The sequence below is a fragment of the Schistocerca cancellata genome, chromosome 3 (assembly GCF_023864275.1).
Source record: "Schistocerca cancellata isolate TAMUIC-IGC-003103 chromosome 3, iqSchCanc2.1, whole genome shotgun sequence".
NCBI classification, from domain to species: domain Eukaryota; kingdom Metazoa; phylum Arthropoda; class Insecta; order Orthoptera; family Acrididae; genus Schistocerca; species Schistocerca cancellata.
In genome coordinates this window covers 102,702,257-102,835,757 of record NC_064628.1, presented here as the reverse complement: position 1 = coordinate 102,835,757, position 133,501 = coordinate 102,702,257, and the positions used below count along the sequence as shown (strand labels likewise).

The 133,501-nt window shown below is 40.5% G+C and overlaps 1 protein-coding gene across 1 annotated transcript; it reads right to left on the bottom strand.

Moving 5' to 3' along the window:
* Window positions 1–31,278: 31,278 nt before the first annotated feature.
* LOC126177111 (vesicular integral-membrane protein VIP36) lies at window positions 31,279–108,311 on the bottom strand. The gene is made up of 7 exons (XM_049924379.1): window positions 107,850–108,311; window positions 107,659–107,774; window positions 73,958–74,155; window positions 72,378–72,540; window positions 32,196–32,362; window positions 32,052–32,115; window positions 31,279–31,968 (listed from the first exon to the last, which is right to left on the bottom strand). The coding sequence occupies exons 1-7, from the start codon at window positions 107,980–107,982 to the stop codon at window positions 31,817–31,819; spliced, it is 993 nt and encodes a 330-aa protein (XP_049780336.1). The 5' UTR covers window positions 107,983–108,311; the 3' UTR covers window positions 31,279–31,816.
* Window positions 108,312–133,501: the final 25,190 nt, after the last annotated feature.

Genomic DNA, 133,501 nt, shown 5'->3' with positions numbered 1-133,501 from the left:
AAAATAACTTGACAGGTTTAGAAGGAAAGACATTGTGGGGGACTGCACCAGATGACATTTGAAAAACTGATAGTTTAAAGGTGTAAGGTAGGGTAATAAGCATGATAGGGATTACTGATGAAATATCATGCAAGAGTGAAAAGTTAAGTGTATTATATGTGGTAGATGTTAGGTGCAGGAAAAATTGACAGGTCATAAAACAAAAGATATGGAAAACTACACAGGAGTGAAGAAAGGAGTGGTTATGGAGAAGTGCTGAGACTGAAGAAATTAAAATAAATTAAGGCCAGGTGGGCGGCGGGAACCAAGGACAGTTTCCACCTGTGGAATTCTGACAAACTGGGGAAAGATCACGAATGTGAAACAGGCACCAAGGTAGTGACTGTCCTGTTGTGGAGCATGCTGTGCAACATATTATGTGTTACCAGTATAAACACACTGTCTGTGCCCATTCATCCTAGTTGGTAACTTGGCAGTAGTCATACCAATTGTTGTGACTTGGCAAGACAGCCAAGCCACTATGACCGGTAGCCGAAAAGCACGCGTTTAAGCTCATGCGGGTTGGCGTGAGGTCTGGAACAGGACAATGTAATTAATATAGCCAATAAGGTACGTTGCTGCTGGAATACTTAACTTTAATCCATAATTGGTGAACATCTCTCTTGACGGTACATGCATCACAAGATAAATAGCAATTGATAAAGGCGCCTTGCTAGGTTGTAGCAAATGATGTAGCTGAAGGCTATGCTAACTATTGTCTCGGCAAATGAGAGCGTAATTTGTCAGTGAACTCTCTCTAGCAAAGTCGGCTGTACAACTGGGCCGAGTGCTAGGATGTGTCTCTAGACCTGCCGTGTCACGGCGCTCGGTCTGCAATCACTGACAGTGGCGACACGCGGGTCCATCGTATACTAGCGGACCGTGGCCAATTTAAAGGCTACCACCTAGCAAGTGTGGTGTCTGGCGGTGACACCACACCAATGTAGAAGGCCAAACAGTGCTTATGTAACAGCCAGTATACAACATTCCATTTCATGGGTGGGTTTCCCTTTGACAGTAGACTGACAGAAGAAGGAAAAAGAAAAGAAACTGAAACACCGAGGAGGAGTTGTGCAACATAAATGAAAGTTGGTAGGTGTGTTTCTACAGCTGAAAGTTAATGTCTCTTCAAATTTCTCACTAGTCGGACAAGAGTGGCGCTAGTTGCACTACAATGAGAAAGCAGATCATATTTACTTTAAATACATGTTGTAATGGTAGTGAGCATTAATTGTCTTTGAGGTTGGATGTGGTGAGTTGTTGATCAAGAATGTCTTGTTAAAATGACAAAGGTGCCCTTATCTCACCGAGTTTGAACGAGGTCACAGAATAGGGCTATGAGAAGCTGGGTGTTCCTTCTGCAGTATCACAGAAAGACTTGGCAACAAGGTAATCACTTACTTGTTTGTGGCAGTGGTGGTCTCGTAAATGTACATTCACAAGACGACCGGGCCGTAGACAGTCACGTAGTGCTGCCGAGTGGAAAGACAATTGTGTTTGGCTTATAGCTCTGGCACATTGTACTGCATCTGTAGAAGAAATTTGAGCAGCGGTTGGTACCACAGTGACACAACAAACTGTTACAAATAGAGTACTTCAAGGACAGCTCTGAGCCAGATGCCTCGTAGCATGCATTCCACCGACTTCATATCACTACCATCTGCAACTTCTGTGGTGTCAGGTGAGAGCTCTTTGGAGGGCTGGGTCAAGGTCTGTTGTGCTTTCTGATGAAAGCTCATTCTGCATTGGTGCCAGTGATTGCCATGTGTTAGGCCAGTTGAGGGCTTGCAACCAACCTGCCTGCATGCTTGACACACTGAACCTACTCCTGGAGCTACGGTCTAGGGTGCAATTTTGTACGAGCACTCTCACGGTTATCCCACGCACCGTGATCGCAAATCTGTACATCGGTCCAGCGGTTCGACCTATTGTGCTGCCTTTCGTGAACAGAATTCCAGGGGGTGTTTTACAACAGGATAATGCCACACACATACCACTGTTGTAACCCAACATGCTCTACAGTGTGTCAACATGTTGCCTCGGCCTGATTGATCACCAGATCTGTCTCCACTCGAGTACATGTCACACATCGTCAGATAACAACTCCTGCGTCCTCCACAAACAGCATTAACTGTCCCTGTATTGACTGACCAAGTGCTACAGGCATGGAACTCCATTCCTCAAGCTATGTCCGCCACCTGTACAACACAACACATGCATGTTGCATGCTTGCATTCAACAGTGTGGCAGTTACATTGGTTGTTAATATACCAGCATTTCACATTTGCAATGGCTTATCTCGCACTCTTGCAATGTTAATCCCTAAAATATTCTACCTAGAACAATGTACTCTTGAAGTTTCATTACTCTACATTAATTATTTTTTGGTGTTGTGATCTTCTTACCGTCAATGTGTATGTTTTGCCAGTTACTTTTTGGTAACCTTCGGCACTTTTGGATTACCTCTTGAAATTCAGGATGTTTTATTATCTTTAACCCTCATACTTAGGTCACAAGCATGTAAAATTTTCCTTACTTTTCTACTTGAGTGTGTAAAACAGAACTTAACTATATGCTTAGTGTCTTTAAATATTTCAGTGTACCCATATCCTTTGTGTACATACCATATAAGACCACTAATGACTGTAGTTGCTGTGCATATTTACTACTGCTTTGTAATCCATCAACTCTCCAGAATAAAAGCATCATTATACAGGGGGTCTATAAATGAATATTGGGGTTTTAACACTTTATAATATTTGTTACATTAAACTTACAGTTATAAATGATATGTCAAATGAAAGAGCAACTCAAACAGTTGGCCCAGTACGCAATATTTCCACCACAATCCGCTAGACAGCTGTAGTAGCCATTCTTTTTTGGTGAACCTACAGTACTTGGCACTTCTTACCTTGATACACTAGAGCAATGGCTCTTCCCTCAGTTGGAAGAAGATGAGCCAGAGAACTTCATTTTCCAGCAATATTGTGTGCCACCCCTCACTGGCATAGCGAAGTACGCGATAGGTTGAACTTCACTGTACACGAGCACTGGATAGGCCACAAGGGGCCCAATGACAGGGCTTGCTTTACATGGCCTCCACGTTCATCCGACCTAATGCCATGTGATTTTTTCCTTTGGGGCTTCATCATGGATCGTGTGTACCTGCCTCCGCTACCAGCAGACCTCCCTGAATTAAGAAACTGGTCTGAAGCAGCTGTTGCTACAATCACTGAAGACACACTTATCAACATTTGGGAAGAACTCGGCTATAGATTTGATGTGTGACAAATGGTGCTCACATTGAACATTTATAAGGTCCTTGTAAAACTGTTTGAGTTGCTCTTTCATTTGACATATCATTTATAACTGTAAGTTTAATATAATAAATATTATAAAGCGTTAAAACCCTGATATTCGTTTATAAACACCCTGTACAACAACCAATTGATGATCCTTGTTTACAATTGGAAGTACACAGCAGATCATACGCTTTCTCTTATTTTTGGTATTAACAATCTGAAGCCGTTTGCTCTTAAATATGGTTCCAGGTCCTGCAGTTCTACTTTTATTATTCCAACCTAGAAAGTGCAGCAGGCACTAAATGAAGAGAACCTTTGATGTAAATAATATCTAACTTAAATTCTTGTAAAAACAGTACCCATCTCATTAGTATATCATGTAACAGTCTACTTTCAATTAAAAAAGACAAAGCCTGGTATAATCACTATTTTTGAGCACCATATTAAGAGTCTGGAATTTTTTTCCAAACAATATATACAATTCTTTCTCAGTATATGAGTAATTCAGCTCATATTTATTAAGACTTCAACTAAACAATGCTATAGTTCAGTGGTCACCCTCTTCCAGATTCTATTTTTCTCGGACATCTCAGAACCCAAGCCCTAATCCCATGCATCTGTGGCTAATTTGAACATGTGATTCATTTTAGAATGAAGTTACAAAACATAGCTTTGAAAAGAGCTTGCTTGTATTATTAAATACTTCACCTGTACCATTTTCCCAGATCCAAATAGCTTTTTGCTTCAGTTTGTTGTCGTCTTCAGTCCTGAGACTGGTTTGGTGCAGCTCTCCATGCTACTCTATCCTGTGCGAGCTGCTTCATCTCCCAGTACCTACTGCAGCCTACATCCTTCTGAATCTGCTTAGTGTATTCATCTCTTGGTCTCCCTCTACGATTTTTACCCTCCATGCTGCCCTCCAATACTAAATTGGAGATCCCTTGATGCCTCAGAACATGTCCTATCAACCGATCCCTTCTTCTAATCAAGTTGTGCCCCAAACTCGTCTTCTCCCCAATTCTATTCAATACCTCCTCATTAGTTATGTGATCTACCCATCTAATCTTCAGCATTCTTCTGTAGCACCACATTTTGAAACTTCTATTCTTTTCTTGTCTGAACTATTTATCGTCCACGTTTCACTTCCACACATGGCTACACTCCATACAAATACTCTCAGAAACGACTTCCTAACACACAAATCTATACCCGATGTTAACAAATTTCTCTTCTTCAGAAAGGCTTTCCTTGCCATTGCCAGTCTACATTTTATATCCTCTCTACTTCGATTATCATCAGTTACTTTGCTTCCCAAATAGCAAAACTCCTTTACTACTTAAAATGTCTCATTCCCTAATCTAATTTCCTCAGCATCACCCAAGTTAACTCGACTATATTCCATTATCCTCATTTTGCTTTTGTTGATGTTCATCTTATATCCTCCTTTCAAGATAATGTCCATTCCGTTCAACTGCTCTTCCAAGTCCTTTGCTGTCTCTGACAAAATAACAATGTCATCAGTGAACCTTAAAGTTTTTATTTCTTCTCTGTGGATTTTAATACCTACTCCAAATTTTTCTTTTGTTTCCTTCATTGCTTGCTCAATATACAGATTGAATAACATCGTGGATAGGCTCCAACCCTGTCTCACTCCCTTCCCAACCACTGCTTCCCTTTTGTGTCCCTCGACTCTTATAACTGCCATCTGGTTTCTGTACAAATTGTAAATAGCCTTTCACTCCCTGTATTTTACCCCTGCCACCTTCAGAATTTGAAAGAGAGTATTCCAGTCAATGTTGTCAAAAGCTTTCTCTAAGTCTACTAATGCTAGAAACGTAGGTTTGCTTTTCCTTAATCTTTCTTCTAAGATAAGTCGTCAGGTCAGTATTGCCTCACATGTTCCAATATTTCTACGGAATGCAAACTGACCTCCCACAAGGTTGGCCTTTTACCAGTTTTTCCATTCATATGTAAAGAATTCGCGTTAGTATTTTGCAGCTGTGACTTATTAAACTGATAGTTCGGTAATTTTCACATCTGTCAACACCTACTTTCTTTGGGATTGGAATTATTATATTCTTCTTGAAGTCTGAGGGTATTTCGCCTGTCTCATACATCTTGCTCACCAGATGGTAGAGTTTTGTCAGGGCTGGCTCTCCCAAGGCTATCAGTAGTTCTAATGGAATGTTGTCTACTTCCGGGGCCTTGTTTCGACTCAGGTCTTTCAGTGCTCTGTCAGACTCTTCACGCAGTATCATATCTCCCATTTCATCTTCATCTATATCCTCTTCCATTTCCATAATATTGTCCCCAAGTACATCGCCTTTGTATAGACCCTCTATATACTCCTTCCACCTTTGTGCTTTCCCTTCTTTGCTTAGAACTGGGTTTCCATCTGAGCTCTTGATATTCATACAAGTGGCTCTCTTTTCTCCAAAGGTCTCTTTAATTTTCCTGTAGGCAGTATCTATCTTACCCCTAGTGAGATAAGCCTCTACATCCTTACATTTGTCTCTAGCCATCCCTGCTTAGCCATTTTGCACTTCCTGTCAATCTCATTTTTGAGACATTTGTATTCCTTTTTGCCTGCTTCATTTATTGCATTTTTATATTTTCTCCTTTCATCAGTTAAATTCAATATGTCTTCTGTTACCCAAGGATTCCTACTAGCCCTCGTCTTTTTACCTACTTGATCCTCTGCTGCCTTCACTACTTCAACCCTCAAAGCTACCTATTCTTCTTCTGCTGTATTTCTTTCCCCCATTCCTGTCAATTGTTCTGTAATGCTCTCCCTGAAACTCTGTACAACCTCTGATTTAGTCAGTTTATCCAGGTCCCATCTCCTTAAATCCCCACCTTTTTGCAATTTAGTTCAGTTTTAATCTACAGTTCATAACCAATAGATTATGGTCAGCGTCCACATCTGCCCCTGGAAATGTCTTACAATTTAAAACCTGGTTCCTAAATCTCTGTCTTACCATTATATAATCTATCTGATACCTTATAGTATCTCCGTCTGTCCTCGTGGTCTCGCGGTAGCGTTCTCGCTTCCCGAGCACGGGGTCCCGGGTTCGATTCCCGGCGGGGTCAGGGATTTTTCCTGCCTCGAGATGACTGGGTGTTGTGTTGTCTTCATCATCGTCATTCATCCCCATTACGGTCGGAGGAAGGCAACGGCAAACCACCTCCATTAGGACCTTGCCTAGTAAGGCGGTGCGGGTCTCCCGCATCGTTCCCCTACGCTCTGTAAAGAAGCATGGGACTTCATTTCCATTCCATAGTATCTCCAGGCTTCTTCCATGTATACAACCCTCTTTTATGATTCTTGATTAAGTTATGCTCTGTGCAAAATTCTACCGGGCGGCTTACTCTTTCATTTCTTACCCCCAATCCATATTCACCTACTACGTTTCCTTCTCTTCCTTTTCCTACTATCGAATTCCAGTCACCCATGACTATTAAATTTTTGTCTCCGTTCACTATCTGAATAATTTCTTGTATCTCATTATACGTTTCATCAATTTCTTCGTCATCTGCAGAGCTAGTTGGCATATAAACTTGTACTACTTTAGTAGGCGTGGGCTTCGTGTCTACCTCGGCCACAATAATGCGTTCACTATGCTGTTTGTAGTAGCTTACCCGCACTCCTATGTTTTTATTCATTATTAAACCTACTCCTGCCTATTGAACTAAAAACTGTATCTAATCACTTATCTAACTATAAACAAATTAAATGTGGTGTACCCCAAGGATCAGTATTGGGACCTCTTCTGTACATAAATAATCTAAGCTTAAATGTTGATGCACACAAAACAATCATATTCGCAGATGACACTACGATTTTACTAAAAGGAGACGATGATGAACAGTTACAGCAGACAGTAAACACGGTCACGAAACAACTTAGCAGCTGGGCACAGAGTAATCAGCTTGTAATAAACAGTAAGAAAACCATTGCTCTAAAATTCCACAATGTTCCTAACAAGGACATGTTTACCCCATCAGTCTCTATCAATGACGAACCATTTGGTAACAATACTGAAACCAAATTCCTAGGACTTTGGCTGCAGAGTAACATCAGATGGAATAAGCATATTGAATATCTCAATGCAGAACTGAGCAAAACATGTTACCTTCTTTGTTCATTAAAATCATGCTGTAGTGAGAAAACAGTATTGAATGCATATCATGCATACTTTCATTCTCGTCTTAGATATGGGGTCACCTTCTGAGGAAACTCTAAAACAGCTAATAGCACTTTTAAACTACAAAAAAGGGCCTTTAGAATCTTGTTTGGGTACAAGCCTAGAGACTCTTGTAAACCCCTGTTTAAGAAATCTGGTATTCCTCCATTACCATGTGTATACGTTATGGAAACCCTTTTGTTCTTTAAATTAAATGTAATAGGCAAGGACCGGAGACTGCAAAAAAACTGTGATATACATGAGCACTTTACCAGACAAAACAGAAACTTACATATGACTCAAATCAGCACAGCACTGTGCCAAAAAGGTACTTTTCACATGGGAGTTAAGCTTTATAACAAACTTCCTGAAAACATAAAAGCTATCACTGAGGAAAATCTCTAAAGTCATACTTACAGCATCACTGCTTTTACTCCATTGAAGAATATTTAAATTTATGAAATGTGTTATATAAATACTTACGTGTAAAGTGTATTATTGTAATCTTAAATATGTATGCCTTGAAATGACTTTCAGCCTGTATATTTATAACTTGACTTGTCCAATGTCTTATGCATAAGCTGCTATGTAGACAACAGGACCAATAAAAAATACAATACAATACAATACCCCTATTTGATTTTGTATTTATAACCCTGTATTCACCTAACCAAAAGTCTTGTTCCTCCTGACACCAAACTTCGCTAATTCCCCCTATATCTAACTTCAACCTGTCCATTTCCCTTTTTAAATTTTCTAACCTACCTGCATGATTAAGGGAGCTGACATTCCATGCTCCGATCCGTAGAATGCCAGTTTTCTTTCTCCTGATAACAACGTCCTCTTGAGTAGTCCCCGCCTGGAGATCCGAATGGGGGACTTTTTTACCTTCGGAATATTTTACCCAAGAGGACACCATCATCATTTACCATACAGTAGAGCTGCATGCCCTCAGGAAAAATTACGGCTATAGTTTCCCCTTGCTTTCAGCCGTTCGCAGTACCAGCACAGCAAGGCCGTTTTGGTTAGTGTTACAAGGCCAGATAGGTGAATCATCCTGACTGTTGCCCCTGCAACTACTGAAAAGGCTGCTGCCCCTCTTCAGGAACCACACGTTTGTCTGGCCTCTCAACAGATACCCCTCCGTTGTGGTTGCACCTACGGTACGGCTATCTGTATCGCTGAGTCATGCAAGCCTCCCCACCAACGGCAAGGTCTGTGGTTCATGGGAGGGGGGGGGGGGGGGTTGCTTCAGCAAATTTCATAAACTATCATCATATAGTGCCTGGCCTTTTGTATGTCTTCTATAGAGACTGGCTAACCATAAAAACAGTCACAACTGTTTTACGTTCTTTGGTTCAAGACAGTCTTTTATAGCTTGTATCCTTTCCAGATCAGGTTGTATGCCCTTTATTTTGACAATGTGACACAGAAACTTCAATTCTTATCACTTGGAAAGTTTTGTTGCTCTTGCTTTTTCTTCTAATCACCTTAGGCTACATGTCAGTCATTTCCAAAGACCTTCCCAAGTCTTAGAAATCTGAGGTAATTATATACATACATTATTGGTTCTTGCACTAAATCACTGCCTAGTGCTTTATCTAAAGCGTAAATGAAAACTATGCTGAAATGCTCAAATCAAATGATAATGCGTTACATTGATACGATTTATCCTCGAATAAGGAAGCCGTGGACAGTCTTGATTCTTCGTGTAATGGATCTTGCCAATATCTGTCCATTAAATCCATTGAACTTCAGAATTCCTCTTCCTTGAACCTAGATAATAGCTCTTCTATACTCACAGATCTACGCCATCTCATCTCTGTGTGTTAATTATGGTTTTGTGCATCTAAAACTAAATGAACACATTCTGCAGGTTTCTTTACTACTTAACAACAGCAATACAACAGCAACGGGCAGAAGACTTGCTTCATTGATGCTGCACATTTTAGCAATTCTGATTTAGATAAACATAATGGTGCAGTGTTCTTCTTCAGCTTGCCAGGGTAGAAGTGTGCACAGAATAAGTGAAAAAATCTGCGCAATATGCATGTTTATTTACATATAAAAGTCAATTTAGGAGTTTCCAACTGTGTGAGACCGCTTGTTTCGATTTGAAGTTCTAGATTCGCATATTTTACTGCTCCCGTCACTTCATCTGCATAATATTTTATTGACTGTATCCATGCCTGTTTGCATCATGGAATAATGTAAAATGTCAAACATTCACAAGTTCGCGATAAACTAGTACTGTTATTGTTAACTTTAGGCTTAAACTAAATTGTGCTCTTTTAAAATTTTTGATGACAGTAGGCCTATCCTCATTCAAAACAACCTTTCCTTAATTTCATTGTACAATTACATGAGAAATAGGTTAGCTTCAGAATTTTAAGACACTTACAAAACTATATTTTTGTAGGTTAATGGTGCGAGTGTTTTGGATGTATAATTTAATTCATAGCAAATCAGCATTTGTGATTCACAGTTCAGCCAAAGTATTACATCACTCATGAATTTAATTGTGTATCAACACAAATAAATGTGTGTTTTTGAGAATTTTCTGAAGCTACCATTGTCCTTTGCATAATCTACGAGCAATTTGTAACAAACTGGCATTTGTAATTTAGTTATTGTAGCAGATTTTCAAACTAAGGCTTTTATGTTGCATTAATAGAAATCTTGTTTTGTGTATATGCTTCAATTCGTATGGGGAATTAGAAACTTTTAGTTCAACACATTAAAAGATACTGAACAGATGTAATTTAATGTTATTTGTTCAATGCCTCACACTACATTGCACCAGCCAAAATGCAGCACCACTGTGAGTGCTGTTCTCAAACATCAGATGAGTTGACTGACAGTCTTAAGCAGCTGGAAATTGCTCTGACTACTGTCAAACGATTGGCAACTGCTGTGAATCAGTGTGTTGGAAGAGCTCCTGAGAGCTGTGTACCTATGATACAGGTACCTTAGGTACAACCCTCTCCTGTGGATCCTGTCTCCTCTGCAGAAAGTACAGGAACTGTCATTACCTGTCCACTTGACTGTCAGTGGTATGTCAATGGTACATCTAGGCATCATGTACAGGGTGGATGCAGATCAGGGATACCTCAGGAAGTTGCATTGATTCCCTAGCCAACATGTTTGAGATGCTACCTTTCACTGAAACTGAAACAGTGCGACTCAGTTCCACCTGTTTTGAGGAAACCTGTTTTGTTCGGTGTCAGGAGGCGGCATACACAAAAGGATAGGGGTCTGTAACATCACCAGTTCAAATGTACAGAGAATGATGGTACCCCTTAGGGAAATGGCAGCAAGGGACAGGAAAATACACCATGTGCACTCAATTTGTATGCCTGGGGGCCTCATTCAACATGGTGAAGAGGCTATTCCGGCAGCCACTGAGGAAACAGGATGCAACCAACTGCAGGTTCTGGCACATGTTCGAACAAATGATACCTGCCGTCTGGGCTCCGAAGTCATTCTTGGGTCATTCCAGCAACTGGCAGGATTTAGAACATCAGCCTTGCACTTCAAGTTTCGACGAAGCTCACAATTTGGAACATTGTCCCCAGAACTAGTCATGTCCCTTTGGTTCTGAGTTGAATGGAAGAACTGAACCAGAGGCTTGAAAGTTCTGTGACAATCTAGGCTGTGACTTCCTGGACTTGCGCCATAGGGTTGAGAACTGTAGGATCCCCCAATATACTTCAGGTGTGCACTACAGACCAGAGGCTACCATTCAGGTAAATGACTGTGTGTGGGGTGCACACGAGGGGTTTTTAGATTAGGTGACTCTCCATCAGATCCAGATAACGACAGCAGTAGGAAACCCTGAAGTAAGAGTGTAAGATCAAAAGAAATGCCTCCCACAGGTGAGAGAGTATTAAAATCTTAATGGTAAATTGCCAAAGAATTCATTACAAAGTGCCAGAATTTGAAGCACTCATGAAAAGCAGTGAAGCTCACATAAGACTAGGTACAGAAAACTGGTTGAAACCTGAAATTGATAGTGAGATTATTGGGGAAAATTTAAGTGCATATTGAAATGATGGTGGTGTATTTCTTCCAGTAGTTTTTTAACTCAAATCGACCGAGATAGAAATTGAAGCTGCATGTGTGACTGTTTGGGGAAGACTCATTATCAAGGGTGGACGTAAAAGGATAATTATATCCTTCTGTCACCCACCAGACTCATCTCCTGATGTAACCATAAACTGTAGAAAAAACCACAGTTCACTTGTACGTACATTCCCTTATAATACTGTAATCATTGGTGGAACTTTAATCATCCAACAATTAATTGGGAAAATTACAATTCTGTTAGTGGTGGGTGTGATAAAACATCCTGTGGAACTTTACTAAATGCCTTCTTTGAAAACTACCTAGAACAGATAGCTAGGAACCCCACTCATTACGGAAATATATTGGATCTAATGGCAACAAATAGACCTGACTTCTTTGAGGACGTCCACATCGAAACTGGTATCAGTGACGATGACGCGACTGTGGCAACAATGATTACCAAAGTACCAAGGACAACTAAAACAAACAGAAAGCTATCTACATTCAATAAACTAGATAAAAATCAGTAATGTCTTATCTCAATGAGGAGCTTTCAGCATCAGTCAGGAGCATGCAGAGGAACTCTGACTCATGTTTAAAAGAATAGTTTACTGCACATCGGATAGAGATGTACACAGTAGAACAGTCCATAATGGGAGGGAACATCCAAGATATACAGTCAATGTAAAGAAACTTCTAAAGAAAGAGAGGTTACTGCATAATAGGTGTAAAACGAAGTGTAGAACTATAGATAGACAGATGCTGAATGAAACACATTTGACTGTCAAGAGAGCAATGTTTGATGTCTTCTATGGCTACCATAGCTACCAAAATATGGTCAAATGACATTTCACAAAATCAAAGGAAATTCTCGTCGTAAGGCTGTTAGTGACACAAAAGTTAGTGTCCAGTTCCTCGTGAATGAGACAAGAACTGAAATTGAGGGTAGCAATGCAAAAACTGAAATGCTTGACTCCATTTCCAAATGTTCCATTACAAAGGAAAACCCAGGAGAATTGCCCCAATTTAACCCTCACAACTACTGAAAAGATGAATGAAATAAGTATTAATGTCAGTGGTGTTGAGAAACAGCTGAAACCGTTAAAATGGAACAAGGTTCCCGGCCCTGATGGAATCCCTGTCAGATTCAACACTGAATTTGCGGTGCGGCTAGCCTCTCTTCTAACTACAATCTATCATAGATCCCTCAAACAAAAAACTGTGCTGAGTTGTTGGTAAAAGACAGAGGTCGTATCCATCTACAAGAAGGGTAGTCGAAGTGATCCACAAAACTACTGTCCAATATTCTTGACATAAGTTTGTTGTAGAATCTTAGAACATATTCTGAGCTCAAACATAATGAGATATCTTGAACAGAATGATCTCCTCAATGCCAACCAGCATGGATTTCGAAAACATTGATCATGTGAAACCCAAATTGCACTCTTCTCACGTGACATACTGATAGCTTTAGGTCAATCAGGTAGATGCAGTGTTTCTTGAGTTCCAAAAAGCATTTGACTCAGTACAGTACCTATGCTTGTTGTCAAAAGTACCATTATATGGGGTATCAAGTGAAATTTGTGACTGGACTGAGGACTTTATGGTAGGGAGGACACAGCATGTAGTCTTGGATGGAGTGTCATCGTCAGATGTAGAAGTAACTTTGGGTGTGCTCCAGGGAAGTGTATGGGGACCCTTGCTGTTTATGTTGTATGTTAATGACATTGCAGACAATTTTAATAATAAAATCAGGGTTTTTGCAGATCATTCAGTTATTTATAATGCAGCAGTATCTGAGAGAAGCTGCATAAATATTCAGTCAGATCTTGATAAGATTTCAACATGGTGCAGAGATTGTTAACTTGCTCTAAATGTTCAGAAAAGTAAAATTTTGCACTTCACAAAACGAAAAAGCATAGTATCCTCTGACTATAATATCAATGAGTCACTGTTGGAATCGGCCAACTCATACAAATACCTGGGTGTAACACTTTGTAGGGGTATGAAATGGAATGATCACATAGGTTCAGTCATGGGTAAAGTAGGTAGCAGACTTCAGTTTATTGGCAGAAATCTGGGGAAGTGCAATCAGTCTACAAAAGAGATTGCTCACAAATCACTCATGGACCCATTGAAGAATATTGCTCAAGTGTGTGGGACCTGAACCAGATAGGACCAACAGGAGTTACTGAATGTATATAGAAAAGGGCAGCACGAATGGTCACAGGTTTGTTTAATCTGTGGGAGAGTGTCAGAGAGATACTGAAGGAACTGAACTGGCAAACTTGAAGACAGATGTTAACTATCCCAAGAAAGTCTATTAACAAAGTTTCAAGAACCAGCTTTAAATGACCACCCTAGGGATATACTACACTCATGCTCATAAATTATGGATAATGCTGATACATGGTGAAACAGTGCTCTGGTGAGCAGTTTGCAGGTTTAAATCACCTCGGGGCATGACCATGCGTTGCATTTGACCTGCGGTTGTTGCACAGTGGCGCTGGCAGCAGTCCACATACGCAGAGGTGTGTTGGTGCATGTCAGAGTATGGTGCAGTGAGTAAGTGTGCAGACGTTTTCAGGTGTGCTAATGGTGACTGTGTGTTGAAAATGGCTCAAAGAACAGATATTGATGACGTTAAGAGCTGTAGAACACTAGGGCGACTGGAGGCTGGTCAAACACAGCAGGTCGCAGCACAGGCCCTCCGTGTGCCATAAAGTGTGATCTCAAGATTATAGCAATGATTCCAGCAGACAGGAAACGTGTCCAGGCGCTACAGTACGGGAAGTCCACAGTGTACAACACCACAAGAGGACTGATATCTCGCCATCAGTGCCTGCAGACGGCCACGGAGTACTGCAGGTAGCCTTGGTTGGGACCTAACCGCAGCCACTGGAACAGTTGTGTCTAGACACACAGTCTACAGACGACTGAACAGACATGGTTTATTGACCCAGAGACCTGCAAGGTGCATTCCACTAAACCCTGATGACAGGAGAGCCCGTATTGCCTGGTGTCAAGAATACAGTACATGGTCATTGGAACAGTGGTCCCAGGTTATGTTCAGGGACAAGTCCAGGTATAGTCCGAACAGTGATTCTGGCCGAGTTTTCATCTGGTGTGAACCAGGAACCAGATACCAACCTCCAACCTGTAACAGGTCAGGTGTATCGGGACATCATTTTGCACCAGTATGTCCGCCTTTTCAGGGATGCAGTGGGTCCCACCTTCCTCCTGATGGACGATAATGCACAGCCTCACCGAGCTGCCATCGTGGAGGAGTACCTCAAAACAGAAGATATCAGGTGAATGGAGTGGCCTACCTGTTCTCCAGACCTAAACCCCATTGGGCATATCTGGGATGCTCTCAGTCAATATATCGCTGCATGTCTTCAAACCCCTACAACACTTCATGAGCTCCAACAGGCACTGGTGCAACAATGGGAGGCTATACCCCAGCAGCTGCTCGACCACCTGAGCCAGAGTATGCCAACCCATTGTGCAGCCTGTGTACATGTGCCTCATGATCATATCCCATATTGATGTCAGGGTACATGCACAGGAAAGTGGCTTTTGTAGCACGTGTTTCTGGACGGTTTTCTCACCAAAACCATGGACTTACAGATCTGTGCCGTGTGTGTTCCCTATGCGCCTATGCTATTAGTGCCAGTTTTGAGTAGTGCCTCGTTGTGTGGCACCACATTCTGCAATTATCCTTAATTTATGAGCGTGAGTGTATAACCCCCTACATATCGCTAACATTAGGATCGTGAGGATAAGGTTACAATAATTACTGGATGCAGAGAGGCGTTCAAACAATCATTCTTCCTACACTCCATATGTGAATGGAACAGGAAGAAACTCTAATAAATGGTACAGTGGGAGTACCCTCTGCCTTGTCCCTCACGGTGGTTTGCAGAGGATGGATGTAGATGTAGAACAGATTATTGGTACACCTACAACCACCTTCAGTTAGGTCATTGTCAGTTATCTTTTGTATCTCTCCTCTCATAGCAGTCCATAGATCTACCAGTACTGGATAGCTCTTACAAAAGAATGGCTTGTACTCTTTTACTTTAAACCCACTTACATACTCCTCAATCATTCCCGGTTTATCTGAAAATGTGTCTATATATCTTCATAAAATGCCTTCCAGTTGATTTTTCTTCCTCTGATGTTGTTGTTGTTGTTGTTGTGGTCTTCAGTCCTGAGACTGGTTTGATGCAGCTCTCCATGCTCCTCTATCCTGTGCAAGCTGCTTCATCTCCCAGTACCTACTGCAGCCTACATCCTTCTGAATCTGCTTAGTGTATTCATCTCTTGGTCTCCCTCTACCATTTTTACCCTCCATGCCGCCCTCCAATACTAAATTGGAGATCCCTTGATGCCTCAGAACATGTCCTATCAACCGATCCCTTCTTCTAATCAAGTTGTGCCACAAACTCGTCTTCTCCCCAATTCTATTCAATACCTCCTCATTAGTTATGTGATGTACCCATCTAATCTTCAGCATTCTTCTGTAGCACCACATTTTGAAAGCTTCTATTCTCTTCTTGTCCAAACTATTTATCATGCATGTTTCACTTCCATACATGGCTACACTCCATACAAATACTTTCAGAAACGACTTCCTGACACTTAAATCTATACTCGATGTTAACAAATTTCTCTTCTTCAGAAACGCTTTCCTTGCCATTGCCAGTCTACATTTTATATCCTCTCTACTTCAACCATCATCAGTTATTTTGCTCCCCAAATAACAAAACTCCTTTACTACTTTAAGTGTTTCATTTCCTAATCTAATTCCCTCAGCATCACCCAACTTAATTCAACTACATTCCATTATCCTCGTTTTGCTTTTGTTGGTGTTCAACTGCTCTTCCAAGTCCTTTGCTGTCTCTGACAGAATTATAATGTTATTGGCAAACCTCAAAGTTTTTATTTCTTCTCCATGGATTTTAATACCTACTCCGAATTTTTCTTTTGTTTCCTTTACTGCTTGCTCAATATACAGACTGAATAACATCGGGGAGAGGCTACCCTGATAATACATACAATTCTCTCACTTTCAATTTAAAGTTACTCAGTAACTCCTATTTTGCATGTTTCATTTCTCCTACTACAGTAATATTAGTAGAAGACCTATGTATTAATTGTAATAGGTAGTCGTGTTATTCTTTTGTTTCCCTGTTTGACCAGTAATACCAACCACAAACACTTTCATATCTGGTGATATGGGGCAATGATACTTTTCTTCTCTTTACTGCTAGCAATTCCTGTGAGATTAATGATGTTTCACTCCCAGCATCTTCAAAAATATAACCCACTACTAGTGGTGTATCTCATTCAGTCCTATATTTTATTTCCTCTTCTTGAAGTAACCACTCACCAGTAATTATCGGGCATGTAAGCGTTGCTATCTTCTCTCTATGAGGGCCTGCTTTTCCTTTCTTACTTTGGGAAGCCTGGCCCTTGCCCCAGAACATCCACTGTTTTCCTACATTTGGTGCAAAAACAACCAGTCAGCGGCTTATTAGCACCTACATTGTTTATATTACTAGAATTAAATTTCTGAGATCTCCTTGATTATGTCTGTTATTGTTATTTTGCTTCCTTACTTTACAATATTTACTTTCATTTTTCCCCTTGGAATTTAGGTGTATAATTGTTTCCATCATTGTCTGATCGACAGTAGTCACTTTGTCTGGTCTCCTCGTACTTTGCACATCATTTCACGACCTTCAATAAACATTAACAAATCATTCTCTGTTGTCCACCCTCAATAGCATATTTCCTTCCTTAGATAGTAAGGTAACCTTTGAACCAACACTCAGCTTACTTCTTATAATTGCCCCAGCTATAATCATAGTATCTTGGGTCAAGTATCTCAAGCATTAACTTTTCATGAGACTGAACAATCTGTATTATTTCTTAAACTTCTTCTGAAAATCATTCCAAAATAATTCTTCTGAATGAGTGGTTCCCCATCCAGCAGCACATCCTTCAAAATACCTTAGTGCAAAATCACTTTCTTGGACTCATCCCAACATTTAGGCAAAGATTTAGAAGATAGTCTTAAGAAAAACATAGGATATAATCTTCCTCTGTTTTGAATTTAGGAAATTGTTTGGATAAATTTGTCCCATTTTCTAGGTGTGATTCTAATAATTCTACAGGAAACCCAAAATTATTGGTAAACCTCTATCTATTAATGTCATCTTTCACTTTCTCCAAATCACCCCCAATTTCTTAACACAGCCTCTGTTGTTTCTGATGAATGACGTGTACTGACAGACGATTCGATCCTATCATGTACATTTTGCTCAAGTAAACCACTGACGTGCTCCTCCAAAGTCAAAAAGACTACTCTTAGAACCTGACATTGTAGTTACATATGAATCTTTGTTAAGCTCTAAATCCTTTAATCAAACTGTCGTGTCTGAGATTTGTCTAGGGACCCACTTAGTTAAATCTTTATTCTGGTTTAGAACCTTATTTACGTACCTAAACTGCTCATCCCTCCATAGTCCAGCCCCTCAGTAATCTGAAGTACATCCAAAAATGTGCACAATAAATTATCATGCACAACAATGCTTAGTTAAACAATGCTTTATATAATGTATTTGAAATTGTAGCTTTCTTTACAACTTGGAATCATGTCTTCCAAAAGGAAACACGTTACGCTAGATCTCAAGCAGAAACTCGAAATTTTAGATATGTTAAATAAAGGTTCTTCACAGGAAGCCATTGCTGCTGAGTTCAGTGTTGGACGAGCAACTATTTATGACATCAAAAAGAAAAAGGATGTTATTCGACAGTACTCAACACAAATGGATAGTGAGTTGGGAAAATGGAAGGCTATGTGAAAGAGTGAGAATGGAGAACAGGATGTAGCTTTTTATAGATGGTTCATACAACAATGCAGTACAGGAATTCCAGTCAGTGGCCCAATTATAAAGGAAAAAGCAGTTGCATTTAACAAACAACTTAGCAGTAGTAACTTGTTTGCAGTGAGCGCAAAGGTTGGCTATCAAGGAAAAAATGACACGGCATTCGGCAGCTGACAGTCACTGGGATAAGTCACTCAGATAACGATAAGGATGCTCATGAATTTGTAAGCAATATACAGAAGATAATAGAGGAAGAAGATTAAACTGCTGACACCTTGTGTAATGCTGATGAAACAGGACTCTTTTACAAGATGCTTCCTTCAAAAATATTAACTGCCAAGAATGAGAAGGAAGCTCATGGTCACAAGCAACAGAAATGGCACGTAACATTAATGGTGTGTTGTAATGCAAATGGGAGTCATAAACTACCACTTATAGTGATTGTAAAATCTCAACATCCATGTTGTTTTCAACACACTGACATAAATACTCTACCAGTGCAGTATTGCACTCTGAAAAAAGTTTGGAAGGACAGACAAATATTCTCTCGGTGGTTCCATGAAACGTTTGTACCAGCAATGAGAAAAGAGCTAAAGAAGAAAAAGCTTCCACTGAAAGCTATCCTTATAAGTGACAATGCTCCCAGCCATTCGTCATATGTTTCTCTTAAGTCCAATGGTATACATGTACAAGCACTTTTTCTCCCACCCAGTGTGACAGCCCTAATTCAGCCCATGGACCAGGGAATTATGGAATCAATTAAATGTGATTATCGACATTCACTTCTCATCTCCTTGCTGAATGAAAATGAAAACAACTCTATCAAGACTATATTGAAGGCATGTGAAGCAATTAGCATACGTGATGATGTTTTCCAAGCAGCCGAAGCATGGGATAAAGTGGAGCGCGCTACCATAATGAAGGGCTGGAGGAAACTGTGGCCACCCGTTGATGCCGAGTTGGATCCAGTAGTGAGTGACAGCAATGAGCCAGTCAGTTCGGAATTATCAATTACATTGTACACTGACAAGTTCCATAACCTTCCAGGAGGAGAAGAAATTGATGATGAAGATGTTACCAAGTGGCTGAATGAGGGAAACTGTGATATGGACCAAACTTTAACAGATGAAGAAATAATCAAAAGCTTGTAAGAAAGTAACGATGAATGTGATGAAGGAGAGGACACAGGAGGAGGAAGCATGAAGATTTCTCACACTGATGGTGCTGAAGCTGCCAAGGTCTTCCTGGAGTACATCAAGCAACAACCAGATACATGCAGTACCGATGTAATGCTTATACAGCGGTTGCATGATAAAGCATGCCACTGTTGCGTATCATCATTGCGACAGTTAAAAATTAGGGACATGTTTCATAGTGAGTGATACGACTGTAATTATGTAGAGTATACACTCATGGACTAAGTTTTCTTTGAAAAATAATGTATTTTTGGATTTAATAAAGTATATCCTCGGTGTTTTAAAATTGTATCCTTTGGTTTAATAAAGTACAGTACACTATATCCCCTACGTTTTCAAAATAAATAAAAAACAAAATAAATGAATAAAATAAATTTCAGACACTCAGTAATCTGACATTTCCGCTAATCCAGCACCCATATGTGCCAGGAATGGCCGGATTAGCGAGAGTCTAATGTACATAGTCACCTCCAAACATAACTCCTCTGTTAAGGACAAATAGCGGACTGTAGTTTAGATATCATATTGCTCATTTCTATCTTTTTGTTGTGCAAGTCCCTTACGTATTCTTCAAGTTGTTGATTTGTGGTTTGTAATTTGATTTTTAATTCATTACCTTGAGTTCTGATACCTGCATTTAAGTCAACATTATTTGCATCTTGCTTGGTATCTAATTTTTCAATAATTTTTTTACTAAACTGCTCATTCCAACTGGTCAAGAATTCTTTCATATATTGCTACATGTTTATGTAGATGTATATCTCATCTGAAACTGACCTCCTCCTGCTGCAGATTGCCACCCCTACTGGGTTGATCTGACAACAGCCTTGCCGCAGTGGATACACCAGTTCCCATTAGATCACCGAAGTTAAGTGCTGTTGGGTGTGGTCGGCACTTGGATGGGTGACCATCCAGGCCGCCATGCGCTGTTGCCATTTTTCGGGGTGCACTCAGCCTCATGATGCCAATTGAGGAGCTACTTGACCGAATAGTAGCGGCTTCCGTCAAGAATACCATCATAACGACCAGGAGAGCGGTGTGCAGACACCACGCCCCTCCTATCCGCATCCTCCACTGAGGATGACACGGCAGTCGGATGGTCCCGGTAGGCCACTCGTGGCCTGAAGACGGAGTACTGGGTTGATATATTAAAACAAACTTTCAACCACAAATACACTCTAACTATTCATGAGACAAACCACCACCACCACTGCTTGAGTAGTTCACTGTATTTCAGTGACGACAGGGAACTGGAACACCATGCTGTAATGACTTGTGCATTGTGTGGTTATCGTGGCTTTTAACCACATTGTTCAGGACAACAGCACTATTTGTCAAAAATTCTTCCTTCTAAGATCTGTTTTTGATTGTATTTAACATATTCTTCTTACTCAAATTTCATCGGTTTTCCAGCATAGAAATATTCTGGGTCCTTCACTAAGTCTTCATGATGATATGTTTTGTAATTTACGAGAGATGGCAGTGTGTTTAGATTAAGATTGCCATTACTGTGAAATTCTGAACTACTACTTCTTCTTAATTCAACTTTCAGACCAACCATGTAGTTGTCATTTAACACAGACTTCCCCAGTGTAGTAATTTCTGTGCTGGAAGCTGTAATTTTTTCTCGAATTCTAACTTTCTTACTAAAGAGTAGAAAGCACTTTTTCAAAAATATGCTTATATTGCTCCATAAGTTACAATAAGATCTCAATACTTCATATCAGACAGTGAACATACACTGGTCAGACATTGATTCTGTAATGTGTTCACTTATTACAGCTCTGTACAAAACGGACAACTAAGCCTCATCTCTCCTCTGTGACATCGCTCCCATTGTCGCAGTACACACTGTTCTGTCACATGCCTCACTTCTCCAAGCAGGGACGTGACCCTATGGAGTAACTGACCCACCAGGAGCTACTGCAAATGCATAGAAAAACTGCCATTGTAATCCCACTTCGGAGACGTGCAGTGTCCATCAGGGAACGACTCCTTTCCTTCTCAGCCAGTCCGATAAGGAGGTGACTTCTCCAAACTCTCCCCATTTCCAAAACCTCACCAGTCCTTTTCCTTCACCCCTCTTCATTCCCCTTTAACTCCTGCCAGGAGGAGGAGCTACTGGCTTCAAAAGCTTTCAAATTTGAATACGTTTATACGTGTGTTCTGCTGCCACTTGGTGAATTTTTTTGTCTATAAAATTACGTTTTATTTTCGAGAACTGATTATTTTTGTTTAGTAATTGTACTTATATTTAACAATGTAAGAAAAGACAGATTTCTATTTACCATAAAAATGACACTCACATACAGATTTTGGCCACAGTCTTCATCACGAACACACACACACACACACACACACACACACACACACAAAAGCAAGCAAGCACACCTTACGCGCAAATGACTGCCTGTCCTATCCAAAGGTCTCACTTTTAGCTCTACATCCAAATTTAACCTTGCTGGACTTGTCGAACTTCTACTGTCCTCCTCCTAATACCTGCAATGGAAACATTTCTTTGCCGCCAATCCCTCCAACCAAAACCACTCAAATTCCAACAATGAACACTGCCTTTTCCAGTTCATACCACCAACCAGCTGTAATCGTCTTCCCCCCTCTCACCTTACCTTCAACTTAGCCTCGGCATCCTTCCCAGGTCCCTTCCTCAAAACACCAACCTTTTACTAGAAGGAAGAACAGCCATACACAACCTCAAAACAAATCCTGACCTAATCATCCTACCTGCAGACAAATGTTTCACCACTGTTATGAATTGCAGTGAGTACCTAGCAGGCCTCCATCTATAAACTCTGCCAAATTGATCCCATCCTGGAAGTCCAACACAAACTCCAATCGCTATTTAAAGTCTTAGGCCCTTCCCAGAACATCTCCCCTGAACCCATTATCCTCCTCACCACTATGACACCCCAATACCCATCTTCTACATGTTCCCCAAAATCCACACCCAACAATCCTGGGTGCCCCAATGTGGCTGGTTATTGTGCCCCCACTGAAAGAATTTCAGCCCTCATTGACCAGCACCAACCAAGTGCCCATGATCTAGCCTCACACATCAAAGACATCCACCAGTTCCTTCACAGACTCTCCACCTCTTTACCCCCCCCCCCCCCCCAAATCCTTACTCGTCACTGTTGACGTCACCTCCTTGTACACCAACATCCTCATGCTCATGGTCTTACTACTATTGAACACTACCTTTCTCAACATCCTTCAGACTCCAAACCCACCACCTCATTCCTCATACACTTTACTAACTTCATCTTAACCCACAACTACGTCTCATTTGAAAGGAAGGTGTATAAAGATATCTGCGGCACAGGCATGTACACCTGCATTGGCGTCCTCCAGTGCCAATCTTTTTATGGGCCATCTAGAGGAGACCTTCCTAGCCTCCCATAACACCAAGCTCCTAGTTTGTTTAAGTACATTGATCTTTATCATCTTCGAGATCTGGACTCAGGGCCAAGACACCCTATCTTCATTCCTTCACAACTTCAGTACCTTCTCCCCAATCCACTTCACGTGGTCCTCCTCAAACCAACATGCCACATTCCTAGATGCTGACCACCTCCTATCTGATGGCTCCATCTGCACCTCTGTCTACATTAAACCCATCCATCACCAACAGTACCTGCATTTTGACAGCTGTCACCCCTTTTACGTCAAAAAATATCTCCCATATAGCCTGGCTACCCAGGGACGGCCTATCTGCAGTAATAGAAACAGCCTCACTCAGTATGCTGAGGGTCTCACCAAGGCCATCATAGACAGGCACTAGCCCCCAAACAGCTCTTTCATGCCATTTCCCCTCACATCCTCAATCGTCCTACCACCCCCAAAAATCAGCAACAAAAGTGTCCCCCCTTCATCACCCAGTACCACCCAGGCTGGAACAACTGAACTACATCCTTTACCAGAGTTTGATTACTATTATCGTGCCCTGAAATGAGGCACATCCTACCTGAGATACTTCCCACCTCTCCGAAAGTGGTGTACCATTGCCCACCCTACCTCTGCCACATTTTAGTCCATTCCTATGCAACTCTCAATCCCAACCCCTTGCCACAACGATCATATCCCTGTGGAAGAAACAGGTGCAAAACCTGCCCAATTGGCCCACCCAGCAATTTCTATTCTAGTCCTGTCATAGGTTTATCTTATCCCATCAGGGGCCGTCCATCTGTGAAAGTAGCAATGTCTTTTACCAGCTCTGCTGCAACGACTGCACAGCTTTTTATATTGATATGACTACCAACTAACTATCCAGCAGGATCAATGGCTACCACCAAACTATGGCCAAGAGCAAAGTCGACCACCCTGTGGCACAGCACGCAGCTAAACATAACACACTTGATTTCAATGGCTGCTTCACTGCCCAATCCATCTGGATCCTTCCCTAAACCACCAACTTAACTGAACTGCACAGATGGGAGTAACCCTTACAACACATTCTCCACTCCCGTAATTAACCCAGGCTCAACCTAAGGTAACATACTGTCCCCACACCCTCTTTCCTATCATCTCCTACCCATTCTCATCTCCCACCATGTTTATTTGCAGCCCTCTGCCAACGCATCTACCCATCATTCCCTGCTCTCTCCTACTTTGCTCCTTTTTTCCCCACGTCCCTGTCCCACAACCTCCTGATGCTTCATATGTTGGCAGTCAAGTCCCTTCACACTACACCAGACATGCCGGTCATGTGAGCGTGAGGTGTGCTTGCCTCTGTGTGTGTGTGTTAATTATACCTGTCTGCAACTTGACATGTCTTTTTTTATGGTAAGTAGCAATCTGTCTGTTCCTACATTGTTGATACTCCTACCTGGGGTTTCCATAGTTTGATTTTACTTATATTTAAATTCATTATACAATATGAGACATGATCACAGATATTTGCTTAACATTTTAACATCATTTTACTTCTGCTCATTGCGTTGTTTTACAACAGTCTCAATTTAATTTCATATTCCTTCATGCAAATATGTACCACATTTGAAAATGACAGTCTCTATAATGCACATTCATGAATCCTTAGACCATAGCAACTGATGGATATGAATACACACACACCCACGAGTTGTCAGTACTGGAAGACAAAAAATAAAACTTCCCCCACTCACACCCTCTAACCCCCCGGTAGCCGTGCTACTTAACCCTCTGCCCCTGTGGTAAGCAGCCTATTTACAATGAAAAACAAATATGCTATGTAGCTTCCACAGATGCCCCATAAAGTGGTCCTCATGGATGAGGAATAAATAAGCAAAAGTCTCAAACGTATTTTCATTTAAAAGGTAATAAATAACTTGTCACAAAATATTTGTGTATGATTATTATTAAGCTATATGTAGCCATGCATCATCAAATAGAAATATCATTTTACAACACTTATTCACAATGATAACATTACTTCACCGAATTTGTACAGGAAGTCAGTTTGCACTAACACATTATTCGATGTTATTAGTAACTTTTATGCTTCAGTTGATTCCAGTAAAAATTTGTCCATGGAGTAGGAGTTGGCCACTAATAAACCCTTAACTTCATGTTAAACTTAACTTTATTAGTGGTTAAACTTATTTTTTTACTTTCAAGTCTTTGTGAAGAATATTCTTATTTCTAGTATTGATTCCATGATCTGAAATCTTGCTTTGAAAAAGGGATATATTTTTGAAGGTAAATTTCATTAAGGAATGTGGTTCGTGCATTGTGGTGTAATGGTTAACATTGCTGACTGTGGGCCTGATAGTCACCAGTACAAAACTGACCATCGCCAAATGTTTGTTATTTAGTATTCATTTCTGGAACATTCTTGAAATATTTTATGGTTGTGCATTATGGACTATCTGATGGTTCTCCATTTAGGAAAGCAGTTGTCTTATGACTGTGCATCACTGTCAGTAATAAACGAACTTACAGTGCTAAGTGTTGCACTTCGCTGAAGTCCCTGCCTTCAGATTTGGACTTTATTGTTTTTGTCGACATTCCTGAGCACTTTGTATTTTAACATTGTTTTTAAATAATTTTTTATGTAGCCTGCTGAAGGGAGATCCCTCAAGAGTTATTTAAATTTGTTTCGTAGCTTTATTCGTCCAGTAGGTGAATGAAAGCACATTTCCAGTCTTTGGGAAGTTTTTCTGTCTGCCAAATCTTCCATCACAATTTGCGTGAATTTTGTCCACGGTTTTTCAGCAGTTCTGCAGTAATACTGTCTTCTTTCAAAGCTGTGCTATTTTTTTAAGTTTGAGGATATGTTCTGAACCTATTCTCTTGAAGGTGGCGAGGATTCTTTATGGGTGTACTGGTTTGCGGCAATTTAGTACAGTAAAATATCATGCCATTTCCCTAAAGTTTTTCTGGTTGTTCAGTGGAAGTCTTCCATCTGATTATGTTGTTGTTGTGGTCTTCAGTCCTGAGACTGGTTTGATGCAGCTCTCCATGGTACCCTATCCTGTGCAAGCTGCTTCATCTCCCAGTACCTACTGCAGCCTACATCCTTCTGAATCTGCTTAGTGTATTCATCTCTTGGTCTCCCTCTACGATTTTTACCCTCCAATACTAAATTGGTGATCCCTTGACGTCTCAGAACATGTCCTACCAACCGATCCCTTCTTCTAGCCAAGTTGTGCCACAAGCTCCTCTTCTCCCCAATTCTATTCAATACCTCCTCATTAGTTATGTGATCTACCCATCTAATCTTCAGCATTCTTCTGTAGCACCACATTTCGAAAGCTTCTATTCTCTTCCTGTCTAAACTATTTATCGTCCATGTTTCACTTCCATATATGGCTACATTCCATACAAATACTTTCAGAAACGACTTCCTGACACTTAAATCTACACTTGATGTTAACAAATTTTTCTTCTTCAGAAAGCCCACACATACTTATCGTTACCTACATAAAGATGCAAACCACCACCCTAGACAAAAAAGAGGTGTAATGAAAACTCTGATAGACAGGGCGTACAATCTTTGTGAACCTGTTTATTTAAATGATGAGATTGAACATCTACGGTCAACTTTCGTGAAGAACGGCTATTCCAGCAAGGATATAGATCGAACACTTGAGGCAGAGAATCAGGAGCAACGACGAACAACAGTTGCCCAAGGGCAAAGTTTTTCTTCCGTTCATTCGTAAAGTCACAGATCGCATTGGGAAAGTTTTAGGCAAGTATGGGGTAGAAACTACTTTCAGACCCACTAGGAAAATAAAAGAATTTTTAAGGTCGGCAAAAGAGGCACGACACCCTTTGGCTACACCGGGGGTATATAAAATTCCTTGTAGTTGTGGACAGGTTTACATCGGTACCACAAAGAGAAGTGTGAACACCTGTCTTATTGAACATAAGAGGAATTGCCGCCTGGGTTACACGGATAAATCGGCCGTAGCGGAACATGTTTACCAGGAAGGTGATCATGAAATAAAATTCAGCGAGACAAGTGTCATATCAAAAACCTCACATTATTATGCACGCTTGTATAGAGAGGCTATCAAGATTGATAAACATCGTCATAATTTTAACAGGAAAGACGAAGGTGTTAAACTGGATAAAATTTGGATGTCAGCGTTGCACCGTAGGCGTGACGATTGATTACTTTCAATCGAGAATGTTGGCTTCACCAGAGACAATCTCATAGCCGACGCCACGTGATCGACTGTGACGCCCTCTGTACTGCTTACATAATCAGCGCTTCCTCGAGTTCTCTTCGCAGTTTGCCGTTTTACCTCCGAGGATGTCTCCCGCAGTTAGAGACGAAACATCAGGAGACAGCTTTATACTTCGACCACAGCCTATCAGCCCAGAAGTTTTAAGTGAAGACAATACCAGCCGTGAAAGCTTACATTGTATGATCAGACTCATGTTGATGTTCACTCCTGTGCAAACTTGAACATCATGGATGTTTTTCTGTAGGGGATAGGAAATGGCTATGCAATTGGTCTGATATTTACCAATTTCCTGTATGAAGGATCTCCAAATCTCTTATTTTCATGGAACTTTTCTCAAGGTGCTGTCACAATTTAAAATTTATTTTTTATATAGCACTGCTCGAAGTCATGCGCCATATTTGTTTGTGAACTTGTGAGCTAAATATTGGTCTAGTTTCTAGTAACCTCTTTCATTGCAATTTGCACACTGAAGTCGTCCAGCAGAATCTTTGCACCTTGTTTAGGGATTTTTGCCATGACTTTCTAGTTTGCTCCAGAACTTTTTGGTGTCTTGGGGGTCTCTCATGTTGTCTATATACGTGGGCACATGGATACTGATCACCATGTACTTCTTGTTGGTACATTGTATGTAGAATGTGATGAGGTGGCTCTTTATGGGTGAGACCCCTCTGATGAGCTGACTATAGTATTCTTGCGTATCACAAAGGCAATGCCCAGAAGAGGGGTGTTGGTGGTGACTTCTGCCAATCTAATGTTGTGTAATTTTCCATGTTCAATTAGTGTGCTTATGTTAAAGGGGTCACTGTACATGTGAATTCTATATGGAAATTTTTCAGAGAACTTCGACATTATCTGTAATCAGGATTGCCTAGGCCCAGCGGAATTCGAGTGCCCAGTTGCCATCAACCATTGGGTGGAACTGTTACTGCATGGGATGATGGCGTCTTTAGTTACCTAGAACCAGGGACTTCAGTTCCTTGTGCTGAGGCAGCCGTATCCACTGGGTGAACACACACTTCCCACAGCAGACACATCTTGTTTTTTTTTGTCCACCCTGGATATTTCATAACAACTTGCATCTTTTTAAGGAGTTGAATACAAGTGTCTACACACACACACACACACACACACACACACACCTAAGTTTGGAAACCATCAGTTAATTCTTGCTCATTCAATAGATTTAAGTGACTATGTGAAATTCGAAAGCATAAATGCCTACTGGCTACCAGATTAATGACTAAGCTCTAGAGTAAGGAAAGAGGTATGGAGCAGAACGACCCATTACACTCAGTTGTAAGTAAGGCAAGTAGCAATCTCAAGATTCATTAGTAGGATACTGGCAAACAGTTTTACTATCAAAAAGATTCCATACAAAAGACTTGGCAAAGCCCACACTTGAATAATTCTTATATTAGGTTGGACTAACAACAGACACAGAGCATTCCAGTGAGGTACCGGGAGGCAACTGCGTCTGGAGCTGCTACCTCAGTTTCAAGAAGACGCATAACAAAATCCTAAACCCGCGAAGAAAAGCAAGATGACTACTGTGGAAGGAGGGAAGATTACTCAAAAAAGGTGCAATGTGACTAGCCATAGGTTTGATTAACTGTCAAGAGAGTATAACGAAAGAGCTGAAAAATCTTAACTGTCAGACAGTCTAAAAAAGATGAGATACATCTTGTGAGAATCTGCTTAGAAAAATTTAAAAGTTACCCACAAATACTATGAATGTTCTTCAGCCATGATATATCTATCCCTTTCAGATAAAATTAGCAAAATAACAGCACACACAGACGCCTACAAGCAGTCAGTTTCCCCACTCTGTCCACGAATGGAACAGGAAGAAAACTTAATATACGATACAATAAAATGTACTACCTTCTACCACAGACTTCACAGTGGCTCGCAGAGTTTAGATTTAGTTGTAGATCCATGACCACGATCAGTGTTTCCTTTTTCTTTTTTTGATATATTGTAATAATCACAGAGAACCAAGCAATTCATTGTTTAGCTGAAACAGGAACCACACTTGTCAGGTACTGTTAACTGCACACTACAGATTGATGGGTGATTCGAGGGAAAACTGGCAAGGAATGGTGCTAATTACTAAGAAGCTGTGAGCAGCTTTGTCAAATTCTACCCTGGCTCCAGCAGCCTCTGTGAGCTTTGTCACATTTTCTTGCTAGTGGTTGGCTTGCTCAACAGACGTACAATGTCAATGGCAAACATTGAAGGTTTCATTTCTTCCATTGCACATGTACTAGAATTATCAACTTCAGTACACTGATGCAGAGCACAGCACAGCAGGACTCTGTAGTTGTTTGATGTCCATGTCTCCTCTGGTTTGTTAGGACCTGCGGTGAGAGTGAAGCCACCCAATGTGTTTTGTCATCTCATGAGTCCACGACAACAAGCATCTTCACGGCTAAAAGGGTTCTACGGGCTTCTAGGCAGGTGCGTGTAAATCAAGTGCTCATCCATGTATTAGAATCAATCAGAAAGTATTGTCCTACAGAATATTGTATGGTTTGGTTTAGCTAACTGCCACTCAATTTCTAATTTGTCACCACTTAATACCAAAGTGAATTTTCAGGGAAGAAATTAAATCTGGTGTATTTCAATACTGTCATCTTACAGACAGGAATTAGAAACTTGCTTGTTCTGTTTTCCCGAAGTTTATGTCCACCACTGCCTTGCTCAACTTCTGTCTCCCATTCCTTATGGATTTCAAGATTTCCTAGGGTAATCTTTCATTTTAGTCATACATTGTTTCCACAGCTCTCCGTATTCAGTAATGTCCTCATTAATAACATGTACATTAAACTCATTTCAGACATCACTCATCCCTGTTGCTTGTATTTTGCTGTTGTCTTACTTGTTATTCACCAAACTCTTGCTTCTATACAACAGTAATGGAATTTCCATAGTTTAATAAAATTTGATTTTTGCCTCTTTTTGTGCTTTGTAGTTAAGAATTCTGTTTATTGCTCCATATACCGCTTGAAATTTGTGCAGCTTTTCATCTATATCAATATCATAATCATAACTCATCACAACTTAAATATGTAAAACATGACACTCATTTAATTACTTTATTGTTAATTACTATTTTCAATCATACTGCATATTTACCTTGACAAGCTATAACTTTCATCTTAGGTAATAACATTTTTAGATCGTATTCTGCACATATTTCATTTAGTCAGTGTACTGCTAACTGGAGGTCATCTTCACTTTCTTGCATTATTATTTTATATCTGTAGAAAGTAAAGCACCTAGATTACTGTGTTCATCTAATTTCATTCCTGGATAATTAACTGCTTTCCAATTTTTAAGAACACAGTTAACATAAATGTCTGAGTACATAAGATAAGGGAAAGATTAAACACACACTGCTATAGTCATGCAAGACTCTGTGTGTGTGTGTGTGTGTGTGTGTGTGTGTGTGTGTGTGTGTGTAAAAGCTAGTGCTCAAAAGCTAGTGTGAACGCTGTTTTCTGTTATGTATTTCTGCATTCCCGCATTGATCCACTATAGGCGAGTGGTTGCCTTGCCCTGATTTTGTGTCCCCCTTGAGCAATTTCCATTATTATTATTATAAATATTTGAAAACTCCAAAAGCAATTATGCAACAAGGACAATCTTTTGTCGTTTGGAGCCGAAGTCACAGAACACTACTGATTTTTAATATCAGTTTGGGGCCATTATCACACTGGATTAATAGAAGAGAGATGCAAGATACAGCGAAGAGCAACACGTTTCATCATGGGATCATTTAGTCAGCATAGAGCATTATGAAGATGCTCAACACTTTTTAGTGGCAGATGCTACAAGAGAGGCAAGTCAGTATATAAAGTAGGATAAGGAAGCAAACTGGGAGGAGGCCAGAGACAAAAGTACACACATTAAACAAAAATCAGGAATTCATTTATACTTTTAACATTCACAAACTGCTCTTTTTACAGACAATAATGTACGCAAATGTCTCTACTAACTTAAAATATTTTCATACCTGAATATGGTGTTGCTGTTATTATTAAACCGAATCAGATGATTAGGAACTTCATTCCTAATTATCTTAGCAAAACACAACAAATAGGTCTCAACCATGATCATTATGGCTATTAACTGAGTGGCTTTAATTTGCTTTAGTCACAATGTCACAGACGTGTTCACAGTATACCTGTATTCTTACGGCTATATCACAGCAATGCAAAACATGAAACACAAATGAAGGATGATTAATGAAATACACTGTACATAACAATGACTGAAGAAACAATTTCTTATATAAAATAACGATAGTTACATGCAGGAAACTGATGGAACGAACGCAATTTTGTAACACTGTAAAATTAATGCAACAGAGTAAAAGAGATGAGATGTTTCAGTCTTCAAACAATTTCTCCTTGTAACATCAAAATGGCATAAGACATATTAAACTTAGTAAAATCTCTTCCGGCTGTTTTCTTGGTGCTTTTGATAGAACATTATTCCAATGACAACAAAAGCAATAACTGCCAGTGTTCCCAGCAGCATTAAAATGAAGATCTTTAAACCACTGAGTGATGATGGCTTTGGATCCTCTACATGATCTGGGAAAAAATACACAGTATTAAAACATAGTTTCTTGATAAAAAACTTAACAGAACATAGTTATAAATTAATGCTATCTTACCTCTTGGTGGCTCAAAAAATGCTGCTGAAGGAGAAATTTGTGACCGATCTTCCTCATCTTTTGGCTGTAAGAGAATAAATGTATGTCAGAACACTAAAATAACCTTTTATTGCCATCCTTTGCTCACAAAGTTGGTAAACTTACATCGCTTGGCATATCAAGTTCATAAAGACGAACTGACAGGATGTCGTGGTTATCACTGAGGTCGCCTGTAGCAGCAGTCATACCAAAGTAGTACCCAGTTGGTAGTCTGACTCCTTTCACAGATAAACACTCTTTCCAAGCAGCTTTGTTCTCAAAATCTGTTGACACTGAAACATTTCATTCTAAATAAACCACTGGAAAGTATGTAGGAAATTAAAGTAAACAAAGCATCTTATTTTATCTTCATAAGTGGAAAAAAAGTTATCCATGGTACACTGAAATATTCTCTCCTTCTGAACACAGACAAATTCAAGGTATTTTTATAGGCTAAAGTGCTGCAGAAACTACTTAGAAAAGCTTGTCAACATGCTACAATCTAGAATATAATAAGCAAAGAGAAACATATTGGAAAGTTCAAGAGCAGCAGACAACTAATGCACCTGAAGAGCTTAAATTTAATTGTGCTGTTAGTAATGTGGAGTTAAATACAAATATGTATGTAGTTGTTCTCAGTCATTTCCAACACTTCCAGCACAGTGCTAGATGAAAGAATAAAACCAACAATAGTCAGCATAATAGCCAGTAAGTTCTGCATAACACACATGGAAATCTAAGTACATTATGCAGCATTTGTTTAAAGCAAACATAACTGAGAACATAGTGCAAGAAGAGTAAGAAAAATAGGATATTATATTACCCCTTCAGAGTAAAAATAAATCGTTTATCATCGTGAAAATCATCTGAAATATCCTATACCCAAGCAAAGGAATACCCCATAGTTACTACTACAATTTATCAGAACAGTTAGGTCAGGGATGAAAACACCGCATTAATCATGTTCAGGTTAGACAGTTGGTATTAATCCGTGTAAAGTTATGTAAATGCTTTGTTTGTACTGTTAGATAAAAACAGCAGCTGACTAGAAGACGGGGTCAGTGGCTTCTCTCAAGGCAGACTCTCTCAGTCCAGGACACAGTGTTAATCTGCCAGGAAGTTTCATACCAGCACAAACTCTACTGCAAAGTGAAAATTTATTTCCGAATTGTTTTTAAAAAATTACACAAACTCTTTCAGTTGTCTCAAGGCAGATATCTTTTTAATAACGTACATCAGCATAGAAAACTGAGGCTCAAGCTTGGGACCTTTGCCTTTTGTGGGCATGTGCTCTACTGCCATGTCCTTCCTTCCATGAGTGCTAGTCTTACAAGTTTCGAATGAGAGCTCCTGCGAAGTTTGCAAGTTAGGAGATGAGGTACTGACGGAAGTAAAGCAGTAAGGTTGTAGCTCATGCTTGGGTAGCTCAGTCTGTAGAGCATTTGCCTGCGAAAGTCAAAGGTCCCGAATTCGAGTCTCAGTCCAGGACACAGTGTTAATCTGCCAGGAAGTTTCATACCAGCACAAACTCTACTGCAAAGTGAAAATTTATTTCCGAATTGTTTTTAAAAAATTACACAAACTCTTTCAGTTGTTCATACCACCATCCCTCAGATTTGAAAGAACAAGATGAGAAACAAAATTGCTTTACGTAAGACAGAAACAGATTTCAGCAATACACATATTTCAATGTACAGTAATGTATAAAAAGTAATCACAGACCAATCATGGTAAAGTCATTAGTAAGGTTAGACTGAATTTTGTGCATGTTTTGGTGTTTTATATGAAGGAAAAGGAGCTATCAGATGATCATGAATCATAATCAATCTTACTGCATTACAAAAACAGGGAAGTAAGAAACAAGAAAGACATACCAAACCCATATTAGAGACAACTTGATAAGGCACTGGCCGTACCAAGAAAACAAAAAAATAATAATTCTAAACCAATGGGGATAAATGAAAATAAATTATTTTTTACAAATAATGAAACAGCATAAAAGCTGTTAAGTTGTGATCAGCAGACCACATGAATAATATATACAAACATACTACACTCATGAAAGATGCTGAATATAAAATTTTTTACACTTGCATCGTTAAAAAATGTAACTTGCCAAAACCAAAAAGAAAAAAAAAATATAAAAGTACACAAAGCCTATCAAACTTGTTTGTGACCTATTTGAATCCATAATAAGATTAACTTGTGTGTGCTTGTGAACAATCAACAGCTGTTAGATAAGCAGTACGTGGCGCACAAACACTCACATTTACAAAGCATGTTACATAATAGAAATAAAATTATAGTAGTAAGTAATAAAAATAAAGATTAAGAACAAAAAGAAAACCACATCCGATGTCAAAATTGTAGTGATAAAGCCGTTATCAATTTAAAAGAGGACAGTTGCTAACAAAGGCAAAATATTGAACTAACGTTAAAAAACAAGAAGTACAATACAAATGTCAATATATGAGTACAGAATAAAAGACATTACAACCAAGCAATCAAAATAACAGAGGTTGAAAGGCTGCCAATGTGGGTGAAGCGCCACCCAAAATGTGAATGCAACAGAGACCAACATTGAGCGTGCATTAACAGATGGATGTAGGACGATGGAAATGCAGCTCGCAGTTGTAAAGGCAGCACATGGTACAAACCTATCTCCAGTACATGTTAGCCACATATAATTAAAGTAGTTTGTCGAAAATATTGAAGAAATAATTATTGTTAAATTCTTGTTGTTCATTTAATATAAGATCAGGGCTTTTTCCTTAGAACTGTAAACTTCTGATTCCTCCAATATATCGAGCATTCTTCCTTTGGGCATTGCATGGCAGCTCCCTATCATAGCTAGTGTCCTGCACTGTATGTCCCTTTGCAGTGACATACATACTAAAGGCTACTTTATTTTGGCTGAACACATATTTCTGAAAACTAGCATCAAAAGAACATCTCGTCTGGCCAATATAAAACTGGTCAATGTCATTACATTTAATTTTATATGCTCCTGATTTATTAATCTTATTTTTTATAGGACCAACTTGGTGGCAAAAGTATGTTTTTTATGTGTCAATTGTTTGGAAACCAAACCTAACATTAGTTTTACAAAAGCACTGTTCAATCTTGAGTGACACAGGACTGTTTAGGCCATAGCTACAAACATACTTTGTATAAAAAATTTTAGACTTGAGGTCAATTTTGTATGTGTGATATGTTTGTTCATATATTATTCATGTAGTCTGTTTGTGACAACTTATAGCTGTAACACTGTTCCAATATTTGTAATGAAATTGTTTCCTTTTATAGGTTTAGAATCACTCTCTTTTTACCTTGTTGGTATAGCCATAAGTTTACTGAAGTCTCTAATATGAGGATGGTATGCCTTTGATATTTATTCCATTACATTATTTTTGTAAAGTCGTAAAATTGATTGTGGTTCATCTTCATCTGACAGTTGCTTTCCTTTCTTCCGTAGTATCAAGGTACACAGGCGATGTGGTCTAGCTTTAATGTATATGTTGACTCAATGTCTTACCACAATTGGTATGTCATAATTTTTTGTATATTGCTTTACCCTAATATATGTATATTCTTGGAGTCACCTATAGCAATTTTCTGCTTCTGCTTGTTCCTTCAGAAATGAGGATGGTTGTATGAGCAATCGAAGCGAGTTATCAAACTTAATGTTGTATACTGTTTGCAATGTGGACAATTAAAAGATTTTGTATTAAATTTTTTAAAGGTATAACTTGCCTCATTCCACAGCCCTGAAAGGCTCCTCTTCACGATTGTGTTTGTGGAACGCAACGTGTGAAATAATGAACAAATTGGAAATCTTGTTCAGAATGCTGTATGGGATCTCAGCAGGACTTCTGCTGAACAGATGTCCTGCACCTCTTCACTGCCTCATTGAAAACCAATATTTCAATGCAACACAAAACATGTATTTCAAGCATCAGAACGTGCCAATGAATTTGGCAGTGAGCGTCCAACCACAAGATTTCAAAAATTTGCAAAGGTTTGACTGAATAAGATTATTTACACAATGACATCTCTCCGAATACAAAAACAATAATTCTGTTGTGTTGTGACCTGCCGATCATTCAAAGCGCCGCCGTGCAATTACGCGCGTCCTCTATGTGCGGCGCTGTCTGCCAGCCATGCAGCAGCTGCGCCACCTAAGCGGCCAGCCGAGCAGCGGCCGCTAGACTGGGACTCTGTGCTCATTCGAATGCTAACGTGTACACATGTCTTGCTTGTCAACTTACTCTGTGACTTATATGTGTTGTGTCATTCTGAAATATGTGTGTTAAACTTGACGTTACAATATGTTGCCTAATCAGATGATCATAATGAAAACATCCGAAATTTCTGATCAGCTTCAGATTTTGTTTTCATGTATGTGTGATTGCTGTATTTGCTCAGCCCATTCGTGGTTCATCACATACTCCAGTCCCTCATAAGGAAAATACACAACAAGAATCATTCGACATAGGAACTATGTTAAAAATAGTTCCAAAATCGCACTGATCATAATTATTACTACAGTACCTGTGAAAGTTTTGGTAAGTACTAATGGCCACAAATATAATAAATCACATGGGGGTTCTCATGAAAAATCTGCAGCAGCTTTCAAAGGCAAAGACCTAGACATAAATGGTAATTTCCAACAAACTTTACAGTGCAAACTACGGTCTTACACTAAAATCCTGAGTACAATGGCCTTCTAGCTACCTATTCTGACCTTGCATGAGCATCATTATGAATTATTCGTCTAAACTAACATTCTTATCACAATCTTACACCAGTAATCATACTGCACAAGCCAGAATACGATATAAAGAAAGAGGAACCTTGTAGCAATATTAGTTGCTCGTTTTGAGTCCATTCACACATGCTGTTAAGAGAATGTCTGCATGGATAGTTGTGATGTTTCCCTGCACAATTTCTCTAGCTTTACCACTGAAGTTGGTCCATAAAATGTATGCAGGGGAGTGGGGAGTAGCATTTCCTAATTGTTTTACTCATTTTAAGAGCAGCCCCATTCACAGTGTCTTAATTGAGGTTTTTCTTGTTTGTGGGGTTTTAGGGCGCAAAACATCTAAGGCCATAAGCACCCAGTATAGAACCAGAGAATGCTTGAACCGCAAGGGGAAAAACCAAAACGAGGTCCAATACAAAAAGGAAGAAAAAACAGATCTAAAAAATCAAGACGTTACGGAAGAGTATCTAAAAGACGTTGACAAGAAACCGGAGTCACCAGGTAGAAATCAAATCTCTTTTGCCATATTACTGCTTTTTAAAAAACTTAAAACGCGAGCCACAGCTTGCATATCATCTGCTAAAATGTCCAGCAAAGCGGGCGGCAGCCCGACCCTGAGACATAAGTGGCTAAAATAGGAGCAGAGGATCAGGAAATGGCTGGCTACAGAAAGGACAGCTGGGTGCAGGGTCGCCACTCAATAAGTGGTGGTGACTAAAGCAGCAGTGCCCTATTTGCAACCGAGCTAACATTATTCCTCACGGCGAGACGGCTGGGAGGAAGTCGACCACGCTATTGGGAGAGGTTTCACTCCTCTGAGTTTATTCCCATGAAAGGAGCACCAATCGTAATGCCAAAGTGACGTGGTACACTGATAGAGGAAAGCACAAATATCTTGCGAGGGAACAGAGTAAGAGGCGGGCCGCCCAAGACAGACGGCGGCCTTGGCTGCAGCATAAGCAGTGTCATTCCCAGGTAAACCAACATGGCCAGGAACGCAAATGAAAATCACTTGGGCTCCCCCATCCGGGAAGAAATCGAGACAGTCCTGAGTCCGTCAAACGATAGGGTGGGCTGGATCGGGATCATCTACACTCTGAAGGGCACTGAGGGAGTCAGAGCAGATCACACAGCGAGTGAGCTGGTGCTTACAGACATAGTGAACAGCCTGATAGAGGGCAAAAAACTCTGCTGTAAAAATTGTGCATGGTCAAAAAGCCGGTATCGAAACTTATCAGTCCCAACGACAAAAGCACAACCAACGCTGTGGGTGGACTTTGAACCATCAGTGTACAAAAATATGCTATCGGCAAGTTGTGAGAGAAATTCGAGAAATTTGCAGCGGTAGGTCAGCTCGGGAGTCAAATCCTTAGGGAATGAGCTGAGGTCAAAACAAACAAAAACCTGTGTCTGAAGCCAAGGTGGTGAAGGGCTCTCTCCCATTCGGAAAGTGGCATGAAGTGTGAACTGCAGCTGCTGAAGCAGGTGACGAAAGCAGACACCGGGAGGCTGCAGAGAAGAAACGTACATCTCATACTTGGGGTAAAAAAAAGGTCAAAGGTTGGGTGGCCTGGCAAGGAAGAAAGCCGACAAGCATACCTACTGAGTAGGATGTCACGCCAGTATGACAGCGGTAGTTCACTGGCTTCTGCATAGACTCTCAACAGGACTAGTATGGAAGGCACCAGTGGCGAGACGGATCCCCAAATGGTGTATTGTATTTAGACGGCGTAAGATAGAAGGCTGTGCAGGGTAGACAATGTATCCATAATACAACTTGGAGCAGTCAAGAGATCGATAGAGGCAGAGGAGGGCAGTCCGGTCAGCCCCCCCCCCCCCCCCCCCCCCCACAAGAGGTACCGCTCAATACACGAAGGACATTGAGGGACCAGGTGCAGCTAGGTAGACACGTGGGGAGACCAACTGAGTTTCCTATTGAACATAAGCCCCCAGAACTTCGTTGCATTCATGAACGGGAGAGCATTTTGGCCCAGTCACAAGGACGGTGGGAGAAACGCCTTGTACCGCCAGAAGTTGACGCAAACGGATTTGGTAGCAGAAAAGCGGAAACCATTTGTGACACTCCACGAACAGAGATGGCCCAGACAATGCTGAAGACAGCATTGCAGGAGACACGTCCGCTGGGAGCTGCAATAAATAGCAAAGTCGTAAACGAAAAAGAGAGCTGGAAATGCCAGCTGGAAGACAGTCTATAATGGGGTTGATGGCTATGGCGAAGAGGACGACACTCAGTACGGAGCCCTGAGGCACATTGTGGTGTGGGATAAGGAGGAACCCACATGTACCCAGAAAACTTGGTCCGTTAAAAATTCCTGGATGAAAGTGGGAAGACGACCGCAGAGGCCCCATGTGTGCATAGTATGTAGAATGTCTGTCCGCCAATAGGTATCATAGGCTTTCTTCACATCAAAGAAAACTGCCACTGTTTGTCGCTTCTGCTGAAAATTATTCATGATGAACGTTGACAGGGTGACAAGATGATCAACCGCGGAGCGGTGCTTTTGGAACCCACACTGAACATTAGTGAGAAGAGGGTGTGACTCCAGCAATCACACTAATCGACCATTGACCACGCATTCCATCACCTTACAAACGCTGCTGGTAAGGGAAATCGGACGATAGCTGGAAGGAAGACATTTATCTTTACAAAGCTTAGGTAGGGAAACAATAATAGCTTCACACCAAAGCATGGGAAATACACCGTCAGTCCAAATACGGTTGTAGGTATTGAGGAGAAAGTGTTTTCTCATAGGAGGAAGATTCTGCAGCATGAGGACGTGGATTGTATTGGGCCCAGGAGCAGAAGACCTGGATGAGGAGAGAGCATGCTCGAGCTCCCTCATAGTAAAAAGAGTATTGTAGCATTCTTGATTCAAAGAGAGAAAAGAGACTGCACGAGCCTCCTCCGCCTGTTTCCAAGGAAGGAAGGCAGGATGGTAGTGGGTGGTGCTTGAAACCTCCAGAAAGCACCAACCCCAAGTGTTGGAAACATTGACAGGGTCGACTATGACGTTTCCCGCCACAGTGGGACCAGAAATCGGGGACTGGGGGGTAGTCCCGAAAAGCCGGCGCAGGCCACCCCAAACGAGAGAGGACAGTGTAATTCTGTTCAACGAGCTGGTGAAGGAAACCCAGCATGCTTTCTTACTATCCTTAATAGTGCGACGGCACTGCACACGTAGTTGCTTGTAGCGGATGCAGTTCGTTAATGTAGGATGTCAGTGAAAGACACGAAGTGCACGTCGTTGGGCATGAATTGCATTGCTGCCCTCCACAGTCCACCAAGGGACCTGGACTCAACAGGGAGAAGTAGTGGTACGAGGGATGAGGATTTGGCAACCAAGATAATAATGTCCAGGAGGTGCTCAGCCTGATCATCACGGCTGGGAAACAGCCTGTCGTCAAAATCTGCCAAGGAGGAATATAGCCTCCAGTAAGCAAGAGAGAATTTGCTATGAGCGGGCCACTGTGTCGGGGTATGATTATACAGGCGAGTCACACAAGGGAAGTGGTCACTTGATTAAGTATCGGAAAGAGCACATCACTCGAGACAACGAGCGAGCTGGGCAGAGCAGATCGAGAGGTTTAAGTGGGAGTAAGTGTGCATGGAATCAGAGAGAAACATGGCTTTGCCAGTGTTAAGGCACACGAGATTAATATGATTAAGAAGATCCGCCAAAAGAGAACCTCTCGGGCAGGCAACAGGCGAGCCCCAAAGAGGATGATGGGCATTAGTGTAACCAAGGAGCGGAAAGGGTGGAGGAAGCTGAGCAACAAGCTGCATCAGGTCCGCCCTAGTGACAGCAGAAGACGAAGGGATATAAATGGTGAAGAGGGAAAAGGTGAACTCGGGAAGGAAAACACGTGCAGCAACTGCTTGCAGGTGCGTGTGCAAGGCGATAGGACTTCTTGTAGAAGTAGCATGACCCCACCATGAGCAGGAATCCCAAAGGCCGCGGATATTCCATTGTAAAAGGGCCATAAAATTTAGAAAACACTGGAGAATGAAGAAGAAACACTCACCTCAATGGCCGCTTAGGGCGAGCTGTCAAGGGAGGACAGACACTAGAATCCACAGGTGAAGGATCTTCGTCCATCAACTCAGCGGGATCAATGGAGCTTCCCCAGTGTCAGTCAGTTGAAATGGACCGACGAGTCGGAGAGGGGGAAGACTGTTTGTCTTTGGATGATTGTTTTGGCTTTTGGCGATTGGCAGAAGAGCCAGACGGCTGGCAACTCGAGGTATGCAAGAAATCTTTCCGGGTATATTCCTTTTTGAATTGATGGTTCGCTGGCTGCATTGCAACCGTCTTCGCCGGTGAGCGCGAAGAATGGGTAGCAGTATCTACAGCCTGGAAATCGGGAGGTGGAGTGTCTGCTTGAAGGCGAGGCAACTTTGCCACAATTGAACTGAACTGTAAGTCACAAGTTTGTGTAGCCATGTTTTTCGTGGGACGGGGAGAGGCTAACATGGTGCTGTAGCTTCCAGACAAAGGAACAATCAGTTTACAGCTCGCCAACAGTTTCCTTGCAACAGGAAAACGTACCTTCTCCTTCATCCTTATCTCTTGAACAGCCCGCTCGTCTTGACAGATGGGACAAGAACGAGAAGCAGCAGCATGGTCTCCATGACAATTAACGCAGCAAGGGGGAGGAGGTGCATCCCTGCTACAAGTGACACATTTGGCTGCGTTTTTACATGACATGCTGGTAGGATTGAACTGGTGACATTTATAACACTGCAACGGATTGGGACTATAAGGGCGCACAGAGATGACTTCATAGCCTGCCTTTATCTTGGTAGGAAGTGTTAACCTATCGAAACTCAGGAACAATGTGTGAGTGGGAAACAAATCGGTAGCTTCCTTTTTCATAACTATGAACAGCAGTAACGCCCTGATCCGATAGATAATTAGTTATTTCGTCCTCCATCAAACCATCCAACAGCCGGGTGTAGATAACAACGCGGGACAAGTTAAGTGTCCTGTGGGCCTCCACTTTTATAGGATATTCGTGGAGGATTTGGGCCTTCAGTAGTTTCTGGGCCTCTAGAGCACTATCAATTACCATTGCGGAGATGAGAGCATGACTTCACAGGGCCAGAGGTGCCATCTACACCTTTCTGTATAACAAAGGGGTTAACATTAGCAAATGTCTCGTTTTTGTCTAAACGTGAGACTACTAGAAATCGAGGCACAATAGGAAGAGAAACTGAGGCAGGTGCCTCATTCCATTGTCGTTTATGAGAAACACTCTGAGAAGGAGAAGGAAAGTCAAGTCATTGGGAAGAAGTCCCCCATGATTGCCAGCGTCTCCGATAGTGCACTCCTTCCAGCAGGGGCCCTCCAAAGGGGAGCCCCCGCCTTAGGTGATTGTCCTCACCTTAGGTCACACCTCCCGAATGACTGACAGAGGGACCACTCGGCGGAGGAGGAAGGTAACAGCTCAGGCAATCACCCCTCCCTGAACCTGGCCTGTATCAGGTGGTACGTGCGGGTCCTACTTGCCAACCCGGGACTGGGAATTACCCGTTACCCAGTCTTCTCCTACGCAGCAAATGCGTGGGTGGCCGTCAGGCATACACAGGGAAGAGAAGGAAAGGAGGAAAGAAAGAATGGCCATAGCAGAGCAAAAAGAGATCAGAGCAGGGGAAGGGCGGAGCAGGGGAAGGGCGGAGCAGGGAAAGGGCGGAGCAGGGAAAGGGCGGAGCAGGGAAAGGGCGGAGCAGGGAAAGGGCGGAGCAGGGAAAGGGCGGAGCAGGGAAAGGGCGGAGCAGGGAAAGGGCGGAGCAGGGAAAGGGCGGAGCAGGGAAAGGGCGGAGCAGGGAAAGGGCGGAGCAGGGAAAGGGCGGAGCAGGGAAAGGGCGGAGCAGGGAAAGGGCGGAGCAGGGAAAGGGCGGAGCAGGGAAAGGGCGGAGCAGGGAAAGGGCGGAGCAGGGAAAGGGCGGAGCAGGGAAAGGGCGGAGCAGGGAAAGGGCGGAGCAGGGAAAGGGCGGAGCAGGGAAAGGGCGGAGCAGGGAAAGGGCGGAGCAGGGAAAGGGCGGAGCAGGGAAAGGGCGGAGCAGGGAAAGGGCGGAGCAGGGAAAGGGCGGAGCAGGGAAAGGGCGGAGCAGGGAAAGGGCGGAGCAGGGAAAGGGCGGAGCAGGGAAAGGGCGGAGCAGGGAAAGGGCGGAGCAGGGAAAGGGCGGAGCAGGGAAAGGGCGGAGCAGGGAAAGGGCGGAGCAGGGAAAGGGCGGAGCAGGGAAAGGGCGGAGCAGGGAAAGGGCGGAGCAGGGAAAGGGCGGAGCAGGGAAAGGGCGGAGCAGGGAAAGGGCGGAGCAGGGAAAGGGCGGAGCAGGGAAAGGGCGGAGCAGGGAAAGGGCGGAGCAGGGAAAGGGCGGAGCAGGGAAAGGGCGGAGCAGGGAAAGGGCGGAGCAGGGAAAGGGCGGAGCAGGGAAAGGGCGGAGCAGGGAAAGGGCGGAGCAGGGAAAGGGCGGAGCAGGGAAAGGGCGGAGCAGGGAAAGGGCGGAGCAGGGAAAGGGCGGAGCAGGGAAAGGGCGGAGCAGGGAAAGGGCGGAGCAGGGAAAGGGCGGAGCAGGGAAAGGGCGGAGCAGGGAAAGGGCGGAGCAGGGAAAGGGCGGAGCAGGGAAAGGGCGGAGCAGGGAAAGGGCGGAGCAGGGAAAGGGCGGAGCAGGGAAAGGGCGGAGCAGGGAAAGGGCGGAGCAGGGAAAGGGCGGAGCAGGGAAAGGGCGGAGCAGGGAAAGGGCGGAGCAGGGAAAGGGCGGAGCAGGGAAAGGGCGGAGCAGGGAAAGGGCGGAGCAGGGAAAGGGCGGAGCAGGGAAAGGGCGGAGCAGGGAAAGGGCGGAGCAGGGAAAGGGCGGAGCAGGGAAAGGGCGGAGCAGGGAAAGGGCGGAGCAGGGAAAGGGCGGAGCAGGGAAAGGGCGGAGCAGGGAAAGGGCGGAGCAGGGAAAGGGCGGAGCAGGGAAAGGGCGGAGCAGGGAAAGGGCGGAGCAGGGAAAGGGCGGAGCAGGGAAAGGGCGGAGCAGGGAAAGGGCGGAGCAGGGAAAGGGCGGAGCAGGGAAAGGGCGGAGCAGGGAAAGGGCGGAGCAGGGAAAGGGCGGAGCAGGGAAAGGGCGGAGCAGGGAAAGGGCGGAGCAGGGAAAGGGCGGAGCAGGGAAAGGGCGGAGCAGGGAAAGGGCGGAGCAGGGAAAGGGCGGAGCAGGGAAAGGGCGGAGCAGGGAAAGGGCGGAGCAGGGAAAGGGCGGAGCAGGGAAAGGGCGGAGCAGGGAAAGGGCGGAGCAGGGAAAGGGCGGAGCAGGGAAAGGGCGACGCAGGGAAAGGGCGACGCAGGGAAAGGGCGACGCAGGGAAAGAGCGACGCAGGGAAAGAGCGACGCAGGGAAAGAGCGACGCAGGGAAAGAGCGACGCAGGGAAAGAGCGACGCAGGGAAAGAGCGACGCAGGGAAAGAGCGACGCAGGGAAAGAGCGACGCAGGGAAAGAGCGACGCAGGGAAAGAGCGACGCAGGGAAAGAGCGACGCAGGGAAAGAGCGACGCAGGGAAAGAGCGACGCAGGGAAAGAGCGACGCAGGGAAAGAGCAGTGCAGGGAAAGAGCAGTGCAGGGAAAGAGCAGTGCAGGGAAAGAGCAGTGCAGGGAAAGAGCAGTGCAGGGAAAGAGCAGTGCAGGGAAAGAGCAGTGCAGGGAAAGAGCAGTGCAGGGAAAGAGCAGTGCAGGGAAAGAGCAGTGCAGGGAAAGAGCAGTGCAGGGAAAGAGCAACATAGGGAAAGAAGAGTATAGGGAAAGAGCAGAGAGAGAAGAGTCCTACAAGTAAACCAACGCAAATGAACTTCAAGAGCCCATGGAGGCACAAGACATCTCCCCAAGAGAGGGGAGAAGGACAGAAGAAGAGGATACAAGCAGCACTGAAAGAGAAGCAATGCTGCAAGGGCTGGGCCCCATGGTCGCCAAGCATGTACTCACCAATAAGTGGTGAGCCCCCTGAGGGGGGGGTGTCTTAATTGAGGGTTCCCCATTGCAGTTTACTTTTCTTCTTAATAACACTACAACAAATACAAATTTCATGAATGTTGCAGCTCTGTTATTAATTCAGTTTTTGCAATCAATCTATTTTAACACATCACAGCAGTATCTGAGCCCGGCTCATATACGTGTATTGTAAGCTACTGTCATCAGAAGCTACATCTCATAAAATATGTTATTCGAATAGTCCTGATTGCTAATTTTTTCAATAATGTTGCAGATTATAAATTAGGGTTAGTCACTTTAAGTTGTTACACTTCTCATCTTGTCCATCAAGTCTGTAGCACCTTTTATATGATTTTCTACCATACACTGTGTACTAGTCACTTTTTTTCTTCATACCAAACTATTTAATGTATGACAATGAAAAATTATTTATGGATGATGCTATACTGCAACAGGTAAAATTTGCCTACTTATAACTACAATTTGCATGTTGGAATGTTTAGAGAAGTATGGCAGTCAGCACATCCAGCACTGGTCCTTAATGATCCTGAAGTGTCACCTAGATTGCTGACTACCTTCTCTTCAGCAGCACATATTTAATTACCACGTCTTTATACATATTTGTTGTATTTTAGTATACACACTATACCCTACGCGGTCCCTCATTCCCTTGTTTCGTGGTATAACCTCACCCTTTGTGATTGATCCTTCTCTTTAGCATACTGCATAATACACTGCTTTTTTTTCCCCCAGCACAGCTAAATATGACAAGAGGGAAGCCCAGTTGCACTTCCGTCCTCTACCATCTTCTTTGGTTCTGTCACATCATCACAATGCAGTTAAGTATAGGAATTAAATTGTATACTTTTTCAAAGTAAATGAGATTAAATGAAAATTGTCATTATAACTGCCATTTACTTTATACTACGATGAAAGAATACAATTAACTTCATATTGACCAGTTGTGGCACTAAATTAAAACTAAGTATTTTTCTCATCACCATCTCAGACAGAAAAGCTTCAGTCCCCAAATCAACACAGATTTAGAAGTATCACTCCTGCAAAACTCAGCTTGCCATTTTCTCACACAATATTCTATGAACCACCAGCAGATTTTGTATCCCTAGACTTCTGGGAAGTGCCCTGCTGGAAACTGTTGTTGAAGGCACTAATTAAGAAAATTTACAACCTGAGAAACATACAGGAAACTCTGTAAACCACTGCAGAGGTATACTTGTGTCAACCAAATAGCGCAACGAATTTTATTACTTTTACCATTTTCTGACATACAACTAAACAAAAGTATTACTTGATTCAATAGATGACACACTACTAAATTTAACCTTTGTAACATTATAAAACAAAATTTAGTTAGTGATTTAATTAATTATCCTAATGCATGTCTATATATACCACCACCTAATAGCAAATCTGAATTTCACACCTGGTAATCTCTCTATCAACACCATCTTGTCAACATTTGCATCTCAATGAAAAAGTTCGCAGTTAGAAGTTCACTAGTACATAAAATTCTGAGCATAGATATCGATTTTAGTTACTTGTATCACCACAGGTCTCAGTGAAAATACTTCATCAACCTATTTGTTCTGTGTAGACAGACAAAAAGACTCGGTGACCAATTCTGAGAAATATTTCTTAGTTGCACATCATCTTTCACCAGGTGTTTGACGAAGATTTTGTCAGTGTTTACAGGAGTATAATGGAGAACTGTAATACAGGAATGTGTTTTGAACAAATTGCCAATGTCTAGAACATATTATGTGCAGTTACTAACTTGGTTTACTGGTATTATCATCTTGAAGGAAATTTGATGAGACGAGGATTATTAATGATCTTGTGGACCAATTGTTGCAATATGAACAAACTCAGTATGAATTGGTCATCACCAAAGAGTGTTTTAACATAAACAGATGTGAAAGGATCTTACACTTCACTTCAATAAGTAGTGTTGTGTGCATTACTGAAATGTGAGATCACAAATGAAAACAATTTCAGAGCTCGAGACTTTGACTCATCATGCGCCACTGAGGAATTGTATAAACGCAACAACTTTAGTACCATTGTAGCTTCCATAAGTCATAGAACCCAGTATGTTGTCTTGGACGACAAGTGTTAATCAGAGATGAGGGTATCATCAGGACTGCCCCAGGACCGCTCCGTATCTCTACACTCATAAATGATCTGATGGATAGGGTGAGCAGCAGTGTGTGACTGTTTGCTGATGGTGCTGTAGTGTACAGGACAGTGTTGTCACTGAGCGATTGCAGAAGGATGAAAGGTGACTTGGGCAGAATATCTATCTGGTGATAAGAATTGCAGCTTGCTGTGAATGTATAAAAACTTTAGTTGATACGGATGAATAGGAAAAACAGTCCTGTATGTTTATTAGTGGTATTCTGCTTCGCGCAAGTGGTACAACATGGAAGCAGCGCAGGTGGTCAGTAGTAGGGAAGGCGAATAACTGACTGGTTTATTGGAAGAATTCTACAAAACATGGAGCTCATCTTCTGTGTATAGAACACTTGTGCAACCCTTTCTTGTGAACTGCTTGAGTGCTTGGGATTCTACCAAGATGGATTGAAGGAAGACACCAAAGCAATTTAGAAGAGTTCTGCAAAATTGTTACCAGTAGGTTCAATCAACATGCTTGGTGAAATCAAATGGGATTACCGGGAGGGGAGACAATGTTCTTTTCACGAAAAACTATTGAGACAATTTAGAAAACCGACATCTGCAGCTGACTGTAGAGTGATATTACTGCTGCCAATGTCTATTTCGCACAAGGACCATGAGACAAGATAAGAGAAATTGGGGCTCATACGGAGGAATATAGACAGTCATTTTTCTTTCACTCCATCTGCGAGCAAACCAGGAAAGAGAGAATTCAGGACTAAACATAGCAAGTCACCATCTCACAGACAAACTGTTATTAATTGGTCCAATCATTTCACCGAAACTGACTGTTTATCACAGAGGAAGCCGGGTCAGGGTCGGCCAGCAGTCTTTGATGCAGCAATTGAACACGTTCAGAAGGTAGCCACATTGACAATTTGTAAACAAAATCTGAAGATATCTGCAAACAGTGCAGTATCAAACATATCTCTACGATTTTACCTTTTCTGCAATTGAAGGTTACTTTTGTACAAACAATTTATGAACCCTGTATGTAATTATTATCTATGAAATGTCACATAAGGAATTCATTTACTTTTATAAACAAGTTCCCTTCTACCTAGCTGATGTAAGTCACTTATAGAAATAAACTTCATTACTAAAATAAAAGTAATCAAAGGTAAAAAAATTGTGAATAAAATTATGTGCCAAATGAAATAAGCAACAAGGCAATGCATTTTCCTATACTATTGCATTTAACAAAAAGCTGGTTTGAGCAATCAGAAATTCTACTTTCACTAGGTTATGTTATTGTTAAACTAAATTCAACTACTACTTTCATGTGGCAACAAAAATTTTCATTATTCTCTTAAACAATGAAGTAACCACCATGTGTAACTACAAAGCCACCTCTGACAAAAAAAAAAAAAGAAATACGTTATTGAAGGCAGAACTGCCAAATACAGGAGTCCGCACAAAAACTTACTATTCCCAAGAAATTTGTGATAGTGTCAAAGGCTTTGCCACAATTTATTACTTTTCTCAATACAGGCTGTATCAAAAAGAATTATCTGATTTGGCATGTATATTTCTGAAACTAATTACCATATACAGCGAATTTTGTTTTTTGGTGACTGGGAAACCCAAAAAGTTTTTTTTCATACCTTTTCACAGGTGTTTAATTTGCCCCCACCGCACCCCCCTCCCCCTTGAGGTGCACGGCATATGTCAACAAGGTATTGTTCCCACACTGCAGCAAGTTGAGTTACAGCTTCCACAGCTGCTGTTATGCAATGTCTCAGTTCATGACTGTAGTTGGTAATGGAGGCACATAAACAGTCCTTTATACACCCCCTCCCTGCCCACACACACACACACACACACACACACACACACACACACACACACACACACACACAAAAAGAAAGAATCACAGTCAGGTCCGATGACTTTGAGGGCCAGTAATGTAAGGCTGAATCATTTGGTCCAGACGACCGATCCGTCGTTCAGTAATACTTTGATTTAAAAATTCCCGAACTTCTAGATGCCAGTATGGTGGTGCCCCATCCTATTGGTAAATGAAGTCGTTCGAATCAGTCTCAAACTGTGGGAAAAGAAAGTTCTCAAGCATGTCGAGATACGTGCTTCCTGTAACAGTGTTCTCGGCAAAGGAAAACAGACCATACAACTCTTCCTGTGAAACTGCACAAAACATATTAAATTTTGAAGAGTCCCTCTTATGTTGTACAACTTTATGTGGTTGTTCCATAGCCCATATTTCACATTATGATGGCTCGTCACTGAAAACTAATTGTGGAACAAAACTGTCACCTCCATCTTACCCAAAATGATGAGTTTGCAGTAGCTGAATTTTGCATGGTTTCATGTGTGTCAACGCAACACGTAGACTGGATGTCAGGGGAATTTTGAGCTGTCAAGCTGCAAGGCAAATGGATTTCTGCAGACTCCTTGTAAAACTATAGCGGATGCGTTCGACAACAGTGTCAGACACTCGAGGACGACCCAGCAATTTGCCTTTACATAAACAACCTGTTTCTCGGAATTGTTCATGCCACTGTCTAATGCTCTGTGCTGTAGGAGGATCCACACCATATCTAGTACAAAAGTCATGTTTAATGGTTCTTACTGACCCACACTGCGCAAAATGTAGAACACAAAACACTTTCTGTTGACCTGACACCATTTTTACTAGAACTGAAGTGGGTGCACACTGCTACTACCCAGTAGGAACTGTGTAAAACTCGAGAGTTTGCTCTTTCCAACAGTATGTTGTTCTCACACACATATCTCAAATAACATAATAGTTACGGTTTTTTTTTTTTTATCAGATGATTCTTTTTGATATACCCTGTATATCATCCCTTGATTTTCAGAATCATTAACACTCCACATAATTCACTTATAAGTCAAATTACTTTAAACAAATGAATAACTGTATTAACCCTAACCCCAGTCTTCCCGTAAATCGTAAGTATGAATGGAAAAAACTTATTTGGTTTAAAACTTATTTGGTTTCTAACTGTCAAACTACAAACAGTAAAACAATCTGAAATCTTCTAATCTCTATTGTTGTGGTCCTTCCTTCAGTTACCAATATTCTTCTCTGTTATTATGCACTTTAATCTAACAGTATGTAATGGTACAATGGCAAAGACAAATGTTGATAATGTAATGTTTCACTTGATATGCGAATTAATAGATGTCTCAGTAATTCAAAATTATATAGGAGGAAAGACAAAATTTCTTAGCCCGACTATGAAAGACTTTTTTTGGTTAAAATGCATTCATTTTTCCATGTTGTGCTCTTTCATGTCAACACACTTTGCCCAACATTTTTACATTCTGTAGATTCTGCCCCTGAATTGTGATTCTGTAACCAACCTATAGCTCACTTCAATGGTCTCAAAATTTTTCCCAGTCACAAGTTTCCTTGGATGGAATACTGGATCCAGCATCCACGATAACAAATTTGTGCAGAAAACCTACTGCGTCTTTTTCAGAATAACCAAAAATTTCTGAAAAATTTGATTTCACATTTGCTTTTGGTGATTATTCAACAAATGCGGTATCCATCTTGTACAAAACTTGCTCTTAGTTAATTCTTCATTGTATAACGGCTATCGGGAAAGTAACCCATGGAAAGTAGCGTGAAGAACAGAACAGTCACCACGCTAACTCACGTGGTATGTGAATATGCTTCATGCTGTTAATAAAAAAAGCCACAATACTTTCTCCTTCACCTACAAAAGACAAAATGTTAAATCCATTCTGTTTTGTAGATTTTCTGCTAACATTCACTGCTAATTTTGCATTGCTAATGGAGTAAATGTGATGAGTGACAGCAGTATTTCAGTGGTGGAGTGTTTTTGTTTGAGAATGGAAGGACTTTCTTGGAGCATTTTGTAGGAGATTGCGACTACAGAATTAGGTTACCATGATGTCTGTGCTTGTAGAGTATCCAAATCCCTTTTTGACAACCACAAAACTCAATGGATGAGAGCTTTTCTGGACTTTCCTTTTCATTACAATGAAATAGGAAAAATCCTACTAAACAGAATTGTGATCAGTGACAAGGCATGGGTTTCCTATGCCGACATGAAGACCGAACAGCGGTCAGAGACGTACAGTCATACCACTTAGTTTGTCATAAGCCAGCTGCAATCTCAAGTGGCAGAATTTTACAAGAAAGGGATTTATCAGTTCATGAAGATTAGTGGTAAGTGCTTAAACCCAAATAATAAAGAAGTAATGTGAAAGTGCAGTTTTATGATTTCCCTAATTAATTTGCTTCAACTATTCTAGTATTTTATTTTTGTATAGCTGTCATAAAATGTAACATGCCCCTTCTTCTGCTATGCCACGCACGGACGAAAGCACGCCCCCCCCCCCCCCCCCCACACACACACACACAATTACTTTAAAAACTATTCTGTAATCGAATTTCACTGATACCAAGACAATGAGTGTGTCAGAAAGAGCACCTTTCACAGCTGCTTACTCTATTGCAGTTCAAACGATGGAAAATCCAGGCTGGAATAATGACAATGTTATGAGAAGGACAGACGGCTACACACCATATAGCGGAGATGTCGAGACACAGATAGGGGTAACAAAGTGGTGTGTGTGTGTGTGTGTGTGTGTGTGTGTGTGTGTGTGTGTGTTTTGTGTTCAAAAATCTGAGTACATTTTAAAAAAATCAGCAATTATATGGACAGCATTAAAAATAAAGGGATACTATTTAGACTGATAACAGCTGTATAAAAGTAATATTAACATGCATTGGTGATATCTTACATGCCAACTTTAGTCTGTTTAAAATTAATTGTGACTTTTGACATTTGGTTGACTGCTGGGGGACGAGACGCCATTGCCCAGGCAACACCATGTTCAAGCCGGCTTTCCCTACCACGCCACCAGTGGTTCGGCTGGTAAAGCAACCCTGTTGGCACACCATGAGTAAACAGTACCATGTGGCAACATGCATTAGATGCATCAACGTTTGTCATCTCTCGTTGTAAATTCAAATTTTCTCGCACTGAAATGTTCTGTAGTTGTCAGGTATTGTGAACAAGTATTTTGTGTTGACGTTGTATTAATAACAGTGCAGTACATCTGAATACGAGATATGTAACAAAAGTGTCGTCCAAGAACACGTTCACCATCTGAGAAGACAACGTTCTGCTGCAAAACATTCCCCAGAGTTCAGGAATACTGATGGACAAAATACCATACCGCACTGTTGTGATGCATAAAGCTCCTACAGTGTAGAGGAGGAAAGCTGATATTTTTCTCTGGGTACAAAGAAATCTTCCACGAGATAAAGTTTAACCTAGCATGTATAAAACGAACTTAATGGAACTTTTAGTGTTGTACAAGTCAAAACACCACGCTACCAGGTTGACGAACTGGCTAATGGTGAAAGGCACAGTTTAACCAGGCTTCCTCCGTATCGTGCTCATTTAAGTCCGACTAAGTGAAAAGTAATGTGGTAAAAAACAGCAAGAAGATTACACTCACTGAGGTTGAAATGCTGACAAAAGAAACTGCTGCAAACATTACATGACATGACATGACTGGTCTTGACAGCCAAACCACGAAGATAGTTTGTTTAGGAGATATCCATAAAGGACTGTGACGAGATCTGAGAATACATAACTTCTCTTGTTGCTATGTTAAAATCTGCTTCTTTTGTCAGAACACAGAAGAGTTTAGAAATATTCATCTCACTAATAATGTAATGCAGTTGAATCCTGAAATACTGTATTATTAAACTAACAACTGAATGCAAGTCAGGTCAATAGTTTATGAAACATCCCATTCTCAGCATAAAACTAAAAGTATAACTTGATTTATATTGTTACAAAATCCACAGCAGTTCTAGTTTCACCAGCTATCGATGGCCCTCAATAATTACATTATTTGATGGAAAAAATCAATAGTCTCTTGAATATAGGGGCAGATATGGAAGTTTCAGATATTAATCATATGGTAAAACACTGCCGTCTTTGCGCACTGTCATTTGCCACAATCTTGTTTCAATATCTCAAAATATTTGTAAGATATGAAGAATTTATGAATATTTCATTCTAGCTGTTTCACTGATGCTCAAGTTTATGACGGAGCACTTTACATGTAGTCCATTTTCTCGAGATTGGAAACAGACTGCTGTATCCCTCCAAGTTTAAAGAATAATTCAATATATTATCTGAATTTCGTCCACGTCATCCAACGTAACAAGCACCAAACACAAATTCATAGCGACACTCATTTTTCATTGCAAACTAGGAATTTCTTGCATTAGTTTACCTATTATCAAAACATCGCAATGACTATGACCATTAACGGAATGATCGCAGATCAGCCAGCTTGCTGTTCATGCAGTCAAGCGACCCTGCCAGATTCTTTGCCGAATAATTCTGTGATCACCTGCTGATGCCAGCAGCATACGCTGCCAACTACGCTTCCCTCCACTTGCTCCGTACTGAACTGTCAAAAGTCGCAACTTATTTTAAACGCACTATAACATTTGTTTGACTAAGTTACTGCACTGTAAGAGCTTTGTAAATGATTTGTGATTTTTCTTTACTTTTCTATACAATTAGACAGTATATGCTGTAGCGGCCAAGAACGTCAGTCAGTATCGGCTGCTGTGTTTATGTGAGCTTTGCACACCAGTCGCCAGAGGCACTACGTTTTATTTTGTTCTCTGTGTGCAATGCAACATTCCGTGAATGTTTTACAGGGTGATCATTTCTTGGCAATTACAGACACTTCTTTTCAAATGCTTCTCTACTGTTAACTAATCTCAAGTGCTATGAATTACTTTCTTCTGTGTTTACTGATTAATAAATGTTATCTATTCCTGGTAGACTGGAGTTCATATTTAGTATAACTGGTTGAGGATCTCGAACGTGCAATTACAGCAGTTTGCATGGCTAGCACCTAACTGATCTGACATCTCAGCATTGTGACTTGCTGTAATATTACCTACATTGCGGGCTTATAATCCTCCATTACGATTTGTGAAGGTAGAAGTAAGTTTTTATAATGTCAGAGCTACAGGTCTGACCAAATTTGCCTTTGTGGTCAGCCAGTTCCATTATCATTATGCAGCTGAAGTCAAAGACATAACAACTGCACCACAAATTTCTACAACAAACTCAAGGCCAAATTGAGTCTCAGGTTTTCTGCCTCCAAAGAAAAGCATGTGCGACACGTCGTAACACAAGAAAATATCAGAAACAGAAGACCATCGCAGTATCTCTGGCACTTAAACTGTAAAGACAATACAAGTGCTGAACCTGATAAAGCCATATTCCAGCCCAGATGAAGACTATAACAGCGTTTCCAATAGAAATGGTGTTAGACGCTGAACTAGAGCTGGCTGATAGATTACAGTATGAAATAACACCAAATTCAATCAGTGCAGTGGCAGCACCATGCAACAGCGATTTATCATCACAGATAAGATTGAAGCTCTGGCTAAACAAATTAGTGAACTGATTTCTCATCGCATCACAGGCTTTACAACTGCTGAATTCTGATGCAGAGCAGTGATACGCAGCACCAAGCATGTCCAGGTGCAAGTTGTAAATATATCAAACTACATGAGCAATTACCAGCTAAAACATGATTTCCAGGATAGGTAAATCACAATACTGTCCACTACATTAAAACTATTAATGTTCAACCAGTTTCGTGCAGACCTAGGCAATTAGTTCCCAACTGCCTGGCCAACACAAAGGCAGAATTCGACTCAATGCTCAAAGAAGATATTGTTCAACCTTTTTGCAGTCAATGGTTATCTTCTCTCCACCTAGTACACAAGAAGTGTGGCTCATGGCACCTGTGTTGTGATTATCATGCGTTTAGTGTTTGGACAGTTCCAGACAGAAATCCAGTGCCCTGTTAAAAGACTATGATTACAACTAATGCTGTGTGTGGTGTGACCGTGTTAAGTGTGCTAGACTGCACAAAGGCCTTCATGTAAATTCCTGTGGCAGAGGAGGACATCCTGAAAACAGCCACAATCACGCCATTCAACTTGTTCGCAAGTCCCTTCGTTGACATCTGGTGTATGCTATGCTCTACAGCCTTGGCAAAGGTTTTTTTGACTCTGTGCTGCAAGTATTGTTATTCTGTTTTACCTACCTAGATGACATCCTCGTCTATTCGGCCACTGTAGAACAGCATCAGCAACATTTGGGGGAAATCTGTAAGCTTCTGAAGCAACTCAGTGTAGTACTGAATCCTGCCAATTGTTTATTTAGCTAACTACAGATTACCTTCTTAGCTCATCAGATTTCGTCAGCAGGATCACTACCACTTCCTGAGAATGCAGAAACCATAATGAAAATTACACAGACTGAAACTGTAAGAGAACTACACTGTTTCTTGGGAGTGCTAAATTTTTACCAGAGTCATCTATCCCCCCCTTGGCCGAACTGCAAGAACTAAAAACCTAAAACCAAGGGAAATTCTCTGATCCAGTGGACAGCGATGAGCTATGTCTTTGGAGCATCAAAGCAAAGCATAGCAAATGGTACACTCCTGGAAATTATACACAGTTGGTTTCAAACTCACCTCTTGTGCTAACTAACCTGAAAATTATCAAGTACATTGTTCTGTGTTTATTTGTCATAATGTTATTTGTTCCTGATACACTGGAGTTCATATTTCATACAAATGGCTACGTATAACATGTAATCTTTGCAAGTTTTAGACTTATTTTCAATCTACTCTTCTTCTGACATTCAGAGATCACTTTACTAGAGGGTCAATTCATACCAAGTGAACCAGCACTGGTTGTTTGACCACCTCAGAAAATTTTTATATTTGCTGGGTGAATTCCCCAACGTTTAGTAGTCATACAAATATTTTTTTTAAATTGTCGTTTATTATTTTGAAATGGTGGCCATATTTGTTCCAGGCCACAAGCATTTTTTTGTATTTGCAACCATGTACATTTTTTTTACAATTATTCAGTAGAGGACTGTCCTAAGCCTTTCAGATAAAACGCATTTAGCTCAACACACCCTGGGCTACAAACTAACATCATATCACTTAGCTGAATGTATTCTGTAATATATTTTTAATAGTTCAAAGTTATCAGCCACAAAAAAAAAAACTCAATTTTTGAACAGTAGTTTTCCAAAGAAAGATTAATTTCTCAGCTTTAATATTTTTTCTACTATTACACTGTATGGTATAGTTACTTTTTACAGAGTATCCATGGTGAGCAGCTTACACTTTAAAAAAATCACTATTTTAAAAAATGGATTTTTAAAATTTTTCCATTTTGTGGCCTGCAATATCTTTATTGGGGGACAAGATAAAAATTTGAAATTTCACAGTTAATACACCTTTATGATATCAAACATTAGTTTAAATTTCAACTTTGAGATTCAATTGGAAGTTACAGAAAAAAGATTACAAACATGAGTCAAAACTACGTTTTTGTAACATCTGCGATATCTGGCAGGCTGATCAAATAAAGTATACCAACTGCATAATGTAACACACCACATTACACTAGCTAATGATTATTTGCCAAAACAATGCTGTGGTAATTGTTTCAGGAGGCTAACAATTGCCTGTTGTCTTCCCCCTTACACCAACAATTGTCTACTCACCCTTATTTAGCTAGAAGTTCTTGAAGTGTGCAGTTGGAAAATGGTGTCTCAGTGTTCTGCTGGTGGTGTTATTAATGAAGCATGTCACAGAAGTGTGTATGAAGTGTATCCTGAAGACATTTCTTTAATCGAAGATTGCAGTGAAGAAGGAAAAAGTGTTGTTTTACTTACAAGTTGGCCCAGAGGTCAAATCAACATTCAAGTACCATGAAATGAAATACTTAAAAAAAATTTCATCACCTTTTTTGGTCAGTCTTGCATGGAACCTTTTGAGAAACTTATGAAACCTATAACAAAAGGGATGCAAGAAATAACATTTGATCATTGTTCTAAAAATAAAAGCCCTTTTGTCAATCTCTACCAGGAAAATCATTGCGTCCAACATGTTATTCTAAGATATTTATAATTCACAAGAGAAAGGATAAGTGAAACCTCAGATACAGAATTTTGTGACTTATCAGCAATCATTAAAAAAGCAGATACAGCTTGTGAAATCCTGGGTACATCACCTGCTAGTAAAATTAGAAAACTAAATCCAGATAAAAGACCAATTGCCTCGAATACAATAATTGAGAAAGTGGCAGCTACAGTCAAAAAGAAATTGGAAGTTTCATTTCAAAATACAATTTGTACTAAAACAGATAAAATACAATTTGTACTAAAACAGATGGAAGTTCTAAAACTTCATCTTCCGAGTATAATGAGTTGATAGACAAACTAAATGCAGTATTTCAAACAAAGAGGATAAAATTAAGATTATTAGTTTACTGCCGAATTCTTGGAGTCGAGCAAAAGTTAGTGATGAATTTAATGTGTCAGAACGTCTTGTTAAGTTAACATGGCAATTAGTAAAAGAACAGGGAGTTTTACCTGCATTACAAAAGAAAAGTGCATCTAATTTGGTAGATGAAAACACAATCAATAAAGTTATTAAGTATTATGACGATGACAATAACGGCCGTTTGATGTCTGGCAAGAAAAAACTGTTTTTCTGTGAAAGAAAATTATTCTAAGATTCAAAGACAAAAAATGCTAAATCGTGTAATTTAAATCAACTATTCACTAAATTTAAAAAAGAAAATCCTGACATTAAAATTGGAAGATCAAAGTTCTGCAAGTTGAGACCAAGATGGTGTATTGTCGCAGGGGCATCTGGCACCCATAATGTTTGTGTTTGTTCGTATCATCAAAACGTAAAGTTGATGATGGATGGGGCCAGTTGACTATAAAGACCTTTTGGAAGTTATGGTATGCATTATTGACAGTTACAATTGTATGATCAAGGGAAAATGTGAAAGTTGTCCAGGCAAACAATCCTTACTTGACATGTTTGAAGAATCCCAAGAAGACGATTTAATGCCTGACAATATAAAATACAAACAATGGGTGACAAGACTGAACTGAAATGGTGACAGTCAAAATCACAAGAAGCGTTTTTTGAAGTGTTGGTGGCTAACCTTGAAAATCCTAAAATGCAACATTTTATTGCAAAAGAAAAAGTAAATTTTTCACAGACAGAAAGCAAACCTTGGCAGCTGACGAATGCTTAGCTCTTGGCGATTTTTCATAAAATTATTCCTTTGTTGTTCAAGACGAAGTACAAGGGCACCACTGGGTAAACAAGCAGGCCACAGTTCATCCATTTGTATTCTATTATAAAGATGAAGATAAACTAATGAGCCACGGCTTTTGTGTCATAAGTGACTACCCTGAACACAACACTAAAGCAGTGCACATCTTTCAAGTAAAATTAACGAACTACATTAAACAGCAAGCCATGGGAAGAATGCTTGTGACGGTGTCAGGGGTACAATAAAGCGAGCTGTCGCAAAAGCTAGTCTGCAGCAGACCGATGACAATCATAACACCTTAAGAAAATCTTTACATTGTTTTGTACCCCATTCACACAACTTACTGAAGTGTAAGATCACATCAACTGTCTGATAGTGAACTTCATCAGTGTGGAAAACTTGTACAACTGGTTCTTCAAAATAAAGACATAGTGGCTTGCATTTATGATGAACAGTGGTGGAATGGATAAGTTGATATTATTGACTGTCAAAACCAAGATGTGAATGTTATATTTTATCACCCTCCAGGACCAAGGACATCTTTTAAAAAAATTGAAAAGGATCAAATTTGGATGTCACTTAAAAATGTACTAAGGAAGAAGCTGTCTCCCATGGAATTTACAACTATGACTGGGCAAACTTATAATCTAACACCCAAACTGAGTGAACAAATTTCTCAAATGTTCAATGAGCGATGTACTAAAAACAAATAACAAGAGAACAATATAATGTAATTAGCAGGCTAATTTTCAATAAAAAAGTAATCGTAGATATGATTAAATTATATACTGTAACTGATATATTTTATTTCATAAGCCTAGATATCGCAGATGTTAAAAAATGTATTTTTGACTCGTGTTTGTAATTTTTTTCCCATAACTTCCAATTGAATCTCAAAGTTGAAATTTATACTGAAGTTTGATATCATGAAGGTCTCTTAACCGAAATTTTCAGGTTTTTATCTGGTCCCCCAACAAAGATATTGCAGGCCACAAAATGAAAAAATTTAAAAAATCCATTTTTTTTAAATAGTGATTTTTTTTTAAAGTGTAAGCTGCTCACCATTGATACTCTACAAAAGTAACTATACCATACAGTGTAATAGCAGAAAAAATATTAAAGCTGAGAAATTAATCTTTCTTTGGAAAACTACTGTTCAAAAAATGAGATTTTTTTTTTTTTAAATTTGTGGCTGATAACTTTGAACTATTAAAAATATATTAAAGAATACAGTCAGCTAAGTGATAATGATGTTAATTTGTAGCCCAGAGTGTGTTGAACTAAACGCATTTTATCTGAAAGGCTTAGGACAATCCACTACTGAATAATTGTAAAAAATGTAGATGGTTGCAAATATGAAAAGACGCTTGCGGCCTGGAACGAATATGGTCACCATTTCAAAATAATAAACAATAAAATTTTTTAAAATATATTATTGTGACTACTAAACATTGGGGAGTTCACCCAGCAAATATAAAATTTTTCTGAGATGGTCAAGCAACCAATTATTTTTTTCTTCGACCACTTCGTATGAATTGACCCCAGAGGCAGGGCAAAAAAAAAAAAAAAAAAAAAAAAAAAAAAAAAAAATAATAATAATAATAATAATAATAAAATACTAATAACGCAAGTATAAGGAAGTCAGAGAACATAAGACCCAACAAATGTAGACAAAAATAGTGGATAGTACATACAACAACTCCATTGTATGTGTAGTTATACAAAGAAGTCTCCTCTGTACAACTGTACCCCACTTGTCCACGTAAAAGACCCTTTATTCACAGAGATGTACATCACACATACTCATAGAATTTATGCTGTGAAGTTATCAGACAACTGTCTCACAAATCAGGACTGAGACTGTTACACACAAGTAGTCAAATTTATGATATATTTACCACAACAAGTTTCGGGATTATGTTATCCCATTACCAAGTGCTTGAAGTTTAACCCATTGGGCACTGTCAAAAGCAAAAAGCCAGCAGCAAACATGCATCGTCAAACATAAAACGCTTCCTTGACAATCAATATGGGTGCATAATACTCTCACAAGGCTCAGTTGTAGTGGCATGGAAACTTTAAGCACTTTATAATGGGATAACACAGTCCCAAAACACACTGTGCTAAACATATCACACAACTTGTGCGTTAACATTCTCAGTACTTGTATAATTCTCTTCAGGACTGCTTGAAAGCAGCAATTTACAAAGCTGTTCTATGGTGGCCTGGCACTAGTGGGATTTCACAGGCTAGGAATGTGTGTGGCTGCCCAGAAGTCAATTCAGCACACCGTAGTTGGCCAAAGGTCCATGTGCTGAAGTGTAAACTATGCAAGAAAAAAAGCATTGCAGCAATCTATATATTCTCAATCTTATTTTGTACTGTAATTTTAGTATGTTATTCATAAATAATAACTTCAACTACACATCTTTGTTATCTTGACCTGATACTTACTGAGTGAATTTTAAGATACTGTAATAACTGAAACATGTGGCTAAAAGATGTATAAGGAATTCAATCTTGACTTTCATTGCTATATATAATGTGTTAAGGTCTTTAGACAGCTTTTAACATTCTGTCATTCTTCTATACTCAAGACTAGGAAATTCAGAAAGCTGCCTATTAGCTAGCATAATTAAAATTGAAAAAATTAAAAATGTAGAAGGATTGTTCACTCATTTCATACATACCAATATCAGCATATTTTTTTTTATTTATGCTGCAGTTACCAAAATACTCGGTACATTAGAAACACTTAGAAAGGACAGCCCGTTCTGTTGATCAGACACAATGTTGTGCCTGTAGTGTAACAACTTCTAAAATAACTATTACTACCAAATAACATACAACATCATTGTGCCTGTCATCTACAATACTACTGATAAAATATATGGCAGCTAATTCCTTATCTGCGAGTTAAGTGCCCATTCAAAACTAAAATTATAGTGGTTCGCACAACAAACCATGCAATGAATTATATACACCTACAAGATGCAACAAAAAAAACAAGAGGGTGTTCCATTATATAATGAACAGATAACTACCAAACAGGTCTTGTTTCCGAGCTTCAACCAGCTTCTCGTTTCCAGGGAAAATACTCACTGGTGGAGAGCAAAAAGGGAGAAAGAAAGAAAGAACAACATTAAAGAAGAAGAAAAAGGAGAAGGACTTGACAAGTCTATCTCTATAGTTATGATTTTTTCTCAAAACTTATGCATGCACAATGGCTGTAAATAAGCACTGTACAGATGTTCACAACATGAAAATGACGAATATGGGATATCAATTGAAAATAGAAACAAATTTTACTATAGGGTTTAAACTTATAAAACAAAGCTAAAAAGTTTCACAACACGCAATGAACATCAAAGAATGTGAAAATGCAAGAAGCCACATATTCTGCAAATAGTATGTTAATGAACACACTATTGGAGTCATACCAGTAGTCACAATGAATCATCTACGGATATAAATATTTTATTACATATCCTTGTTATTACACATTCAATGCTTTAAACTTTTGTGTTTTCTTGCTTATTCACAGAACTGGCATACACACAGTTACAACACCAACTGCAGAAACAAGTGTAAGAAAAATAATGCTCAGAAGTGCTTTAAATGCTGAAACATAGACAAAACGATTGTAGCATTCCAAACAGATCAGTTACTACTACAAACATCAGTATCACAGTAGATAAAATAATGTGCCTGCACAAATACACAGAAAGAACAATAAATTACTTTTAAGCACTCAAAACATTTAAAATTGAAGATAATGTACAGACAACTTTTCATAAAATGAAATATGTACAAAGAAATTTTAAAAGACTGTTTGATTTACTACGAGGATTTTATAAGGGTTTCACAAAACCTACATTCAAATCTGTTCAAAAAATAAATGGAAAAGGTAACTAGTGCCAACTGGGAGATACACTGCTGTCTGGAGGAAATTCTTGAATAAGAACTGTGTGAAACAGGGCTAACTTTTATTGTTTTAATAATTAGTTGTTACAACAATTGGTTGATCTAGGCAAGAACGGGTACATCAGATGAAACGGAATGCATGCTAAATACACACTTGCAAAGCTGCAGCAACACAGCAGACAGGTTTACTATAACATAAATGCAAAAAATTACTTATTTTGTGACATCCATGCCAAACAAGTTTACAGTCAATTTGCTACATTATTATCTCAACACACAAATGCTCTGTAGTGTATTGATTCACACATACAGTGAAATACTTTCTAAACGTATATTCTGTTAAACTTTCATGTGCAATAGCAATAAGTGAACCATTTACTTATCCTTGAAGTTCAAATTGCACAAATCTGCTGCAAATACATTTTTATGCATTTTCACTTTAGCCCTCAACTGCACCTAAGTCACATTGTCAACACACAAAATCAATATAATACGAACTTTAATGCCTTAAACCACATACTTCAAAAACAGAACTAGCAAATGGCTAAATAATGCCAATTTCCAACAAAAAGTTCTAGGAAGAAATGGAGCTGCTATTTATTAGCATTCCTATATAGGCTTTTACAGAGTCACAAAAAAACTATTACACACACACACACACACACACACACACACACACACACACACACACACACCCTTGGCTCATTGATTACAACGGTAAATCAAGGGGACTGCTATGAAGCCAGCAGAAGATTTTATTTGTTTGAAGTATATTGCTATGATATAATTTTTGGAACACACCCAACAACCAGCTTAGAGACAGAAGTGATGACGAAACTTCCTGGCAGATTAAAACTGTGAGCCGGACTGAGACTCGAACTCGGGACCTTTGCCAGGGTGTATACGGGGACAAGGAAAAAAAATTCCCGGATTATTCCCGGATATCCTGTTTAAAAAAATATGCTTTTTCCCAGGCGAAAATACACCTTTTCCGTGCTAAATGACAGTACGTTTTCCGTAGATTTTCCCTTGGAATGGTTAACGTTTTATACAATCGCGTAGATCTTCCCGGAAAAAAAAAAAAAAAGAAAAGACGGGGCAGAGAAGTTTTGGAAAGACCTTTGTTTTGCAGCAACATATACGCTGCATATTTTCGTATTACGAAAGTATAAATTCGAATTGCACCAAACACAGCGCGTTAGTTTCCGGAGCGTTGAAACCGAGGTTGATATGTCCTTTTCCAAGCGAGTCATATCTCAAGCCACGAAATCTCGCCAGACGACGACAGCAGCTATTCAGAGCATAGGACACGTGTTTTAGTCAGCCAATAGCACCATCACTTGTTACATAGCGCGAACACACAAGAGGAAAAGTTAAGGGTTTACATTAATGTACACAGTACCGTATATCTACAAGAAAAGCTAAGCTTTCACATATAATATTGGCCTCTAAGATTAAGAAGCTACAACAGAAGCTAAGCTTTCACATGTAATATTGATCTTTTTTTTGCGTGTGTTATACTTTAAGATACATCACACAAATATGCCAGTAACTTTAAAATTATGACATAAATGTCTCGCGGCTCGAAATTTTTGTAAGTGGCTGTTCCTCAAACTGTTCAGTTTCAAACGCTCTGTGATTTAGATATCCATCCCTGTTTCTCACACGTAACATAATTCATCTTGGGTAAAAAGAAATTTACTTTGAAAGTAACGCTTTTCTAACCACCGTTCGCAATATTACCCGGAGACTGTTAGAAATAGGTTCGATTTACCAGTTGCCAGAGAGCGCCAGAAAACAGACATTATTGTGCGTGTGCAACTGCAGTGGTGTAGGAAGCCCGCATGTTCGTGTGTATAAAGCACTAAGAGAGCTTAGATTACACCGTCAAAGAAACAGGGCCTCAGACGATACTCCAAAGAGCATCGGAATTTTGTAAATCATACTAAAATGCATAATTCAGCTTGAAGTGCAAATTGGCTCTTTCCAGATTCACGATGAAGCAGGTCCCATCTGACATTAAGCTTTTCAGTGTGGTTTTTGGGATTCAAATTTTCTTGGAGTACCAGTACTATGCGATCTCATTTTTGGTTCTTTATTATGGCATAATGTCATACATGGCAAAAGATGATAACGTGCACTTGAAATTCAGCGAACAGTTGGAACTAGCCAATACTGTAGAATGAAACACTTAGTTTCAAATAAAATGATCGCCTCAGCAGAAAGATTAATCAAGCCAAATTTCTTTAGCAAACTTGCAAAAATATTGTTCTGCAAGGCGATTAATGCTTGACTGCTACTAACTTGGAAATAAAATAATAATATATTTTTGCCCTCCGTAATCATGTGAATGTATTTTAATTCACTTGATAGCTCACGGCCACAGAAATCCGTTTTGTTTTCACGTGACGTGGGAGCTGTAAACGAAGAGAAGCAGCGAAATCACTTAACGTAAACATGGGTCACGTGCAGGTTAACCCCCTCCCCACTACAACTCAAACAGCCAAACTACAAGTAGCGCCGTAGCGGGGAGCGGGAGAAGGTACTGCTTATACGCGAGTCAAATGCGCATGCGCAACACACCGCTGGCAATTGCTCAAACGAACCTAATAAGAACAGTTGTGACGTCATGCTCATAGCAAGCAGTTCATTGTTACGAAGAATTACAGTCTGCGCCCTACAGCCTTATTCATATTTTTGCTATTTGCAGACGCTTGTGCGTGCACGGGGTTTCGTTGTAAATTGCACATTTCCTTTGCCACTAAAGTTTTTTTCCCTCTCGTTTATATTTTATTGCTGCAGTATCATTCTCCAGTAGCAGGATACAATAACGATCTTTGCTAGAAAATCAATTCTGCAGTCAAAATTACAAAAATTTAACCGAAAGCTAAAACAATGAAAAATTCCCGGGTTTTTCCCGGTTTTCTCCCGGATGAAAAAATTCCCGGGTTTTTCCCGGTTGTCCCGGGTCGTATACACCCTGTTTGCCTTTCGCAGGCAAGTGCTCTACCAACTGAGCTACGCAAGCACGACTCTCGCCCTGTCCTCACAGCTTTAATTCTGCCAGTACATCGTCTCCTACCTTCCAGTTTTAATCTGCCAGGAAGTTTCATATCAGCGCACACTCCGCTGCAGAGTGAAAATCTCATTCTAGAAGTGATGACACTTTCTGCAGGACAATGCTGTTGCTGATTTGTTTGACTGACGGGGCTGCTAAGTGCTATACCACCTACTGCACTCCCCTGAACTTAAGACCTCGTGAGTACAACTCTATTTCTAAACTGAAGGAAACACTTCACGGCATTCACTTCAGAACTGCTACAAATTCGTCGGGCAATAGACCGCGCCACTCAAACTGTCAACATAACTGGCACTGCTAAGAGTATCCTATGACTTCCACATCGCTGGCAAACACAATGCTGGTGACTATTTTGAAAGTCAGTAAAACTTTGAAACATGTATCTATTTTGTAAGAGCTGTAAATAAATAGTTGTCACGATTAAAGTACCAACCCTCGTAAAATACATCAAGATAGGGTTCTGTTAAAATGTCTTCACCTTAGCATAGTGATGGACACCCAGATTGCAAAAAGGAAGGAAACGGTAACACTGAAGTATATACCATTATAAAAAGGAATGATGAAATAGTGCCTGTTTGTACTGTCACTTTACAAGGAGTATCTGTCATGTCAAAAGGATAGTTTATCGTACCTAGCAAGCAGATCCCATAAAGGAAGACGGTTGCCAAAGGAAAGGAGAGGAGGCAACACAACAGTAAGGGTTCATAAGGACGTAACTAATGCCATTAAGAATGATACAAAAAAAATATAAACGCACAGAAAGCCACCATGTGTCAGTAAGTGATACATACTCCAGAGATCTAGTGAAGTTGACATTCTGAGACAAAAGTAAACATGCCATCCAACAATACCAACATCTACATTTTTACCAAAAGAAAATATGGTACACAAAGAAAAGATGTCTGCCTTGCTAAACTGTTTTGAAACTCCAGGTGATACAAAGGAGTTTTACAAAGATGTCCTGGACGAATAATGTATGGAGGTAAGAGGGAAAACTTGACAATGACAGTGTGACTGTAACACGCAATACTTTTTGTGTTAGTCATTTCTTACTTTATGTGGTACTGATGACATGATGGAAGCTTAACAACTATGTTTTAATAGTTATAACTGTTGTTATTGAATAATGCCACAGTATTTCTATTATTACCATTTGTATTCTCAATAAAGTAAAAAACCATAAATTAAAAAAAAAAATTACAATAACACAGGCACTTAATAAACTCTACAGCAAATAAAAAATACATCGTTGAAAAAACACTTAATATACTGTCATAATTAATTTTTAATATATTTCATTACAGCACTTTATTCATGTCAGTAAGATTTAGTAGTCATATAAAAGGTCAAATGCTCCAACAAACCTATGTGTGTGAAAACAGAAAAACTCATTTTATGAAAAATTGTGTGTGTTGCACTTACAAAGTTTGAGAAAATGCTCCTCAATTATGAGGTATGGATTGGCTGAGTAATGCCTGCAAAGGCTAAGGTTAGGGTCCAAGTCTTAATTCAGCATGCTGGCTGGCTAATGGAACCCAACTACTAGCCCCACATAGTGACACAGTTTCTGAAGCTCTTAAAAACTGACACTTGGAATATTGTCAGCCTACTAGTTCATACAATGTTTGCTGATTTTCCATATGTCATCCATGATGGAACACAGACTGGCAAAATAGCTTTCATATTTGTGAACTAACAAGAAGATAAATGCTAAACGTTCACCAAACATCCCACAGTTCAGATAAGAGATAGATGGGGCATAGTACACTTCTTTGATCTACTGCACATACGACCACCACCCACTTTCCTACGCGCGTGCGCCCACACACACACACACACACACACACACACACACACACACACACACACACACAGTGTGCATTACCAATTATCCACTTTTTCCTTCCTACTTTTCCTCTTGCATCAGTTTTGATTTATAATGGATAATGTGAATAATTCTTCATAATCTGAGTTTTTTTTTTTTGGCACGAACATTCCTTCATTAAGTTGCTGGCTACATTTTTCTTCTCTTGTTGTCCACAGATATTTCTGATTGCTTCTAGCTCCAGGAACCCATGAAAGCCACATACATCGTTTCCCGAAGTGTGTCTGTCTTCTTCACTCTCTTCTGCAATGTTCACTTATTGCCACTTCTTTTCGATGTCTCTTCTGCAATGTTCACTTATTGCCAGTTCTTTTCGATGTTCAAGTTGCTTTTTCTGCTATAAAGTGATTACTAGTCTCTTGTCAAGTCTACTGTCATTAATTTTAAAGATGCAATTAAAGAATTAAAACCTTCATTTTCCTATAATGTCTATTAATCTGTTACTCATGTATACTCCAATTAATGTAAACGTATACTCCAATTAATGTAACTTTGTGATTGACGTTACAAAGAGCTAAATGGTGGGAGCAGCCACCCGCCAATTGTTCTTTCTCAATCACAATGTGTTCGCTGTGTTGCCTGTTTGGCACACACATGCAGAATTTTGTCTACTGTGGCTGCTTCACACCTGCAACACTGCCTCTGCCACTACAATCTGTCAGTCAAAGTTTGTTACACAGTTCACTAGTTTTTCAACATTTGCTTGGCATTTAATGATCTTAGTACCACTGCAAGCAATTTGACCCCAATCTAAATTGCTTTTTAACTGTAACATTATGAAAGTAGAATGATGGCTGTTAAGTTGAACAGATGTCATATGAAACACTTGCAACAATGGAAATAAAATTTCCTGCTTATTTTTGCACCCACCAACAGGATTTATTGCCTCAGCTGTTGTGTGTTGACTCAGCTGTTGTTAGTGTATTGCCGTATCATGTACCATTGAATTACATTACAAGTAGAGAATGTTTTAGTGGTCCTCACATACAATTTTTAATAAAAAATGTTTTCAAAAACTTTGTTTTTGTTGATATAACAAATTTTAAATGAAGAAGAAAAATTCAGTGACTTATCTGATGACAATGGAGGATTGGTGCTATTATTTACGAAGACAACGAATCAGCTGAACATTCTGAGGACAATGTTGAAGATTTGCAAACTATTGTTCCTGAAGTTGATGAATCTCAAATCAATGTTTTCATGCACGTATATTTCATCCATCATTTGTTTACAACAGTAATAATAATAATAATAATAATAATAATAATAATAATAATAATAGTAACAACAACAACAATAATAATAACTGTTTTTAAGTGTAGAAATGGAAAAGAAATGGGAAAAAATCCTGAGAGATTACATAGGAAGCAGCCAGCGCATAACATATTGAATATGACTCCAAGTCCTAAATGGTGTAGTGTAAGGAATGCAAATATCATTCAGTCAGCATTTGAATTATGTACAAAGCCCAGTGTTTTCCAGAATATTTTGAAGTGGATCAACAAAGAAAGTAACATTACTTTCGAGAACAAATGGAGAGCTCTTGAAAGTAAAGAATTTGAACACCTTCTTGATATGTCTAGTAAATTTTAATGACAGAATGGAAATTATTTGTTGTACCTTCATGGTCAGTAAGCTGGATTATTTTAAGGATCACAATAAATAATTTCAACAACATAGAGCATATAGTTCACTGTCGACAACCATCTGAATTGGTCAGCAAGTTGACTGTAACTGGAAGGAGGAGAAAACAAGAGTTTCGCACCGTTATTAACAATTTACAGTTGAAGAGTTGGACTGCCACTCAATCAAAACAGAATTGAAAGAAGTTCACGCAGGCTATGCACCATCATGAAGGCCACTTACTTTTGGATTAATGAATTTAAGTGCAGTTGGAGAAGTGTTGAAGATGAGGTGTGCTCTGGCCATCCAACTGAGGTCACCAAAAAGGAAAGTACTGACAAAATCTGTGATGTGGTAACACAAGACCACTGAATAAAAATTTGTGAGATTGATGAAATTAGGCACTTCAACTGAGTGAGTGCACAATATTATGCACGAAGAATTGTTTGCGAAGAAACTGTGTGCGAGGTGGGTGCCACGATTGATCGCAGTCCATCAAAAGTGTATAACACTTCAACGCCACATCTGGCACTATTTAATCACTATGTGCAAGACGTTTTGCACTGGTATGTGACTGTTGATGAAACCTGGGTCCATTATTACACACCAGGGTCAAAACGGTGGTCAAAACAATGGACAAAAGCTGATGAAAGTGCACCAAAGAAGGCAAAGACCATTTTGGGATTCCTAAGGAAAAATCATCATAAAATCTCGGTTTTCAAGCCACATCAATTCCAATAAAATTCTTGAGCTTTCGATGACTACTTCCACCATCGTTGTCTGAAGTAAAACTACAGACTACTAGGGCTGGCACTGTTTCCTGCTTATAGATCTACGATTACGGCCGATGGCACCAACCAGAGGGCTGAAACAACGTGTGCGCAAATGAGTTGGATAGCTCATAGCAGCTCTGGCCCGCCATGGGACCGAATGATGTCAGGTGGCACGATGAGCTTGAGCCACATTTGGAACTGCTCCTCCCCACTCCTTGCAAGTGTTAAGCATGTGGCGTTGCTTTCCTTTCGACGTTCAAAGCCCACCCCCATGCCCAACTCAGTGTGTAGCCTTTGTCTCTGTTGAAAATGTTGCTGTTCATTCTAATCCCAGCCGCCTGTCTTACAACAGAGCTGCTGCTGCTCTCACAAGGGACACCAGGCACACGAAAAGCTCTATTGTATTTAACAGGGTGCAACACATCTCGTATCTTGGGGGCAGGCCAGAACACTCATCTCAATACATGTCTAAGCAGTACAGTATGGCAAGAAACCTGCCAGCTTGGCTTCTTATGCTGATTCACGAGGTGTCCTCCTTATAAAAATGTCTGCAATGTCTCTTTTGCTGTAACCATTCTCCCTGAACAAGTACCTCAAATGCTGCAATTCAGACTGCAGGTGGTCGTCCTAGGAAATAATTTTGACTCCATGTATTAACGTGTTCAGGACTACTTTCTTGTGAACAGGGTGATGAAAACTACCGGTTTTTAAGTATCTGTCAGTGTGTGTTGGTTTCCTGTACACTGAATGACCAAGCCAGCCTCATGCCTACTGCTCAACTAAAACATCTAAGAATGGCAGCTTGACATTCTTCTCCATCTCGATGGTAAACTTTATGTTGCAATGGACACCGTATATGTGATCCATGAAACGCTGCAATGTATATTCACGGTGAGACCATATCAGAAACAAGTCACTGATGTACCTAAGGAAGCAAGACGGACATAACACTGCAAAGTTCAGAGCTGTTCCTCGAAGTGTGCTCCATAAAGAAATTCACTACTGCAGGAGACAGCTGTGAGCCCATTCCTGTGTCATCTGTCATTTCATAACATTTGTCACGGCACAAGAAGAACATTATAATTGCGTAGGCAGACATTGAAATGTCTGCTTGTGTCTGTGTATATGCGGATGGATATGTGTGTGTGTGTGTGCGCGAGTGTATACCTGTCCTTTTTTCCCCCTAAGATAAGTCTTTCCGCTCCCGGGATTGGTATGACTCCTTACCCTCTCCCTTAAAACCCACATCCTTTCGTCTTTCCCTCTCCTTCCCTCTTTCCTGACGAAGCAACCGTTTGTTGCGAAAGCTTGAATTTTGTGTGTATGTTTGTGTTTGTTTGTGTGTCTATCGACCTGCCAGCGCTTTTGTTTGGAAAGTCTCATCATTTTCTTTTTAGATACATCAGCTTCTTGCATGTATTTGCAAGAAACTACTTGAATCGGGATCATGGAATGCCATACAGAGGACAAGGCAGAAAACTGCAACTGGCGAGGTACACGAAGAAGCAGTGCTTTTTTCCCCAAAAAAAGTTTGAGGGTGCTCTGACATTGGATATAATGCTGCGAAAATTACTTATAACTGAAGTATGGGATACCATCAGTCTGCTTTTAGCCATTAAGTCATCAACATGTCGGGGGAGGGGGGGGGGGGGGGAGGGAGGGGAGACGGTATCGGACTCTTCGGTTGGACAGAACTGATATTACCAGTGTGCTAAAAGGCAAAAGACATTGTAGCTGGGCAGTCAGGACTTCAGCAGTAAGATGAAAGGTGCTACAAAAATTTTGGCAATGAGGGGTTTCAAACATGGAACATTGCATTGAGACGACGCACTGTTTACTGCTAGACCGCAGACATAGACATAGTAGAACAACACCTTTAATACAAGACATGTTTTCTCCATGAATTGCCACAGCTGCAGTGTTGCCAGATTGTGCAGACAGCTAGAATTGAGTGTACTATATGCGTGGCTGTGTTGCTTTACCATGTAACGGTCAGCACAGACTTAAGATTCTGTGGCGGCCGGCCCCGGTCATGTTTAACATTGGTGTTGGGTTGTTTGGGGGAAGAGACCAAACAGCAAGGTAATCGGTCTCATCAGTTTTAGGGAAGGACGGGGAAGGAAGTCAGCCATGCCATTTCAAAGGAACCATCCCTGCATTTGCCTGGAGTGATTTAGGGGAATCACAGAAAACCTAAATCAGGATGGCTGGACGCAGGATTGAACCATTGTCCTCCCGAATGCGAGTCCAGTGTGCTAACCACTGCGTCACCTCGCTCAGTACCATGTTTTATGTCAAAGAGTGTACATCATAGGAGGATTTTTATTATTAAGCTGAAGCTTCCTCCATATTTGAACAGGTGTGGTGGATAACTTAAGACAGCTCTGTTGTACTTTAAGTTTATGATAGCAAATCAATGAAATTTTCCCACTATCTTGCAAATTCAATGTGCCAGCACAAATAAAGAATGAGTGGAGGATATACTGAATCTTGGAAGTTCTTTGAGAGTAATAAAATGTTTGTGATCTAAAGAGATACAGTCGTATTACATAAAAATGCCAGTGTCTACACTTATATTTGTAGAATAAAGTCAATACAAGTCAGCATTTCAGGTCAAAACAATCTGTAGAATACCTTATTACAGGTTTCATCTACTTTTGTTAACAAAACATTTTCCCAAAGGCATGCTGCTGCCGTTCCAGCTTAACTAACGATGACCAAATTCACTTGAATTACTCTAAAGCTGACCATTCTACCCAAATACAATGCATACTAAAAACCAAGTTTTAAATGTATTCATTAAACCAACAATGATCAATAACAACTAACTAATATTGTTACTTAACAATGCAACATGTACACAATAACATATACAATTAAAAAGCTTACTTTATTGAACAAAACTATATACATCCATACCTGTTAAGACATCATTCTCATAACGAATAGCAATGTGTGTATCATGTTCAACATTGCGAAACTTAGCTTCACATCCAGCCAACTGCGTGTGTGTACCATCCCTATCATGGTCATAATGCAGGGAGCCATTGTTTACCATTGCAGAAATATATGGGTGCTGATGCTGCAACATAGGCAAAACACTGAAAAATTTGCTTGCAATATGTACAGAAAAACCACAATGTCACAGGATAGATGATATAAGATAATGGCAACAGAGGAAATAGAATAGGATTTGGAGGGAGGTAGAGAGAATTATGTAGACAAGTACTCAAATAAATAGTAATGACTTTTTTTGATGCATGCATGCAGGAAGAGATGATGAATGTGACAATGGAAGAAAAACAAAAATTAAAGACTGAGGGGGAGGGGGGTGTCTTCGAAAGAAAAAGGAGGAGGAGGAGGAGGAGAAAGAGGGGTCAAGGAAGTATGATGAACAAACATCTGAAATGGGGGAGGCAGATCTTAACCTCTGCTGATGAATCAGCTGTTTATATTGTTCTCGGGTGTTCAGCCAAGTGAAGTCAACTATGAAACACAATATTTGGGCAATGTAACTTCATGTCGTCACCATCTGATAACTACAATGAGCATCTTTTGTATGTTGCAAATTTTGAAACTCTTGTTCCTCAGTGCCTCTACCACCCTATCAGGCACAGAAGTCATTCTCAACTAACATTTTGAGTTTCAGTTAGCTGAATGCTGGGGTCCACACTTAACTGAGAGTGGAGACAGTCTCTACCAATCAGGTTGTCGACCACTTGTACCACAAGAGCCTCCTCTTAAACTCAATGTCAGAATGAGAAGGTGTCTTTGCACTTTCATTTGTTCATATTTCATTGAGTCCCCTGCAGAAGCACAGAGGAACGGAGTTTGAGCCTAGCGTTTGATGATCACAATCCATCGTCACTCCATACAATGCAGCATGCAGCCAGAAGAGGTGGGAAGCTATGAAAAGGTAAAGGAAGTGCAATGTAGCTAAGACACTCATTCTGCACGGATCACCTGAAGATAACAGCAAGGTATGCTGGCAAAATATTGTGTTTACAAAATGATCACATCTGCATGGACACTCAAGAGCAGTGCAAACAGATTAAGAAATATTTCAAACCATATAAGAGTGTGACAGAAAGTAAATAGTCTGATAAACAGAAGGAAAGACAATGAAAACAGCATTAGGCGTTATTCTGATAGGAGGAGGAATATGTGTCAGGATCACAAACACAAATGACAATAGGTATGGTTGGGCCAATACTTTTCCTACATTAATCTTTTCAGGAAAGACTGAATTCCTACTTAAGAAAAACATTTCAAAAATTAATTTTTAAACAAATACAAAATATACCCTTTCTTCACATTATGCCAGAAATAAAGCCTCATATTATACTGATAAAAAAATCATAGTTGCATATGTAAGCAGTGTTTCAGTTCTTAGTGATATCTGTTTAAGCAGCATCAAATGATCCAATGGTAAAGTAGAAAATGTTGGAAAATTCTATACAACTAACTACAAACACAGATACTGTTTATTGCTGCCTTACATTGTGAGGGCCATTGTGATTGCTGTAAGTGTCCAGTATTACAGCTAAGCCTTCATGGTAATCCATGTTGCCAAACACTGGTCCTGGGGTCATACGATGTTTGGCATACCAGATTGCTAAACCATCTCCATACAGCTCCTTCCCCTTTCCATGCACTTTGAACTGAATCTGCAGCTCCCAGTTACGAACATGACAAGGCTAGAATTGAAATATTTTTTATTGCGTCAGTTAAGTATAGATATAGATGTATTCACAGACTATATTCATTTCTCATCTCTGTAACAAACATTTCAGTATCATAAAAAATGTACACAAATAACAATGAAATATTTAAAAATTAACCCCACAAACTCAAGACAGACAGCAAAACACGGACAGAAAATTCATCCCTGTGTGTCTTAGCAATTACTTTTCTGTAATGAGACAGAGTGAAGCAAGACGTAAGATGTCGCAATATACTATACATACAGAAAGTCATGAAGGAAGAATTATTTAGAAACTGATTGTGCAGACACAACAACAAACATATGTATTAATGATAATAGACTAAGAGCTGCCTTTAAAATCACACACAAAAAGTTTTGTATTAAAATGTTTTAATCACGATACTGATGACCTAAGCATCACACAAAGGTACATTCTCTCACTGGACACCAGTCCTAAGTGAGTGGACAGTGGTCTGTGCACAGATTTATGAGGAAAATCTCGCCACACAACTTAATATACCTGCATCAAGATCATCAAGTCTTGGAATAACAGAAAAATCTATCCACTGCTAGGAGTAATCTGTCTCAACAGCTAACTACACTCATATTTTGCCTCCTGTAAGATAGAGTTTGGTCTAGAGCAAATGGAACCAAGCATAAATAAAAGTTTTAACTGTCAAGATACAAATTAATTTTATCCACTATGAATTGGGCATTACACATCCATTCTCAGGGAGAAGAGTCATTATCTTCATAAGATCACCTCCAAAAGGGTGAATGTTAGCAGCATTAAGCAATATATTGTCACTACATTTCATTTGGCAAGCATTCAATCTGAAACAACATTGCATGTGGTTCCATACACACAGTTTACAGTTACCATAATTTAACAAAATTCCTGTACTGTGTGGCTGCTTCAGACACAATAACTACAAGCATAAAATGAAAATGCTTGACATGAATAAAACTGGTTGACAGAATGAAACACATATTATAGGGGAGATGCTGAGTCACAGATAGGCACAATAAAAAGACTGTCACAAATAGCTTTCAGCCAGTAAGGCCTTCGTAAACTCACACTCACACACACACACACACACACACACACACACGTCTGCAGTCTCAGGCAAACCACACTGCGAGCAGCAGCACCAGTGCATGATGGGAGTGGCAGCTGGGTGGGGTTAAGGAGAAGGCTGGGGAGGGGAGGGGGAGGGATAGTAGGGTAGGGGTGGCAGACAGTGCTGCAGGTTCGACCAAGGGCAGCAGAGAGGTCGGGGGTAGTGGAAAAGGAGAGAAGCAAGAAGACTGGGTGCAATGGTGGAATGAGGGCTGTATAATGCTGCAATGGGAACAGAGAAGGGAATGGATGGGAGAGGACGACGACTAACAAAGGTTGAGGCCAGGAGGGTTATGGAATCATTGGATTATATTGCAGGGAAAGTTTCCACCTGTGCAATTCAGAAAAGGTAGGGCTGGTGGGAAGGATCCATACGGCACAGGCTACGAAGCAATCACTGAAATGAAGGACATCATGTTTGGCAGCCAGCTCAGCAACAGGGTGGTCCACTTGTTTCATTGCCCAGTTTGTCGGCTGCCATTGACGCAGACAGTTAGCTTGTTGGTTGTCATGCTCACATAGAATGCAGCACAGCAGTTGCAGCTCAGCTTATAGATCACATGACTGTTTTCACAGGTAGCCCTGCCTTTGATGGGGTAGGTAATTTTGTGACCTGACTGGAGTAGGTGGTGGTGAGAGGATGTATGGGACAGGTCTTGCATCTAGGTCTGTTACAGAGGTATGAGCCAGGAGGTAAGGGTCTGGGAGCAGGGGTTCTGTAGGGATGGACAAGTATATTGTGTAGTTTCGGTGGACAGCGAAATACCACTGTGGGACAGTTGGGAAGGATAGTGGGCAGGGTATTTTTCATTTCAGGGCATGATGAGAGTTAGTCAAAACCCTGGCGGAGAATGCAATTCAGTTGCTCCAGTCCTGGGTGGTGCTCTGTTACGAGGGGAATGTTCCTCTGTGGCTGGAAGGTGGAACTTTGGGAGGTGGTGGGTGACTGGAAAGATAAGGCATGGGAGATCTGTTTTTGTACAAGGTTGGGAGGATAACTGTGGCCTGCGAAGGCTTCAGCAAGACCTTCGGTATATTTTGAGAGGGACCGTTCATCACTGCACATGTGAAGACCATGGGTGGCAAGGCTGTATGGAAGGGATGTCTTGGTATGGAATGGGTGGCAGCTGTCAAAGTGAAGGTATTGCTGATTGTTAGTAGGTCTGATATGTACGGAGGTACTGAGGTGGAGGTCAACATCTAGGAAGGTGGCTTGTTGGGTTGAGTAGGACCATTGAAGCAAATGGGGGTGTGATGATGATGTTTTGGTTTGTGGGGCGCTCAACTGCGTGGTTATCAGCGCCCGTACAATTATCCAATCTTTGCTCAGTCCAATTTCGCCACTTTCCTTGATGATGATGAAATGATGAGGACAACACAAACACCCAGTCATCTCGAGGCAGGTGAAAATCCCTGACCCCGCCGGGAATCGAACCCGGGACCCCGTGCTCGGGAAGCGAGAACGCTACCGCGAGACCACGAGCGGCGGACGAGCAAATGGGGGTGAAGTAGTTGATGTTCTAGAGGGATGTGGATAGGGTGTCCTCAGCCTCAATCCACATCGCAAAGATGTCATAACTGAATCTGAACCACGTGAGGCATTTAGGATTCTGTGTGTTTAGGAAGGATTCCTCTACATGGCACATGAACAGGTCAGAAACAACCATCCGGGACGTCGCCGGTTACTGTGCCCCCAATGAGAGAATCTATGCTCCTGTAGACCAACACCTTTATTTATTTATTTACTTGTCAAGTTCTGTAAGACCAAATTGAGGAGCAAATCTCCAAGACCATGGAACAAGTCAAAACATGAAATTACAACATAAAAGTAATAACGAATAAATGTAATTTGTTTATAAACCCAAAAAAGCCCATAAGTTTAAGTAAACACAATCAACAATACAACAAGAATCGGCTTAATTTTTTAAGGAACTGCTCGACAGAATAGAAGGAGGGGCCCATGAGGAAACTCTTCAGTTTCAATTTGAAAGCACATGGATTACTGCTAAGATTTTTGAATTCGAGTGGCAGCTTATTGAAAATGGATGAAGCAGTATACTGCACACCTTTCTGCACAAGACATAAGGAAGTCTGATCCAAATGCAGGTTTGATTTCGGCAGAGTACTAATTGAGTGAAAGCTGCTTAATCTTGGGAATAAGCTAATATTGTTAACAATAAATGAAAGTAAGGAATATATACGAGGTGTTTTGGGAGGAAAGGTCAATATTTTAAACAGTGATAGTATAAGTAATTCTGAACAAAAAATGTTACATGAACATAGGCCCGCAAATGCTTCATTAGGGAGGTATGGATATTGAAAGGAACTTTAATTCTGCAAAACTGATGTGCAAACGATGAATGTATATGCAATACAACTGGACCGTAACATGATTTTCTTGGAAACAATGCATGGATACATGCCATGTTACACTATGCAACCTACCACGAATTATGATCATGTGACATACGTAGTACAATCACCTGTCGTTTGCCCAATTGTGCCATGGAAGCTGCACTGTGTAGTGTAACAGCGACGGATCGATTAGCTGTGTAGTGTATAGTATTAAGTGTTCGTACAAGCACTGCGAATAATGCCTCGTTTCTGCGACAGTAGTGCTACCACTGCAAGAGAATAATACCACAGGCGTTTTCCGACTCGACATTTACCAGATCGCAGGGTGTTTACCAAAGTGTATCTCACTTTGCGTGCAACAGGCTCTCTTCCAAGTAGACATTTTTCATACGAGCATGGATAGCAATTTCAAAGTTCGTTTTGTGATAAATATTTGGTGTAGCATGATTGGTAACCTTTTGACAGGTCCATTTATTATCAATCAGCGACTGACAGGAGAAAGGTACCTGCATTTTTTGGAAAATTCATTTGTGGAACTATTGGAAGACGTTCCTTTAGCCAAGCGAACTGGAATGTGCTTTCAACACGACTGTGACCCCCCCCCCCCCCCACATGTTACCTTACGTGTGACGGATCATCTCAAACGCACCTACCCAAATCGCTGGATTGGTCGTGGTGGTGCTATTAACTGGCCTCCAAGATCACCTGACCTTATACCTCTAGAGTTCTGTTTATGGGGTTGGATGAAATCAGAGGTGCGTAAAGTGAAGCTAAATACACGAGATGAACTGCTTTGTCGCATCATGGACACTGCTGAATTGATTAGGAACCAACCCCAGGCAACTTAATAAGCAACACGACATGTTATCACTAGAGTGCAAAATTGCATTGATGTTCATGGTGGGATATTCGAACCTTTTCTATGAACTGTACAACATCTGTACCGTAAGTGTTAAAGCCGTTTTTTAAACATGTGGTACGTCTTTTTCAACTGAATATATGTAACATGAATGTTATAATGAATTATGTCCTAAATGCAAAGTAAATAAACAATATGTAAAATGTGTAACATAACTGTACTGCTCTGTAACTTTGTTTTCAAGATAATCACGTTACGGTCCAGTTGTATTGTGTATACGTTCATGTTGTGCACATCAATTTTGCAGAATTACAGTTCCTTTCAATACCCAAACCTTCCCAACGAAGCATTTGTGGACCTACGTTCATATAACTTTTTTTTCCAGAATTACTTACACTATCATTGTGTAAAATATTGATCTTTCCTCCCCAAACATCCTGTATATTGAGAGGCCAACATCAAAATAAGCAGACTCGTGAACAGGGGTCGACAAGACGTTCGTGAACTTACACCGCTTATTGCCTGAACCACCCGTTTCTGAGGCAAAAATATCCTTTTAGAATGGGAAGAGTTACCCCAAAATATAATACCATATGGCATAAGCGAATGAAAATAAGCAAATTAGACCAATTTTAACGTCGAACGATCACTCACTTCAGATACCGTTCAAATAGTAAAGAAATGGCAGCATTAAGTCTTTGGACAATATCCTGAACGAGGGCTTTCCACGACAGCTTACTATCTATCTGAACATCTAGAAATTTGAACTGTTCAGTTCCACTAATCATATACCCATTCTGTGAAATTAAAACCTCAGGTTTTGTTGAATTGTGAGTTAGAAACTGTAAAATCTGAGTCTTCTGTGATTTAGCGTTAGCTTATTTTCTAAAAGCCATGAACTTAGGTCATGAACTGCACTATTTGAAACCGAGCAAATGTTGCACACATCATCCTTTACTACCAAGCTAGTGTCATTATCAAACAGAAAAATTTAAGAGTTACCCATAATACTACAGGGAATATCATTTATATAAATAAGGAACAGGTGTGGCCCAACACTGATCCCTGGTGTACCCCCCCGTACCCCACATCACAGCCATTCTCAACATTGTGAATAATGACCTCTTCCTGTCTGTTGCCAAAGTAATAGGTGAACCAACTGTGAGCTACTCCCTGTATTACGTAATAGTCTGCAGCAATATTTTGAAATCAACACAATCAAGTGCCTTAGTTAAATAAAAAAATATGTCTAGCATTCTAAACCTTTTGTTTAACCCATCCAGTACCTCACAGAGAAAGGAGAGTATAGCATTTTCAGTTGTTAAACGACTTCTAAAGCCGAACTGTACATTTGATAGCAAATCGTGTGATATAAAATGATCAGTTACCCTTACATACACAGCCTTTTCAATAACTAGCGAACACTGATAGCATAGAAATAGGTCTAAAGTTATCTACATTATCCCTTTCTCCCTTTTTATAAAGTGGTTTTACTAATGAGTACTTCAGGGTGTATACGGGGACAAGGAAAAAAAATTCCCGGATTATTCCCGGATATCCCGTTTAAAAAATATGCTTTTTCCCGAGCGAAAATACACTTTTTCTGTGCTAAGTGACAGTAGGTTTTCCGTAGATTTTCCCTCGGAACTGTAAAACTTATCAATCCTTTGAATGGTTAACGTTTAATACAATCGCGCAGAACTTCCCGGGATAAAAAAGAAAAGACGGGGCAGAGAAGTTTTGGAGAGACTATTAATTAAAAAAAAAAAGAGAGAAGTTTTGGAAAGACCTTTGATTTTGCAGCAACATATACGCCGCATATTTTCGTATTACGAAAGTATAAATTCGAATTGCACCAAACACAGCGCGTTAGTTTCCGGAAGGTTGAAACCGAGGTTGCGATGTCCTTTTCTAAGAGAGTCATATCTCAAGCCACGAGATCTCGTCAGCCGATGACAGCAGCTATTCAGAGCATAGGACACGTGTTATAGTCAGCCAATAGCAAGATCACTGGTTACATAGCGCGAACACGCAAGAGGAAAAGTTAAGCTTTCACATATAATTTTGGTCTCTAAGATTAACACGCTACAACAGAAGCTAAGTTTTCACATGTAATATTGATTTTTTTTTTTTTTTTTTTTTGCATGTGTTATACTTTAAGATACATCGCACAAATGTGCCAGTAAATTTAAAATTCTGACATAAATGTCTCGGCTCGAAATTCTTGTAAGTGGCTGGTCCTCAAACTGTTGTTTCGAATGCTCTGTGATTTAGATATCCATCCCACTTTCTCACACGTAACATAATTCATCTTGCGTAAAAAGAAATTTACTTTGAAAGTAAAGCTTTTCTAACCACCGTTCGCAATACTATCCGGAGACTGTTAGAAATAGGTTTGATTTACCAGTTGCCAGAGAGCGCCAGAAAAACAGGCATTATTGTGCGTGTGCAAGTGTATTGGTGTAGGAAGCCCGCATGTTCGTGTGAATTAAGCTTGTCAGTGTGGTTTTAGGATGTAAATTTTCTTGGAGTACCAGTACTCTGCGATCTCATTTTTGGTTCTTTATTATGGCATAATGGCATATATGGCAGAAGATGATAATGTGCACTTGAAATTAGCTTCGCTTGGAACTAGGCAATACTGTAGAATGAAACACTTCGTTTCAAATAAAATGACTGCCTCAGCGGAAAGATTAATAAAGCCAAATTTCTTTAGCAAACTTGCAAAATTAACTTCACTGTTCTGCAAGGCGATTAATGCTTGACTGCTACAAACTTGGAAATAAAATAAAATCAGAAAACTGAAATTAATAATATATTTTTGCCCTCCGTAATTATGTGAATGTATTTTAATTCACTTGATAACTTCCGGCCACAGAAATCCGTTTTGTTTTCATTTTATGTGGGAGCTGTACACGAAGAGAAGCAGCGAAATCACTTAACGTAAACACGGGTCACGTGGAGAACCCCCTCCCCACTACAACTCTGTGCAAGCGTGAATCTGGCAGCTAGGGCGCGGGAGAAAAATTTTTCTCGTTTGCATCTGGCTGCTTGCTGCTACTACCGATACAGCTAACAGCCAAACTTCAAGTAGCGGGAGAAGGTACTGCTTACACGCGAGTCAAATGCGCAAGCGCAACAGACCGCTGGCAATTGGTCAAACGAACCTTACGTGAACAGTTGTGACGTCATGCTCATAGCAAGCCGTTTATTGTTACGAAGAATTAGTCTGCGCCCTACAGCCTTTGACATATTTTTGCTATTCGCAGACGCTTGTGCGTGCACGGTGTTTTGTTGTTGTAAATTGCACATTCCTTTGCCACTAAAGTTTTATTTTTTTCCCTCTCGTGTATATTTTCTTGCTGCAGTATCTCCAGTAGCAGGATACAATAACATTCTTTGCTAGAAAATCAATTCTGCAGTCAAATATACAAAAATTTAACTTAAAGCTAAAACAATGAAAATTTCCCGGAATTCCGAAAAATTCCCGGGTTTTTCCCAGCTTTCTCCCGGATGAAAAAATTCCCGGGTTTTTCCCGGATTTCCCGGTTGTCCCGGGTCGTAGACACCCTGGTACTTCCATCGTTCAGGAAACTGACCTTTCCTAAAGGAATTACAAATATGGCTAAATACAGGGCTAACAAGTGCAGCACAGTACTTGAATATTCTGATAGGCACTCCAACATAACCATGAGAGTCCTTCGTCTTCAACCAGTTAATTATTGACTTATTTCTCCCTCTTGTCTGTATCACAGACAAGTATTCCAGTCATCAATCTCAGAAAGGCATTCCCCAAGAAAGTTGTATGATTCCCTGTAGGAACTAAATTTTTATCTAATTTACCAGCAATGCTTAGAAAATGATTGATAAATACTGTACATATATCTGATTTATCAGTAACAGAAATATTTTTACTGCAAACTGACTTTATATTGTCTACCTTGTGCTGCTGACCAGACACTTCCTTCACAACTGACCATATGGTTTTAATTTTATCCTGTGGATTAGCTATTCTATTTGCATACCACATACTCTTTGCCTTCCTAATAACATTTTTAAGCACCTTACACTATTGTTTGTAATGGACTACTGTAGCTTGATTGTTACAACTTCTAACATTTTGATATAATTCCCGCTTTGTTCTACATGATATCCTTATCCCACTAGTAGCCACCCAAGCTGCCTATTACTGCTAGTACCCCGTTTAGAACATTCTAATGTAAAGCAATTATCAACGAGCATGAGAAATATGTTAATGAAAGCATTATACTTATCATCTATGTTATTGGCACTATAAACATCCTGCCACTCTTCCTCCTTGACAAGGTTTAAAAAACTCTCTATTGCTGTTGCATTAACTTTCCTACATAGTTTGTAATTAAATGTGACATTTGTTTGAGTACCAAAGACTTTTAGTGTTAAAATTTGTGCATAATGGTCCGAGAGGCCATTCACCGTTCTACTAACAGAATGCCCATCTAGTAATGAAGAATGAATAAAAACGTTCTTTATCTAAGCTACTGTTCCCCTGCAGCCTACTTGGAAAACAACACTCTGCATCAGACCATATGAGATCTACCAACCTCCTTTTTCTTGCACCATCATATACAAAATTTATACTGTTGTCACCACATATAATTAATTTCTGGTACTTCCTACAAAGTGAATCAAGAATCCTCTCTAGCTTGAGCAGAAATGCTCTTTAGTCAGAGTTGGGGGACCTATAAAAGAACAACAATTAGAAGTTTAGTTTCACTAAATTCAACTGCCCCTGCTCAACATTCAAATATCTGTTCAGTGCAGTGTTGTGCTGTGGAATACTGTTTTTTTACATACATAGTCACTCCCCCACCCCGCAAGGAACTCCTTGAAAAACCTTCAACCTATTACCGGGAACCTACACTCCTATATAAAAGATACCAACCATTTCCTCCACCAATTCTCCACAGTTCCTGTCCCTTTGCTGCACGGTGCCCTGCTCGTCACCATTGATGTCACCTCCCTTTACACCAACATCCGATGCCCATGGCCTTACCGTTAGTGAACACAACCTTTCTGAACGCCTGACAGATTCCCAATCAACAACCTCCTTCCTAGTCGCCATGATCAACTATATCCTCACCCTCAATTACTTCTCCTTTGATGGCATTATCCACAAACAAATCCAGGGTACAGCTATGGGCACCCGCATGGCACCATCCTATACCAACCTATTCATGGGCCATCTAGAGGAATCCTTCCTAAACAACCAGAATCCTAAACCCCTGAACTGGTTCAGATTCAATGATCACATCTTTGCAATCTGGATCGAGGGTACGGACAACCTATCCACATTTCTCAAGAACCTCAACAAACTTCTCCCCGATTTTCTTCATTGGTCCTACTCAAACCAACACACCAGTCTCCTAGATGTTGACCTCCACCTCAAAGATGACTGCATCAGTACCTCTGTCCATATCAAACATCAGCAACACCTCCACTTCGAAAGCCACCACCCATTCCATAGCAAGAAGCCCTTCCATACAGCCGAGCCACCTGTGGTCTTCCCATCTGGAGTAATGAGCAGTACCTCTCAAAATAAGCTGAGGGTCTTGTTGAAGTCTTCACAGGCCACAGTTATCCTCCCAACCTTGTACAAAAACAAATATCCCATGCCTTATCTTTCCAGTCTCCCACCACCTCCTGAAGTCCCACCTTCCGTCCACAGAGGAGCATTCCCCCTTGTAACGCAGTACCACCCAGGACTGCAGCAACTGAATTGCATTCTCCGCCAGGGTTTTGACTAACTCTCATCATGCCCTGAAATAAGAAATACCGTGCCCACTATCCTTCGCAACTCCCCCACAGTGGTATTCTGCCGTCCAACGAACCTACACAATATACTCGTCCATGCCTACACAACCCCTGCTCCCAACCCCTTATTTTATGGCTCATACCCCTGTAATAGACCTACAAGCAAGACCGGTCCTATACACCCTCCCACCACCACCTTCTCCAGTCCAGTCACAAACACCACCTATCCTATCAAAGGGCTGTGAAACCAGCCATGTGATCTACAAATTCAGCTGCAACCACGGTGCTGCATACCATGTGGACATGACAACCAACTAGCTGTCTGCCCGCATGAATGGAGATCGACATACTACGGCCATGAAAAAAGTGGATCAATCTGTTGCTGAGCAGGCTGCCAAAGAGCCTTCATTTCAATGACTGCTTCATAGCTTGTACCATATGGATCCTTCCCACCAACACCAGTTACTCTGAACTGCACAGATGGGAACTTTCCCTGCAATACATCCTACGTTCTTGTAACCCTCCTGCCCTCAAACTTCACAGTTCTCACCCATACAGCCCCTTCCCTATTCCCATTCGAGCACTATACAGCCCTCATTCCACCATCGCACCCAGTCTTTTTACTTCTCTCCTTTTCCACTACCTTCCCCCTCCCCACCGCTCCTCTGCCATCCATCTATCCTGCAGCACTCCACTGTCTGCCATCCCTACCCTACTATTCTTCCCCCTCCCCACCTAGTCGCCACTTCCATCATGCACTGGTTTTTCTGCACGCAGTGTGGTTTCAGCTGCCTGAGACTGCAGAAGTGTGTGAAAGTTGCATCTGCTTGTGTGTTTTTGATGAAGGCTTTACTGGCAAAAAGCTTTATTTGTGGCAATCTTGTTGCGCCTATCTGCAGCTCAGGATCTCCGCTATATGGTGAGTAGCAACTTTCCTTTCATAATATTGTTACATTCCATCCTGGATTTTCCACTGTTTGATCTTATATACATCTTGTAGCACCCATACTCTAAGCAATATAGGTAGCATCATTGTCCAACTGAGGATTGTAAGCGAAGTGAAATTATGACAGGTTAAAATTAAATGATTGTTTGAAGAACCATTGGTTGCTTTGTCCTTCCTCCCACCTGCTTAGATGTGATTAGGTTCGTTTGAGCAGTTATCAGACAGCACCAGACAACAGGCTGTACTGCGCATGCGCAGCTACGATGACATCGGCAGCCCGTGCTTGGTGCTTGCTCTGCTCATACGCTTTTCGTCGCATTTCTGGAGGAATTTCGTGCGCGGTGGGGCATCACGTGACCATGTGCAGCCCTGTGGTATGTTGTTGAGAGGACGTACAGAGTTGTACTAAGAGCAATTGTTTCATTGTATCCCACCCAGATAAAGGATGCAAATAAGGAAACAGTTCTTGGCAAAATATCATTTCAAAATTAGACTCCACAGCTCGAAGTACCATAAAATTTTGCTATGGGATGACTTTCACAGAATTTTTTTTCTTTTTAATTCGTACTCTGCAATATTGTTATGTAGCATTTCCAAGAGTTTTACATCTACACAGCACTGCAAAAAGCTAGTAGGATGGGATACAAATATCTTGGGAAAAAAAAAAGTTTCTTGTGTAGCTTACACCAGAATAAAGGACAATAAATTGCATGACTATTTCAAAATGTGTAAAAAACTAATATGGTTGTCTGTGAGGCAAAGAAACTGTACAACTGACAGTTTATATTCTACTCTAGGAATAAATGTGAAGCCATGTGGGGAGTTTTAAACGATAAAACACGGTATGCAATTTAGCATAGAATGGCATTCTATAAATTTAAGACGTGAACACAAATTAAGAAATATCTTCAGGCCTAGAGGAAGTACAAGACAAGTGCCTTGCGATCGAAAAACACTGTTTCACAGAAGGCAGATTTGCAAAATTCTGCTACAGCTGTCATTATATTTGAAACAAAATATTTAGTTCAAAACTCCTGACCAATTTTGCCTACTTAGTCAGCTTCAAGTCAATGTTTACGTATGTTCGTACATATATAGCATTAAGAGATCTTACGGTGTCATAATAGGAACAGGACATCAGAAACTACTCCAGCCAGCATGGGAATTTCATAAACCACAGTAAAATGCTTCATTCTGCTCTAATTGCACATTTCTATGTCCAGATGCACTCTGAAGTACCTGACATTCAGCTTTTCATGTGGTTTTCGTGATACCAATTTTCTCGGAGGTCCAGTACTGTATTCTCATGTTTGGTTCTTTATTATGGTATAACGTCATTCGTCCCAGAAAACGAAAATTTGTACTTTAAATTGAACGAGGTTGAAAGTAGCCAAAAGTGCGGAATGAAACACTTAGTTTATTTGAAACAAACTGCCTCAGTGGAAAAAAAATTAATAGAAGCAAATTTCTCTATAAAACAGACAGAAATAGCTTCATTAAGACATTAATGGTTTATTGCTAATAACGTGGAAATAATATAAAATCAGAAAATTGAAACTACCAACTTATTTTGGTCTTTCATGGTTATGAGAATGTATATTAATTCACTTGATGGCTCCCGGCCACAGAAATCTGTTACGATTTCATTTGATGTGGGAGCTGTAAATGAAGAGACCAGCAATATTACTGAGACACAAAACATATACACGGGTCACGTGGGGAAGGAGCACCCCCCCCCCCCCCCCCCCCCAATATAACTCAGCTTGCTCTGCGCATGCGCAAATCTATCAGCTTGGGCTTTTTCCGTGTACCATCTGGCTACTTGTTGCTACTGCTCATACGGCAAACAGCCACGCTTCAAGTAGCCAGAAGCGGAAGGAAGGCACTGCTCATATGCAAATTCAGCTCTGCGCACGCACACAAGCCCGCTGGAAACTGCTCATACGAACCTATACTGTACGTCCCAATAAGAGCAAAATTAGTGTCAAAAATGCACTTTGAGTAATGCAGCCACATAAAATTTTTGTGGGTAGATTGAGATGAATTTGGGGTTTTGATAATGGCAAAGAAAGATCAAGAGAAATTTAACATTTCAGAACTGAATCCAGTCAGCAAAACCATATTTGCTACATCTAATATGTGGTCTTGTAGCAGTTCCCATACATCAGTATATACATTAGGAAAGATTATGCCATACACAGTCTGCAAGAAGTACGATTACCAGGTAGAAGTGCATTTCGCGTTCTCAGAGTGTGCTGCAGTTGTTAATGCTTCATGTGATGAATGATGGGAAGTGATCACGACAAATCACAAGTTTGATTTGGATAGCCAATCACAATACTCAGTGGTAATTTATTATGATTCACAAATTAAATTAGCTGTTAGTTTGTTTCACTCACAGCAATTTAACTGCAGTATTAGGTTATTACAAACCAATCACAAACTCGTAATTCATGACATACTTGTAAAAAAAGATAAAATAAAAACTGCCACGTATTTGTGACAACCATGATTGTACACTTCACTGCTGCTCATTTTGCCCACAGTGATTTAAGCTGTACTATCATGTACCAACCTAGTGGCAACGTCGCCGATCATGACATATTCAGAAAAACAGTCAAATATTTGATACAATCCAGACTAAAGATTGAGCAATTCTCAAAACTATCATATACTATCACTTGATTGTCTATGACAAATGAAAACGAACTGCCAATAGCAGCACGCAGTGTAAGAACTATGGGTGCTGTAAGTGCACTTTAGTTGATGATTGCATTGTTGACATCATCCAGTATTCACAGGATGGTTTACACAATAGCTGCATTGTGAATAATGCTGCCACATCCTCTCATTGTACATTCCCCCACCAACGGGAGGGTCTGAAATGTGGATCGCCCAATTTAATAAATTTTTTTCATGTTGAATAGAAAGAGAGAGATGTTTTGGCTTTTTGCAAGACAGTCCCTAGTTTTTTAAAAACTTGAGGTCAAAGTTGATGATGGAAAATCGTATTTTCAGTGATATACATTAAACAATCATCTAAAAAAAATGAACATTTTTTAAAAATATAATATTGGGTCCAAAGTTAATAATGTTCGAGTTATTAATGTTTTTGTGTTTTCATGCTGTATCTTGTTACCCGTCATTTGATGTTTCCAGCAGGCAAGGCATTTGATTCTAAAACTGCTGATCTGTGTGTGATTCTTGGTCGTGCTATTTTTTCATTCAGTATTTGTTTAGGTGTTTATGACAATATTCTGATAATCAGAATACTTTTCTCTGCCTTTTTTTTTTTTTTTTTTTTTTTTTTTAAAAAAAAGGACCTCAGGAGATATGATAAATAATTAAATAAGTATGCATTATAATGTATTGACAGCTATTTTCAAAATGATACTAGTACAAAAATGAAGTATATCTTTGCTTAATAAAACTTATTGTTTATTCATGAGCATTCTTGCACTTAGTGGGGTGAATGAGAACTATTAGATACCAATTATAGTGTGTGTCCAGCGTATAAAAGCATATCTCGAAAGAAAGGTGTGGACAACTGGTTATGAACCAATGTGTGAATTAAGATAGCATCCACCAAACCTTGTAATTCTCTGCTCTGCTGTTGCACTATTCTGGAGTTGTGTAATTAAATTTTCTACTTGTTGGAAAAAGTGAACATCACGCAATTGACACAGAGAGGTACATTACAGTTGTATCACTTTCACGGTGCAGGTTGGTTGTGCGTCATCATCTGTGATCACAATGAAAGTAACTGTCAATACCATATAATATACTTATTTGATTATTAAACACACCTCCTGATGTTTTACTTAAAAAAGGCAAAGATATGTATTCTGATTATCAGAATATTATCACCTGAAGGTATATTTAAAAAGAAAAAAGCTACAACCAAGAATCAAACATGGACCAGCAGTTTGATAGTTTAATGCCTCGAGCGGCCACTGACCTCACTGGTTAATGGATACCCAAGGTACATCATGAGAACACTAACATGTTAGTAACTCAAAGATTATTAATTTTGAATCCTGTATTAGGTTTTTAAAAATATTGTTATTACACGATCCTTGGTTGCATAGCACTGAAAACACTATTTTCTGTCATCATCTTTGACCTCAATTACTTCAAAACCTATAGTGTCTAGCAAAATTCCAAAACCCAAGTGTCTTTATGTCTAACATAGAATGTCCTTGCAAAATTTGGTCAAAACCCACATGTCAGACCCTGCCCTTGTAAGGCACTATAAAACTGCAACGTACAAAAGTAATCTAAAGCTCATGATCCGAAAACGCACATCATAAAAAAAATCAAGAAATTTCAATATACATATACGCACCTACGATCATGAACAAACATGGATGATGTCCAAGACCTTAGTTTAACCCGTAAGTAGAGACCAGATTATATGCATCATAGAAACCTTAAAATGCGCATGAAAAATGGTTAAAATACACGAAAGTTTCGAAATATCATGATCAAGTAATAAATAAACATGGTACTTACTTTACTGCCTGTGTTGTATCTCAAAGTCGAACCTGCGCATATCAATTACCAGGAAGAGCACCGGCCACGCGAAAAGTCTGTACATTTAGAACGCTGATATTTTCTGAATACTTTCTGGTAGAGGTTAGGAAGGGGCCTTTCTGGGAGTATTTTCTAAAAATTTGCACATTGGAGACGCATCCTGCTTTTAAGAATTGTTCCTTCTTTGATATTGTTGTCAATAACAATCGGAAGCCATGCGAGTGAGTTGCAGCGAAACAATCGATATGTACACGACCAACTTCGAGATATATCGCAAGCAGAGGAGCATTTATTTTTTTTAAAAAAACATAGTATCATGTTTTTGAAAAGCGTTAACTTTTAATTAATACTATTGGGTCAAAGCACCATTTACAATTTACTTTACATTTTTCTACTATTGTAAACATAAACAACCAAGTACTGTTCCAAATGTTCGGCAGTACGATTGTGTCTTCGATCACAAATCATTTTTATAAGCAGAAAAGGACCGTTTACATGAACTGATAATTGGGCAGTATCTGAATCTGGATGCTATGTTGGCGCTTACTGTTTTTGGTAAAAGTTCACCCGTCCCATTAATAAAACTACCAATTTGGCACAAGGGTGAAAAGCCTGGGTTATTGTTTAAAATGTTGCAAAACTTATCTTTAAGTTTTCTTGGGGATACCACCGGCAATGAGGAGTTAACTAGAATAATTTTATTCATTAAATGAATATATTCATTCGACGTCAAACATTGAGTTATTAGCTTTTTAATACTTGCAGTTATACGGGAAAAGTAAGAGCTACATCACATCCATGTCTTTTTAAATACCGAAATCATTAAAGGCTTCCTTGCACTGGCAAAGTGCCAAAGCCTCTGCACTATCGAAGTCGTTTACTACCCCCTAATGGTCTCGAAATGTTCATTGTAAAACAACACAGCTTCGACCCACGTACCAAAAGTTAGCACTGGTTCGGGAGGTAAAGGCACATTTGGTAGTTTTTCTTCGTAGGTCTTGATGGGAGCACAAGCCTTTTAGAAACACATTCTTTGTGGATGAAATCAGTTCATTTACATTCACAAACTTGGAACGTACTTCTTCAGCAAGGCGATGTACGCCGTGAGCGCAGCACGTCACATGAATCAAATACTCGGGATGGCTTTTCCTGCCTTGATCATGTAGGGAGCAGCACCTGAAATTAAGACTAAACACAAACACCCTTTCATCTGCGGAAGATTCTGGAAATATTTTTCTAATAGCTTCACTCACAAATCTGGCGATCGTAGAATTATTTACTTTTTCATGTTCTTTGCAGGCCGGTAAATAGGAATAATTCGCATCTTCTTTTAAAGCACCAACAATTAAATTTGCAATGTAACGGCCCCAAGTATCTGTAGTTTCGTCAATTGAAATCCAGATAATTCTGTCACTGAGTTCATTGCGTATTTCTTCCAGAACATTTACGTAAATTGTCGGTATGTAATTTTTACGCAATGTTGATTCATCTGGTATATTTTGATTTAAGCAATATTTGCACAGGAAGCCTAAGAGGACAGGGTTTGTAAGTTTGTGAAGAGCAATACTGCTTGCAATGAATGCTGCACACAAGATCCATGTTAAACCGACTTTTCTGGTTACCTTTGGACAAATCCCTGCTACTGAAACTTGCTATTGTCAGAAGTTGTTGTCGTGGTCTTTCTTCTGCATTGCTGCGACATGAAGACCTGTCTTTCCTGGTCTGTTTGAAACAGTTTTTTTGCACGAAACTTATTTCTCGCAAACTCGACAATATAAAACAATTCCATCATATGTAAATGTTCCAGAATGGTCAGCTATCACGAAACGACGTTTCTTTTTTCGGGCGGCATGGCGCAAAACACGTTATACATCACTTGTCGTAAAAAATGGCTCTGAGCACTATGGGACTTAACAAATGAGGTCATCAGTCACCTAGAACTACTTAAACCTAACTAACCTATGGACTCCCACACATCCATGCCCGAGGCAGGATTCGAACCTGCGACCATAGCGGTCGCGCGGGTCCAGACTGAGGCGCCTAGAACCGCTCGGCCATACCGGACACGTATCAAGACGTTCAACTGTGCACAAGTACATAGAAAGCTAAACTGAAACAGTGGTCGTGTGACTAAAAGCTTGTGTCGTTTAACTGTTGCCGACGCGTACACAATATGACAGCGGAGGGGATTAAACAGGGACGTGGGCGCAGGAGCATTGACTTCCTGTTCCTCTTCTGTAATGATTTCGCTAGGCAGTGGCCTCTCGATTACCGATTGCGGGCAGTTCTAGGTCCGCGGTCAATCTGTGAAACATCAAAACTAGATCGAGCAAGAGACTGCCCATCTAAACTTTTAAAGTATTGTAAACACAGAGGTAAAACATGCATTGTTACTAGTTTTTTGTTAAAATATATAATAACCGGTGAAAAGGAGCCAAATACGCAAATGCAAATGCATTTAATCCGGTCTCTAGTGATAAGCGACCAGGCAGCTAAGAAGCTCTTGTACCTTTAACTGAGCATCCAACTCAGTTGTCACTCTTTTCCATAAGTCTTCTGACTGGTTTGATGTGTTATCACGGATTCCTCTCCTGCGCCTACCTTTTCATATCATAGTCATCAATTATTTGTTGGATATATTCCAACCTCTGTCTTCACCTACATTTCTTCCCCACTACAGTACTCTGGACATTATTCCCTGATGTCTTAACACGTGTTCTGTCCGTATTTTCTGCATATTCCTTCCCTCATTCATTATGTAAAGAACCATCTCTTTTCTTATCTTACCAGTTCACTTAATTTTCAACATCATTCTATAGTACCATAGCTCAAATGTTACAATTCTCTTCTCTTCGTTTTCCCACAGCCCATGATCCACTTTCATAGAATTCTATGTTCCAAATACTCAGAAATTTATTCCTGAAAATAAATCATATTTTTGATAAAAGTAGACTTCTAGTTGCAAAAAACACGTTTCTTCTTGTGCTAGTCTGATATCCTATTTGCTGCATCCGTCCTGTGTAATTTTGCATTCAAGATAGCAATTTTGATGTTGAGGTTATCATTCTCAAAAATGGTTCAAATGGCTCTGAGCACTATGGGACTCAACTTCTGAGGTCATTAGTCCCCTAGAACGTAGAACTAGTTAAACCTAACTAACCTAAGGGCATCACACACATCCATGCCCTAGGCAGGATTCGAACCTGCGACCGTAGCGGTCTCGCGGTTCCAGACTGCAGCGCCAGAACCGCACGGCCACTTCGGCCGGCTATCACTATTCTCATTTCTGCTACTCATCATTACTTTCATCTTTCTCTGGTTTACTGTCAATCCATAATCTGTGGCCATTAGACGTAATTCCATTCAACAGATACAGTATCATCACTTTCATTGATAAGGAGATATCACCAGTGGTGGGATCGACTTCTTCAAACAAGTAGACAGTGATGTAGGTTATTTTCACAGATATCACACCCTGCAGCCATTCACTCTGGTGGGCTCTCGTTTGCAAGTAACTGATGGAAAATGTTTTTTGGAATTTTGAGTGCTGCTCAATAGTGTTAATGTGTGTTGTAATGGATAGGATAAAGGTTTCACATGCGGGAGGTTGTGGGTTCGAATCTTGTCAGGTGCATTAATATTTTTTAGTTTTAAATCTTTATTGAAATGACATTGAATATTATTTTTATTCAGTTAACTGGTCTCAATGTAATTTTATATTTCCATTCCTTTTTCAAATGATTTTAATGACCATATGAAGTTTTTCATTTGTTTCATTGTTTCTTTGCGTCATTTTTTTCCACTCAGAAGCTTTCGAAATGTGGTGCTACAGAAGAATGCTGGAGATTAGGTGGGGAAGATTAGGTGGGTAGATCACGTAACTAATGAGGAAGTATTGAATAGGATTGGGGAGAAGAGAAGTTTGTGGCACAACTTGACAAGAAGAAGGGACCGGTTGGTAGGACATGTTCTGAGGCATCAAGGGATCACCAATTTAGTATTGGAGGGCAGCGTGGAGGGTAAAAATCGTAGAGGGAGACCAAGAGATGAATACACTAAGCAGATTCAGAAGGATGTAGGTTGCAGTAGGTACTGGGAGGTGAAGAAGCTTGCACAGGGTAGAGTAGCATGGAGAGCTGCATCAAACCAGTCTCAGGACTGAAGACCACAACAACAACAACATTCAATTATTTGAATATTCTGACCTATCGGCTCCTAATGACAGACAAAATAATCTATTTATATTGACTGTACAATGGCGTACAATTTTTTCTGCCCAGTAATCATCATACAAACATTTAAAACATTGCCTGCATTCCTATTGCACTAGGGACAAAATAATACTGATGAACAGTTAACGAAAGAAGAGTAAAACGAAATTCAAGTGAGATGAGGAATAGATATAATAAATACAATTCCCTGCACAAAAAAGTAGGATGACAAAACAAAAGAGATAAATCAAAATACACACAAAATTAATTAAAAACACACGAACAAAGATTTCAAGTTGAAAAAAAATGGTAGGAACAAAAATGAGAGCAAAAGAAGTTGATATGTTTAAAATGATGTGAAAAAGAAATGAAAACAAAAAAATTAATGTAAATCAATTACAGGGTGTATACGTGGACAAGGAAAAAAAATTCCCGGATTTCCCGGTTAAAAATACACTTTCTTCCAGGTGAAAATGCACTTCTTCCGTGTTAAGTGACAGTATACTCCTCCTCGGCACTGTAAAACTCATCAATCCTTTGAACGTTTATGGTTTTATATACCGACGTAGAATTTCCTGGCACTTTAGAAAATGAGATTCGGGGGGGGGGACACGTTTTTAAAAAGACCTTTCATGTGCAGCAAGATGTACGCTCTATATTTTCGAATTACGAAGGTATAAATTTGAATTCCGTCAAACAACGCATGTCACTTTCCGAAGCATTGAAATCGAGATTATGATGGGCTTCTGTAAGCCAGTCATAGCTCATGTCACGTGATCTCGCCAGCTGATGACAGCTTAGGACACGTGATGTAGTCAGCCAATATCAAGATCACTCTTAAGTAGCGCAAACACACAAATAAGAAAAGTTAATGTTTTAAATTAATATACGTAGCATTCACATATAATACTGGTTCGCAGATTAATAAGATGGAAGAAAAGTTAAGCTTCCACATATAATGTTGATCTTTTTTGCGCGTGTTACACTTTAAGATACATCACACAAACGTGCCAGTAAAATTTTTAATAACGACGTAAATTTCTGATCCTCTGGGCTCGAAATTCTTCTAAATGGTCGTCCTCAAAGAGTTGATTTTTAAATCAGAGTCAAACGCTTTGTCATTTACTAAATTCATCGTACTTTCTCGCGCATAGTTCATCTTGCGCAAAAGGAAATTTGCTTTGAATGTAACGCTTTTCAAACCACCATTCGCAGTATTTTCTCGCGACCTGTTAGAAATAGGTTCGTTTCAGCAGTTGTAAGTGAGCGCAAGGTAACAGGCGTCACCGTGCTTGCGCAGCTACGATGATGCAGGAGACCCATATATACTTTCGTACGTGTAAAACATTAAAAGATCTTGCACTATGTCATAAAAGAAACAAGACATCAGACGATACTTCAAGAGCGTCGGACTTTCGTGAACCTTACTAAAATGGATAAACCGGCTTAAAATGCACACTCGTATGTAAATTTTCTTTGAGTACCAGTACCGTATTATCTCATGTTTGGTTCTTTATTATGGCATAATGCCATACGTGCACTTGAAATGCAGCGAACAGTTGAAAGTAGCCTATAGTGTGAAATTAAACACTTCCTTTCAAATAAATTGACTGCCTCGGCAAAGCCAAATCTCTTTAGCAAACCCGCAAAAATAACTTCATTGTTCCGCAAGGCGATTAATGCTTGACTGTCAGAAAGATGGAAATAATATCTGAAACTAATAACATATTTTGGCCATCCGTAACTATGCGAACGTATTTTAACAAAATACACCATCACTGAACGTAAACACAGGTCACGTGGAGACGATCCACCTCCCCAGCACAACTCTGACTGCTCTGTGAATCAGCCCCGGATCTATGATATTTCCGAACCGGGCAATATTAAGTAGTGGCGCCCAGCCACACTTCTGTAACCAGAAGCGGGAGAAGATACAACATATACGAGACTCAACTGCGCATGCGCAAGAGCCCGCCCGCAACTGCTCAAACGAATCTAATTTAAACAGTTGTCACGTCACGCTCATCGGAGGCAATTTGTTGATACGAAGCATTGCAGTCTTCCTAAAGCCTTTGACACACTTTGCTGTTGGCAGACGCTTGTATGCATTTCCTTGGCAACTTAAGTTTTATTTTCGTTTTTTTTTTCTCTCGTTCATGTTTTGTTGCTGCAGTATTATTCTACAGCAGCGGGATACAGTAACATCATTTGTTAGAGTATTAGTTCTTACAGTCAAAATCACAAAAATTTAACTGAAAACTAAAACAATGGAAAATTCCCCGGATGAAAAAATTCCCGGGTTTTTCCCGGATCTCCCGGTTGTCCCGGGTCGTATACACCCTGAATTAATTGAACAAAAATAATCAACCTCACTTTAAAAAAAAAAATCTAATGCACCTGACGAGATTCAAACCCCCAATTTCCTAAAGGAAGCCCTTACCCTATTCATTACACCATGAAACCCGTCTCTTATACAACTTTTTTTAACGTTATTGAGCATCATTCAAAATTCTGACCTTTTTTCTTTTTCAATTATGTTTAAATGAAGGCCCACCACAGTGAATGGGTCCAATATGTGATACCTGGGATCTTAATCTACACAACCATATAAATGGTCTTTCCTTCTCCTTCCCTCTTTCCTGACGAGGCAACCGTTGGTTGCGAAAGCTAGAGTTTTGTGTGTATGTTTGTGTTTATTTGTGTGTCTATCGACCTGCCAGCGCTTTTGTTGGGTAAGTCTCATCATCTTTCTTTTTAAATATACAACCATATAAATGATATGAATGCAGTCTTTCCTGACGAAGCAACTGTTTGTTGCGAAAACTTGAATTTTGTGTGTATGTTTGTGTTCGTTTGTGTGTCTATCGACCTGCCAGCGCTTTTGTTTGGTAAGTCTCTGTTTGTGTTCGTTTGTGTGTATCGACCTGCCAGCGCTTTTGTTTGGTAAGTCTCATCATCTTTCTTTTTGGATGTATTCAACCATATAAATGGTTTCAAAAAGTCAATCCCATCACTGGGGCTCTCCCCTTGAGAATTTATAAACGTCATCAGTGAATTTTATCATCATTCACCATGATTTTTAACCGCACTCCTGAGTCTTCACAACATGAAATGAAACGAAATGGTCACTACGAAGTTGTCTAACTCAAGGATTAACTGAAACTAGTACCTCAAATCGGTCAATAGCCTGAAAACACTACAAAAAGACAGAAATGTCAATGACCACAAAGTCATCTAAAGAACAGGAACACTGACTTAGATTCTGACTCCCAAGAGGTTGGCTCCATTAAAAGAGGGGGAGAGGGACGAAACTACGAGGTCATCAGTCTCTTGTTCTGAATAAAACAATGCCACAAGTGTGAGAATAAAACACATGAGACTAACAACTCAAAATGGAATGAAAGGAAAAATCAGAAGAACGATGAAGGGCAACAAACATGTAAATGAACAAAAGAGGACACGAAAACCACAGAAATGCAAGAAACGGGATGAAGAGATTAAAACAACAAAGCAACCATGGCTGGCTGACCATGAGAATAAAAAAGGAGAAGCCAGCTACTCCGCAACACATTAAAACTCCACCCTAGAAGCAATAGGATGGAAGACACCGAGGGACAAAGGCCATGGGCTAAAACTTAGATCAAATGATAAAACCCATCCTCATGAATAAAACGTAAAACTAAATCAGCAATGAGGCGTTGTCAGACAAAATTAGCAGCAACGAGTCTGGTAACCCAAGATTTTGTCACTGGCCAGCCAATGTGGGACAGTGCACCAGAACATGGTCCACTGTTAACCGGGCACCACACCGACATTCAGGCAGCTCTACACGGCGCAAGAGGTAACCATGGGTCGCCCAAGTGTGGCCAATGCAGAGTCGGCAGAGGGCAATTGATTCCCTGCGAGAGGCGCGCGTGGAAGACTTCCGCACATTCGCAGTCTCCTTAATGACACACAGTTTGTTGTGTGTACTGTTATGCCATTCCGTCTCCCAAAGCCAAAAAACCCTACGGCGTAAGTCAGAACGCAGGTCAGGTTCAGAGATACCCATCTCCAGAAGCAGTTTCCGTGTAGCGTGTTTGGCCAGCCTGTCGGCAAGTTCATTGTCTGGGATGCTGACGTGTCCTGGGGTCCACACAAACACTACAAAACGATGGGACCGGAGCAGGGCATACATGGACGCCTGGATAGACGCTACCACAGGGTGGCGAAGGTAGCACTGGTCAATAGCTTGTAGGCTGCTCAAGGAGTCAGTACACAGAAGAAACGATTCCCCGGGGCATGAACAGATACACTGAAGTGCATAAGAGATGGCCACCAGCTCTGCAGTGAATACACTGCAGCAATCGGACAAGAAATGCTGTTCAGAACGGATCGCACACAAACCGCAATCGTTAACCCTGATCTGGGCCGCCAATGCGGGAGACTGACTGCCACGGGTGGAAACAGGAGACAGTAATTCGGATGCTCAGGAGAACTATGAATGTGTCCAACATAACTGGCGAGCAGTTGTGCATGTCGGATCTGCAATGGAGGGACTCCGGCCTCCATCAGGACACTGGTCACCAGACTCGTTCTAAAAGCTCACGTCACTTGGTGAACGCCACAGTGGTTCACTGGGTCGAGTACACGCAATGCTGACGGTGCCGCCAAACCATAAATAACGATCCCATAGTCAAAGCGGGATTGAACAAGGGCTTCGTAGAGCTGCAGCAGAGTAGAACGATCTGCACCCTAGGTGGTGTTGCTAAGGTGGTGGAGGGCGTTGAGGTGCTGCCAGCACTTCCGCTTAAGCTGACGAAGGTGAGATAGCCAAGACAACTGGGAGTCAAAAACCAGTACTAAGAATAGATATGTCTCCACTACAGTGAGTGGATCATCATGATGGTCAATTTCTGGTTCCAGATGAACAGTACGATGCTGACAGAAGTGCATGACACACGACTTAGTGGCAGACAACTGGAAGCTGTGGGCGAGAGCCCATGACTGCGCCTTATGGATGACTCCCAGTAGGCGCCGCTTGGCAACACCAGTACTCGTGGAGCAGTACGAAATGCAGAAGTCGTCTGCATACAAAGAGGGTGACACGCACGGCCCTACAGCTGCTGCTAGACCGTTAATGGCCACTAAAAATAGTGATACACTCAATACAAAGCCCTGCGGGACCCCATTCTCCTGGATATGGGGGAAACTACGGGAGGCACAAACTCTGACACGGAAAGTACGTAACGACAGAAAATTCTGGATACAAATAGGGAGCAGGCCTTGGAGACCCCACCCGTATAATGTAGCAAGTATATGATGTCGCCAGGTGGTGTTATACACTGTGTAGATCAAAAAAGACTGCAGCAAGGTGTTGGCTTCACACAGGTGACACAATGAGGGAAGCTATTTCACAACAGCACGACAGCAAAGTTGCAAAACAGTTTTCACTGTTCTCAATGGTCATAGCCGACACAACTCCTTTGACCCTTGTGGCTATTCTCTCAATACTATCCTTCCTGGTATGCTAAAATGATACAAAAGATGCAATCAAATCAAACACATTTGGTACTTTCAACAATTAAGATGATACATACAGTATCAAAAGCAAAATTATATGCACGTTTACATAAAACATATAAACACAGAATTAAACATTTGCAGATGTACCTTATTGTGGTACAGTGTATCTAGAGGATTATATAGACACCTTTCCCAGCTGCACACATCAATAAGCATACTTATACTTACTTTGTTTCATTCCATTTTTACAATAACAGGGTTTATAAGTGGACAAGGAAAAAAAATTCCCGGATTTCCCGGTTAAAAATACACTTTCTCCCGGATGAAAACACACTTTTTCCGTGCTATTAAGTGACAGGTATATTTTTTTTTTTTTTTTGCTGTATATTTTTGTATCACGAAAGTATAAATTCGAATCCCACCAAACACCGCATGTTACTTTCCGAACCATGTAATCGAGATTACGATACGCTTTTGTAAGCGAGTCATTGCTCATGTCACGTGATCCCGCCAGCCGATCACAGCGGATATTCAGAGCGTAGGACACGTGATGTAGTTCGCTAATAGCAACACCACTGTTAAGTAGCGCGGATACACAAACAGGAAAAGTTAATGTTTTAAATTCATATACATAGTGTTGCTACAAGAAAAGCAAAGCTTTCACGTACAACATTGGTCTCTAAGGTTAATAAGCTGCAACAGAAGCTAAGCTTTCACATATAATGTTGATTTTTCTTGCCCGTGTTACACTTTAAGATACATCACACAAATGTGCCAGTAAAATTTTTAGCAGAGTCCAGTGACTTGTTCTCAAAGTTTTCCACAAATAAATTAGCTACCGCAGAGGAGCGAGAGCTTCCCGTAGCACTACACCAATTTGCTCATAATAACGACACAATTGTCTGATCTGGGCTCTAAATACTTCTAATCGCTCGTCATCAAACGCTCTGTGATTTAAGGAATTCATCGCACATTCTCACACAGTTCCACTTGCGAAAGAGGAAATTTGCTTTGAAAGTAACGTTTTTCAAACAGCCATTCGCAATATTTTCCCGCGACCTGTTAGAAATAGGTTCGTTTCAGCAGTCTTCAGAGAGCGCCAGGTAAGAGGCGCCACCGCGCTTTGGCAGCTACGACGACGCAGGAAGCCCGTATGTTCATATGTGTAAAACATTAAAAGATCTTACGTTATGTCATAAAAGAAAAGAGGCCGAAATATCGTTGTCTAATGCTGCGTAAGTTGTTAATACAAATACTACCCATGACTGGTGTGGTGTCTCAAATCTGATTACGTTTATTTTGTCGCTGTCTGCTAGATAAAACAAAATAGGTCTTTCTAACACTGCAGAAATTGTAACACATACCAAATAAACGAGACTGTTTTTGCACAAATGGTCATTTTTATAACACGACAGAATATAATTCACGAAGACCAACATAAAATGACTATTAGGCCTACTACAAGCAAATAGTTTAATGTTAGAAAATAGTTTCACATTTCATTCATACGGCCCAGTTTCTCGAGCATGAGATCGAAAAGTAGTAGTACGAGATTTTTACTTAAATTTGGAATCGTCATATTCTTCCCTAATTGGTGTGATGTCCCCGTTCCTCGTTCAAACAAACAATCTTGTCATGACTAACTCTGGAACTATTCCTGCCTTTGTCAAAATTTAGTCGCTGGTTAACTTCACTAACCCTGCCAGAATCACCGGTTTAGTTATCCCTGATTATTCTCCGGTTAGGCGTTGTTATGATCGTACAATCCACTTTCCGCCCTACTTCCAGAATAGAAGTTAATCGGCTGCTAGAAGGGGGCTGTACAACTGGCCCTTACAAGTGGAGCGATCTGGCCAAAAATTTTCTGACAAAATTTCATTTTCTTGGATACACCGAGAAGATAATACGTAATCTTTCTTACCTGTTATTCCTGTTAGTCGTTTATTTCCACTCTGGTAGTCTGACTATGGATTTCGCTAGTAATTATAGCACAGCTGATCATTCCAAGCCCAATCAACCACATAATCAGACAGCGGTTGGCGTTCACTCGTTCGGCTTTACTCTGCTCAGCTCGTATAACCCGGTCCCCTTTTGCTTGCAGGAAAGTTTATTTCTAGATGCGACGACGATTCCCCTGACAGACATCACGTACACTAGGCACGCATTCAAAAATTAACTTATGATTCATTCAGAAATCAACTTACAGAGTGCATTCAAAAACCAAGAGGGATGCGTTTCAAAATCATGAGTAATCGGTAGACCAACGTGCGCTGGATGCTAGGCTCTTTGTGAAACATGATTTTTTTCTTCTCAAGAATATGAATTTGGCGCCCCCTCCACCCCCGTAATTGTCATTCGGGTCAGATACATCGGTTTGCCCCGCCACTCAACTGCGCATGCGCATGAGCCCGCTCGTAACTCCTATAATGAATCTAGTTAAACCGTTGTGACGTCACTCTCATCGGAGACATTTTGTTGTTATAAAGCATTGCATAGTCTTCCTAACACCTTTGACACATTTTGTTGTTGGCAAATGTTTGTATGAGCACTGTGTTTTGTTGTTGTATATGGCACATTTCCTTTGAAATTTATGTTTTATTTTCATATTTTTTTCTCGTTCACGTTTTATTGTTGTAGTATTATTCTGCAGTAGCGGGATAGAGTAATATCCTTTGTTGGAGCATCGATTCTTACCCATCAATATTGCAAAAATTTAACTGAAACCTAAAATAATGAAAAATTCCCGGAATTCTAAAAAATTCCCGGACTTTTCCCGGTTTTCTCCCAGATGAAAAAATTCCCGGGTTTTTCCCGGATCTCCCGGGTCGTATACACCCTGAATAAGACGCTATCATTAGACATTTACTTTTTCTCAACAGGAATACAAAAAAGAGAACCTTCATTTGTTTTGTTACTGTATTTTTAAAAAATTACTCAATGAAAAATTGTAGAACATATCACACAACAGCCGAAAAGTAAGGGTCCATGTATTTCTCGTCTACTGTCCACCACTGAAAACAATAACAAGCCGACAGCCCTTCAAAGTGCCGTGTTTTGTGCATGCACCTCTTCTACTGCACATGCATGAACTCGCAGCAGAATAGAATGGTTCCTATTTCTCTCTAGTGGATAAACCATCTGCTAAAACCGCAGCTTCACTCTTTCTGTCACTAGATGGGAGGCCATCCACACCTGACTTGTACACATGAGGTGTCCCGGAATATCAGCTTTACAAATGCTTTTGCATCCCCTGTAAAGAGTCACTTAGTCATTTGCCTGTTCAAAATCCGAGTCCTGCTGCTGATACAGATCATCTAGAGAAGACAATACATCCTCAGCTGACTAATCAGAAAAGGGCATAACCAAGCTAGAAAACCTCCAGCACAGAAACACAATGTATCTTGGACTCTCTTGACTTGGGGGGGGGGGGGGGGGGGGGGGAATCAAGAGCAGCATCAGGGCAACAATAATAGCTCGAAAAACTTCAATCAGGGAAACATTATTAATCAGACATTTTATTACTCCTTGTTTTAAACAATCATGACAGTGCTCCAGTGTGCCCCAGCCTGGAGAGGTGCACCTTTAGCAGGTTGCCTCACAGCTATGGTCTGCTCAGCCAGAGCAGCAGTGTTAGCAGCAGCTCACAATGCAGATGGGGAAGAGCCTGGCTATCCACAACGTAGCACACTGAGGCACTCGGAATTGCGCCGATGACCCACTGCAGTGGAACTGGCTTTCAGTCACAATGCCCGTACATGCAAGCAGCAGCGAACAGTATCGGCCTTTGCCTGCCCAAGCTAGACGAGTGAATAGCTGCAGCGCCCTGGGCCCGAACTGTAGGCCATCAAGATAGGAGGTTGGCACCGTCTGTTGGTTGGCCTGCAGCGGGTCCACAGATCGGAAGGTGCTCAGTCAGCAGCTAGGCCAGCTGCTAGCAGAAATAGAGTCGGAGTGGCAGCTTGCAGACTGATGTCACCTTGCAGTTGGTGTAGCTCTCCACTCTTAGATGGTGGCTGCCAGACTGCATACGCCTATCTAAAAATTAGAGGTATTCACACGGACTTTGCTATCCCCCGTTGTGCAACAGTTTTAATTTCTAAAATTTAACACTTAACAGTGCCCTGTCTTAGCCATATGGCAGTCAGGGCACTGACACCACAGAGGCCCTGCCTTCTGTTGCGCCATCACTATTACACCTCTGGTCTGAGGTAATTGCTCAGAGCTGTGGAGCTGCTGCTTGCTGCATCAACCGGTTAGGCTTGTTGCAATTCTGTTATCTAGCCCCACTCTGTTTCCCTTCCATGGGCTCCCTATATAACCAAGGGCAGCATTTGAATGTTAATCAACTAACCGAGTAAAATAATGCCACTCTCCATTACAGAAGATCGCAATCATTATGGAAAGGATTAAGAGCCGAACAATAATAGGCGTAATGACAGACACGCGCCAGCCTGGCCTTAGGAGTTAAACTAAATAAAGTTTTGCATGTCACTCGAACTGAAACTGCAGTTAAAAAGTCAGTACTTTTCATTAGTAATATGCACCGTGATACAGATTATGATCTAAGAGGTGATAATGTGAGAGTGTTAGTGATTACTGAAGTTGTGCTAATGTCCGTCATCAACACTAACATTCCCAGCATTAATTATGCTGGACTTTTAAACAGCAGGAGTCAGATCAAAGCACTATTCAATAAACTGCCTCTACAGTTAAGTGAGTCTGCACATATCCTATCTTTTCTTGTGAGTGTCATACCATCAGTGATGCGGGAAGTAGTAGCAAACTTGTTAAGAATAAAAAAATACTGAAGTTTTACATTGAGAGCAAAGAGTTGAGTGAAGTTTCCTGGTAATTCAACTGTTATCCGTTTGGTGTACCTTAGGGACAGACTGGATGACAGCGAATAAATGTAAAGTGGATTCTGCTGTGAATAAGTTATATACATCCAGAAAAGGAATGAGGAAAGAATGGTTGCATTTATAGGAGATTAGTGCAATGTATGTGAATTTAAATTGTTTTAATGTGGATAAGGCGAGAGCTGCACCCCATCTGTGTGTTAACGAGTATGTTAGAGAAGAAGGCAACTAGAAGGAAGAAAATACAGAAACTCTTTTTTGTCAGATTTGCAATAAATTCAAGAAATATCTTACAAAAATTGTTGTAGGTGGGTTCATGGGGCAACTTTTACAGCAGAAATGATTACAGAGGTAGGAACGTTGAGTATGTCATTGCTGCAGGCTTGACAGCTCGAATCAAACTATGTCAGCCCTCTACTTGTTTTTAAAATAAAAACTGGCCTTTGTTTTATTTGTTCCACACACATTTTGCCTTTTACTTTAAGGCATCTTTAGTGGAATCTAGAAAAACACATGTTCTGCTTTTTATACAAATAAGTGATTACTTACAGTTATTAAATTTTTTTGCTGGCATCCTTTTCCTCACATCTGGTCGCATACTGGAGGTCGCACTGCAACTTAACTTATGAAACATAAGCACATTTTCATGTAACCATTGAGAGGTGAGAAAAAGAGAATAAATTTCTAGTGCCAAATTGAAAACATTATTTTTTAAAGAAAATGTCTGCTTGTGTCTGTGTATGTGCGGATGGATATGTGTGTGTATTGCGAGTGTATACCTGACTTTTTCCCCCTAAGGTAAGTCTTTCCGCTCCCGGGATTGGAATGACTCCTTACCCTCTCCCTTAAAACCCACATCCTTTCATCTTTCCCTCTCCTTCCCTCTTCCCTGACGAAACAACCGCTGGTTGCGAAAGCTTGAATTTTGTGTGTATGTTTGTGTGTCTATCGATCTGCCAGCACTTTCGTTTGGTAAGTCACATCATCTTTGTTTTTAGATATACTTTTTTTAAGGATATGTGACAAATCGCAAGACTGTGAGGCACAGCTTCAATAGCTGCAAGTGAAACTGTAATGAGCTGCTGTTACGTTTATAATCTTGGTTGTCACAAATATGTGGCAGTTTTTTTTCTGTACATATTACAAATTACAAGTTTGTGGTAAAAGCTGGGAACTAAAGGCACAGGTCAAAATAAATTAATGAACTTGGTTGTAAAAATATTTACCCGATTCTTCCACATGTGCTACAATTTCGGAGGTTGTGGTACAGTGACCTGAAAATGTGACAATTTTCCTTCGTCTCTCATTTTAAAACACGTTTACTGCTCTCTGACTGACTCTGTATAACCAACTGCTGCCACATTCCCTTTCCTATGTCAATTCTAGTGTGGAGTTGAAATTCTCTGCCTTGAGTCATGACATCATGAGTTTATAATGTGAAGGATGTAGGTGGCTTGTTATTAAATGTTGTATGTGGTTGTCTTAGTAACTGGTGTAATCTATTCTTTTTATTCCGAATTTGTCACTATTTCTGAGTGTGTGTTTAGGCAGGAACCTAAGACCACAGCTGCAAGAGAACCAAGCATGAATCACATTTATAATCTTAATTCTCAGAAACTGAACTTTACCAGCTAGACTTCCAAAATGGAAATTAGATACCAATTTGACTGGCAACTCTTTAATCAGGACAGAATTTGCTTTAAAAGATTAATGGAGGGAACCAGTGTAAGAGATATGCAATAGATGACAATATATAAAGCACCCAACGAGCTACAAAACAGCACATACGAGTAACTTAGATTCATTGTAAACATGAAAACCAAAGTGGTCATACAAGCTGTGCCTGGACTATGGTATATATGTTCCGAGATCACTTCTCCTGCCTCGGACATATGCCCCCCACACGACACATTTCTGATAAGGATATCGAAAACAGAATCTTAAAACTTCCACTGTTTATTTCTTACAAGGATCTTTGTACTTCTATAAAGCTGCTGGTGTAGAGCCTACCGAACAGTTATCTTAATCCTACTCCATTATTGCAAAACCTAAGACTCTTTACTACAAATTACATCAACAAACTAGTCACAGGCTCACGTTGATTAACTGTATCCATCTCCCAAAGCAAACCAAACTTAATCAACAAACCCTCCTTCAAGAGGGCAAACAAAAATCAAAATACCTGGGCTGCAACAGCAAGAAATTGCAAACTCTGGTGCTTAACCACCAATGCTTGAATTGATACCTTCAAACAAGATCGCAGAAGACAAAGTGAGGCACACATAACAAAGAAAAAATTTGTCAAATACACACACACACACACACACACACACACACACGATTAGTGACAATGAATGAACAAGTTTTATGCCTGGATTTTTTTCCCAGATGGCTACACAGACTGTTTGAAAATACAAACGCACTGACAGAACCCTGTAACAACTCACAATAAATGGTTTGTAGCTAGATGATGTTCAGGGTGTAATGAAGTGGAATCGTGGAATAGGTAGGTTAAGGGGTAGAACTTTTATCACTGCAAAGCTTCTATGAATGAGCAACAAAACATATTCTGATGGTGTCAATTGTCTTTTTACTAACTGGCGTCGTTTCACAATTAGGCGTAAGCCTTTCAAAAAGTCGAGGGACTGTAAAAGTAGTTCAAAGCTGCTTCATTGTGGGCTGATGTAAATTTGTTCATTTGTAAACCCAGAACACTAAGCTGTTGTTTAAACTTCTATATTATTCTGTAAGCTATACGTAACAGAAAAAGAGTAATACATCAACTACATTTTAATACAAACCATACTGTATGTACATGTACACAGTCATACTGGACCCATAAAATACGGGCTACATTCAACTCAATACTAACCATGAGCTTCCACCATATCGGCTATTGTTCTGTCTTGTTTAAAAACCACTATATTGGTACTGGTCAAATGAAGAAAGAAACATCAAATGAAGAAAGTAAAACAGTCTTCTCTTCATATGTTAGAATTCATTTCATAAAAAGAGGATGCTGCTGGTCGCGTCACAAACTCAACCTCACTATTAATAAACGGTCTGGGATGTGCAACAACGCAATCAAAGAAACGAATGCGATTATTGTAACTAAAATGTATGTAGCTAAATGAAATATTCTGCATAATGCACTGCCAATTTATTGTGATCCCTAACAGTTGTGCTCAAACGATCACCATTAATTACAGTCTAATATTTTATGACAATGGTTGTCAAGCACGGTACTTAAGTGCCCAAGGTGTATGTATTTATCAAGCACGTAAAACAGTTACTGTATTTTCGCCAAATAAACTTACCACAGTGTTCCATAATAATCCCTGCTTGCTCTGCTGATCTGGTGTTAGCCTGACATAGTTATTCGTCACCATAGTATTGCCCGAAAAATCCCAATACGGTATAGTCATTCCAGAACCTGTCGTGCAAACGCTTGATTAAATTAAAATTCAAATACCAACATATAATCGCATTTATATATCAATTTGTTCACCTTGGTAAGGTTTTATAAGCGAATGTTCTCTCTTCATATAGTCCTGTGTATTCCATTCTGCCGTTATACCAAAGGTGAACAGCAGTAAAAAACTAAAAGTTAACACGTATTTCGAAGCACTTTCTAAACTCATGGTATTCACTAAACTTTTATTCAGCTTCAGCGGCAGATACACATTAAAACCACTAAAATGTCATGTGAAAAGAATTAGTCTTTATAAAAATCCAGCAGAATACTTCTACACAACGCAGTTCTAAAACACACGATGCAGAAGACTACACGTCGTGAAACACTTTTTTTTTACTGCTACCGAAAAATATGTCAAAAGCCCGCAATAATAACAATGTTGTAACACACAACCAAAATTATATAAAAAGAAAGTAAAAAACAAGCAAGTTCAGTATATCAAATGCGCACTGTACTCGACCTAGCAGTGACAATGACAAAGATATTCGATCTTTTCTTCTGTGTACATGGCAAAGTCCAAAGATGAACTTCACACTTCACAGATTTATGAGTGAGAAGGCATATCATCATCGACGTTGGCAGCATGTCTGAACGATTCGCATTTGATGAAACGGAATAGAACGTTCCAACATTCCATTGCATTTCTAATTAGTGGCATCAATGCAGTGCATCAACGAATCAGAATGGGATGGGAAGTCAACGTCAAGGTTTCTCGGGGGAACGACAAGTCAATGTAAAGGTTTGTTTAGGTAGTATACTAAAGTGATTAACTTTAGGAAAGAGTGGGGCACTCTGAACCACAGGGCACAATGAATCAGGTAGCATAATTTCACTATAAGGTGGTAAATTATTTTTTCCTCTGTGCATATGTTGTCAGTACTGCTCTATCGACTGTCATTTGTTTTCTGCAGAGTGCAGGATCTAGTTCGCTCCATTAGTGTCGTACTGGTGGTATGTTAGTTTCACGGTAGTAGTGAAGTAATGTTTGGAGATGTAGATAGATTGAATTTTGTTCAATCCTTTGTCACCAAATTTTAGAGAAAGTATGTCATTGTAACAATATCAATACTGTATTTTAATGATCTAGATCTTCAAATATTAACAATGTTCATACATAACCTCACATGAGCTTTGTTTGAAATATGTACTGTTGGGGTACACTGAACCAAGCTCTCCCGGGGCACAATGAGCCATGGTTTGTTGTGCCTCAGGTATATTTTAACTTTCCAATATAAGCACTCTGTACTTTGTTTCCTTAGCATGGGTAAATACACATGTGCAGGTATTTAAGGCATTGAAATTACAGACGTGCAGCAGTCCTGTTTTATACTATCACGTTTGAAGATGGTTGGTTTGTACCGCAGAAGGATGGACAGAGGTAAAACTGACCACGATGTTATGCAAGAAGCTGTACAGCATGTTCTTAATAAGTTCGCCAAGCAGCTAAATCTCATTCAATACCTTACCCTACTCTTCAACGATATATTCAAAACATTACATGAGGTTCCAGTGAAAGGTTGACACCAAACTATGAAAATCGAAAGGTATTTTCTGTGGAGCAGGATAAAGAATTAGTGGAGTATTTGTTGCATTCTTCTAAGATGTGCTTTGGTGTTGACACTAAAACATGCAGGCGCTTAGCAAGTGAGTTGGCTGTGAAAAATCCTGAGAACTGGACAGAGGGAATGGCTGGTATAGACTGGTTCTATGGGTTCATGAAACGAAATCCCAGTTTTAAGTATCTGAACCCCAGAGGGCTGCAGCTTATCCAGAGCAACATCCTTTAATCGGTATACTGTTTCGAATTTCTTCAAAAACTTGATAGACCTGTACCAGAAATACCCTACTTTCGCTGATTGTACAAGGGCTTTCAATCTGGATGAAGCAAGTACCTCACTGTACCAGATAGCTTCTAAAGGTAGTAGTGGCACAAAAGGGAAGTGAACAGATTTCTCAAGCTACTAGTGGAGAATGTGGTGTCTTAGTGACCACCTGTTGCATAATCAGTGCAGGTGGTACTTTCCCCTGCCCCCAGCAATGATATTTCCTCCAGTACATTTTAAACAACATATGATTTGTAATGCACCAACAGGCACCCTGGGGTTAGCAATAAAGAGTGGCTGGTTGAATAACGAACTTTTTGTGGGTGTCGTGAAACATTCCATCCACAAATTCAGTAGTAGCAAAGACAATCCTGCGCTTCTAATTTTAGACAATCATGAAACCCATCTGTCAATTGAGGTAATAGATATAGCAAATGCTAATGGGGTGGTTATGCTAACTGTACCCCCACATACCTCTAACAAACTGCAGCCTCTAGATGTAGGAGTGTTGCCTTCATTCAAGGGAACTTATTACTCAGTATTAAATTCAAAACTCCTACACAAAAAAGGCACTCCTCTCACTACTTACGATGTAGCTGTATGTGTCAAAATTGCTCATGACAGATCAATGACACCCACTAAGATATGTTCGGCCTTCAAGAAATGTGGAATATTTCCATTTGATGAAGATATCTTCACTGACGAAGACTTTATGGTCAGTGAAGTAACAGACAGGGTCGTGGAGACAAACAGAACAACTTCAGATGTTAATTCTCTCCATCATATCAAGGATGCATGATCTGCAGGACAAGCTTCAGTCTATGTCAGCCAGCCACAAGATTTGCAGCAAGCAGGACCATCTGCAGTACTTAACACCCAAACAGGTTTTCCTAATGGAGTTTCTCCTGAAATAATTCGAGGATATCCAAAAGCAGAGAGCAGAAAGGAGAGCAATAAGCGTAAGAGAGGACGAAGTTTAATTGCAACTGATACACCGGAGAAAGATTTGTTGCAAGCCACAAAACATCCCAATAAAAAGGTCAACTGGAAGCTTTATGAGCAGGAATCAGATGACAACATTAGTGAGGCGCATTATGAAGAGAATGATGCCAATGTGGATGTGTCTGGCGAACATGAGCACAACTTTGAAGACTAGAACAAATTACCCGAAACAGATGAGTTCGTTTTGACCAAATTTGAACTGAAAAACAAAACACCAGTTTACTATATGGGGAAGATTTTGAAATCGAAGGATGATGCAGGAAACTATCAGGTACACATTTTTGAGAAAAAGTGAAAAAATGAGAGTGAAGGTTTATTTTCCTCAGGTAAAGGATGAAGCTTTTGTTCCAGCTAGCAACATACTTTACATGCTCCCACGATCTGCTACTGATGGTGTGACAAAGAGGCAAAAATCATATTTCAAATTTGGAATCAGGTCCGAGTCCATGGATGTTCGGTAATTCCAAAATAAGTTACATGACTGTGTGCCTACAGATTTAATTATATGATTCACACATGGAGTATATGAAAATATTATGTCTAAAGTACATTTACACTTACTTTGTATGCTAAATAGGTTCTTTCAATGAACGTGTTTAAAGGAGCTACTTGTGCCACTCTTATGCGAATGGAGCGAAATTTGGATAGGTGTCATACGTACTAACTTTCATCTTGTACAACTCCTTATTGTTGGGATTTTTTTCCATCGTGGTAGTATTTTAATTAACCTATACTCGCAGTGCTCACTGATATTATAGCGTATGATTTCGTGTTGTTGTCCCTTCACAACGCTATTTTATTGTTCGCTTTGTGTTCATGACAGATTACGAACAATCCATAACAACTTGGACATGAGTGTTCGGTAGGCTTTTTGAAATGGTGTGAACAGTCATGGAACCCAGCAGGGGCGGTATTCGTCATGTTTTAAATGCCATGCAAGATATTGAAAATTGATCTATCACTGATTTTCGCTTTTTCGTTTTTCATCTCGAGTCTGTTAAGCTTGACTTGCCGATTTTTATATAAATGAGTTGGTCAGTTTCGAGGAGTCTCACGACATAAGAACTAAATTTTGAAAGTGACACAAGAAACTTATTATGTCCCATAGAATTGGTGGTTACCTGCTGAATATTTGTTAAGGGACATCGCTTTGAGACTGAAAAGGTAAGTATGATTTCATGATTATCCTGAAAGTAAACCTTTTTCTGTTACTAAAATGATTGTGGTTCAAATGGCTCTGAGCACTATGGGACTTAACATCTTAGGTCATCAGTCCCCTAGAACTTAGAACTACTTAAACCTAACTAACCTAAGGACATCACACACATCCATGCCCGAGGCAGGATTCGAACCTGCGACCGTAGCAGTCCTGCGGCTACGGACTGAAGCGCTTAGAACTGCACGACCACCACGGCCGGCTCAAATGATTGTGATGTGAGACATTTTTTAAAAGTTGATGATCTAAAATTATATCCTTGTACAATTAAATCTGGCATGTATGCATCAAACTGATCAATGAGATAAGAAATAAAGCAGTAAAATAGTTATAAAACATATTTTTATTCGTGTACCAGTAATGTTAAATTGATACTGAATGTGAAAATTCTGATTTAGGATAAAATCAGAAATGAGAACAGTACTGATTACAAACAAAAATAATCAGTGGCAAAGAGCCTTTGAGGAATCTTGCTAGATAATGAAAATGTTCAGCATAAATTTTGAAATAATGCTATACACTGCTATCCAAAATACATCTATTTACATTAATGGGTATAATGTGTTACTTACCTGTCATCTACTTTATAACACTAATGGCAGGTGTGGCTCATGGTTCCCATACTGGGGAAGACTGCAACATTTTTCGATCGGAACTAACCTAGACCTTGGGCTCCGCTACGGATCAGTCTGTCACCACAAGCAAGATTTCAGGAGGGGTGGCGGGCAATATCACACTCTAGCCAAACGTTTACATGCTGTGCCTTCTTTCCATTTCATAATCAACTACTAAATAACATCAAAACCTAACTTCAAAATAAAACCTATAGGTAGCTTATTTATCCCCCAGCGTCATAGTTTCCGACAGTTTACCACGACAAATCGTATTAAAAGACGCATTTTGGAGAGATCTTTAACGTGGTGTATGATACCTTCGCTACACGTTTAATTTTTTTGCTATTTTCATTTCTAAACTTCAGATGTTTAGCGTTTTATGTGTTGAAACCGTAGCGTTTATGAGTTCGCGCGATGAAACAGTGATATTTCCATGATGTCACAGATATTGTGCTGTGCTTGACTGACATGAGCAACCGGAACAACCACCATATTAATTTACACAGCATATTTATCATAGTTATACTTGTTTATCCCAAAATATGCATTTTAAATGATGAAGCGCACTCAATCACTCAGCTGCATTTGTACAGTGCTCTGTTAAAATTATGTGTGTACCCTTCCCTGGATTGACAAAGTTTTTGTTCTTGATTCGTGTTTAAATCTGGCCTGGGAGCACCAAGTTACTTTACTTTTATCCTAACCACATGTTCCAAAATTTTACCTGATAAGTTGCACACTGAATTCATATTGTGTTGTTTGCACTCTCATGGTATACTTCTGTTGATGGTAAGAATGTAAACCTCACTAAACCCTTGCCTAATTCACTTGCAAAACGAAACTTGCTGATAACCCACATTACCCGCAATCAGCAAGCAAGGAAATTTAAGTAACAGGATATAGTTCGCTCACTGGGTAATTTCGCGCTCGTTTCCTCTAATCATTCATGAAACTCTCGCTGGATGGTGAGACAAATGTTACCGTACTCTAGTGCACACTGGTGAGACATTTGCAAACTTATTCCAATAGTGGATAGAACAGCCGATAGCAGGAACAAAAAACTGTCTAAAACACTATAAAAACAAAAATACTAAACTTCGATTAATGTCACAATTAAGCATACTAGAGATATACAGAGACAGTGATTCGATAACGAAGATTCAGCAACTATTCATTCCATTTTCATGTAAGCAGTGAAACATAGAAAATTGTGTGCAGGTCTGCAGGACACCCTAAGGGTGAAACACCAGAGCCTTCGGGATGGCCATAAGAACTGTACTCCGAGGAAGCCACACCCCACCAAACCTCTGCTATATAGAGCTAAGTGATATCTCAAGGCGCAGCCTAAAGCCTAGCGACTACCTGTTCGAAAAACATCGCTTGATATCACATATCAACAGTTCCAAAAACGTTGACCACCATTAATTAAATCTGCATGGAAAATATGCAAAATGCGTTCCGGTAATTTAAATTCTGTAAATACGTTATCAGAAATTTTTTAAATAGATATTTTGTGGCGGCTCTGCCTCAGAGCCTTTAATAACAAACAATGCTTGCTGATTGGCAATTACATTGTTGAAGAAACTTGTTTTGCCTTGTTTGTGTAATACATAATGCAATCCCAGTATTTGTCTGGACGAATGTGAGAAACCTCCAAGAACCATGCTCAAACTGGTGAATATAACTAACTCTTAACACTCTAGGCTCACATGCAGTCAGTCTTCATCTCCTCACTTTAATGTAGTATCTTGCATCAATCCCAGCATGCCAATTGGTCGCAGAATTAGCCACTGCATCTGCATGGTGATTGGTGTTGTCACACCATTAGGTCCTGGAGATGACACCTTTTGGAGCTTGATGAAAGATTTGCGGTTTTTTTCCCTTCACTTCTAGTACAGAAAGTGACATATTCTCTTCACAAACAATGCATTTGCGAAACAAAAGTGGTGATGACGGTTTTCAGTATACTGATTTAGGTGGAAATAAACCATTCTTTAGTTTGCCATAATATAATTGTGGACATAAGAATGCACAACAGGTTAATATTCTAGCAATTCTATTTCCTTAGAAACTGTAATCACTACACTGGACAAAAGAAAGAAAGTAGAACCAAGCACAAATTTATGAAGTGAAACTGAAACATTAATTTTATAATGTATGCAAAAAATGCAGTTTCAGTCACATAAAATGGAAGTTTACAAATTACAGTTCAAAATAATAAAAAATTCTTTCCTTAAGAAGAGCTCATAAAGAAAAGAATATCCAAGAAGAACGACATATGATATAAAACTACACGAAACATAGTATTACACCTGATCCTCTTCGAAGGCAAATAATAATTGCTGCAGCCATAAACCCCAAAATTGTCCAGTAACTAAGTTAGTAAACATCAGATTTACTAGTTAGTTTCCTGCCTGAACAATTAGCATGCACAACTCACATAAGCTATTTCCAGTCATTTTGAGGATGAAGTCACACTTTTATGCTTCATGGAGGAGTGAAGAATCATCCAATTTTGCATGTAGTTACAGACAAAGCAAGATCAAAAAATCTTTGCACAATCTTGTTTTAGATAATAAGTTATTAATATTGTAATATTTTTGGGTATTTTTTCAATGTTTTTGTTCACCTTTTTCATTTGCTGATTATGTAATTTAAACGTACTAGACATTTCTATACACTGATATGAAAATCAGGATTGCAAAGAGGAAATTAAAGAGCCAGTATCTAGAATGAAAACTGATCATCTGTAACCACTCATTTAGTGAGTGACATGGATCATTTGACCTGAAATTTTGTTCCTTAGATTTTCTAAGTACTGAAAGATCGACATTTATTTCTCTGCCACATTTCAAATACTCATGCTGAATTTTCTCTGTTATGTTTAAAGATGTTTATTGTTTCTTGTACATGGATATGTACCTTAAATAAATCCAGTTCAATAGCCTGCAAAGTGTGGCATACGATTCTTGCATTGAGTAAAATGAAGAGACATTTTCAATTCTCCAACATCTGTGATGTATATGTGCAGACTGAAAAGACGAATGAAAATTTGTAGCAAGGCCAACAATCGAGCACTGAAGAATTTGCTTATCATTAGAAGAGACACAATAGCTTTGGGGTGAGTGCAAGCATTGTACAATTCGTATGTCATCTGTCTTGATTTAGTATTGCCATCCAGAGAGAATTTCTCCAGCTGTTCACAATTATTGGAAAAGTGTCTGCAAATTTTCGAATACTTTTATGTTTTTGTATCCATTGAGTTTCACAAAACACAGGAATATTTGGTATTGCAGCTCTTCTGACCAAACTATCTCGAAAGAAATTAATTATGGTTCCCACTATTACAACTACATTCTGTACATCACTTAATCCATGTAAGTCACACACCACTAAATTGAGGCAATGAGAGGAACAGTGTGCAAATACTGCTTTCAGGTACTCATTTCTAATTTGTTACTTGCCATATCTTTCTTTTGCTGCCACCACAGAACAACTGTAAAACCTTAGACCAACTAAATTTTCCACTATCAGGTTAAAATTTGAACAAGCTTTAAGAATTTTCTGTGGATATAACATCTGCACTACGTTTTAAAATAGGCACAAATCTGATGGGAACCGGTGTTACCACTGTGGCAAGGCTGTTGGCAAATCTTTGATTAAGCCTATAAAATCACAACCATTTGTGTGATCTCTCGCAATTGTAATTGCTAAGAAACTGAGCCTTAGAAGCTGTATCTGCACTGAAATCACATACAAGACTAAAGTATTTGCATATTGTTTGCTTTATTAATTACTTTCTCGGATATACACTTTTTTAAAATAGAAAAAGCCGCATCGCGAAGGAATTATGCACATTGGGCAAAAATTTGATTCATATGGGCATCGACGAAAAATACAAAATTGTAAACTTTGACGGCCGATGTGAGGCGACATGTCGATACCATGGCATAAAGTCTTCACGAGTTTCATACCATGATCTTGGCTGGAGAATCTGTGCCTCACAAACAGGCGTGTGAATAATATGCGCAGATGTCAGCATTTGAGAGAGAACGTGCAGTTGGGCTCAAAGAAGCTAGTTGGAGTAATCGGCGAATAGCTCGTCATCTGAACAGGAGCGATGCCACTATTCGGCGATGTTTGCAGGAATGTACGAACCGTGGATAAACACAGCGTCAAGGAGGAAGCGGTCGACATAGAGAGCCGACGGAACAGAACGTAATGGACGAGCAATCGTCAGAGGGGCACTCAGAGCCCAGGGTTCGTCATTGCCATCAATTTGTTATGCAACAGATGCTTCACTGACTGCAAGGACCTTCAATAGGTGGGTCACAGAAAGGTGGTGAGCACACAGCATCCGTTGTGCCGACTACCTTGATCTCTGTACACTAACAAGCTCGTTTGCAGTGGTGTCGAGCACATTTGGCCTGGATTCTCGTTGGTTGGAGTACAACTGTCTTCAGTGATGAGTCTCCCTTCGAACTGAGCCCCAATGACTAGCGAAGAGGTGTCTGGAGACGCCCGGGACAGCAGTGGGGTACCAACCTGATTGCTGCCCGCCATATGACCCGACAGCCAGGAGTGGATGGTCAGGGATGCCATTTCATTTCGTAGCAGAATTCCTTTAGTTGTCATCTACAGCACTCTTATACCACAGTCGTACAACGACCATATTCTACGCCCCGTTTTGTTGCCCTTCATAGCAAGCCATCCTGGACTTACATTTCAGGAAGATAATGCCTGTCCATACATGGTGAGAGTTTCTGCTTCTTGTCTTTGTGCTTGCCATATCCTATCTTGAGCAACAAGGTCGCTGGACCTCTCCCCAACTGAGATAAAAAAAGGGTTCAAATGGCTCTGAGCACTATGGGACTTAACACCTGAGGTCATCAGTCCCCTAGAACTGAGAACTACTTAAACCTAACTAACCTAAGGACATCACACACATCCATGCTCGAGGCAGGATTCGAACCTGCGACCGTAGCGGTCGCGCGGTTCCAGACTGAAGCGCCTAGAACCGATCGGCCACACCAGCCGGCCAACTGAGATCGTTTGGAACATTATGGGCAGGGCCCTCCAACAGCTCGAGATTTTGGCGATCAAGCCGAAAAACTGTTTTCATGTGGGCAAGAGGTGGATCAAGGCGTTATTGACTTGCTCAATTCGTGAAGCTCTTTCTCTTAAATAAATCATCTAATTCGTTGGAAATTGTGATCATTTGTTCATGCATCATATCTATCGATTTCCATCCCAATCGACAATTCCTTCGTGGTGCGACTTCATTTTTAAGTGTTTTTAGCATTGTTTTATATACACTTTCGTAATAGGTAAATGAATATTAAGATAAATGAAATCAGAATAAAACGAAGGAAAAAGTAAATGAACAAAATGCTGAATTTAAATTTGGAGGTGAGGCAATAATCAGGAATGGACAGAATTCATTAGAAAATAGTGACATGCCCGTAATTCCCACAGCAATACGGACCGCCGGCAGCTGTGGCCGAGCGGTTCTAGGCGCTACAGTCTGGAACCACGCGACCACTACAGTCGCCTCGGGCATGGATGTGTGTGATGTCCTTAGGTTAGTTAGGTTTAAGTAGTTCTACGTCTAGGGGACTGATGACCTCAGATGTTAAGTCCCATAGTGTTAAGAGCCATTTGAACCATTTTTTTGCAATACGGACCAAACAGGTTTAAGCAGAAATGACAAAGAGGCGAGGAGCACCTACCTTTCCAGTATCCTTCATGCGCTGACCAGACACATTAGTGAGACAACCTGTCAGAAGCCTATATAACAAATTTGTAGGAAGAGGGTCAGTGAGGTCCTGAAAGGAACCAAAAGGGAGTGGAACCCTGGCGCCTCCAGTACCGTGGCCAGCTGCACTAGGTGGCACGAACTGCCCATTCGAAGTGGTCCCACAGATTCTCGACTGGGTTTAGACACGGGGTGTCTGATGGCCAGGGGACTACAGTTATCACATCCCACTGTTCTTTGAACCACGCATGTGCTCTGTGAGCTGTGTGACATGTTGCATTGACTGATGCAATCGTGCTGAAGGGAAACAAATTGAATATAGGGATGGATGTGGTCTCCGAGGGTAGATAGATACTTGTGTGGATCCATTGCACTTTGCAGAATAACGAGATCAGCCAGGCAGTAGTAGTATGGTATTCTGCCTCACGTCACGTCTTGCCATGGTTTAAGACTCTTCCACTTTTGTCTGTCCATAGCCAGTCTTCTCATTTCAGAATATTTGTTTTCTTTTATATTGTCCAGCATTTCATATCTTCTTTTTCCTCTTACCTCCACCATTCCTTCTATTCCTTCCTTCAATAAACAGTCCCGCCTCAAACAATGTCTAATCCAGTTCCATTTTCTCTTTCTGATAACTTTCAGCATGTTTCTTTCTTCTCCACCTCTTCTTAATACTTCATCACCCCTTACTCGGTCTTCCCATTTCACTTTTTCCATTCTTCTCCATATCCACATCTCTAGTGCCTCCAATCTTCTTTCGTCTTCCTTCCTCAATGTCCAGGTCTCCGCACCATACAGTGCAACGCTCCAGATGTAACATTTGACAAGTCTTTTCCTCAGATCTTTGTTTAGTGGTTCACAAAGCAATTTCTGTTCCCTCTTGAATCCTTCTTCTTCCATTGCAATTCTTTTCCTAATTTCTGTTGAGCAATACATAACATCCATTATTACACTTCCCAAGTAATTGAAGTTATTCACTTGTTCTATTTTCTCTCCCCCTATTTTCATACGCCATTTTCTCCCTTTCCTCCGTTTACCATGTTTTTCGTTTTCTTCTTGTTAATCTTCATTCCATATTCTTCTAATTTTGTGTTTAGATCATCTAAGATTTGTTCCATATATCTTGCACTCTCTGCCATTGCATCTATGTCGTCTGCAAATTGTATACACTCAATTCTCTGAACCCCTATCAAACTCCTCTTCTTCCATCAAAACTTTCATTAATAATTTCCTCGTGATAGATATTGAACAGTGTGTGTGATAAACAACAACGTTGTCTTACACCTCTTCCCAGTTCAATTTATTCACTCATCACACCTCCTAGTCTTACTTTTGCTCTCTGGTTCAAATATAAATTTCTAATTAGCCGCCTACTCCTCCAGTCAACTCCATGTTTCCTTAAAATTTCCATCAGTTTGTCCCATCTGACACAGTCAAAAGCCTTTTCCGGATCAATGAACACAACATACACCTTCCTGTTCTTCTCCATGTATCTCTCCCCTATCACTCTCAGTAGATCAATGGCATCTCTAGTTCCCACTCCTCACCTGAAACCAAATTGTTCATCTCCTATTACGCATTCAGCTTTCCATATAGCCTTCTGTTGACTGTCCTCAGGAAGACATTTGTTGCATGTGATATCAGGCTCACTGTTCTATGTTCCTCACACTTTTTGCTGCTCTTTTTCTTTTCTATAGATATTAAGATACTTTCTGTAAAGTCCTTTGGCCATGTTCCTGTCATGTATATTTGATTACACAATTCAATCAACTCCCTTTTCCCTTCTTTCTCCAATGACTTTAACAGTTCTGCAGGAATCTCATCAATTTCCATTGCCTTACCATTTTTCATCTCCTTCATAGATTCTTCAATCTCGCTAGCTAGTATTGCATTGCCTTTGTCATCATCTGCAACTTGATCTTCTTCTATCCCAAGGTCTTCTTCACTTAGTCGGCTGTCTGCAGCGTATATATATTCTATACATTCTTCCCATTTTCTCATTATTTCTTTCTGTTCGCTCACCATTTTACAGTCTGCTGCCTCTACTTCCTTTAGTCCATTGTTGTTTCTCTTTTCCCTGAATGTCAAATCCATTCCTTCTTTGTAGATCAAATCACCCAGGGAATGCCGCAAAAACATTCCCCAGACCATAACACTCCATACTGTGGCCTTGATCCTTCCAACGAGTGTTACAGAGACGTTTGCTTACAGACGTTTCACGCCAATGGAGCATAAATCGTGATTCATCTGAAAAGGCCACCTGTCGCCACACAGTGCCACCTGCTGCCTTACTGGCGTGTGAATTCCAGCCTTCATCACTGTGAACAACAGTCAGCGCGGGTGCGTAAACCAGGCCCCTGCTGCGGAGGCTTAAGTGCAGCAACATTCGCTGAACGGTCGTTGAGGAGACACTGTGGTTCGTCACATTATACGCACATAGTAGTAATAATTTTGTGGCAACTTCGACACTTCAGCTGCTTCTTCTTTTCTGTTATCTCGTCCGTTGGTAATTCAGCAACATAATGTTCTCTTCCATGAAATATAGAATCTAGTTTTGCCCTCTTACTAGGACGTCCTCTGCTGTTAGTGACTTTTTTGTTACTTTCCAGAATTGCAGTGACAATTCGACGACGAAATGTCAGATGATCTACGGGTTCTTCGTTGTGCTTGTAAAGATCTCAGGCATTTTGCTCTGCAATGTCTATAAAATCTCCAATGATCGAGGAATATCACTTATTCCCTTTTATAGAGCATCTATATAAGGATACATTTGGTCAGCTCGAGCTATGCCTCCCATATGAGTATTGTAAGAGTGTAATAAGTTAGGTTGAGGCACACTAATCCTTTTCTTTTGTTTCCTGGAAAATCTTGCTACAGAGCATAGTGGTTGCACTCTGTCAAGGTTGGTGGCTACAGTAACAACAATGTTATCATTCCAACGTACAATGAAAATCCCGGATGCTGAGTCAGAACAAACTTCATATGATCCTCTATTTTCTTTTATCATTTTATCTACAGATGATAGAGTACAATTCTTAACTCTCTTTCCCCTTATTGTTCCTGTTGCTTCCACGCCCCTCTCTTTTAGGTCATGTAGTAGTTCAACGCTGGTAAAGAGGTTATCAAAGTATATTCAGTATGGAACATGTGGAAGTAACTGGTCAACATAAGTCATTACCACACCGTACCCCATACCTTTCGTTTCAGAATCCTTACTACACGTGCCACCTCCTTGGTAAGGTTCGAGCCAAATAATATATCCACCACTTGTGCCTCCACACCAAAATTTGAATCCGCATCGGATTGGTTTCCCTGTTATGAATCGTTTGCACCCGTGACTTCCGAAGTATGTGACCATCGATTCATCGACAGAATGATGCCGCACGTGAGGCGCAAATTGTTTGAATCTATCATTCAGCATACACAGTAATGGGCGGATTTTCCCAAAACGGTCTGATTTATCTAAATTGTCATTGTTACATACATGTAAATTGGAAAAGATAAAGTCAAATCGATCTCAGGAGATGGCTTATGTTACGAGGTCGTTGTGACTGTCTTTATCTGATTGCCAGTACATCTTCCTGCGTGACACTGTTACTTATCCACTTAGCAGAAGTATTGCAGTAAACACCAACATCTCATCTTCTGAGCAATCATCTAGTCTCCAGAATGAGATTTTCACTCTGCAGCGGAGTGTACGCTGATATGAAACTTCCTGGCAGATTAAAACTGTGTGCCCGACCGAGACTCGAACTCGGGACCTTTGCCTTTCGCGGGCAAGTGCTCTACCATCTGAGCTACCGAAGCACGACTAACGCCCGGTACTCACAGCTTTACTTCTGCCAGTATCTCGTCTCCTACCTTCCAAACTTTACAGAAGCCCTCCTGCGAACCTTGCAGAACTAGCACTCCTGAAAGAAAGGATACTGCAGAGACATGGCTTAGCCACAGCCTGGGGGATGTTTCCAGAATGAGATTTTCACTCTGCAGCACTTGCCCGCGAAAGGCAAAGGTCCCGAGTTCGAGTCTCGGTCGGGCACACAGTTTTAATCTGCCAGGAAGTTTCAATCACCTAGTCTATTTCTCTTGGCTGCGTACTGATTTGTGTAAGTGACCATCATTTGAAGCACTTCGTTTTCAAAAAACTGTTGGAAATATTCAAGCGGTGTTCGCCCGTTCTTTATTGCAACTGCGAACATTAGAGGCCATATAGGTGTTGGATTAACTATTTCACCACTTTTCCAGTTCTATTTCTTGAGGTTTAGAACTTTATTCTTCGATAACCTTGCTGGTTTGTTTGTGGTTGTTGTTGTTATTGTTGCTGTTTTTGTACTGCTAGAGGGTCCTGGAACAACATCAAAGGTAAAGGAGTGTTTCCTTGTTGCATTCACAGCATTACCATTGGTAGAAATGGCCAAATCACAAAGCGCAGTAGCATTGAGCTGACTTGCTGGTAATTTATCTACACTTGGATTTTCTTCAACAGCCGAATCTTGATCTGTTACGTCATCAGTTGAATTTAGAGGACGGTGTAATGTTACATTCACACCAGTGTTAGGTATTTCCTCATCTTTTGATTCTAACATGTCCAAAAGTTCCATCGGTGTACATCGTTTTCTGTGAATTCAAAATGACAACATATTACCCTGACGTCCTTCTGGAAGGACGGTTGAAAACATTATGGAATTACAACTGACGAAAACTTTCAATCGTAATATGATTCCATAAATAATGTAGGTTAATTCTTTAAGATATTATATGACAAGTTTCAGAATTATTGACGTATTATGAAAGAAAATATACATACCCATCGACGACAAGGTCAGACAGTTCGTGCATGGTAAAATCGGCCCTATTTTCAAGACACAGTTTCTCACTCACTATGAACGACAGCGTCAAACTGACTGTCGCAGCGCGCAACTGACTCTGCCTACTTCGTATAACAATGCATCACAGTTTGTTGCAACAATGCGTTATTCGCAAAAATAAATTATTTCACCAGTGAGTGACGTTGTCCTTCCAGAAGGACGACAGGGTTATCTGGGTTGGTACAGGCTTTCATGTAAAAATAAAATTATTGAGATATCTTAGCACGTCTTTTTTTAAATTTCAAAACGGTACTTACTTAAAAAACACGCCTCGTAGGATGTACGATACTCCTGCGTGAACGATTATTAAAAACGAAATTTAAAACTTCGGCGTTCGTGCTGCTTAGCTGTAAACTGCAGAGTACCGCATTTTTAATCACCTCATAGTTGCAATAAACATAATCAATTACTATGACCGTGCTAAGCCGTTCGCGCGGCGGTATGTACAGCGATAAAATTTAAAGTAAAATCTCGACCTCACAGGTCTTTGTTTCTACAATTTGAAGAGTGCTCACATGAAGCAAAACTGGATTTTTCCAAATTGATTTTGATGGCTGGCTTCACCGACGTCCCAAATCCGTACAATTGCATGGTGACTACCCCGGACGGTAGAGTCGTGCAGTGGTCGCTTCAGGATGTGATCCGCACTAATTGCGCTGTTGTGTGTTCATTATTAAATTATGACACCGGAGGCATTACGTTTTGAGCCATCCTCGTAAAAGTGTCGGTCACTTTTGTTATTGACAGTAGTTAGACGCATAAAAAATTGGCCAGCGGCCCCAAGTACTGGTGGCTACATGTTGACGTCGTTTAGAACCATGGACGTAAGAATAGAGGGAGACGCCGTGACGTCACAGCTGCGAAGCTATGTGAAGCCGAGGGTAGCCATCTCAATCCGACCAAAACATTGCTGCTGTAAGCTTGTGTGCATAGGCTTGTCGCTGGCTTTTGGAAGGATTTTGCGCTATTATGGTGACTTGTGTGGTGTTCGGATGTACGAATCGTTCTGATTGTGATGTGAAATCGAAGGGAATAACATTTCATGTGTAAGTTGTCTCGTTAAGTGTGATTTTACAACTTCATTGTGAATGAACGTGTGCTACATCGGTACTTGTACTATAGCGTGTTTTTCTCCTGTATGATTTTAGATTTCCTACAAATGAAAGTCGGAAAGCTCTGTGGGAGAATGCCGTGAGGAGGAAGAATTGGCGTGCGTCTAAATGGAGCACTATATGTTCTTAGCATTTTCGAGAAGAGGACATAGACCGAACTTCCCTTTCAACAGTAAGGCTCCGAGAAAATGCTGTACCATCAGTTTTCCCTACACACCCAAAACATTTGCAAAAGGTATGTTAATTCAAATAATTAAATTCTTAGTTTTCAAGTTCACGTTTCAGTATAATACGTACGTATCGTCGATAATCCAAGTGTTGAGTAACTCACTTTGTCTTCATCATGTACCAAATTAAAAGCTAACACTACATTAACTGGCGTAAAGTATAGGCCTAAACAGGACACTGTGTAGATTTGCCATACTATGTACCGTATTTCAGTAAATATTGGTGGTAATGAACAGTGTTTCCCAGTAGTGTAACGAAACTGAAATGTTCCAGTACGTATTACAGACAAGATGTATTTATGGGGCTTTGGAGGGAGGGTATAGCTAACTTAGTTTTCAGTTTCTATTATTTAGTTTGTGATACACGTTTATTACTGAATTAACAAAATTGTATCGTTTACATTGAAGACTAGCTATTCGCAATATTACATTAAAAACTATTTTTAATCAGAAGAAACGCGGAATTTCGCCTTTACAAGATTTTATTTTAAACAAAAACTTTGAAACAACCAATCTGATAACGTTACATGCGTATATGGTGCAATTAGCGACTGTAATACACGCAGCGCTATAGCACACTGGCAATGTTTTGGTCAGAGTGTTATGGCAGCGAGCCACGCCCCCATGGCTTCAAAACGTAGTACTGCTGGGATACGTAGCGCCATCTCCCCTTATTCTTACCTCCATGTTTAGAACACTCGTGTTGCTGCCAACCCCAGGAATCTAATAGTTATAACACTACAGTTCCGTCTTGAGGTTTTTTGGTTTTAGTATGTGTGCGAACAATTTTGATTAACAATAGTATTTGTACTTATATTAAAATGCGCTATTGAATATGAGACACCAACACAAAAGTTTGATAAATGATTTAAATGCCAGTTTTGTTCTACCAACTACATTGTATTACAACAACCTCAGTTAATTTACGTTCGTTGCTACAAATAAATACCAGATGTGAAGATGGCAGTTTCTATAACGCGCATTCACAAATGCATGTTACTTTCGTGTCAAAGTTTACACGACAGCAGCTGATCGATAAGAGTCGCAGACACCCGACAGTTCTCAGTACTGGAAGGTAAGCAATAAAACTTTCCTCCTCTCACAGCCTCTAACACCGCAGTGGCCTCTGCCTCTGACATAAACGGCCAGCTTAACTTACCTTACGACCGAATTCAGCAACAACTATTAAAATTTACTACAACTTATTATTGTCTCTGTACTTTTGCTCTTACTGAGCAGGGAAACTACACTCCCAAGCACTCATAACGTTAGCTCACGTTTTTTGCTTCGGCTGTTAATTGTTAGATGCATATTATTACAAAATACGATTGATAACCATGGACCACACGAATACATGATTCGGACTGCATGCGTCACGTGGGCCGTAGTTTGCCGACCACCGACTAAATCCTTCCATTTTAAGTCTTTTTGAAGGTGAACAACTATTGTCAACCGCGGTAGTTTGCGAATGAGTTTAACTGGAGATGGCTTCAATTTATTAAACGACGGCGACACTCATTTCCTTTGTCTCAGTCAAGCAGATTGGCTTTACGAGATGGATCCTTGCCAAGGAGACCGGGCTGCCAAAGCGACGTCAAAACGCACTCATTATCTCTGTCATTGCTTGCCCAGTCTGTCGGCATTCGTGTACCCAGCCAGACACATGCCTAACCGCCCCTCAACAGTGTAACTTTGGTCTCACATAAGCAACGAAGGAATGAAATACTGATACAAAGCAGTACAATAATGACAACAATGCTTCTCGTCAGCTGCAAAGCAGGAATGCTGTTAACCCTCCGTTACCCGCGCGATGATACCTGACATGGTTACTTGCGGGAATGAAGGGTGTCATCCACAACATAAACGGTGTATTTGTTCACTTTGACGGTTGTGAATAATTTTAGAGGTGTTTTGTTTGAATCTAAATATAATACATTTAATACACAAATGGAGTAAGGTATACATTAGGTGATAAATATTTTTGCAATTGTTCGTTAATCGCTCCAGCAAACTTGTAATTCTCTCCGCAAACACTTCTTTTAAGACTACTATCAAACCTTAGAATTCTCAAGTGCAACATGAATCTGTTTTTACTCATGCACATGTAGCATGACTCAAGTCCATTGTCCTTTAAGTTATCCCATAACTCTGATAAACTCTTTTGGAACGTCTTAGAGAACCACAATATATTACAAAGCAATAATGTTCTTATCTCTATAACATAAGTTTCTTTAGTATTCTTTTCCCTTGAAAGGTGGCCTCGAAGTTCACTGATGTAAATATTAGTACACGTTGCAATATTGGGTATTATACACTGAAGAGCCAAAGAAACTGGTACACCTCCCTAACATCGTGTAGGGCTCTGCGAGCACGCCAAAGTGCTGCAACACGACGTGGCGTAGACTCCACTAAGGCCGGTATTACACTATCAAATTTCTTTGTCAAAGATTTGATCAAAGATGTGATCAAATATTCCGTCAAATATATTTGACAAAGATCTTTGACGTAGCGCTAGAAGGGGTATTACACTGTCATCAAATTTTTCGTCAAAGTTCAAGATGGCTGACAACAACTTGTTATTAGCTGCATCAGTTGCACTTACCGCAATTGCATTGTGTGCACATGCGGAAAAGAAGTGGGGGAAAAAGGAACCACACATACGAGGTTGACAGTCTTAAATTCCCGGGATTACAACTTGATAATGAATTCAGTTGGGAGGAGCACACCACAGAACTGCAGAAACGTCTTAACAAATCTGTATTTGCAATTCGAGTGTTAGCAGACATAGGCAACATAAAAATGAAAAAGCTTGCATACTTTGCCTACTTTCATTCCATTATGTCATATGGGATAATATTTTGGGGTAAATCTTCAAGTCAATGGAACGAAAAACTAATCTAATCTGGGTGAAGCCGTGTGTTTTACGACGACACGATAAAAGCATTCAACAAAACTTGTTACATGAGCTTACAGTGGAAGATGTCAAGTCGTACATCAATTACTTAAGAATGGATGAGCATGCATTTCTGTATGTGCTCAGTGAAAAAGTGTATCCTCATAGCACAATATTCACTTAAGTTATGCTACATCTTCAGAAGACAGGCTCACTGTAACACTTCGATTCCTTGCTACAGGAGAGCGTTAGGTTAGGTTAGGTCAGGTCAGGTCAGGTCTCCAATCTTATTAATCTTTTTTGTATTCAGGGTGCCTCACGCTGTAAAGCGCCTCATCAGCTTCATACATCTCTATTAATTTTGTAGTTGTCGGCATACACCAATTGTATTTACCGTAATGTTTATAAAAACACTACAGACGACAGAACGCTGCAGCGATGCTAGCGCTCCATGTGGTAACATGTCACATTGCAGTGAACAGAAGACAAGCGATTTCTTTGATCAAATGTACAGCGAGGCCCTAGATTTGATCAAATATTGGACGACATTTGACAAAGTCCTTATTACACCATCAAATATCTTTGGCAAAGATATTGGACAAAGATATTGGACAAAGAAATTTGATAGTGTAATACCGGCCTAATGTCTGAAGTAGTGCTGGAGGGAATTGACAGCATGAATCCTGCAGGGCTCTCCATAAACACGTGACAGAAAGAGGGAGGGGATCACTTCTGAACAGCAGGTTGCAAGGCATCCCACATCTGCTCAATAACGTTCACGTCTGGAGAGTTTGGTGGCCGTCGGAAGGCTTAAACTCAGAGGAGTGTTCCTGGAGCCACTCTGTAGCAATTCAGGACGTCTGGGGTGTTGCATTGTCCTGCTGGTACTTCCCAAGTCCGTCGGAATCCACAAAGGACATGAATGAATGCAGGCGATCAGACAGCATGCTTACGTATGTGTCGCTTGTCAGAGTCGTATCTAGACGTATCAGGAGTTCCATTATCACTCCAACCGCACACGCTCCACACCAATATGAAGCCTCCACAAGCTTCAACAGTCCCCTGCTGACATGCAGGTTCCATGGATTCATGAGGTTGTCTCGATACCCGTACACGTCTATCCATTCGATACAATTTGAAACGAGACTCTTCTGACCAGGCAACATGTTTCCTGTCATCAACAGTCCAATGTTGGTGTTGACGGGCCCAGGCGAAGCGTAAAGCTTTGTGTTGTGTAGTCATCAAGGGTTCACGAGTGGACGCCCGGCTCCGAAAGCGCTTTTCGATGATGTTTCGTTGAACGGTTTGCACGCTGACACTTGTTGACGGTCCAGCATTGAAATCTGCAGCAGTTTGCGGAAGGGTTGCACTTCTGTCACGTTAAACGATTCTCTTCAGTCGTCGTTGTTCCCGTTCTTGCAGAATCATGTTCCGGCCACAGCGATGTCGTAGATTGGAGGTTTTAACGGATTCCTGATATTCACGTGAAATACTCGTACGGGAAAATTCCCACTTCGTCGTTACCTCGGAGATGCTGCGTCCCATCGCTCATGCAGCAACTACTACACCACGTGGAAACTCACTTAAATCTTGATAACCTGGCATTGTAGCAGCAGTAACCGATCTAACAATTGCGCCGAACGCTTGTCTTACACAGGGTGTTACAAAAAGGTACGGCCAATATTTCAGGAAACATTCCTCACACACAAAGAAAGAAAATATGTTATGTGGACATGTGTCCGGAAACGCTTACTTTCCATGTTAGAGCTCATTTTATTACTTCTCTTCAAATCACATTAATCATGGAATGGAAACACACAACAACAGAACGTACCAGCGTGACTTCAAACACTTTGTTACAGGAAATGTTCAAAATGCCCTCCGTTAGCGAGGATATATGCATCCACCCTCCGTCGCATGGAATCCCTGATGCGCTGATGCAGCCCTGGAGAATGGCGTATTGTATCACAGCCGTCCACAATACGAGCACGAAGAGTCTCTACATTTGGTACCGGGCTTGCGTAGACAAGAGCTTTCAAATGCCCCCAAAAATGAAAGTCAAGAGGGTTGAGGTCAGGAGAGAGTGAAGGCCACGGAATTGGTCCGCCTCTACCAATCCATCGGTCACCGAATCTGTTGTTGAGAAGCGTACGAACACTTCGACTGAAATGTGCAGGAGCTGCATCGTGCATGAACCACAAGTTGTGTCGTACTTGTAAAGGCACATGTTCTAGCAGCACAGGTAGAGTATCCCGTATGAAATCATGACAACGTGCTCCATTGAGCGTAGGTGGAAGAACATGGGGCCCAATCAAGACATCACCAACAATGCCTATCCAAACGTTCACAGAAAATCTGTGTTGATCACGTGATTGCATAATTGTGCAGATTCTCGTCAGCCCACATATTTTGATTGTGAAAATTTGCAATTTGATCACGTTGGAATGAAGCCTCATCCGCAAAGAGAACATTTGTACTGAAATGAGGATTGACACATTGTTGGATGAACCATTCGCAGAAGTGTACCCGTGGAGGCCAAGCAGCTGCTGATAGTGCCTGCACACGCTGTACATGGTACGGAAACAACTGGTTCTCCCGTAGCACTCTCCATACAGTGACGTGGTCAACGTTACCTTGTACAGCAGCAACTTCTCTGACGCTGACATTAGGGTCATCGTCAACTGCACGCGAGTCATAGGCTGGAATGTTCCGTGCTCCCTAAGACCTCGATCAATTGCTTCGAACGTCTTCCTGTCGGGACACCTACGTTCTGGAAATCTGTCTCGATACAAATGTACCGCGCCATGGCTATTGTCCCGTGCTAATCCATGCATCAAATGGGCATCTGCCAACTCCGCATTTGTAAACATTGCACTGACTGCAAAATCACGTTCGTGATGAACACTAACCTGTTGATGCTACGTACTGATGTGCTTGATGCTAGTACTGTAGAGCAATGAGTCGCATGTCAACACAAGCACCGAAGTCAACATTACCTTCCTTCAATCGGGCCAACTGGCGGTGAATCGAGGAAGTACAGCACATACTGACGAAACTAAAATGAGCTCTAACATGGAAATTAAGCGTTTCCGGACACATGTCCACATAACATCTTTTCTTTATTTGTGTGTGAGGAATGTTTCCTGAAAGTTTGGCCGCACCTTTTTGTAACACCCTGTATATGGGGTGGTCTATTGATAGTGACTGGGCCAAATATCTCACTAAATAAGCATCAAACTAAAACACTACAAAGAACGAAACTCGTCTAGCTTGAAGGGGGAAACCAGATGGCGCTTTGGTTGGCCCGCTAGACGGCGCTGCCATAGGTCAAACGGATATCAACTGCTTTTTTTAAAAATGGGAACCCGCATTTTTTATTACATATTCGTGTAATACGTAAAGAAATATGAATGTTTTAGTTGGACCACTTTCTTAGCTTTGTGATAGATGGCGCCGTAATAGTCACAAACGTATACGTACGTGGTATCACGTAACATTCCGCCAGTGCGGGCGGTATTTGCTTCGTGATACATTACACGTGTTAAAATGGACCGTTTATACCAATTTCGGAAAATGTCGATATCGTGTTGATGTATGGCTATTATGATCAAAATGCCCTACAGGCGTGTGCTATGTATGCTGCTCGGTATCCTGGACGACATCATCCAAGTGTCCGGATAGTTACGTTATTTAAGGAAACAGGAAGTGTTCAGCCACATGTGAAACGACAACCACGACCTGCAACGAATGATGATGTCCAAGTAGGTGTTTTAGCTGCTGTCGCGGCTAATCCGCACATCAGTAGCAGACAAATTGCGCGAGAATGGTTCAAATGGCTCTGAGCACTATGCGACTTAACGTCTAAGGTCATCAGTCCTCTAGAACTTAGAACTAATTAAACCTAACTAACCTAAGGACATCACACACATCCATGCCCGAAGCAGGATTCGAACCTGCGATCGTAGCGTCGCTCGGCTCCAGACTGTAGTGCCTAGAACCGCACGGCCACTCCGGCGGGCTTGCGCGAGAATCTGGAATCTCAAAAACTTCGGTGTTGAGAATGCTACATCAACATCGATTGCACCCGTACCATATTTACAGGGTGTTTCAAAAATGACCGGTATATTGGAAACGGCAATAAAAACTAAACGAGCAGCGATAGAAATACACCGTTTGTTGCAATATGCTTGGGACAACGGTACATTTTCAGGCAGACAAACTTTCGAAATTACAGTAGTTACAATTTTCAACAACAGATGGAGCTGCGGTCTGGGAAACTCTATAGTACGATATTTTCCGCATATCCATCATGCGTAGCAATAATATGGCGTAGTCTCTGAATGAAATTACCCGAAACCTTTGACAACGTGTCTGGCGGAATGGCTTCACATGCAGATGAGATGTACTGCTTCAGCTGTTCAATTGTTTCTGGATTCTGGCGGTACACCTGGTCTTTCAAGTGTCCCCACAGAAAGAAGTCACAGGGGTTCATGTCTGGCGAATAGGGAGGCCAATCCACGCCGCCTCCTGTATGTTTCGGATAGCCCAAAGCAATCACACGATCATCGAAATATTCATTCAGGAAATTAAAGACGTCGGCCGTGCGATGTGGCCGGGCACCATCTTGCATAAACCACGAGGTGTTCGCAGTGTCGTCTAAGGCAGTTTGTACCGCCACAAATTCACGAAGAATGTCCAGATAGCGTGATGCAGTAATCGTTTCGGATCTGAAAAATGGGCCAATGATTCCTTTGGAAGAAATGGCGGCCCAGACCAGTACTTTTTGAGGATGCAGGGTCGATGGGACTGCAACATGGGGCTTTTCGGTTCCCCATATGCGCCAGTTCTGTTTATTGACGAAGCCGTCCAGGTAAAAATAAACTTCGTCAGTAAACCAAATGCTGCCCACATGCATATCGCCGTCATCAATCCTGTGCACTATATCGTTAGCGAATGTCTCTCGTGCAGCAATGGTAGCGGCGCTGAGGGGTTGCCGCGTTTGAATTTTGTATGGATAGAGGTGTAAACTCTGGCGCATGAGACGATGCGTGGACGTTGGCGTCATTTGGACCGCAGCTGCAACACGGCGAACGGAAACCCGAGGCCGCTGTTGGATCACCTGCTGCACTAGCTGCGACGTTGCCCTCTGTGGTTGCCGTACGCGGTCGCCCTACCTTTCCAGCACGTTCATCCGTCACGTTCCCAGTCCGTTGAAATTTTTCAAACAGATCCTTTATTGTGTCGCTTTTCGGTCCTTTGGTTACATTAAACCTCCGTTGAAAACTTCGTCTTGTTGCAACAACACTGTGTTCTAGGCGGTGGAATTCCAACACCAGAAAAATCCTCTGTTCTAAGGAATAAACCATGTTGTCTACAGCACACTTGCACGTTGTGAACAGCACACGCTTACAGCAGAAAGACGACGTACAGAATGGCGCACCCACAGACTGCGTTGTCTTCTATATCTTTCACATCACTTGCAGCGCCATCTGTTGCTGAAAATTGTAACTACTGTAATTTCGAAAGTTTGTCCGCCTGAAAATGTACTGTTGTCCCAAGCATATTGCAACAAACGGTGTATTTCTATCGCTGCTCGTTTAGTTTTTATTGCCGTTTCAAATATACCGGTCATTTTTGAAACACCCTGTATATGCAGCAGGAATTGCATGGCGACGACTTTGAACGTCGTGTACAGTTCTGCCACTGGGCACACGAGAAATTACGGGACGATGACAGGTTTCATGCACGCGTTCTATTTAGCGACGAAGCGTCATTCACCAACAGCGGTAACGTAAACCGGCATAATATGCACTATTGCGCAATGGAAAATCGACGATGGCTGCGACAAGTGGAACATAAGCGACCTTGGCGGGTTAATATATGGTGCGGCATTATGGGAGGCAGGATAATTGGCCCCCATTTTATCGATGGCAATCTAAATGGTGCAATGTATGCTGATTTCTTACGTAATGTTCTACCGATGTTACTACAAGATGTTTCACTGCATGACAGAATGGCGATGTACTTCCAGCATGATTGATGTCCGACACATAGCTCGCGTTTGGTTGAAGCGGTATTGAATAGCATATTTCATGACAGGTGGATTGGTCGTCATAGCACCATACCGTGGCCCGCACGTTCACTGGATCTGACGTCCCCGGATTTCCTTATGTGG

Excerpts from the sequence above, each read along its gene's own strand:
- LOC126177111 (XM_049924379.1), bottom strand. The coding sequence starts at position 107,982 with ATGAGTTTAGAAAGTGCTTCGAAATACGTGTTAACTTTTAGTTTTTTA. Across the intron at positions 74,156-107,658 it reads GATTATTATGGAACACTGTG|CCTTGTCATGTTCGTAACTG; the intron begins GTAAGTTTATTT and ends TTTCAATTCTAG. Across the intron at positions 32,363-72,377 it reads TGAGAATGATGTCTTAACAG|TGTCAACAGATTTTGAGAAC; the intron begins GTATGGATGTAT and ends GAAATGTTTCAG.